The 144,179-nt window shown below is 38.7% G+C and overlaps 4 protein-coding genes and 1 pseudogene across 5 annotated transcripts; 2 read left to right on the plus strand and 3 right to left on the minus strand.

The window, feature by feature from the left end:
- The first annotated feature begins 53,663 nt into the window (after positions 1-53,663).
- LOC122031476 (probable CCR4-associated factor 1 homolog 11) lies at positions 53,664-54,554 on the plus strand. Its single transcript, XM_042590588.1, has one exon. The coding sequence runs from the start codon at positions 53,664-53,666 to the stop codon at positions 54,552-54,554; it is 891 nt and encodes a 296-aa protein (XP_042446522.1).
- A 25,663-nt stretch (positions 54,555-80,217) lies between these two features.
- Positions 80,218-81,354, minus strand: LOC122032854 (F-box protein At1g67340-like). The gene is made up of 2 exons (XM_042592171.1): positions 81,111-81,354; positions 80,218-81,025 (listed from the first exon to the last, which is right to left on the minus strand). Exons 1-2 carry the CDS (start codon positions 81,261-81,263, stop codon positions 80,315-80,317), a joined length of 864 nt encoding a protein of 287 aa, XP_042448105.1. The 5' UTR covers positions 81,264-81,354; the 3' UTR covers positions 80,218-80,314.
- A 1,399-nt stretch (positions 81,355-82,753) lies between these two features.
- LOC122033045 lies at positions 82,754-82,930 on the minus strand (annotated as a pseudogene).
- A 7,238-nt stretch (positions 82,931-90,168) lies between these two features.
- LOC122032323 (protein indeterminate-domain 16-like) lies at positions 90,169-90,785 on the plus strand. Its single transcript, XM_042591604.1, has one exon. The coding sequence runs from the start codon at positions 90,273-90,275 to the stop codon at positions 90,720-90,722; it is 450 nt and encodes a 149-aa protein (XP_042447538.1). The 5' UTR covers positions 90,169-90,272; the 3' UTR covers positions 90,723-90,785.
- A 48-nt stretch (positions 90,786-90,833) lies between these two features.
- On the minus strand, positions 90,834-95,817 carry LOC122032721 (alpha-ketoglutarate-dependent dioxygenase alkB-like). 2 transcript variants are annotated; one of them, XM_042592035.1, is made up of 7 exons: positions 95,583-95,817; positions 95,355-95,500; positions 93,514-93,629; positions 92,266-92,404; positions 92,051-92,117; positions 91,853-91,974; positions 90,834-91,046 (listed from the first exon to the last, which is right to left on the minus strand). In XM_042592035.1, the coding sequence occupies exons 1-7, from the start codon at positions 95,681-95,683 to the stop codon at positions 90,907-90,909; spliced, it is 831 nt and encodes a 276-aa protein (XP_042447969.1). In that variant the 5' UTR covers positions 95,684-95,817; the 3' UTR covers positions 90,834-90,906. The 2 variants fall into 2 exon arrangements, with proteins under 2 accessions (XP_042447969.1, XP_042447967.1); XM_042592033.1 differs by having other exon boundaries at positions 93,514-93,860.
- Positions 95,818-144,179: the final 48,362 nt, after the last annotated feature.

Consider the following 144,179-nt stretch of genomic DNA (forward strand, 5'->3'; position numbering starts at 1 on the left):
TTTTGCATGAAACTAAATACTTTCATACTCGGTTGGCTATTTATGTTCGGTAGGCCTTTTCCTGTCGATCTTATATGCTTATCCGGTCTGTTACGTTCGACCAGTCTTTGCCTGCCAAACGTGTAACAACATTCTTACCTAGTCAAACCCTTTTCCGGGCAACCCACTACATCCTTATCTTGCTCTTTTCTGCCTTCCTTGTCCTCATTACCCCTTTTTTCTCTCCTACAAAGGGTTCCCTCATCGTAACCCATATTACTACCCTCCCCTTCAAGTCTAGTCGAAAGAGGTATAGCCGACTGACTCGACCTAAGTCTACTTCTGACCTCTTGATACCTTCTGTGGCAACCCCGTGATAACTTTTACAATGATCTTGTGATATTTTTATAGTGATCCCGTGGCTCCTTTTATAGTGCTCCTGTGACTTCTCCTATAGTGATCTCGTGACCCCTTTTGGCAAGTTAAATAGAGTTGTGTCCTTGCTCCCTTCCCCCTTCACCTTCGCTCCTTATAGTCTTACTTTCCTCTTAAGATTTATCGAGAATCATAGCTTCAGAACCCCCTCCTTGGGATCAACTGCTATGCGAGAAGGAGAAATTCTTAAACGAGGCCGTGCAAGCCATAGATTTACATCATTCCCCTCAACAGAAACTAGAGGTGTGTCTGCTCTCAGCTCAATCACAGGTTCAGTCAGAAGTGGCTTTGAGGAATAAAGCTTACTCAGAGTTGAAGGAAAAGACTGAGGAGTTGATACTCTAAGGATCCAGCATGCCTCAGAGGTGGCCGATCTAAACAGAAAAGCTTATGCGGATGGTTTACTAATATCTCAACAACAACGAGCTCTGGATCGGCAGAATGCTAAGGTGGATCTTCTGCAAGCCGAGTTGGCTCAGATTAGGTCGGAGAGGACCTTTCAGTCACTTGTTTGTGAGGGGGAACCCCACAAACGCCAGAGGATAGGGCAAACTTCTCCTCTTTGCCCAAGCTGTTATTCTATTTCCTGCCTCCATTTAGGTGTGGAAGCACAATCTGGCGTCTATAAACGAAAATGAGATTCCGTTGGACGACAGATTTTTTTCTTCGACCTACAACAGTACCGGGCAAAATATTCCCCTTTCCTCATGTGGTTATAAAGTCACTAGTAGTGATATCAGAGTTTCATGTGTTTATGTGAGAGTAGGAGCATGTATAAGCACGTAGTTGATTGTATAAGAAATAAATAAATAAGACACTTTGTGTATGAGTTCGGGCGAGTTTGAATTTGGTCAAATTTCTAAGTTCCGGCCTGCCAATAGGATAGGTCGGCATCATAGTCTGTTGATATATTCTAAATTTTAACAAGTCATGATTTACTAATGTTATTTTATATTTTCTTCCCATTCCCTCCTTTATTACACCTAGGAAGTCGAATACCTTTTTCAAAATCTTCTCCTTGTTAATTGGTTCTTCAACGGAAAGAGAGTATCGAAGATGTACTATGCTGCGACACTAATCGGGGCATGATTTGCCCTGTTATGTTCATCATAAATGCCCGTTTATGGATTTTCGACACGTGTTACCACTTTCTTCCTCCTGACGTAATTGCTCGGACGCTTTTTGGCAACGTCTTAGCATATTCTTTCTTTGATAAATCAACGACTACCATTGTGAGGTTTGTTCACATCCAGCGGTGTTTTTTGTTAGTCAATATTTTTGGAAAATCATAAACCCTTTATATTCTTACTCATTTGTCTTCTTCTTTACGCTCTCTGTTGGTGCCATAACTTAGCTTTTGTCGTCCTTCCTTCTCCTCCAGCCTCTCCTCATCGTCTTTCTTCCTAAGGGTTCAGTAAGTCGATTTTTACTCTTATATTCATATATGGCTGAAGAATCATTTTCTGCGTGGTATGCTCAAACCTCTTCGAGCTTTCACAAAGATGATAAGTTTGCTCTTTGTTCCTTGTATGGAATTCCCAAAGCCTATCGTATTGCTATTCCTGATACTAATTCTCGTCCTCATCTCCCCCCTGAGAATCATGTCACCTTCTTTAAAGATCAAATAACAGTCAGTCTACGTTTTCCTATTCCCCCTTTTCTGGTGTAAATAAGTCAGTTCTTCGATATCCCCTTGTAACAATTTGCCCCCAATACCTTTTGTTATCTTTGTGGTTTGTTCATGCTCTTTCGCCTCTTTGATATCCCTCCAACTCCTCAGAATTTCTTTATGTTCTCCTATCCTAAGAAGTCAGAGCCTGGCGTCTTTTTGTTTGAATCCAGGCCTAAAATGAACTTTTTTGAAGAAATGTCGTCTTCCATCAAGAGATGGAAATCACGGTTTTTCTTTGTAAAATTCCTTGAACCCATCCCTTGGTCTGCTTCTTGGAAATCCTCTCTTCCTACTCTTCCTGATGTGAAGGAATTGCATAGGCATCTTTCCTTCACTACTTACTCACAGAAGCTATCAGGTTGTCATTTATTCATTCACATATAGATCCGGGATGATCTTCTTTATCTTTTTGGATTGAGCCCCGTTCAGATAGAGCTTCGTGGTTCCCTTGGTAAGTCACCCTTTGTCTGTTACAATCCTTTTTTACTAACTAAGGTATTTTTTACTTTGTGTAGTGGATGCTCTATTCGAAGCTATAATTGATGGGCAGTTGTGTTTGGCGAAAGAAGCAGTTAAAGCTAAGGATCTAGAACTTCTTGCCGCATTGGGTCAACCCTCTTCGTTAGAAGCCCCCGCTATCACAGAGGACGTTTCTACTTCTCAAACTGCAGTTCCAGAAGGGAACCCTTCTGAACTTTTCACAATTGTTGAGCTTGCTTCCCCTTCGGCTTCAGAGAAATCTCCTTCAGAAGCCCTCACCAAGAAAAAATGTAAACTGACCCTTGCTCCGTCCCCAAAACAAAAATCATCTCCCATTCCAAGGGCCTTCCCCCTGTAGATGTTGTTCCTTCTTCTCCTGATATCCCTCTCTCAGCCCTTTATCTTGCTCTTGTTCCTTCTTCGTCTGCCACCCCAGCTATTCCCAGTGGTAGTTCCTCGCCTCCCTTTTTTTTTTTATGAATTTTCCTTAATAAATAACCTTACCCCCAACTCACCATACATTATACTGTCCCCCTTCGATTCAAACTTCTTTGTCTTCCACTTCTTCCCTTACTGCTACTCTACCTATACTCTTGGGAGGGTCTTTCACCATAGCGAAGGAGGAGATACGCCGATTAATCAAAGGAATTGATTATTCCGAAATGGATGACAAATTCTCTCTTGAGGAGATGAAGGTACCCTTATTTCCTTTTACAGTCCTATTTTCTTACGTTTCCTCTTAATGCTCATTGTTCTAGAATGCTGGATATACAACATAAGCATAACCCATTTGCTACATACCTTAATCCCCGAAAATGCAACGCTGAAGAAACAGGTCTCCGAGCTATCTCCTAACCAGGTGGACGAGAAACTAAAGGGTTTGTCTACCCAATTGGAAGAGACCCGCTAGTCACTTAAGACTGAGACTGAGCAATCCCACTAGTACAAGGCTGATGTGGAGAGTCTTCAGTCTCAGCTGCTGTCAGCCAATGGCCATGGTGATGAGCTTTCTTCCAAGCTGGAGAAATACACCTCCGAAATTGCTCAATTGTCCTCCCAACTACAATCATTAAAGGACACCCATGCAACCACACTAACGAAACAATTATCTACTTTGAACCTTAAAGAGGCTGCTCTGAAGGCTTCCCAGGAAGAATTGGCAGTGAGGATGCCCACTTTTAGAAGAAGAAGAAGGAGTATCTTAAGTCTCCTACTTTCCTCGTCCCCGTTTCTAATTCTCTTATACGGACTGTGAAATGCACTGGATTGGGGGGGGGGGGGGATGAGGGAGTTAAAGGAATTAAAAGTATTAGTGTCCAACCCTCCCCTCGGCTTCCCTGGCCGGAGGAAATTACTAAAGGATCGTCCTCTCGGCTTTTTTCCACAGCAGCTATAATTGTTGTTATGTTGTAATCCTAATGCCCTGCAGACTCTTTCTTTATGATGAATTCACACTGACTTCTATCTTGAACTTGGTATAACTCACCTTATTTTCCTTCAATTAATCATATTTTCTGAATGTTTGTTCATCTTCTTTAAGCATGCATCTATGGGGATTGACGAAGTGGTTGTGTGTTCACGCATATGTAAATTAATATCCCGGTCGACCGATCCTAATCACTTAGTCTTATCATGTATGACTATATAACTTAGTCTATATATATATGTGTGTGTGTGCGTGTGTGTGTGTGTGTGTGTGTGTGTGTGTGTGTGTTCTTTTTGGTCACCCTGTGAGGAATAGGGTATATTCACTATATGTTTGTTTAATCTCGAGTAACCTCATGCACTTGCCTATGTTGTTCTCCTTGACACTAGTTATCCTTTCTGTACATGAGAGCCGAGCGGAATTACCTAGGTTAGTTATTTCTCGCCCGGTATATAACGACAGGGCGAGCTTGTTGACTCGGACTGCCCGGTTGGACGAGTTAGACGCCTGTATTTTCTGATCGACCTATGGTGACAAAACAAGCCTATTCAGTCGATCTGATTTTTATTTCTTACGTCTTATGAATCTGAGCTTACCGGGATTTTGAAAGATTAATCATAACTTCCCTCGAGGTCTCGTAACTTTTTCAGTTTGAACTTGTACTTCGGGAATGTCACCTTTGCAATTACAGGTGTACCTATTTTCATATACCTAATATTTTACCTGTGTATTTACTGGTTTGTCGTCGATTCTTTCGTTATTACTTTTTTCCCTATCTTCCCTTTTCCCCGGGCTGCTCCGGGCGCCCCGGAGCCCAAAGTCAACAGATGTTGACTTTTTCATCCGGGACCTCTTCTCTGGTTCAGTCCCGCCTCGGTCCGGTTCTTCTCCTCCGGAGCCGGTCGCTTGGGTGATCTCGCCATCCGGAAAAGGGCTCCACCGAACCCAACTTCCGGTCTTCTTGAGCGCCTTCCCTCCGGCTTCTCGTCCCTCGGAATCGCCGTATGTTTCCTTCTCGTCCACCAGCGTACTCATCTCGTCCACTGGGGTACTCTTCCGCAGCACGCATCCTTCTCACTAGGCGTCTTCCGCTCGAGTACCTGTGCTCCTAAGCTCCTGCACACTTAGACACAAGGTTAGAAACACACAGGACCTAACTTAACTTGTTGATCACACCAAAACAACCTTGGGGTTCCAACACCATGTGATACAAGGTTGTTGATATTAGAGTCATCCACCGGAAGTATCTCAATCACGAACTCCACTTGCCTTGTAGGTAGCAAGCTAAGGAGTATCTAGAAACATATCTAGGTTTCTCAAACTATACAAATATCTGAGTAAAGTGATGTACTATCCTCATTAAATCTTATCAACGATAGTAGATACTTCTGACATACAATTGCTTGGCTTATAGTGCCAAAACCAATTATTCCTTCATCGTTAGTCTCGACGAATTTCAAAGATGGTTGGCCCAGGGGTTATAGTTTGAGAATAAATGACCAATCAGTACATGCCAACAAAGATGTTAAATTCTATTATTTCAAGTACTTGTATACTATAGTGGGGGAATGACAACCAAGGTCCAAGTGATAACCCTTAACTTCTCAGCTAGATGTCAGTAACTACTATGAGGGTATCACTACAACTCTCATAATCTTACCCATAAATGTTCTCTAACAAGTGTCAACAAAGGGTTGAACACTCTGATCTGAATATAGACTTCAAGGCCTTGGGTGAATGAACATATGGTCTAAGTCTTGAGCTACTTAGTGGAGGCAACGTTAGGAGAGTCGACTAACCATTTGCTTGAAATCCATCCATTGCTCTACTTAAGGTCAAAAACTTCTAACGACAAGCTATAGAAAAAGAGGCAGAGAAGTACTGTTGCTCTAGAGCATCTTAAAATCATCATCAAGTGTTGCTTTGTTCCTCGAAGATCATCTTCTACATCTTTCATCACGTGGTGCCTATTAGTGTAGGGATTACCATATAATAGTAATTAACCTTTAGGATTTCGATGTTTAACAATATAATAAGGTATGGTCAAATTGACTAATGGTTGATCCTGTTAGAGTGTATACTAAAAGTCTAGTTTTTTGTAAACATTTATTTTGAAATAAAGAATCACATTGGTTAAATGTCTACATTTATATGCTAAGTGTAGTTGTTGAATTAAATTATATTGTAGATAACATGGTGTGTGGTGTTACACACAAAAGATCATGTTATCAGTTCTTTATAAATTATAAATAGTAGCTCATGACTAAGATGGATAGGAACAAACCATTGGAATAAGTCGTAGTACAATTTGGTATTAGTTTATCTTGACTATAAATTACACTAGTACACTCTGAGTGTATTGAGCAAGATCATTTGAGGTAGTTTCTTTTTATACTGACTATATAAAAGAGCAATACCTCTATTATTATAGAAGTGAGTACTCTTAATCATGATATAATAACAAGCACATATACTTCATATTTATTTATTTAATTTATCAAAGGGTGTGATTTAGTTCGTTAAATCAATAGGTCTGATAAGTTGGGAAATGATATTATTTATATAGTGTGTTGTTGATTATAGAATGAAACTGTGTCCTAGTAATCTAGGTTGATGATGTCCCCTTGAGGAGCTCATAAGGATTGTCATGTAAACCCTACAGGTGGGCTTAGTCCAGCATGACAATGAAGTTGAGTGGTACTACTCTTGGAGCTAGATATTAATTAAGTGAGTTGTCAGTAACTCATTTAATTAGTGGGCATTCTATATCTTAAACACAGGGAGACTAACACACTCATGATAAGAAGGAGCCCATATAGTAATATGGGATTAGTGTGGTAGTTCAATAATAACTCTTTAGTGGATTGAGTTATAATTGATGAACTCGAGTTGGGTGTTCGGGGTGAACATGGGAAGCTCAAGTTCATCGGGAGACCAAAACCAATTCCTCCTCTCGGTCCCTGTCGTAGCCTCTTATTTATAAAGTCTTATATCCACCTAAACTCAACTTCTTACCCACCTTAAGGTGGTCGGCCAAGCCTAGCTTGGAGCCCAAGCTAGGGCAGGCCAAACCAAGGTTAGATGGGATCAAGTGGTGGTCGGCCCTAGCTTGGATCCCAAGCTAAGGTGGTCGACCACAATTAAAATAAAAGGGATTTTAATTTTTAAAATCTTTCCTTATGTGGAAGCCATGATTTAAAAGAGAGTTTTAAAATTAAATTTTCTACAAAGGATTATGAGAAAGGTTTGATATCTTTCCTTATTTGTAGTTAAAAGGAAGATTTTAATTTTGGAGAAAACTTTCCTTTTTTAATCATCCACATTTTTTAATGAGAGATTTTAATTTATAAATATTTCCTTTTATAACCAACCATGAAGAGAATTTTTTAAAAGAGAAATTTTTATTTTAAAAATTTCCAGAAATAAATTAGAAAGTTTTAATTTTGTGTTTAAAACTTTCCTTATTTGGAGGATTGTAGGAGCCGGCCACAAGATGGAATAAGAGGAAAATTTAATTAAATTTTCCTTATTAGCCATTGACAAGGAAAATAAGGAAATTTTAATTATGTTTAAAACTTTCCTGATTTGCCAAGACCAATGAATATAAAAGAGAGGGTAGAGATGCCTCACCTTAACAACACATCTATTATTCCTCTTCTCTATTCCTTGGTGGTGGCCAACCCTCATCCTTCCTCTCCTCCTTTTCTTCTTCTTTGGTGGCCGGCGACATCAATCCATTGGAGCTTGGTTGGTGGCCGGATTTAGCTTGGAGAAGAAGTAGAGAAATGAGGCTTTGTTTCTTAGCATCCCTTGGAGCTTGGTTGGTGGCCGAAGTTCTTCATCTCAAGGTGATTGTTGGTGGCCGAAACTTGCAAGGAGAAGAAGGAGGCTTGGGTGGATTCTCGTCTCGGTAGATCGTCGCCCACACAACATCCGAGATAAGAAGAGGAATACGATAGAAGATCGTGAGGTCTATAACCTACAAAAGGTATAACTAGTTATTAGTTTCGCATCATAACTAGTTTATTCTTTTGTTTAGATCTTGAAATACCAAGCACAAGAGGCTAATGATTCTAGGCTATCGAATTTATGTTTTGATTTTGTGTTTCTTTTATTTTTCGATCTTGTGATTCGATTGTTCTTAATAGTTAAACCTAGGGTTATTATAAGAAGATTAAATATTGAATTTTATTGAAAGGCTTTGTCTAGGAAGTGGTGGATGATCCCATACCCAAGAAGTCGTAGTGCCTCGCCATGTTTAACCTGGAAGTCGATCTCTGAAATAAATATTTAATCAAATTTGTAACATAGGTGGATTTGGATTAATAATGTTAAGCATCATTTGCGATCCAAGTCTAAACCTCTAAGAACAGATAAGTTGAATTTGGAATCAATAATGTTAAGTTCTGTTTGCGATTCCAAATTTAATTTCTAAAGAACATAATAGGTTGTTGGGAAAGGTTCAGGACTTGTACAAAATTTTTGTACAGGGGAACCAGTACGATATTCCGGGTAGCAACCAATAGATCTAAACATGACTTGATGTTTGGAAGTGAGTGAAGTTTAGTTAGGTCAAAGTTGACCAAATGACTAGTAAGGAGAAGTTTAGTCAGAATCAGATGACTAGTAGAAAAGGTCCTAACTGAAGGTTAGGTAAGGAAAAGTTCTAGTGAGTAAACTCAAGAATTGAAAGTCCTATTGAGTGAAGCTAGGCCCTGGTGAGTGGAGCCAAAAAGTGAAAGTCTTAGTGAGTGAAACTAGGCCCTAGTGAGTAAAGCTATGAGATAAAAGTCCTAGTAACTAAATCCAAGTGATGGAAGTCCTAGTAAGTGAAAGTAGGTAGTGGAGATCCTAAGGAGTAAGCCTTAGGTGATAAAGTCTTGGATGCAGTCTAAGCATAAAGCCTAGTAGGACGGGTATATATACAGGAGTACAACTTGATCCTAAGAGATTAACCTTAAGTGGTGGACTTGGAGGTTCCCTGATCGGTCCACAGACCGATCAGGAGACGCCGATCAGACGAGGGACCGAAGCCTGATCGGTCTGTGGACCGATCAGGAGGTTCCCTGATCGGAGTTCTTCTGTTTTCTCTTCTTCGCAGGTGGATGCAGGTATAAGAGGCTGAGGGCTTCTACTGTGAAGAGTCTTCTTCTTCTTGCTCTTCTTCTTGCTGCTGCAAGTTCTACTGCTGTGATTTGAGTTTGCTGAGCTCGATTCTGCTTGAAGCTTCGCGTGAGCTTCCTTTCGGCTGGGTTCCTGCTGTTGTAGGCGTCGCTTGAAGCTGTTGCTTCATCCAGTCGAAGAGAAGGCTTCGTCCACCTTACGGACACGCCGAGGAGTAGGAGTATCATCTCCGAACCTTGTTACATCTTCGTGTTGAGGTTTGCTTCTTCTTTTGCGTTTCTATTTAGTTATTTCCGCTGCGCTAACCCTAGTTTGTAGAAAGAAACGCGAGAATTTGGGGCGGCTATTCACACCCCCCTCTCTAGCCGTGTCCATCGATCCTAACAAGTGGTATCAGAGCAAGGTCGCTCTTCGCCGGATTAACACCCGAGGGAGCACAAGCTAGAGATGGATCAACTCGGAGACGACATCACCATTCCACCCTTCTACGATCGTGACGACTTCGCGTTTTGGAAGGTAAGAATGAAATATTTTCTTATGACTAATCTTGAGAATTGGAGTTGTGTCCAATTAGGTTTCAAGCCTCCGACGGACAAGAAAGGAGAAACCCTAGAGAAGAAGGAGTGGACCAAGGAACAAGTCCACCAATCCCTAGTCAACGATGAGGTATTGAAGATTTTTGAATTTTCTTTACCTAATGATGTTTTGTGTAGGATAGGTGGATACAACAATGCCAAGGAGTTGTGGAACAACTTGGCTAAGTTCCATGAGGGGAACTCCACTTCAAGCCATGAAGAGGAGTCAAGTGAGCCAAGTAGCTCACTTCATGGAGATGTGGATTTAGAAGTTGAGGGACACTCAACATCCAAAGAAGAAGAGGAGGAGAGTTCTTCTTCAAGTTCGGAGCAAGAAGAAGCTTCTACCTCCGGAAGGGATGAAGGAGAGAGCGTTCATCCATCCTCACCTCTAGGTAACTCAAGCCATTTAGTTTCTAGCAAATTACACATAATGTGCTTTGAGTGTAGGGAATTTGGGCACTACAAGAGTAAGTGTCCAAAGAGGATTAGAAAGACTCCACCGGCGCCAAAGGTCAAGAAAGTCGGAGTCCCGATACGCAAAGGCAAAGAGCACGTGGTGTGCTTTCAATGCAATCAAAGGGGACACTATAGGAGTCAATGTCCGAGGGGGAGACAATCTCACAAGGACAAGAGACCGAGCACGTCTATAGGGGGAGCTAAGGTAAACCCTAAGGTAATCTCTAAGGCTCATTTTTGCAATTCAAATAGAACACATGCTAGTAGTTTGATTGCAATTGTTAACAATAATGATAAGCATGATAATTATAGAAATCGATACACATGCTTAGGTGCCAAACATGTGAGCCTAGATAAGGATAACACTAGGAAAGCCAACCCTAGGATCAACTCATCTAAGGTTAAGGATAACCTAGGTAGAAATCCCAAATCATCTAGACATATGCCTAGGAATACCTCAAAGACAAATGACAAGTTAAAACTTGAGGTATTAGAGAAGGAAAATCAAGTCTTGAGGTCAAGACTTGATACTTTGGAAAAGGCTCTTAAGAACTTGGAGAAGTCATCTCTAGGGTTTAAGGGTCAAAAACCAAAGTCCAAGGACAAGAAAGGTTTGGGTCACAAACCTAAGTCCCAAATGGTCAAGCCCACTTATCACAATGTTCCATTCGATTATGAAACAAAATCTAGGGCTAGGAAGACCACCACCAAGGTCACAAGGGGAGTCACCCCTAGAGTTGATCTTGATGAGTCCCAAATGACCAAGGCTTCAAAGCCTAAGAGGGTCATTAGGAGGGTTGCTAGGGAAGTCATCCCTAGTGAATATTTAGTGAACCCAATGAGCTCACATAGATATTGGGTTCCTAGGAGCATCCTCTCTACCTCATAGATGGGTTAGAGAGTGTCAACTCCGCTTAGAAGGGTAGTTAGCCCAACTTTGAGGAAATTGACACTCAAGGAGCATTGTCAAGGTTTTGTTAACCTTTGAAAATGAAATAGAATTACTAGTTACTCCTTGAAGAGCTAAATGTGCCTAATGGTGGAAATATCATTTTTAATCTTAAGTGGCACAATTTGAGGAAAACCTAGAGAAATACCATAATTGGGATTTTGGTTTAGGGATATAAGGGCAATCTAGGATTAGATGTTAAATTAGCTAAGTGATTAAGGATACTTAGATAGATAATCTAGGTATTTCATTTGTGCTAACTTACCATGATTGTTTGCCATATGCCATGTCATGACATCATATTTAATTTATGATCATTTGAAATGTCATGATAATGATTAGGTTATTTATATGTCATGCTTTATTTAAGTTTTCAAACTCTATGCCATGACATCATGACATTGGCACATGTTTTTACTTATGATATCATTTTATGCCATGTCATCATCTCTTGCATTATAATCAATGAAATTGATTTGAGGACAAACACAATTTGATATTGAGATCAAATTGGTGTTTAGAAAATGCATGAGAACTTAGCCTAAGATGACCTAAACCCATATCTCACATCAAAATTGACTTGGATGTGTTTGATACACTTTAGATGTGTGTGAGATATTAGGATCATGAGTTAGGATCAAGGTGCATAGTTCTTGTACCTAGATGAGCCTAATTCAAGAAATTGGGGATCATAGGGAAAGCTTATGTACAAGTCATGTACATATAGCCCAAAGATTATGGTCCCAAATTAAAGGGTTTAAAATCATTTCAAAATTGATTTGAAAAACCTTGATGAAACTTTTCTAGTGATAGCATTCATCATTGAGCGAATTGATACAAAGTTGAGGTAAACTTGAACTATTTCAAAGTTTTTGAACTTTGTATCAAGATTTGAAAATGGAAGTTATTTTCAGATAAAGCTATTTTTCCATGATAGTATGTGGTATGAGGAATGTATCCTCAAATTTTCATAATTTTTCAAATTTTCTGTGATTTTCTAGAGGTTTCTGAATTTCGGAAGGAGAAAAATCAGAAACTTCTGATATCAGAGTTGTGGACCGATCAGAAGGGAGTCTGATCGGTCCAGGTCTGTGTGGATCGATCCAGGGAAGGCCTGATCGGTCCGGTGACCGATCAGGGCGTGCCAAATGCTGAATTTGCTGAATTTCGACTGTGGTCTGAAATTTCAGCTGTGGGAGTTGAGTTTCGGGTTTCTAAAGGTTTGAAACTCTCCAAGACATTGTTGGTGCAATGGTCAAGGGGGAGTTGACCTTTAGCAGGAGTTTTACCTAATTATCAAGGGGGAGTTGACTTTTAGGGGGAGTTTTTACTCCTTAAGACTTTTGAGGATTAGTGATATGAGATTATCACTAAGTTGATTGTTGAGTTTAGTATCAAGGGGGAAATTAAGAGTTTCAATGAAAGGTATGGGACTTTCATTAGGAAGAAACTCTTGACCTTGATACCCTCTTTTTCTTTTTGATGTGTGTCAAAAAGGGGAGAGTGTTCATTGGAGAATTATTGGAGAACCCAAGTTAGGTTATCGGGTTAACCTAAGCTAGGGGAAGAATGTCAAGGAATGTTCAAGGAAGAACATTGGAATTCTTTTTGATGTGTGTCAAAAAGGGGGAGAATTATTGGAGAACCCAAGTTAGGTTATCGGGTTAACCTAAGGGGAGAATGTCCAGAGAATATTCAAGGAAAGAACATTGGACATTGGAAGATGGTTGGAAAACCTAAGTTAGGTTATCAGGTTAACCTAACTAACTTGATTATGGGTTTTGTCAAACATCAAAAAGGGGGAGATTGTTGGTGCAACCTTAGGTCAAGGTTGACCTGACTCGAGTTGACTTGACTCGAGTTATGTTTTGATGTTTGACGATGTTTGACGAGAAGAGAGTTGTATTCTTGATGTTTGACAAGAATAGGTGTTTGGGAGATTGTAGGTGCAACCTTAGGTCAAGGTTGACCTGGTTGACCTGATTCGGGAAAAGTCCAAGCAGGAAGCTTGGCACGCGAAAAGTCCAAGTATGGAGACTTGGCACTGGAAAAAGTCCAAGTACGGAGACTTGGCACGGGGAAAAGTCCAAGGGTAGCTTGGCACGTGGAAAGTCCTGGTGAGTGAAGGAAGGTGAAATGGATGTTAGGCGTTGGAAAGTCCCGTGAGTGAAGCTGAGAAAGTCCTGATGTTAGGCGGTGGAAATCCCGTGAGTGAAGCCGGTGAAAACCCTAGTGAGTGAAGCTAGGTGCAAGTCCCGGTGAGTGAAGCCGGTGAAAACCCTAGTGAGTGAAGCTAGGTGCAAGTCCCGTGAGTGAAGACGAGGAAAAGTCTAAGTGGGTCAAAAGGATTGACCGAACACTTAGCGGGAGTGCTAGCAGTCAAGGGAGTGACCAGATGTTAGGATGATGTACCAACAGTCAAGGTTGATGGATGTTGGTGTGGAAGCCTTAGGTTTAGGGTCGAAGTTTGGATCGGGGTGACCGATCCGATTGATATCAGGTTGCCTGACCCGATCGGTCATCGATCGGTCCGAGACCGATCGAGGCAACGCAACCTCGCGAAGAAAGCCGTGGATCGGTCGTGCTGACCGATCACCCTACGTCGATCGAGGCATGAGATCTATGGACCGATCGGGAGGTCCTCGATCGGTCCACGATCGAGACGCCGATCGACGATGATCGGTCCGTGGACCGATCAGAGGTTCCTGATCGGTCCATGGACCGATCAGGAATCTAGCCGTTGCGACGCAACGGCTAGTTCTTCTGTTTTCTCTTCTTCGCAGGTGGATGCAGGTATAAGAGGCTGAGGGCTTCTACTGTGAAGAGTCTTCTTCTTCTTGCTCTTCTTCTTGCTGCTGCAAGTTCTACTGCTGTGATTTGAGTTTGCTGAGCTCGATTCTGCTTGAAGCTTAGCGTGAGCTTCCTTTCGGCTGGGTTCCTGCTGTTGTAGGCGTCGCTTGAAGCTGTTGCTTCATCCAGTCGAAGAGAAGGCTTCGTCCACCTTACGGACACGCCGAGGAGTAGGAGTATCATCTCCGAACCTCGTTACATCTTCGTGTTGAGGTTTGCTTCTTCTTTTGCGTTTCTATTTAGTTATTTCCGCTGCGCTAACCCTAGTTTGTAGAAAGAAACGCGAGAATTTGGGGCGGCTATTCACACCCCCCTCTCTAGCCGTGTCCATCGATCCTAACAACTATGTCGACTGAAAGCCACACCATGCATTTTGTTGGTTGATGTAGTTGGACTTATCTCTCTCTCTCCTGGTTGTCTATTTGCTGCTTTCCCCTGTTAGAATCATACAGTTCCATGCTATTAATTGCCCAATGACTTGATGTTGAACTTTGTGTAATTCCTGGAATATGCAACTAAAGGTGAACTCTACAAGGAACTACGTACAGAAGTCCAAATGCTTCAGTGAGAGGCGAATTGCTATAGTGAGTTCTTTGCAAACACACACTAACGGTTATCAGTGTATGAGCTTTTATCTATTATTGCCAATGAAGGGCTAACACTCTAATCATGTACCCATAGAATTTGCAGTTCCTTTCTCACTGTATGTACAAGTGTTGTGCATTTGAAAATTTAATGAGGCTAGTGTGTCTGCAAACTTGAACAAACGTTCTGATAATTTATAAGCTTTATGTGTTTTTTTAGAAATGCCTTAAGGTACTTCTTAATGAATTTTCCCATGTTGTCCAGGTACTTCTATAGATTCTTCCTCATGATATTTTTGTTTATCATGGCAACGTCCAGAAGTCTATGGCAACCGCTTCTGCTGAGGGTGGCCTCGATCCCATACTTGCCTACACTGTCGGAGTAGAGATTGAGCAGCTGCAGTGGTCTTCCTCCCAGCCCGACTGGGTTGTCATTGCCTACTCCACTAAGCTTCAGATTCTGAGAGTTTAATGGAAAGCAAATGGATATTAGAGCAGTAAACAATGAACAATAAGATTTTGTTCAGAATTCAAGTCTATGAACCCAAATTATTCAGAATTCAAATTTCCATGCATGAAAGGTCACCCTTGGCATAAGGTAGCTGAACCTGTAATATAATGATGATTCTCCTAGTAATCCAAACAATAACGCACTATGTCTACAACATGCAGTTTTTTGCAAATTATGTACCCCCCGAGGCAATTGATCTTGTGTCAACACTATTTCAATACTCACCTAATTTGCGTCTTACAGCGGTAAGTATATGATACATCCAAATAAAAATAAAGTTTTTCTGTTTCACTTTCATAATGTCTTCTCTACATCTTGCTAGTTTCTATTTTGATCATTAATGGTTTGCCATTGGTATGTATTCCAAGTGACATAAACATGTTTGTCATCATTGATACAGTTGGAGGCCTGCTCTCATCCATTCTTTGATGAATTGAGAGATCCTAACAATTGTTTGCTTAGTGGCAAACCTCTTACTCCTTTATTCAACTTCACATCTAAAGGTAATGCCTTGTTCAGCTTCCTGTCTAATCGTCGTCCGTCCGTCGATGGTCCTTTAAATGAGATTTAAACATGTTTGCAGAGCTTGAAAGCGCTTCTCCTGAACTAGTTCGACGCCTCCTACCTGAGCATTGAACTAAACTCGGGGTCAAGAAGTTTAGGCTGAGTTTGGTAGAGAGCTTCTTTTTCCAGTTTTCCTGATGTGGTCAATGGTTGGAATTCAAGACGATAAACAAGAACCATTTCAGTTTTAAGGCTGCAGTGTGTGCTTGAAGTGCAAGATTTTGCGGAGACTTGAAGAGATAGGGAAAGAGAAAGGATTCCTTCTGCAGCAGACAATCTTGAATTATATCTGACACTACTGATGGCCATCTTATAATTGATCGGAGACATGAAGGGGCAGAGCAAGAGAAAGGTTCCTTCTTTAGCAGTCAGTTTTCTGTTGCATTACCATTGACCATTTCTTGAACGTACGTAGCCTCGTTGTACAACCCCAACAAAATCTTATTGTTCATTGTATTGTTGTAAGAAGAATATTTATGTAATTTATGAATATTTGTGTATTTTATGGATACTGTTGAATGAAGAATATTTGTGTAATTTGTGAATATTTGTGTATTTTTTTTTGTTACTGTTTCGAAAATCAAATTTGTACTGCTAAAAAATACTGATATTACATCGGTTTTCCACCGTTGCAAAACCGGCGTTATTAACTAATATTACATCGATCGTATATCGCTTCCAAAACTGGTGTTATTAACATATAATATTACATCGGTTTTACACCGTTGATGAAACGGTGTCGTTAAGTGATACTACACCGGTTAATAACTGATTCGAACACCGGTGCCATTAAGTGATACTACACCAGTTTTAAACCGATGTCTAAAATGGCAGACTTTTTACATCGCCTTCATAGACATCGGTCGAAAATGTAATAGACACCGGTGGAAAACCGATGTCTATGAGGGTTTTTGTTGTAGTGCATTTTGGAATTGTTGTGGTGACCACCAGTATTTTTTGTTGGAGCATCTGTGAATTCATGTCCAAATAATACTAACTTCTTAAGTGAATTCTGTACTAGTAATCTGAAGCTATTTTGATTTTTTAATTCTGAACTATGAGCTTAAGTTTACATAATAGCAGAACTTAGCTCAGTTCTAAATTGGAATCTGATCTCTGAAAAGGAGGAGCTTAAGAAAGCTAGCTAATTAGATGCCTGCTGATTTCTGATCAATTTGAAGTATGCATTTCAAGTATCTTGTGTGTTGATTTGATAGGATAGGTGATGAACATACTCAAATGCTGAAATTGCTGAATGTGGTAGCTTGAAATGAGTAAGAATTTCTGCAGAACTGCAACTCATTTACAGAAAAGATCATTTCTAAAATTGAAGTATCAACTTGGTTTATTATGTGCAAAACTTTGAGGCTGCAAGAAATCAAAGTTCTGATAAAACTGAGTGTACAATTTCTGAAATTTTCAGAAATTGAACCTAAATTCCTATTTCAAAGCTCAAAAGAAGTGAAAAGGATTGTTAGCTGCTAAAACTAAAAGGGATCAAAAGAGCTCGAGTGGAGCCTTGTTATATGCAGAAACTGAAACCAAAACAGTGAGTTAGATGTGAGAATTAAAAGGAAGGGAATAGAATTGGGATCATAATTGAAGAAGTACAAGTGCATTCAAGAAGTATATTAACATGTATTTTAAGATTTAGAAGGCAGTGATGAGGATAAAGGTGATCATTTGGCACAAGGAAACAGTGGTAATGAAGGTAGGTTTGCTGAATCTGTTTTGATGGGAAAGAGTGCTGATGAAATTGGAAGCTTTCGTACTTGTTGTTCATTTGAAATGAGGCAATGCTCAGCTAATGTAGAAATAGCTACAAGTTGAAAATAAAGAAAAGGGATACAAAATAGAAATATGATAGTTGAAATGAGTTGAGAATTCTTCATTGTGCAAAACCTGAACCAGCTCTGTATCAGATTTGTGTCAGAATCTAGGTAGAATTAAAGGCAAACTAGATTAGATTGAATGTTTAATGAGAAATTTTGGGGGTTTAAAGCTTCAATGCTTGGTCTAAATTCTGCGAAAATCAGAGAAACTGGAACAATAAAAGTTCAAAAATTCAGAATTGTGAGGTGGCAAATTTGGAGTTTAAATGCAGAAATTCAAAATTCCACAGAAGTAAAAAGATTGAAAAGGTTTCTCAAATTGGGATAATACCAAGGTGGATTAAATGTAAATGGAGAGTTAAGAAAGTGGTATAACCAATGCTACTGGAATGCATAATAGTGCAGTTATAAGAAGAGTTTCAGAAATGAAGTTAAAGTTTTACAACTCCAATTTTTATGCAGTCTTGATTAATGTTTGAACACTTAATGAAACTTTCATTTAGACAACTTCGTTTTAAAGTGTAATAGATTGCAGTCAAGAATTTTGGAAACTCAGGATCTGGAATTAAGTTTGAATATCTCAGCAGAGACTACTATGAATTAAGTTTGAATCCTATTAGCCTAGTATCAGATATTATCCTTTGATGAGCTGAATTTTTGAGGATTTAAGCTGAAACTTTATCTAGCAAGTTGAATTTGTTGAGCTGTTGAAAAGTTGAGTTGTGGACTAAATTATTTGTCATGCATGGAATTCTGAATTTTTTATATACTGGATTTCTAGAATTCTGAAGTGGAACCTTATTTTATGCTATTTCTTTATGCTGCAACTGATTAAAAAAACAACTGGAATTAAATTTCCAGCCATAAGCAGTGTTGATTTCTGAAAAAAAATCTGCATCTGCAAGTTTTGAAATTCAGATAGTCTCTTAACAGCTTTCATTTCTTATCTATTTGAGTATGATTTTTAAGATGGATTAAAGTTGGTGTAAGAATTAGACTAGAATTCTTGAAAATGGAATTGAAATGCTTAAGTATCATTCACCTGCAGAACAAGAACAGGGAATTAAAACTGAATATGATACTCTGTTACTAGACCGTACATTCTAATTTCAATTCTGAACAACTTAATGATTTGAAACATCAGACAATCTGGTTGAGGTGTGTAACCAACGGGAATAATTCTGCCATTGGAATAAGCACCAACTAAAGTAGGAAATGAAGTGTAGATGTCACTATTGGTTTTAGATGTTGTTGCTGGAAAACGTAGCAAAGAAATAGGGAAGTTTCTGGGAGTTTCCAAAACTAAAAAGCTGACGTAATTGGAAAATATTTGTATTTGATGTCATTTGAAAAGAGGCAATGCCACATGCAACAAAGGAATAACTACAAGTGAATTGAGGGGGAGAAGATGAAATTTTAAGTGTGAGATCAGTGACAAAATAGAATTCCAGAATTTCTGCTAATGAAGCATTTCTGTGCTATTTTGGATAGGGGTTATGACAAGCTGGAGTTGTTCAAACTTGGAAATCTTTGGAGAATGAATTGATAAGGATCTTAAGAAGCTAGATGAAAAGGAATTGGAATTTTTGGGGGCTAAATGATGATTAGTTGATAAAGTCCAGAAACTGTACAAAATATTCAAAAAACCTATAGCTGTTGTGCTAATTGGGTTTTTGAGTAAGCTAATCACTGAAAAATTGAATTCTAGCTGTTGTTCTTGTCTTGTTAAATTCTAATCTATTTTATCTAGAGTTTTCAAGATTTTTGGGCTACTAATTTGATACAAAACAGAAATACAAGTTGAAACTGAAATGGAAATCTATTCTGCAGAATGTGTTTGTTAACTGACTTTGCAGTATGGGAAGTTTTAATTTGAGCTGAATTTCTATGCCTTTAATAGATTGTGGGGAAGCTTTGCTGCATATTGAATACAAAAAGGAAATATAATCTACAGACAAAACATATTGAAGCAGATTTCTAGAACTACAGATTTCTTGGTTGCCTTGGCAGGTTATCATTTTGTTAGCATTTTGGTTGATCTCTTGATGAGTTTTATTGCTCGAGACGATCAAAGTTTTAAGTGTGTTGGGAGGAGTTATTTATAAGTTGATTGAGATTATTTGAGTTTCTAGTGCTGGAATTGAAGTGTAAATGCAGCATTGAAGTGGAAAAAAACAGTGAAAGAAAAAAAAAAACAATGGCAAGGCTAAGAGTATCAAGTGTGGAGACATAAGATTTTTGGATAGAAATCAAAATCAAGGAGAGTTTGGTTTGATATTTTGTGTTGGTAACGACAAATGGTATTCGTTTCTTTTCACATCAAATTGGTCAACTCATCAAGTATATTTCCTCCAATACTCTCACTTCCTTCATTGAATTCTTTTCCTTTGCCATTTTGTTCACTTCACTTAATTCTTTTGATTCTATTTTAGTTCTTGATGATAGAATCCTTTTGATTCATGTATGCTATGTTTTATGGTGGTGGAGAAGTAGGAAATAAGCAAGTTTATGGTAGTGAAATGTTGTGAGTGACATTGAGTGAGCTCCACTTATATACATGTTTGAGTGTGAGAGTTAGAATAGGTGAATACCTTGTGAGATGCCATCTTGCTTAATTTTCCAATTGGATTGAAACCACCATACCTACTGATTATTGTTTGGATTGAATTCATGATTGTTTGTGATCTTTAGATGATCTTAGTTAAATTCCTTTTACTATCTTCTAGGTATTGCTAGGGATTTTTTTATGGAGATGATTTTTAGATTTTCTTTACTTGCATGGGATGTTCAAGACTAAGTGTGGGGGATTTGATAACCATGATTTTACTATCCTATTTTAATTCATACATGCATGGTTTGATGTTATTTTTATAGATGAAACCTATATTTGCATCACATTTCGTGCATTGCATTTATTCTTGGACCTAATCGCAATTATCTTATTTTCGTGTTATTTGATGCTAATATGTGATTCTTATTTGGTAGCCATCAAAGGATCTTGGATTTGGATTTATTCGAATCGAATTTGTGCTCGAATCGGAGTTTAAACGAGAAGATCAAGCTGTGGAGCATTATGGACCGTTCATCAAAGATCAGAGGGATCTGAACCATCCAATGAAGATCTGGTCCATCTGACCTAAGGAAGAGTAGATCCAGACCCTTGATTAAGATTAATACCTTCATATCAGATTTTGAGTGACTTTTCACAGTTGATCAAGATCCAAATCATTCTGAGTCATCCATCACAGATCTGATCTGATTTAAATTGAGAAGCTACAGTGCTTCATCCTTCGTCGACTTCTCCACAGTGCTGTTCAAGGTGCACATGGAGACGCGAGATTCAGACCCCGATTCCATCTCCGACCATCTTCTCAAGCAACATCCTCAGCGGGGATCTTCAAGGCAGTTGCTAGACTTAGATCCCGATCATCTGGAGCCACCGGCGAGTGTTCTTTCTAGCAAAATCCTATTTTATGCGATTCTCTGTTTTCACACAGATTCAACGGCGTTCCTCCGATCTGCGATTCTCTTCCCATCAGCGACATTTGGCGGCGTTCCTCTGGTGTTCCTGAGCTCCATCCGATGACAATCCACCATTCACATCTTCATTCCAGATTCAGAGATTCCGGGTTGTAGAAATCCATATTTTCGGCCATTTATAGGTTTCGGGTTGTTTCTAGCTTGTCGGAGGCGTTCCTCTGGTGTTACTATGCAATCCTAGAATTGAGACGCAGCTGAGGTTCTTCACTGACGACCGGAGTTGGGCGTTCTCATCTCCGGCTTATTGTGTGATGGCAAGAAGTGTTGTCTTGTATAGATTGGTTGTGAGTTGGATTGATTTATTTCACTTTGTTACTGTTTTTGTAGCTAGATTAGATTTCTTTAGATGTTTGTAATGTTCTTATTAAGTAATCTAGCATTTCTTTATCTTGTTGAAGTTTAATTCATGTTAAGTAGTTAGAATTTCATTGATGCAAATTATTTTAAGACTTGTTTAAGCTTGGTTAATTGTTAGGTTGCTAAGTTTTAAGTTAGGGTTTAAATTTGTGCTTTAGATCAGATTTATCTTATGTCTTGTTATGTCATTCACTATTTTATTCAATGCTTTAGATTAGATTTTATTTGAGTCGTGCTATTTCATTATTATTTTAAGTGTATTGATGATGAAATTCATTACGTAGTGTGACAATGCGTATGGATTAATCGGTGACACTTAGTTAGATTTTACTATTACTTTAGATTAGTTTCTTATTCGCTTTGGTTTTCATTTATTTAGTTTACAATCAAAATCCAAAACCCCCAATTCATATTGGAAACCCCAAAAATAGCAATAACGTACGGTCCTAAGTTTACCATCCTATCGCTGCTTTCGTTGAAGACGACCTGAGTCATTTCTATGCTACATTAGCATAGAATGGGTTCGGTACTAAATTCTTTTGATCTCGTAATACGACAAAAATGGGCTTATCAATGTCCCATGAGAGAGGTAAGGAACCTAGGCCTTATACTCGTATTCATCCCAACTTTGCTCTTAACATGATGCGATCAGGTTTATTGATTCTGACAATTCTCCCATTCGTTCCTGCCTCTGGGGTAACTCCGGGCGCGCCGGTGTCCTCCCCGTCTTCCCAGGCTCTCTCTTCTTCTCTTCCTATAGCGAGAGCTAGAAGAACCCCTTGTAAAAGATCTTCTAGTTCAGTCTTTCAAGATGTTACTGCTGGCCCAAATATTGGTTCTATACTTTATGTTTTATCGCCTACTGTCCCTACTGTTGTACAAGGACCTCCCGTTACTTCTAGTGTTAGGCCTTCACTTCTTCCTCCAAGTTCATTGCCTTCTTCTTCCGCAAGGCCCTCGGCCTCTGCTTCTCCTCAAGTCCTTTTCAGGCAAGCCCAAGGCTTGCCTTCTTTACTGGGAAAAAATTACACTCCTTCTTCCTATGGATTCCTCCAGTTGAAAGATTCCTTAGCCACGTCTTGGCTTCAGAGTTAGAGTTCTATGTAGGGAAAAATTATTTTTGATCAGGCTGACAACCACAACCGTCAAGCCATTGCTATGAGTATTTTAAATGTGTTCTTGTATTTCGCCCCTACAACTTATAACTATGTTATTGTTCTGTTCAGTTTTGTGCCTCGAGCATGTACATGGGCAATTTAGTCGCAGACTTAAAGAGGGAAAATAAGGAGTTGAAGAATCAATAAAGGGCCCTAAAGGCAACCTCCCCTACTCCGAGCAATGAGGTCACCCAACTCCAAGAGAAGATAAGTTCTCAGGCTAATCAGATGACCCTTTTGGAGAAGGATTTGCAGCATCATCGCCAGATGTTAGGGGTTAGAGAAGAAGAGAAGAAGACTTTAGAGCTGCAAATACTGAGTCTATCTTCACAATTGAGTGTTGAAGTAGCCAAGAAAAACAAAGCTATCTTAGATGCTACCCTCAGATCTTCTATCTTAGAGCATTTTCAGACTTCACACCCTATATCTCTGGACTCAGCTCAAGAGTTAGCTTCTCAAATTTTGAGCTATTACAGCTACAAGAGAAACTGAAAGCTCAGGATTCAAAAATAGATTTCCTCACCCAAGAACTAGAATGCACCAAATCTGAAAGGACCAATTTTGAGGAAGAATCAAAGTGTCTTGCCTCAGAACTACAAATTTACAAGGCGGGTGAAAGGAGCGCTGGGAGGTCCGACGCCAACAATACTTAACCTCTTCTGAATTCAAGAATGAGTTTGCCAGCCGCATTGAAGGGACTCTAACTCATTCTGCTGATGGGGTACTTAAACAGCTACGAGAAGGGGGGTTTTATCTCAAGAGCCTCCTCCTCAATTTATAGATCGGTGGTGACTCAATAAAGAGTTGCCCAAGTACCTCATCAGTAGTTTTAAGTGAACCTTGTGTGGATGAACTGGTTGTAAGATAAACTATGGGTGCTTGCTCTCATTCATTCGGTTAGCCTTGTGCCACAAAAAACATTACTGACTCATGACTTGGTCTATATATGTATATATTTCAGCCTATGGTAAATACACTTGCAAATCTTTAAAGCAGGTATGTGTTAATCATAGTATGTTAAATATATTTGTAGACTTTTAAAGCAGACATGTGACAATTATAGTATAAGAAATGAATATGCAGAGTAATTATTTGTATGTATGTACGACAGGTGAATATCCGAGAGGTGATACTTACTTGTTTGCCTACCTGTCTTTAAGGTTGTTAGTCCTCAGAGTCATCCTTGTTTTATGGTCCATTGTCTTTTGACACTTCTCTATTCTTAAATCTGCCCCTGTTTTACTTATAACAGACAAGAGGTAAGGAATAGGTGCTTTAACGAAGCGGTTGCGAAACAACATAAGCCCATAAGTGGGTATGTAACGGGACAAGTAATTAAACATAAGCATTTTTCCTTATCATTTTCACCTAAGAATATATTGGTAGAAATCAGCGCTTACTTGTTTCTTGTGGACTATATACCTTTTTAGAGTGAATCATGTTGGTATAAAGGATTCTATCCACTATTATACTCTGGTCCAGCTTCATATTCCGAGTAAATTTCATGATAATTGTGGCTGATTGCCCCGCTTAGTTTTTTGCTCCGAGTGAATTTAAGCTTCACATGTAAAAATCAAAGTACTATGATATCTCGGTTGGGAAACCATTCCCAAGCAGATTTGAATTGACATTTAAAGGTTGAAATGCTGATATAATTCGGTCGGGAATGTACTCCCGAGCGAATCTGAATTTATACTTGAAGATCAAGAGGTTGATATATTTCGGTCGGGAATCTACTCCCGAGCGAATCTGAAATTAATATATTTCGGTCAGGAATGTACTCTCGAGCGAATATGAATTGATACCCGAAGGTCAGAATGTTGATGTATCTCGGTCAGGAATGTATTCCCGAGTGAACCTGAATTGATATTTGAAAGATAGAAATTTGATATATTTCGGTCGGGAATGCATTCCCGAGCGAATCTAATTTTAATATATTTCGGTCGGGAATGTACTCCCAAGCAAATATGAATTAATGCTTGAAGGTCAGGAGATTGATATATTTCGGTCAGGAATGTAATCCCGAGCGAATATGAAATTAATATATTTCGGTCGGGAATTCCCTCCCGAGCAAATCTGAAATAATACTTGCAGGCCAGGAGGTTGATATATTTCGGTTGGGAATGTACTCTTGAGCGAATCTGAATTAATGCTTGGAGGTCAGGAGATTGATATATTTTAGTCGAGAATGTACTCCCAGCGAATCTGAAATTCATATACTTCAGTCGGGAATGTACTTCCGAGAGAATCTAAAATAATACTTGAAATCCAGGAGGTTGATATATTTTGGTCGGGAATGTAGTCCCGAGCGAATCTGAAATTATACTTGAAGGCCAGGAGGTTGATATATTTCAGTCAAGAATGTACTCCCGAGCGAATCTGAAATTATACTTGAAGGCCAGGAGGTTGATATATTTCGGTCAGGAATGTACTCCCGAGCGAATATGAAATTAATATATTTCAATCGGGATTGTACTCCCGAGCGAATCTGAATTAATGCATGAAGGTCAGGAGATTGATATATTTCAGTCGGGAATGTACTCCCGAGTGAATATGAAATTAATCTATTTCGGTCGAGAATATACTCCCGAGCGAATCTGAAATAATACTTGAAAGTCAGGAGGTTGATATATTTCGGTCGGGAATGTACTCCCAAGCGAATCTAAAATTATACTTGAAGGCCAGGAGGTTAATATATTTCGATCAGGAATGTACTTCCGAACGAATCTGACCTTGCTCAGAGTTTAAAGTCTCCAGCTATTTTGACGAGAGTCAAACCATTCTCTTCTGGAGATATCCTAGTTAACCATTGTCAAGCGGAGGAGGCATGCTCAAACTATTTAGGATTTAAAGTCTCTGGTTCCCCTTAAGGAAGCCAGGTCGGTCACACCTTAAGGTTCCCGGTCGACTATCGCTGAGTGGAGGAAGCATGCTCGAATAGTACTGAGTGGAGGAAGCTCGCTCAACTATTAAGGGTTTAAAGTCTCCGATTCCCCTCAAGGAAGCCATGCCGGTCACTCCTTAAGGCCCCCGATCGATTGTCGTTGAGCGGAGGAAGCACGCTCGAATAGTACTGAGCGGAGGAAGTACACTCAACTATTAGGGGTTTAAAGTCTCTGGTTCCTCTTAAGGAAGCCAGATCGGTCACTCCTTAAGGTCCCGGATCGACTGTCATAGAGTGGAGGAAGCACGCTCGAATAGTACTGAGCTGAGGAAGCACGCTCAACTATTAGGGGTTTAAAGTCTCTGGTTCCCCTTAAAAAAGTCAGGTCGGTCACTCCTTAAGGTCCGCGATCGACTGTCGCTGAGCGGAGGAAGCACGCTCAACTATTAGGGGTTTAAAGTCTCCGGTTCCCCTTAAAAAAGCCAGGTCGGTCACTCCTTAAGGTCCGCGATCGACTGTCGCTGAGCGGAGGAAGCACACTCAATTATTAGGGGTTTAAAGTCTCCGGTTCCCCTTAAGAAAGCTAGATCGATCACTCCTTAAGGTCCCCGATCGACTGTCGTTGAGCGGAGGAAGCACGCTCGAAGCACGATCAACTATTAGGGGTTTAAAGTCTCCTATTCCCTTTAAGGAAGCCAGACCGGTCACTCCTTAAGGTCCCCGATCGACTGTCGCTGAGCGGAGGATGCAATCTCGAATAGTACTAAGTGGAGGAAGCACGCTCAACTATTAGGGGTTTAAAGTCTCCGGTTCCCCTTAAGGAAGTCAGGTCGGTCACTCCTTTAGGCCCCCGATCGACGGTCGAGCGAAGTAAGCACGCTAGAATAGTACTGAGCAGAGGAAGCACGCTCAACTATTAGGGGTTTAAAGTCTCCGGTTCCCCTTAGGGAAGCCAAGTCGGTCACTCTTTAAGGTCCCCGATCGACTGTCAATGAGCGGAGGAAGCACGCTCGAATGGTACTATGCGGAGGAAGCACGCTCAACTATTAGGGGTTTAAAGTCTCCGGTTCCCCTTATGGAAGCTAGGTCGGCCACTCCTTAAGGTCCCCAATTAAGAAAAAAAATCATAAACTTGAAAAGTTACATCGAGAAAAAAAATCATAAAATACGAAACAACGAAAACATACCTCGTAAACCTGTGACTCTGATACCAATAAATTATCACGCCCCAAGAGTAATGTTGTTCGATGAAAATCAAATAGCTCAACCCCTGTAATAGTGACAATTAAAACTTAGATAGATAGCTATATGGCTAAACAAGAATAATAGTATCTGGCCACAAGCTGGAAATAAATACAACCACAAAAGATAAAAGGTAGCTCACACAGCTGGATCAAAAATATAGCGGAAAGCATAAAGTAAACATATAAATCCAAAATAACTGACTACGAGCCGGCCTAGCTTCAAACAACAACATCAAAACAATTACAAGAAGCCACAAGGCTAAACTCCATGCAGAAGATACATATTACATGTACATGTCTAAAACCAATAATACGAGTGGAAGCAATAACAAAAGAAGTCACTCAATGTGACATGAGACTGATTGACAGAATCTCCAAACAACTTCATAAATCCTCTTCTTGCTCCTTGGTGAAAGAAAAACAAATAAAAGGGGTGGTGAGTGCAAGTGACTCAGCGGATAAAGGTCATAGACAGTGCATAAACATAATATGTATAGAGATTCAAAGGTATACAATCTCATAGAAAAATGATCAACAAGTATAATAGTAATGCCATAATCAGTGTCGATACTTGAATGGTGTGCCGAGCACCTAATAACTGCAAGTACAAGAGTGAATCTACAACATAACTGCTCGTAAATACTAAAGCATCATATACGGTCTATCCAACTACCAATAAGCAAGTCAATGTCAAGTACATAGAACAGACAAATCTCAACCATATGTAAATATATCACAGACATATGGATATAATCAATCACAAGCATATGCAATCACATATCATATGCATATGTACGACATGGTCACTTCCTCTCACCTCTCAGCTACCAAGACCCCTGCATAGTCGAGAGGTCGGGACAATGACCACTGTACACACTACCAATAGCCACTGCTCCTAAGTGGAGTGAGTGAACAGTTTTCTGAGTAGCTATCTAGCTATATAGCAACGGGGTCCTTGCTGTTCACAACTCTAGCTAACACTACTTCTGAGTGAAGAGAGTTGGACATGTCAGGACAAGCTGCACTCACTCCAAGCATACTATCTTGAGCAGTAGAGTGAGCAACAATGGCTAACGACTCTCTCAACCACAAGGGAGACATAGTCACTGCATGCATGAAATACTATGATGAGCAATATGCAAATAATCATTACCACAGATATAGCAAACAGCTATGCCATAGTATAATCAGCATGCCCAGTAGATGTATATACAACAATAAATGGAAATAAACAAGATATCCAGTAACTACTAAATATCATAGATGACCAACGATAGACTGTATAGATATGGAATCGATCATCTCAAAGATCAAGCAACCAAGTGTCAAGCTCATGAAATAATACGAGTGCAGTAAAGGTAAATATAACAACCTATCTAAACATAGATCATGCATTAAGGTCAAATTACTACAGAAACAAATAAGAAGTACTTGGCACTATGTGTGTAATCCGTCCTAGATAACTCCCACATCATGTCTCTCATCTCAGTCAGAGTCTTGCATCAGTATATACAATTTAGTTATCTTCATATGAATTAAATAGCTCAATCCAATCCCCTAAACAAATTAGAATGACCCTAATCGTATCACGATATTCGCTTACAACCCGAAGAGATGTTTAGATCTCTCTAATCTCATTTTTTCATTAGATTAGGTTTAATTCCCCAACTAAGCCTAATTATTTTGCAACTAAATAAGACTAGCTAATCCCTAACCATTCTACACCCAATCTGGATTTACATTCATGCACAAATCAACACAATACTCACCCAAATCCAATCTCACAACTGTTGACTTGTGGCCTGAGAAGCTTGCTACAAGAAATTGATGCCCGGAGCTAGGTGAGGCAGCTTCCCACTAAATCGGATCCACAAATCAGAAATCCAACATTTCAAACCACCAAATATGCTGTTAGGGTTAAATTCATTACCTCTATAGCATGATAGCTTGGCTCCCTCTCTGACAGTGGTGATCTAACCTCAGCTGCCCACTAGGGATCATTGGTCTATTGTGGTGGCCGGGATTCTGTCAAGAATATGGTCGCTATAGCCCAAGATCTACAACCAGCGTGTCGATTGGATGAACACAATGGCCGGAGGTCAGGTAAGGAAATGGACAAAGATAAAGTGGCACACCATACCTTCCCATGGTTGGATACGTGGCGACCGTCGGGTATTACACATCCAGTGCCTGCGATCAACGGTGTCAGTGATGTGGGTTGTGGCGTCCCATGACAAATAGGGAAAGAAAACGATGACTGACTGGATCGGGTTAGGGCACAGGCGGAGTGAAGGAAAGGGTGATGGTGGTGTTACCCAAAGATAGGGCAAGACTCGATGGAGCTTGTGGGCTTCCGCTACGTGGGTCAGCTCCTGGTTGAGGCCACCATCTAGGAACGATAGGCTAGCTTAGGAGATCAGCTAGGCTCAGCGTCAGGTAGTCGACGTTGTGCGAAGGGAGGCAGCGCCCATGACAGTCGGGTGGAGGGTGGAGAGGCGATCGAGTGAAGTGATCGGCGATCGACGACATCGAGGGATCAAGAGAGGAGAAGAGGGTTGTGTAGGACCGTTAGATTCGATAGAGGGGGGGTGAATATCGATTCGAAAAAGACGAGTATAAACGCAGCGGAAAAATAAAGTAGACACGGATGTTTTTACTTCGTTCGGAGCCTGTGACGACTCCTACTCGAAGGCCCATGGTCCTTGACCACTTTCGTTGGGCAATCACTAACAAGTCGAAAAATGATTACAGAATAAGTACAGGAAATGCTAGTAATAATAAAGCAATACCGACAAAGAAAAATTAAATAAACACCGGAGGAGCACTTTTGTCGGAGCGTTGTTGACGTCGCACTTGAACGTCGAGCAGCAAGACCAGAAGTAGAAGAGTTCTCAGTAATATGCTGTTCCGGGCGCCTGGATCCCTTCCGGCGCCTGGAGTGTGACGAACTGCTCAAACCAAGATGCTCCACGTGGCGACGACTTGGCTGGATAAAATTCGCCTTCCGGACGCCCGGACCTCCGAGCGCCCGGACCACCTTGTTCCAGAAAGACTCCTTTTTCCTGCAAAAGAAAGTTAGTCCGAGGCAAATATACATCCTGTAAAACAAATTGTTAGCACAGTTAAAGTTCAACAGATGGATAAAGAGAGTATGACTTAGATTCCGTCTTTCCGAGACCGGAATCTAGTCACGATCTCGACTTAGACATCCGAAATGGATCTAAGCCGGATCGACGCCTAATGTCCCCTTCCCGCGAACGCGTCCTCACAGTCACTCCCCTCCAGTGACTTACCTCACTTACCTGCCAGACGTCCGGTCAGCCCGTCGACCCGCTTGGACTTCTCCTGCACACTCGATCAAAGTGTCAGACAAAAACAAACTAACTTAACCTGATTTGTCATTCATCAAAATCTGGGTTAAATCGTTAGTGCTAACCGCTTCAACAGGTTGCATCGGCAGTTGACCGACACGTCGAGCAGTAGGTGGCGATGAAGTTGTGCAGACAATGAAGAGGGATCAAGCGAGAGGGGAAAATTGCGAGGGGAGGAATAGATATTGGGTGAAAAATGAAAAAGAAAAGAAAGGGAATTCTAATAAATAAACTTCTCCACGTTTAATTATAATAGCTAAAATAGACTTTCTTTATCCAGTTTATCCCCGTAATGTATAAAAAGATTCCTTTTAAATTAAAAAAAATATAAATTCTTTAAAAATTTCATAAGATTATTCATCAAATAATTCTATTATTTAATTACTATTTAGTTGTCGTATTTAATATAGTCATTGTCTAGTTCCTACTAGGACTTCAATATTATCAAGTGATATACTCCATCACACTTAACATCAACTTATTAGATCTTAACAAACTTAACGTTCACCTTAATCATACATCCAAATTTGGGTACAATATTGTGCTCTTAGCACCAACATATAGTTCTTGTCAAATTTCAACAATGGTACGACACTCATCAAAATAGCAAATATTAAGTCTAACTTGAATATTTTGATAATTTTGTCAAGTATATCAAAACTATTAATGTCCAAATTTAACCCTATGAACGATCTCCTCCTTACTCAAACCTCCATGTCTACTATTGATTTTAGAAATAAAATCAATTGGTTTCAGTTTAATAATTAACTTTAAATTTAACATGTGATTTATCCTATTAATCCATGTATTCCACCAGCATTTATTTGATTTGATTTTCAATTTATTTTCTTACACAAACTTACACATTCCTATATTTTTTAACTATTCATCTTCTCCACTTCCCTCGTTAGAGAGGAACTTGAGCGTCAAAATATTTGAGTCAGGGCACCCCTAGCCTCAATTTTGAATCTCTCGCCTTCTCTCTCGGGCATAGTAGGGGTTCTTGGTGATCCAGCTAGGGGTGACAATTTCTGACCTGATACAAAAACATGACCCGAACCAAACACGAAAAAATCAAGTTAGGCTTACGTCTTTTTGGGATTAGATTCTTGTCGACCTGATTAACATGATTAGTAAACGGATTAGGTTCGGATTAACCTGAAATAACCCGATTACAATTTGTGAACCTATTTATAAATATTTTCGAGTCAGATTATGGTTGAGTTCGGGTTAAAATAAGCATATTTTAATAGAATGAGTCTTTTAGGGTCGGGTTCAGGTTGAGTTCGGGTTAAGACGAGCATGTTTTTATAAATGAGTAATTTCGAGTCAGGTCGGGTTTAGGTTGGATTAGGATTGTGGGTCATTTCAGGTCAGGTTCAGGTCAAATATAGATAAATGGGTAGGATCCAGGTCGAATAATTAGACCCAAAATATTAATCATGTCAGGTTTGGATTTTGATATTCCAACCTGTCAACCCAAACATACTAACATGAATCTAACCCAAATTGCCACCCCTAGATCCGGCTCCCTCCTTTTTTTTTCCTTGAAGACTCGACGATTCCGACAACAGAAGACAAGTCACCGGTAGCTTATCTATCGATGATCTGCCCATAGGAATAGCTACAATTTCACTATAGAAATAAAATAAATATGTTTTAGCTAACATGGCTCGACCAGTTGACGCGCTCCAGCTCAACTTTAGGATACATTTTCCAGTCTGGGCGCCTAGACCAACTCCGGGTGCTTGGACTGTCCGGGTACCTGCAGCACCTGCCTGGGTGCTCGGACTCCCCTTTTTCTTCAGTAGCTTCTTCCCTGTAAAAAGGAGTTAGTCCAAGCAATAAAAATATATTTACCTAGCAAAACAGAGTTAGCAGAAAACAAAAAAATAGTACTAATTAGATCCTATATCCTCGAGACCAGGATCTAGTCAATGTCTCAGTTTAGTTTTTCAAATGGACTTAAGTTAGACCGACGCCGACAATTCCCTTAACGGGGAACACATCCTCATTGAATCTCTCTTCCAGTTGCTTACCTCCACTTACCAACTACAGTCGCTTGACTTGCCTTTGACCCACCAGGTCTTCCCACTAGTTGTCAGGTCAACAGACCCAACTGAACTTTGGTCGATTGTCAGGTTCCACGGACCTAACCGGACTTCTCGCCAAATGTCGGTCCCCGGGGACCTATTTGGACTTCGTACAAGCTATCGTGTCTCACAGACCTAGCTAGATTTCATCCTAGTGTCAGGTCTTCTAGAATCATCAACTCCTGCACACTTGGTAAAAAGGTTAGACAAATAACACATCTAACCGGACTTCTCACCAAATGTCGGGCCCTGCGGACCTATTTGGACTTCGTACAAGCTATCGTGTCTCATAGACCTAGTTAGATTTCATCCTGATGTCAGGTCTTCTAGACTCATCAACTCCTGCACACTTGGTAAAAAGGTTAGACAAATAACACATCTAACTTTAATCTATTTGTCATATATCAAAACCAGATTATTAGTTCAACCTGCACCAACAATCTCTTCCTTTTTGATGTAATGACAACCTAGGTTAAAATTAGAAAAAATATATAATTAAGCAAGCATTAGAAATTAAATAAGGTGAGTTAATATGATTTGATGATTTTTCTAACCTAACCCATTATCCTCCCCTCCTTTTGGTATACATCAAAAATAACACACGAAACATAATTAAATTAAGGTTTAGCAAAAAGGACTTTGCAAACTTAGTTTTTAAGTAAGTTTTCAAATAATTATGGCGAGTACTTCCAAGAAATTTGAAAATAAAGTTTTGAAAACCAACTACTTCAAATAAACAGTGTTATCTTTTGCAAGTGCAGTTTTCAAATAAAAATGCGCTGCAAAGCTAAAAATGCAAGGTCATGTTGGGGAGGAATAAATATTTTCAAGAAACTTTTGTAAGGCTTTTCAAATAATTTGGTAAAACAATTTATACAATAGTATTCAAATGATTTTATATAATGACTTTATAAAAATATTGTGAAAGAAATTATCAGAAAAAATTTGAAAAGAGTTTCAAAATTTTGTAAATATTTTTCAAATATTTAAATTTTTCAAAAATTATTTTGCAAACAATTTGAAAAATAAACTAAGTTTTAAAATATTTTGCATATGTTAAAAAAACTTTTTGAAAAATGACACTTTTAAAAATAACTTTCAAATGTTGAGAGATAATATTAAAAATACAAATAATATTGAATACAAACAAATTGAAGTAAACGATAACAATAAAAATATAATCAAGTCAAAGTGATTCTTATTTCTTTTTTTTTTCTTTTCAGGAAGCCTTAGGAAATGTGGAAAACTTTGCATAAAAAAATTTAAAAATTAAGCACAAATATAACATATAACATAGATAAAATGAAAGATTATATTAGGGCTACATTTGGTAAGGTGTAATCAGCCTTGTAATGTAATCAGAATTACATTACAAGGTTGATTATTTTGTTTGATTTAATTTTAAACTTGTAATGTAATGTAATCTGGATTACAAAAGGTAGTGAAGTTTTGTAATATGGATTACAAAGTAAATACTATGTAATCTGATTGCATTACGAGGTCCCCTTTTAACCAAAATTTAAATACCGAATATACCCCTAGTCCACCGCGACCGCCGTCGCCCACCGCTGCCAGCCACCTCCGGCCGTCGCCACCTCTGGCCGCCGCCGCCACCAGCCACCGTTGGCCGCCACCGCCGGCCGCCGCCCACCCACCACCACCGCCGTCGGCTGTCACCGCCACTGCAGCCGGTGGCGATCGTTGCCGTCATCGGTTGCCGATTGCCAGCGGCGATCGTTGCCGGTTGCCAGCAGTCGGCGGTTGCTGGTGACGGTGAAGGAGGCCAACAGCGGCGACTGTTGGTTGCCACAAGCTCCGGCAGAGGTGCGGCGATTGCCGCCGCTGCCACCGGCGATCACCATCGTCGCCGCGCACCGCCATCGCATGGCAGGCGTCACATCACTGCGGTGCCTGCATGGAGGAGGCGACGACCGCGTTCATGAAGCGACCGAACAGAGGTGACTACAGAGGTCGCAGGATATTAATTTATAATTATAACAATGAAAATATAATAAGTGACACAAAAGAATGTGATTCTTATTTCATATTTTTATTACTTTTAATAAACCTTAGAAAATGTAAAACATTACAATCAAGATTTAAACATTACATTACAAATATTACATTAACATACACACAACCAAAGATTACATAGGTGTTGCTGATTGGAAATAAAGTGCTAGTTGCATCATGTCGATATCACAACACAGAGAGCACAGGAGCACTAGAGCACGAGAATGAAACAAATGAGTGCGATGAGTGAATTGGTGAATTTCAAACTCTGTCTCGAGGCCTTTTACATAGTCTTATTTTATTGTTGATACTAGGCATGGTATCCTCCGATCAACCTAAGGCTCCTCGATCGCAAGAAAGGTTCTAACGTGACATTTCACCATCATTTATTTGATTTGGATTCTAATTTATTTTCTTATACAGACATACAAATTCAGATATTTTTTAATTATTCATCATCTCCACCTCCCTTATTGGAGAGTAACTTGAGCATCGTAATGACACTCTTAATCCTCAATTTTGAATCTCTCTCTTTCTCTCTCAGGCATAGTAGGGGGTGCTTGGTGATCTGATTCTCTCCTTTTTTTCGATGAAGACTCGACGATTCCGACAACATAGAAGGCAGTTCATCGGTGGCTTATCTACCGACGATCTGCCCATCGGAATAGCTACAATTGCAGTATAGAAAAAAAAATAAATAGGTTTTAGTTTAAAAATTAACTTTGAGTTTAGCATATGATTTATCCAATTAATCCACGGATTTAACAATTATCGGATTTGATTTTAGTTTTTTTTCTTGCGTACACTTTTAATTTATTAGAAATGAGCGGTGTTGGTAAACATTATTTTTAAAAAAAAAAAAATTTCAAACCAAAACAAATGAGTCAAAATTTAAAAAAAAGGAAAATTAATGACGAATTCCACGTGAAATTTAATTAAAGAAAAAAGAAGAATGATTCGATGGCAACAACTTTAATTAATTAATTAATTAATTACTACTAAACCCTTAATTTAGCTCTTAATTGCAGCTGGATTTGGCGCCAGATTTATCCTTAACTTAAAGTCCTGATTAGGCTCGTTTAGCATCATTAATTCCATACATAAATAATATATATATATATATATATATATATTATTTATGTATATATCTCCTAATAATTCGCTTCGCAGCAACTAATTTTGTTTAATCTGTTTATTATCTGACGATTTTCTCTCATTTGGCCACTTTTCTCCCGTCTCCTGGGTTACCTTCCAAGGCGCCTATGACTTCGCATTCCTAGTGAAGATGCTGACATGCGACTGCGAATTACCAAAGACCGTTCGTGAGTTCTTGCACCTTGTTCACTTCTTTTTCGGCAAAAGGGTGTTCGATGTGAAGCACCTTAGCAAGCATTGTTCTGGGCTTTACGGAGGATTGGAGCGGGTGGCCTCTACAGTCCAAGTTGAGCGAGCAGTGGGATCTCGACATCAGTCCGGCTCCGATAGCTTATTAACATGGCAGGTGTTCTACCAAATCGCTTCTCGTGTGAATCCACAACTCATCGATCGTCCAGAACACATGGGAGCACTCTTTGACCTCGAACTCCGGCCAATAGCATAGTAATCGAGCGGTGTCTTTATTTATTTACTTTTTTTTGTTGCATCTCTTATTTGGACAAACATTTTAGGTTTTGCATGGATCTGTCTAGAGTTCATTGTTTATCACACTTGATAGTGGTTCAGCATCAGCTTAATTTGTCCACAAGATTAATTGTCCATTGCTTCATCGTATCTTTTTGTATTGTAGTACATATTACATGTTCTCGCATCATATTGAGCAAACAAATTGTCAATATTAATTCTTTGGATCATGATCTTGTTGTTTTGCTTTGCCTTAAATCATCCCCTAGTGTGTTCTGGATCGGATCACACTCTGTTCAAATTCTGAACGACACTCAAATTCATTCCACACTGCATGATTGATCTTTTAGTTAGGATCTTATTAATTTTTAAGAGGGTTTGAAAAATTGTAATCAAGACTTGGAATACAAAGACCTCAAAATATTTCGCTTTATTTGTGGAAGAATATAAATGCTAAAAATTTCTTTTCATCGATAATGATATATTTGAACCGCATTATATCTATTAAAACCTTACAAAACATGTAGAGGATCTAGTTATCATGATCGGCTATGATACTAAAATTGAGTGCAATGACAACCGAAGGGCTGATGTAAGTCAAAAGTCAATGCTATTGTCCCTTATTTGTCAGAGAAATACCTACAATCACAACAAAAAAATCTTCTATATATATGTTAGAACTGAATTCGAAATTGGATGATCATGTTTCTACACTCCTATGCACAACGGAAATTTAAAATTTTATTTGTGATTTAATAATTAAATCAAATGAGTGCTCATATAATTTAAAAAATAAACATAAGCATGATCTTTATGTAAGTATGCATTACAATCTAACCGTATAAGTAAGATCCTAAAAGCATAACAAAGATACACTGTCATGTGATGATTCATATAATGCTAATTTAATCATTTTATTTATACATACTAAACTATCTAAAATAAACATATTAGATCATTTAAGCATATCATAAATAAAACTATTAACATGCATTAACATAAATATGAATCATAGTACAAACATAAACATACCTTCCAAACAACTTGTATTTGGGATGACTCCAACTATTCTGGTTGTAGCAAAATAGTTCCTCGTTGTTGTCACGAGCTCGTACTGTCACGCCCCCAAAGGAGTCCCTGCCAGACAAAAATCCGACAGCATCTCCCCTGTACCGGTGACAATATGAAGCATCACTACAAACAAAATATACATCAGCCACATGCGGCTGGAATATTTATATACACAACCACGCAGTTATAATGACAGTCCACTCGGCTAGAATGAAACAATCACAACCACGCAGTTATATATAAAACAACCCACACGGCTGTACTAAAACACAGCGGAAAAACGATACGAAAGCCCACACAACACAAATAAATATAATGCATGCCGGCACGGCTTAAACACAAATACAACACCAAAACCATAGGATAGCCACATGGCTATACACAAATACAATGCCAAAAATAAGAAAAGAATATACAAAAGAAAACAATCCCGATCTTCGGATGTGACGTAGGACCCGGCAGACAGGATACTCCGAGCGGCACCAACCATCTACAGGCTACCTGAAAACATAAATATATACATGCGGTGGTGAGTATAGGTAACTCAGCGGGTAATAGAAAAGACAGTGCATGGTCTACAAATAAAACATGGAGATCAAAAGTATACAGTCTTAGTAGGGAATAAAGAACATGACCATACCATCATAATCAATGCACCTAAACATATCTGACATAATAACCTGACATATAAACTGTACAACTCACAACTAACATAATGACAGATACATACCCAATCTGGAATCGACACATGGTACAATGATCAGTAAACTCACCGGATCTGCAACAGATATACCCGTGACACCTGTGCAATATAAGTACGACTGCATATACATGTAAAATAAATGACATGTATGCAGTATGGCAACCATATGCAACAATCATATCTCAAACAAGTGCAACAACGACAATCACATGCAACTAGTATCTACTAGGCATGTATGCAAATGCAGATGCACCGCGCATCAAATGCAGGAATAATAACTGCGTATGCATGCTCCATGGTCACCCCGACACCTCTCCAGACACCACGACCCCAGTATGGCCGAGAGGCTTGGGTCCGTGACGATCGTACTACCTCCTCCATCTATATAGTGGTCGAGGCGGACAGTCCACTAGTAGCTATCTAGCTACATAGCATCAGGGTCCCTAACTGCTCACAACGCCGGATCTCACTAAACCTCGTGACCGGGTGGCACGACAGGACGAGCGGCAACTGCTCCAGCTACCACTACCCATGAGTGGCCGAGTGTGCGGCGCTAAACCAAACCAACTGATGACTCTCTCACCACAAGGGAGACAATGGTCATCAGATGCAATGAATGATGAACATGATATATATATATATATATATATATATATATATAATCATCATCCATGCAACAACCCCAAACCTCATAAATACCTCCAACATGAGTATAATCGTCATGATACCTCCATGTATCCCACCAAATATATGTACCCACTACACATGTATAATCAACCAAAACTCCAATAATTCCACTAGACACATGTACACAAAAATATAAGTACAATCAACATGTAATCTCCAATAAAAACACAACGGACATGTGTATATACTCCGAACAGACAATCAACACAACTCCTCCAAAAGTACATGACAAATACGTGTGTACATACCACATGCAAATGCACGGTCAACAAGATAACTCCTATAACACATACCCACCTATGTACAGTCCACATCATATACCCAATCAGCATGGTAATACCAACAACCCGACAATCCCTACAAGACATACTCTATACGTGTAATCACAATAGAGTAGATATCAAGAGTGAAGACTGTATATGAATTACATAGATCATCACAATGGTCAAGTATAAGTATCATGCAGGAAAAACAGCAACCGATCATGATATAAGATAAAGCAACTTAATTCATCCAATAATAACCATGCACTAAGTACAAGAAAATCTACATAGAGGCCAAGGAAGAAATACCCGCCTTTAATCTGTTGATCGTGATAAGATAAATCCCACGTCGAGACGCTCGCCTCGAAACCAAGTCCTGCGATCACATGATATATATTTAGCTAATTACATAGGTATCAAATAGCTAAATAAGCTCTTCAATCTAATTAGGGAAAACCCTAATCGAAATAGATTACTTAATTTCTTAATCCATAATCTATTAATTCATCCAAAACTCACTAATCCACACATCTTAAATCCAACTCACATAATTCATCATCAATCCAACACTAATCCAAACTCATCATAAATCCTTCCAAATCTACTAATCAGTCCAATACAGCTGCTTACTTTAAATTCCTACAATCCATCACATAAAGATATCAACCACAATAAACATCATGAATCCAACACGCATAATTCTTCCACACAATCAATCCCTAACCCCCACATCTGATAATCCAACCACAATCAATCCAATGATCCTAAGAATAATCACATAACCAACTATATCAACCAATCATCATCAACAACTAGAAGTAAACCTTAATCCTTCTTTCAACCTTCCATGATCACCCAAAACGAAGCAAACCTAAACATTTCGAATAAATTTCAAATTAGGTTTACACTCTTAAAACTTCCAAGTACCCAACATAATCATTCTTGCTATTCCTATTAACCATTCCCGATCAAACAATCCCATTATAAACTTAATTTAGTAACTTACTAATGGGAAAATCAGAAATGCATCACTGGAATACACTCACCTTGAGATAGAGCAGCAAATCTCGTAGCCAACAACTAGCCAGCCACTGTCCGGAATCTACAACAGAACACCACCACCAATTCTTCCAAGAATCAATCCAAAAACTCAATTGTATAGCAAAGAATTGCTGAAACCCTAATCCACAGTACAAGATTCACCTTAACAGAACCTTACCTCCTCATCCGACAGCTTCCACAGAACCTAGCCGCAAGAATTGGAGAAGATGAAGTCCTGCTCAAGGAAAATCCATCACTAGATTGATCCGAAGCATTCCTGCAATCCAGAACAGGAATAACATCACCAAGAAGATCAATCAAAGAAGCTTTTTGAATCCCTGAGGTTCTAAATGAAACCCACCTCGAATCAGTCACCTCCAAATGATGTCGCCTGTTCCATTTCGCCGATTGTGAAGCAATAGACCACCCTCCAGTTAACAAGTTGATGAGGAGGAACAGATTGATGAGCTGGGGTCGCGGATCAAGCTTCTCACCGTGCCCTAATTCGGATCCCTCCGATTGCTGTCGACCGCGCGCAAGGATCAGTAGAGGAGACAAGCGCTCCACCAATATGATCTGAACCACCTCATTATCTTCAAGATCCGGCGGCGTTCCTCTAGTGACGCAGCGAGGATGAGACCGTGGGGAAGCCGTCGGCGTCGGGTCGCCCGCGAGAGAGAGCAATCGGGAAAGAGGAAACTGAGAGGTAAGGAGGAAGAACCAGCCACTTGTTTTCCCTTCAAAGCTCCGGTGGTTGCTTGCGCCGGCGACACCGAGAGGCGGAGAGGAGAAATCGCCGGAGAGGGGAAAGTTCGGCCAAAGGAGTTATCGGGAGAGAAGAAATGAGAATCGGGAAGGAAATTAGGGGAAATCGGGTTTAAACCTAGGTTAGACTAATTAAAGTCTAAGTTTATTCCCAAATCAATTCCCACTTAAATGGGTATTCCAAACAGGTTTTATTTGAACCCATCAATTCGTCCCCTAAAAACTCGTCGTACGAGTTCAGAAAAATTCCCAGAAAATTTCTAAAAATTCCTGAAAAATCCAATAAGATTTTTTGTCCAATAATATTTATTATTTAATTTTGCAGTATCTTACACGTACTTCCTTCGTCTAATCCGGTCCACGATAAGTCCTCTTTCCAACATTTGATCGCATTAGAGATCAAGTGTCATTTTTCGTTGAGACGATCAAAACGACTTCCTTGAAGATGAGGAAGGGGCTGCCCAATTACACTTCTCAAGGGGATGTCTAATAGCCCTCAACAAGGAGCTACACCTTCCGAAATTATGCAAGAAGGTAGGCGCCAGTAATACTTCTCGAAAAGGAGAAGTAACAACAAAGGGATGAAACTTTTCGATGGAAGAGAGCGAAGAAAATCTTTATCTTCTTCTTTGGAAGTGGCTGCTGAAAACTCTCAAGAAGAAGAGAGATTCTGCTGTCCGAAGTCTCACTCACAGCACCTCACGGAAAAAGGGGGGAAAAAACAATTCGTATGTTTCTGCCATCCTGCAAGAAGAAAAAAAAAAAATCTCTTTTCCTTAATATCTTAAATAGCAAGCCAAACAAAAAAAATGCGGAGTGAGTGTATTAGTGGAGGTAATGGGTGAGTGGGAAAGTGGAGGAAAAGGAAAAACGTGGATGGGTGAAGGAAAAAGAAAAATCAAAATAAATTTCACCTTTTCTTTTTCATTACACGTAGAACAAACATCCTCTTTATATATATATAGATTTTTATTTTCATAATGTAATTTAATTATAATTGCATTTCTTTCTTGGGTTTAAACTTTTAAAGCCTAATATCTCTTCCATCTTGATTTATTGGATTTTTCTAGAACCTAATAATTTGAGTTCATTGTAATCATATCAGCGATCCAATATCGTTGATGCGACAAACATACTTGCTCGCTATTACAATGATATAAATTAAATTTATATACTTTGTGTGGAACTCTTCCACTCTCCTTGTTCCATTGATTTGAAATCACTCTAATATTTGATCATATCAAATTTTATTTGCCAACACACTGTTTGATAATATCAAACTTTATTTGCCAAATTCAACTATTTGAATTTGACTTTCTCAATGGGAAATAGGGAAACCAATACTTGTGTGACTCTCAATGGTTCAGGGATACAACTAGCCATGGATTCACAACTTTTTATGAATCAGGACTATACTTGTTCTTTATTCGGGCATACCCTTAATAGCCTCATCCTATAATTAACTCCTTAATTATAGGACGTCAGAACTAATTATGATTAACACCCAACAAATCATGATAAGAGCGTCTAGCAGCACCGCCCCATGATTCCCTAGGTATCACTGAATAGTGTCTGCAAGAACCAGTCGATTATGGTTAACGTACAGTCCGGTCCCTTTATCTCATATATCCCGGTCGAATCTACAACCATTGGTACATCAAGAATTGTATATTGATTCGACAACAATATGATATATCTTATAGTGATATCGCATGTGTAATTAGGAAACTTCTTTCCTAAAGTACATCTTACAGCTCTGATCAGAGACTTCATTCACTATAAAACAATATATTACATAGGATATCCACACCTGTAGGTGTGCGGTGAATCCCCGACTACAATACACTGACTCCTATATGTTTCGTTACTACACCCAATCTCACCACCTGATGGAGTCAGTAAATGAGTCAAAGTGCAGCCCCAGCATATAGAGTCTTAGTATTGTCCCGGGTCATACGGACTACTAGTGTACAACCACAACCAAAGACTTATCCACTCGATAAATGATAACCACTTGGAAAGTATATGTGAGGGATGTTCGATGAACTCATCATATGATGACCAATCTATATGTTTGAATATCTCTATGTCCTTACCAATGAAACATGGTACACTACATCACAGATGCTAGTCTCTAGCTCAAACAACCTTTTATCCTTGTTTATTAAGCGACCCAATTGACTAAGAACAAATTTAGAATATACAGTGAATATTGATGTATTCCATATTGACCATCTATGTACCACCACATCTCACTATAGTATATTCAAGGACTTTATTTATGCATATAGCATGGGTATAAAGATAAAGTAATGTCAAACTGAATTGAATTATATTAAAATAAAAGTTGTTTATTTACAATAGTCAATAAAACCCTAGCCAACAGTTGGCTTTGCAGGGCACCTACTCTAACAAACTCCCACTTGCCCTAATGCCAACTACTCACTAGTTTTAAACCAATTAGTTCACGATGTTTTTGAAATGATGGTCCTGGCAAGGGATTTGTAAGTGGATCAACAATATTATCTGCAAAGGGAACTTTCTCAACTGTAATGTCACCTCTTCCCATAATCTCTCGGATGATGTGGAACTTTCTCAGTATATGTTTGGACCGATGATGAGATCTTGGTTCATTTGCTTGTGCAATAACACCAGTGTTGTCATAGTGAATCGGTACTGGATTAACTCCATTTGGAATAACACCAAGCTCTTGGATGAAATTTCTAATCCAAATTGCCTCCTTTGCTGCTTCTGAAGCTGCAATGTATTCTGCCTCTGTGGTGGAATCCGTAATTGTGTCTTGTTTGGAACTCTTCCAAGAGACCGCACCACCATTCAATGTGAATACATATCCCGAGATTGATTTCGAATCATCCACATCTGATTGGAAGCAAGAGTCAGTGTGATCTTCCAATTTTAATTCTCCAACTTCATATATCATGAACAAATTCTTAGTTCTTCGTAAGTACTTAAGAATATCTTTCACAGTTTTCTAGTACAATGGACCGGGGGTTGACTGATATCAGCTCGTGACACTTAGAGTGTATGCTATATCAGGTCTTGTAGATATCATACTATACATGATACTATCAATGGCAGGCGCATAGGAAATGCGTGCCATCATCTCTATCTCTTCTTCTGTCTTAGGGCGCAAAGACTTGGATAAAATTATACCATGACACATTGGTAAGTATCCTCTCTTAGATTCTTCTATTGAGAATCTTCTGAGTAGGGTATCTATATATGTGGATTGGGTTAGCCCGAGCATCCTCTTTGATCTATCTCTACAGATATGTATTCCTAATACATAAGATGCTTCACCCAAATCCTTCATGGAGAATCTACTGGCTAACTATACTTTTGTTGACTGAAGCATTCCTACATCATTCCCAACGAGTAGAATGTCATCAACATACAGTATTAGGAATGTCACTGCACTCCCACTAACCTTCTTGTACACACATGGTTTCTCAGGATTTTTAATAAAATTAAATTGTCTAATTGTATCATTAAATCTGAGGTTTCAACTTATTGACGCTTGTTTTAGACCATAAATTGATCTCTAAAGTTTGCATACTTTATGCTCACTTCCCACAGATGTGAAGTCTTCAGGCTAAGACATGTAAATCTCTTTCTTAGTATCATCATTAAGAAATGTCGTCTTCACATCCATTTGTGATATCTCATAGTCATACCATGCAGCTATGGCAAGCAATATCCGAATGGGCATAAGCTTTGCGACTGGTGAAAAATTTTCATGATAGTCAATTCTTGTCTTTGATTATATTATTTTGCCACCAATCTAGCATTGAAGGTTCATACCTTTCCATCAACTCCAAGTTTCCTCTTGTAAATTCATTTCCATCCTATGGAAACGATTCCTTTAGGTGGATCCACTATTGACCAAACTTGGTTTGAGTATATGGAATCCATTTCAGATTTCATGGCTTATAGCCATTGCATCGTGTCGATATCAGATATCACTTCCTTAAAGGATCTTGGATCACATCCATAATTAAGATCATCCTGATTTCCTTCAAGGAGTAGACCATACCTCACAGGTAGTCTTGAGACCCTATTTGATCTCCTTAAAGTGTGTACTTGTTCTATTGGTTGTTGGGGTGTGGACTCTGTTATTTTATTTGTGGAATTGTCTCGAACCTCTTCGAGTTCTATCATCCCACATTTTCTATCTAATAGAAACTCCTTCTCTAAGAAGGTGGCATTTCTTGAAACAAATGCTTCTATTTTTTTGGGATTATAGAAATAATATCCAATAGAGTTCTTTGAATATCCCACAAAATAATACAAAGTGGATCTACTATCCAGTTTGTCTCCCACTGTCTGCTTCACATAAGCAGGACATCCTCATATTTTCAAGTATGAATACTTTTGGGGGGGGGGGGGTTTCCCATCCATATTTCATATGGTGTCTTTTCTACTTCTTTTGTATGAACTTTATTCAACAACATTGCCGCAGTTTCGAGTGCATAACCCCAAAACGATGGCGGTAAATTAGTGAATCCCATCATAGATCGAACCATGTTCATTAGCGTTCGATTATGACGTTCTGCTACACCATTAAGCTGTGGTGTTGCAGGAGGAGTCCACTACGAGAGAATCTCATTCTCTTTTAGATAGTCCTTAAACTCTGTACTCAAGTATTCTTCACCTCGATATGATCGAAACTTCTTAATACTTTTTCCCAGTTATTTTTCTACTTCATTTCTGAACTCGTTGAATTTTTCAAAAGATTCATACTTATATTTTATCAAATATATATATCCATACCGTGAATAGTCATCAGTAAAAGTAATAAAGTAGTAATGGCCATATTTTGTGCTAACACTTAATGGACCACACACATCAGTATGGATCAAATCCAACATATATATCATGTGCACGTTCCACTTGACCTTTAAAAAGTGTCTTATTCAATTTTCCTTTCAGACAGGATTCACAAGTTGGTAGGGAATTTATGTCTGACGAATCAAACAACCCTTCACTTACTAACTTAGTCATCCTTCTTTGAGAAATATGACCTAGTCTAGCGTGTCATATGTGTGCTTGATTTGTACTATCTTCTTTTCTTTTCTTTGTTGTTGATTGCGCTTGTATATTATTTACTAGAATGTCTTTCAATTTTAAGTTATAGAGGTTATTTTCTAATTCACTAGTCCCAATCAAGCATTCATCATTGTAAATATTGCAAACACCTTTTGCAAATAGATAAGAATAACCACATCTATCAAGCATAGAAATAGAAACAATGTTTTTAACTAAGTTTGGAACAAAATAAAACATCTCTTGAATACAACTTAAAATCATTACTCAAGATCAAAGTAATGTCTCCTATAACTTTCGCAGCAACTCTTGCTCCGTTCCCAAGTCTCAAGAAGGTCTCATCCTCTCTGAGTCTTTTACTTCTTGTCATCATCTGTAAATCATTGCAAAGATGAGAACCACAACCAATATCCAATACCAAAGAAGTAGAGTTAATAGAGACATTAACTTTTATATAGAGCATACCTTTTCCAGAACACTTCTGAGCATACCTTTTCTAAGTCTTGTTCGAGACCTTCTTTTGTAGGATTGAATCGGTCTACCGATTAGTGTAAAATCAAATCCAAATGCTTAGGATCAGTCTACCAATCCTCGAGATGGGTCTATCGATCCAGCTTTGGCCAATGCTATTCTGCCATATCATCTAGAGGATGAGAGTCTTCTCCCAGATCAGCAACTTTGTCCTTATTCTCGACCGGCCCCTCTGTCATGTCAATAGGGCAACTCTTATCTCTTCACCATGTCAGCTAATTAGCCCTTATCTTGGGCCACGTTAGCAATCTGAGACCCAACTGATCCACATTAGATGCCATGTTAGCACACTAACGAACTTGATTGACACAAGGGAGTTCAGTCTACAGATCCCATTGATTGATCTACCAATCCTATTCGGTCTATTGATCTAGCCTATTAGTATATTGATCCTGTAAAACAAGGATTAGCATAAAAAGACAGTAATATTGAATTTTAAGTCTTGATAGTCGCCTACTTGTCTGATCTTGACTTTGGAATTCTAGTGAATCTCCTAGTTGGATCGATGCCTAAGGATGTCCCCTTAACAGTGACTCGTCGTTATCCTTTTTTCCTTTCGAAAGAACCACTCCGCTCCAAGATCTTAACTCAACTTATCGTTGGGCAAGCCTGGGTCTTCTAAACCTGTTTGGGCTTTCTTTACTTAACATTCGATTGTCAGACCCCCAGGACTTCCTAACTTGATCTCTGATCCTCCCTGACCCATCAAGCTTTTCCTGCTAGAGATCTGGTCCATTGATTTGTCTAGACTTTCCACTTGGTGTCCTTGATTTGCCCAGACTTTTGTTTAATATCCGATCTAGCTGACCTACTAGGACTTTCCCTTCCCTAGTATATAGTCAACTTGGCCTACTAGGACTTCACAAGTTAAGCCACCTACACACTTCATTAATCTTGTTAGATCATAAATAATAATAACTTTGAATCTTTTTCAATCATCAAAACACAGGTTCAATTATATGGTGCTCCATGCACCAATAACAATGACAACTTCTTAAGACAAAGCTAACTTAAGAATCTAGTGTTAAATCAACTTCAATACAATGACTTGGTCTAATTGGTTTAGAGTGATGTGAGTTAACTTATGCTAGTTTCATTTGACTAGATGTGCCATCTAGGATACTCCTTACCCAACCTAAACATGCATATAACTAAACTTTCTTAGTTACTATCATCTCAACCTACTTTGATACTAAATTATAAGATCAAATTCGATGCTAACAGGGGTAAATAGCGTTAAGAGTTTTATGAGCTGAAATAACTTGAAAATAACCAAAAATACAGTAGCATAGCAGAAATAATTTAATTATTACAGATTTGATCAAGTAAGATAGGAAAAATATAAACATGAAAGAATGGTTTAGCAGTTTATCAAGAATAAATCAACACATAAGGCAGTTAAACAATGGTTCTTATTTCTTAATTTTCCCTTTACAGAAAACCTTAGGAAATGTGGAAAATTTTATAGAAAACTGAAGTAAATGATAACAATAAAAATATAATCAAGTCACACGTAGTTAAATAAAGTGATTCTTATTTCTTTTTTTTTCTTTTCAGAAAGCCTTAGGAAATGTGGAAAACTTTGCAGAAAAAAATTTAAAAATTAAGCACAAATATAACATGTAACATAGATAAAATGAAAGATTACATTAGGTGTTACTGATTGGAAATAAAGTGCTAGTTGCATCATGTCGATATCACAGCACAGAGAGCACAGGAGCACTAGAGCACGAGAATGAAACAAATGAGCGCGATGAGTGAATTGGTGAATTTCAAACTCTTCCTCGAGGCCTTTTACATAGTCTTATTTTATTGTTGACACCAGGCGTGGTATCCTCCGATCAACCTAAGGCTCCTCAATCGCAAGAAAGGTTCTAACGTGACATTTCACCATCATTTATCTGATTTGGGTTCTATTTTATTTTCTTATACAGACTTACAAATTCAGATATTTTTTGACTATTCATCATCTCCACTCCCTTATTGGAGAGTAACTTGAGAATCGAAATGACACTCTTAATCCTCAATTTTGAATCTCTCTCTTTCTCTCTCAGGCATAGTAGGGGGTGCTTGGTGATCTGATTCTCTCCTCTTTTTTTTTTCCTTGAAGACTCGACGATTCCGACAATATAAAAGACAGTTCACCGGTGACTTAAACTTAAACTTAAAAATTTATTTTAAAAATTAAACTTAAAAATGTATTTTAAACTTAAAAAATATATTTTAAAAATTAAACTTAAAAATTTATTTTAAAAACTAAAACTTAAAAATTTATTTTAAAAATTAAACTTAAAAATTTATTTTAAAAATTAAAACTTAAGAATTTATTTTAAAAATTAAAAGTAAAAAATTATTTTAAAAAATAAAAATAAAAATTTATTTTAAAATTAAAATTTAAAATATATTTTAAAAATTAAACTTAAAAAATATATATTTTAAAAGTTAAAACTTAAATTTTTTAACTTAAACTTAAATTCCTTTTACTTAAAAATTTATTTCGAAACTAAACTTTAAAAAAAAAATCAAAGTAAAAAACCAGGGGCGGGCACCCCTGGTATTCCCTTCTGGGGCGCCTGGAAGAGACTCCAGGCGCCCTGCCCTAGCCAACCCTGGGCGCCCGGGAACGGTCCGGGCACCCGGAGCCCCCTATAAATATGGGGGCAGGGCGCCCTCAGCCTTTGCACCACTTCTCTTCACTGTTGTTAAGGCTCGTTTTGAGTTTTACGGCGAGAGTGATCAAATTTAAAATTTTATTCTACGGTTATTTCGTTGTTGCGAATCAACCAGGGTCGTCATCTCTAAAAATTCTTGTCACGATGCCTCGGTAAAACCTTTCCTCCTATGCTTTTAAATATTTCGTTTAGTTATGCTTATGATATTTTCCTCTTAATTATTATGATAGAAAACGTTCTAGATCTGGTGCTGGGCCCTCGACTGCCAGTATAGACCCTAGGTTCCCCACTGATGAACTTAGGCTTGAGTTTGAGTCAACCATTTATGTAGCTATTAGGACTAAGTGTCTAGATAGAGCACTCTTCTTACGTTCTTGTGTTCCAGATATAGAGGTTATTAGCCACTATAACTTACGGAACCTTGTTTACTATACCAATTCAGTAAACATAGATTTATGTGCTAAATTCTATAATAACTTAGTTAGGGTAGATGATCTCACTTATGTCACTAGGGTAGCTGGTACGGATATTACACTATCCCCTACCATGATCCAAGACTTTTTAGGACTACGACCATCTACATGTTGTTTTCAGTGTTACCCCCTAGGGATCTACCATTTGGTGATCACTACTCACACATCACGCTGGATACGATTTATTCGTATTTTTTCGAAGGAGAGCGTGTACCCTCCGTCACTATGTTTAGGTCAGTTGGCCTTCGAGTTCATGATTATGCACTCTATAGGGTCTTAGTTAACTGCATTTTACTACTATCCACTTGGGACATAGCGATGATGCGCCCATTCTACTCCTTTCTTTTGTATGCACTTTCTCATAGATTAGATATAGATATTAGTCTACATATATTTCAGACCATTATCTATGCAGCTGGATATGTCACCAGTGCTCGAGTTCATATGCCATATTATCATATTTTGACGATATATTTTGCTCACCGCCAGATTAACGCCACCCGAGGAAATGTTCGGCCATGACTGAGTTCGACGTCATAGGATCTAGGAGTTTCTCATTAGCGGGTGCCCACGTAGATGAGGATGACGACATCATGTCTTGGCGGAGGGGGCCACAACACCCGCCATACCCAGATGCCCAGGAGGCAGCAAAGCATGATGAGTTTATGGTTTCGCTATTCGGCGACGACATTCCAGCTCCGGCACCCTCCCCACCTCTAGACCGAGCACCCCGTCCTGCACATCGCACCCTAGGCGATCAAGTTACTGGACCCGAGCTATCCATGACGAGTCTTTGGCAGGAGGTTTCGGATCTGAGACGAGACGTATCCAATTCCCGAGAGGATGCTCGGACACGTCACGCTGAGTTAATCGAGATGTTCCGTTCCCTCGGAGCCAGACTCCCCGCTCCTCCTCATCCTGACAGACATCCCTACCACTATGTACATGTTATCATGACTATTGTACCTTGACTTTCATATTGAGTTATGACATTCTGAACTACATCCACTTAAGTATACAATAACTTTGAAAACTAGGAATGTGCATAATAGATTAGGAATTTTAAAACTATTTTCAAAAAGGTTTACTTTCAAATTCTAAGATAAAATACTTGTATGCTTTCAAAATTTCCTATTTTTAGAATTTCAAAAATAGTTTTAGCCTTAGACTAGAAAAATTTCCTAGAAATCATGTTCCCCTAGGGCTAGTATTTGAGCATCTCACCAACACCCTAGGTCTACCTTGCTTGTGTGACAAACATAGAAAGGGTTGAGATGCATAAGCCAATTGTCTGGACTTAATATGTTTATTTCAGTGCATCGACATAAATCTGGGCGTTAAATACCAAACAGATATTAATCAAATTAAGTCATTCAGTGCAGTCAAACACTAACTGATACCTACACTTAACTTAACTAACCAGGTGAAAGCTGTTATCCATTGAATAGTCAGTAAGTAACTAACTAGTTAAACAGATTTTGTATATCAGGTTCAGGAGGAGAAATTAACTTTAAAATATAAAAAAATTACAAAACTTATCCCATTTTTTATTTTAAAAGTTTCTTTGGTTTTAAAAATTGACCTTGAAAATTGAATCTACCAACCCGTCAACCCAAACATACTAACATGAATATGACCCAAATTGCCACCCCTAGATCTAGCTCCCCCCTTTTTTTTCATTGAAAACTTAACGATTCCGACAACATAGAAGACAAGTCACCAGTAGCTTATCTATCGACGATTTGCACACAGGAATAGCTACAATTTCACTATAGAAATAAAATAAATAGGTTTTGCTGACATGGCTCGATCAGTTGACGCGCTCCGGCTCAGCTTTGGGTTAAGTTTTCCAGTCTGGGCGCCTAGACCAACTCCGAGCGCTTGGACTATCCGGGTGCCTACAACACCTGCCTGGGTGGGCTGGTCCTAGCGCATGGACTAGCTCCGAGCACCCGGAGTCCAGGCACTTGGATCCCTTCCAGGTGCCCGGACTCCCCTTTTCTTCAATAGCTTCTTCCTTGTAAAAAAGAATTAGTCCAGGCAACAAAAATATATTTACCTAGCAAAACAGAGTTAGCACAACATAATAAAATAGTACTAATTAGATCATATATCCTCGAGACCAGGATCTAGTCAATGTCTCGGCTTAGTTTTTCAAATGGACATAAGTTGGACCGATGCCTACAATTCCCTTAACGGAGAACACATCCTCATTAAATGTCTCTTCCAGTTGCTTAACTCTACTTACCAACTACAATCGCTTAACTTGCCTTTGACCCACCAGGTCTTCCCACTAGTTGTCAAGTCAGCAGACCCAACTGAACTTCGGCTGATTGTCAGGTCCCACGTACCTAATCGGACTTCTCTCCAAATGTCGGGTCCCGCGGACCTATTTGGACTTCGTACAAGCTATCGTGTTCCACGGAGTTAGATAGATTTCATCCTGGTGTCAGGTCCTCTAGATCCATCAACTCCTGCATACTTGGTAAAAAGGTTAGACAAATAACACATCTAACTTTAATCTATTTGTCATACATCAAAATCATATTATTAGTGCAACCTGCACCAACAATCTCCTCCTTTTTGATGTAATGATAACCTAGGTTAAAATTAGAAAAAAATATATAATTAAGCAAGCATTAGAAATTAAATAAGGTGAGCTAACATGATTTGATGATTTCTCTAACATAACCCACTATCCTCTCCCTTTGGTATACATCAAAAATAACGCACGAAGCATAATTAAATAAAGGTTTAGCAAAAAGGACTTTGCAAACTTAGTTTTTAAGTTTGTTTTCAAATAATTATGACAAGTACTTCATAGAAATTTGAAAATAAAGTTTTGAAAACCAACTACTTCAAATAAACAGCGCTATCTTTTGCAAGTGAAGTTTTCAAATAAAACTACGCTACAAAGATAAAAACACATGGTCATGTTGGGGGAGGATTAAATGTTTTCAAGAAACTTTTGTAAGACTTTTCAAATAATTTGGTAAAATAATTTATACAATAATATTCAAATGATTTTATATAATGACTTTTTAAAAATATTGTGAAAGAAATTATCAGGAAAAATTTGAAAAGAGTTTCAAAATTTTGTAAATATTTTTCAAATGTTTAAATTTTTCAAAAAATATTTTGCAAACAATTTGAAAAAAAACTAAGTTTTAAAATGTTTTGTATATGTTAATTTTTTTTTTTTTGACAAATATTACTTTTAAAAATAACTTTCAAATGATAAGAGATAATATTAAAAATGCAAATAATATTGAATACAAACAAACTGAAGTAATGATAATAATAAAAATATTTTCAAGTCACACGTACACATAGTTAAATAAAGTGATTCTTATTTAAAAATTTTTCCTTTTCAGAAAATCTTAGGAAATGTGGAAAATTTTATAGAAAAAATTTAAAAATTAAGCAGAAATATAACATGTAACATAGATAAAATGAAAGATTACATTAGGTGTTACTGATTGGAAATAAAGTGCTAGCTGCATCATGTTAATATCATAGCACAGAGAGCACAAGAGCACGAGAATGAAACAAATGAGTGCGATGAGTGAATTGGTGAATTTCAAATTCTACCTCGAGGCCTTTTACATAGTCTTATTTTATTGTTGACACCCGGCGTGGTATCCTCCGATCAACCTAAGGCTCCTCGATCGCAAGAAAGGTTCTAACATGACATTTCACCATCATTCATTTGATTTGGTTTCTAATTTATTTTCTTATACAGACTTACAAATTCAGATATTTTTTAACTATTCATCTTCTCCACCTCCTTTATTGGAGAGTAACTTGAGCATCGAAATGACTAAGTGAGGACAATCTTAATCCTCAATTTTGAATCTCTCTCTTTCTCTCTCATACATAGTAGGGGGTGCTTGGTGATCTGATTCTCTCCTCTTTTTTTTTCCTTGAAGACTCGACGATTCCGACAATATAGAAGACAGTTCACCGGTGGCTTATCTACCGACGAGCTACCCACCGGAATAGCTACAATTGCAGTATAGAAATAAAATAAATAGGTATTAGTTTAAAAATTAACTTTGAGTTTAGCATATGATTTATCCAATTAATCCACGGATTTAACAATCACTTATCGGATTTGATTTTAGTTTATTTTCTTGCGTACACTTTTAATTTATTAGAAATGAGCGGTGTTGGTAAACATTATTTTTTAAAAAATAAAATTCAAATCAAAACAAATGAGTCAAAATTTAAAAAAAGGAAAATTAATGACGAATTCCACGTGAAATTTAATTAAAGAAAAAAAAAAGAATGATTCGATGGCAACAACTTTAATTAATTAATTAATTAATTACTACTAAACCCCTAATTTAGCTCTTAATTGCAGCTGGATTTGGCGCCAGATTTATCCTTAACTTAAAGTCCTGATTAGGCTCGTTTAGCATCATTAATTCCATACATAAATAATATATATATATATATATATATATATATATATTATTTATGTATATATCTCCTAATAATTCGCTTCGCAGCAACTAATTTTGTTTAATCTGTTTATTATCTGACGATTTTCTCTCATTTCCTGCTCTACTTAAACTCCTCCTTCCCTTCAGTTTCCACTCCAACTCGAAATCTAACATCTCCTCCATCTCCAGCTTCCACTTTCGTATTTCTAATATCATCAAACTCCTCATCATGGCTGTCGCAGTTGTCAACAACGATATGCTAATTTCCTCTTCCGCCGCCAGCACCAGCAGAGTCGAGGTTCGCTCCGTGTGGGCTCATAACCTCGACGAGGAGTTTTCCCTCATCCGTTCCGCCCTCCCGTTCCACCCCTTCGTAGCATTGGACACCGAGTATCCTGGCGTCGTCGTCACTTCCAAAGGTCCCTACTGCACCCTCACCCTCCCCCAGCGCTACGACTTGATCCGGGCCAACGTCGAGGCCCTCCGCATCGTCCAGGTTGGTCTCACTCTCTCCGACGCTGCCGGCAACCTCCCATGTGCCCTCTACAGTGACGGCACTTATGTGCGTTACGTGTGGGAATTTAATTTCCGCGACTTCGACATCAGCCGCGACCGTTACGCCCCTTCCTCCGTCGAGCTGCTCAAGGCTAATGGCATCGACTTCCAAAAGAATCAAATGTGGGGCATCGACTCTTGCAGATTCGCCCAGCACTTGGCCACCTCCGGCTTGCTTTCCTTTGGCCACTTTTCTCCCGTCTCCTGGGTTACCTTCCAAGGCGCCTATGACTTCGCGTTCCTAGTGAAGATGCTGACATGCGACTGCGAATTACCAAAGACCGTTCGTGAGTTCTTGCACCTTGTTCACTTCTTTTTCGGCAAAAGGGTGTTCGATGTGAAGCACCTTAGCAAGCATTGTCCTGGGCTTTACGGAGGATTGGAGCGGGTGGCCTCTACAGTCCAAGTTGAGCGAGCAGTGGGATCTCGACATCAGTCCGGCTCCGATAGCTTATTAACATGGCAGGTGTTCTACCAAATCGCTTCTCGTGTGAATCCACAACTCATCGATCGTCCAGAACACATGGGAGCACTCTTTGACCTCGAACTCCGGCCAATAGCATAGTAATCGAGCGGTGTCTTTATTTATTTACTTTTTTTTGTTGCATCTCTTATTTGGACAAACATTTTAGGTTTTGCATGGATCTGTCTAGAGTTCATTGTTTATCACACTTGATAGTGGTTCAGCATCAGCTTAATTTGTCCACAAGATTAATTGTCCATTGCTTCATCGTATCTTTTTGTATTGTAGTACATATTACATGTTCTCGCATCATATTGAGCAAACAAATTGTCAATATTAATTCTTTGGATCATGATCTTGTTGTTTTGCTTTGCCTTAAATCATCCCCTAGTGTGTTCTGGATCGGATCACACTCTGTTCAAATTCTGAACGACACTCAAATTCATTCCACACTGCATGATTGATCTTTTAGTTAGGATCTTATTAATTTTTAAGAGGGTTTGAAAAATTGTAATCAAGACTTGGAATACAAAGACCTCAAAATATTTCGCTTTATTTGTGGAAGAATATAAATGCTAAAAATTTCTTTTCATCGATAATGATATATTTGAACCGCATTATATCTATTAAAACCTTACAAAACATGTAGAGGATCAAGTTATCATCATCGATATGACTTTGATACTTGATCATGTCTGAGAGCTTACGGGATGAAGCGCGGGGTGATGAGGGGTGATGATGAACTATAACTCTGATGCCAGCAAATAGAGGAGGATCCGAGAAACCCACAGCGGACCTCACAAGAGCCTAAAGACAGAATAATAGATCTGAGAAAATCAAAGCGGATCTGTGAACAACACCTCGCAAAGACGAACTCCGGCGAGGTATCCCCGTGGAAAAGTGAACTCCGATGAGGAACACTGTGGATCAGCGAAGCCTGGCGGTCCAATGGATGATCTCCACCTCCTGCACACTATGAGACCGACCAACAAAACGTTAGCGACCTAAGACCAGGGTGGGAATCCCTGGCTAGGCCCTCCGACATTCAAGTCAGTCTCTCGGAGAAGAAGAAGAAGTACTGGAAAAGATGGAATTAGGATTCGATTCTGATGCAATGCGTATATTTGCCTACCTGGCCAGTGGAGAGGATTGCCCTTTTTATTCCACCTCATCTAACCTCCACAGTCATGAGGTCGACCCCGGTTTGTTAAGTTTGTTAGGAGATGACTGTTGGTGCAATATCCCTCAGGTCAAGGTTGACCTGGGTAACCAAGCTGAGTCTTGGTTTGGGTTTAGATGTTTGACAATAAGATATTGATTGAAGAAGAGTCAAGTAGGTCAAGGTTGACTGGATACTTGACTGGGAAGTCCTAACTGGGATGTTAGGCAAAATGAAAGTCCTGGTGAGTGAAGCCAGGTAGAAGAAAAGTCCTGGTGAGTGAAGCCAGGTAGAAGGAAGTCCTAGTGAGTGAAGCTAGGCAGATGGAAATCCTGGTGAGTGAAGCTAGGGAGATGGAAATCCTGGTGAGTGAAGTCAGGTGAAAGTCCTAGTGAGTGAAGCTAGGCAGATGGAAATCCTGGTGAGTGAAGCCAGGTGAAAGTCCTAGTGAGTGAAGCTAGGCAGATGGAAATCCTGGTGAGTGAGCCAGGTGAAAGTCCTAGTGGTGAAGCTAGGCGGATGGAAAACCCTAGTGAGTAAAGCTAGGTGAAAGTCCCGTGAGTGAAGCCGAGCGCAAGGAAAATCCAGATGGATCGAGGATGATCGGACATCTGGTTTGGGAAGATCAAGTAGGTCAAAGGATTGATGGATACTTGGTGAAGGGAAGTCCAAGTAGGTCAAAGGATTGATTGGATACTTGGCATGAAGAAAGTCCAAGTAGGTCGAAGGGATTGACCGGATACTGGTACGAGAGAAAAGTCCAAGTGGGTCGAAAGGATTGACGGATACTTGGTAAGGGAGTCCTAGCAGGTCAAGGGAGTGACTAGATGCTAGGCATGACATACCAACCAGGTCAAGGTTGACGGATGTTGGTTTGGGATGTTTGGGACTTGGTTTTGGACAAAAATCAAGTTCCGGATCGATCCGTGGATCGATCCGTGGATCGGATCGTCCAATCGATCCACGAATCGATGAAATGCTCGGATCGATCCGTGGATCGATCGGAGGTCGATCGGTGATCGATTGGGATCGATCGCTGGTCGCCGCGATAGCCGGATCGATCCGTGGATCGATCCCGCGCTGCTTGCGCAGGCGCTCGATCGATCCGTGGATCGATCCAAAGCCTCCCGATCGATTGGGAACATTGAATCGATCGGGATCCGACCGTTAGCGCGTCGTTTATAGGCTGCGAGCGCTTCGATGGCTAATTACTTCTCGATTCACTCGAGCTCTCGCCAACTCCTCCACAACGCTCACAAAGCTCCAGTTCTTGAAGGATCTTGGAAGCTCTCCAAGTCAAGAGGCGGATCAAAGCCAAGAAGAGAAGCTAGGGTTAGGGTTTTGTACCCATTGTAAGCTTGTAAGCTTGTATTTCTTGTATCCTTTCCCTCTCTTCTTGTATTGAGTATTGTAGGGCTTCTCCGCCCTTGGTAGTTACCACAAAGGAGAGTTTTATTTAGTGGAGGGTGTGTGTGTTGGTGTGGATCCTTGGATTAGTCACCTCTTGTGAGGTGGATACCAAGTAAAACCAACCGTGTTAGCGTTGTGTGTTTGTTTCTGTTTTTTCCGCTGCACATCTTTGAAGGAACAAGCAACGCTGAGCACCGAGCGAACGCGACGAGCTATTCACCCCCCCTCTAGCTACTTTTGGTCCTAACAAGTGGTATCAGAGCAAGGTTGCTCTTCACCGGAATCATCGCCGGAAGGGTCAAGTACAACAAGAAAAGCTAGAGGGTGAAGAAGTTGGAGCAAATTCTTCAAGTTCAAGATTCTATCAAGCTCAACTTCAAGATGCAATTCCAAGATGGACTTGGATTTGACACAAGGGTGGCTCCACCATATTCATCTACAAGCTTCGATTCTTGGAAATCAAGAATCAAAAATTTTCTTATGATGGAGATAGAGCAATGGTTTGCTCTCATGGAAGGTTTTGAAGCTCCCACAAATTCCAAGGGCAAAGTACTCAAAAGGAGCAAGTGGAGCAAAGACCAAATCCAAAGATGTGAGGCCAATGACAAAGTGACCAAGCTTTTGGTCAATTTATTGCCAAGCAACATCTTGGAACAAATTGGAGAATTCGAAGATGCCAAGGAGCTTTGGAGCAAATTGGCCAAGCTTCATGAAGAGATCCCCTCCACTGTACAAGATCATGAAGAATCCAAAGAGGGTGACTCTTTGGAGCAAGACCAAAAGGAGGATTCCGAGGTTGATAGATGCTCAACCTCCGAAGAAGAGGAAATCCAAGATGCTTCATCCTCAAGGGAATGCAACGAAGGGAACAAGGAGGGAGCATACTCCTTGTTTCATATTCAAGATGATGAAGCCTCCACCTCTAGGATTGAGGGGGAGCAATTTTTGGTAACACCGGATCAAGAAGAAGGAGAAGCTTCTACATCCGGGTCAAGTGAAGAAGAAGAAGATGGTGTAAGACCGTTGGATTCGATAGAGGGGGGGGGGGGTGAATATCGATTCGATAAAGATGAGTATAAACGCAGCGGAAAACTAAAATAGACACAGGTGTTTTTTTACTTCGTTCGGAGCCTGTGACGACTCCTACTCGAAGGCCCGTACTCCGTGAGTACTTTCGTTGGGCAATCACTATCAATTCGAATGAAGATTACAAATAAGTACAAGAATTGACAGAAATAAAATACCGACAAGAGAAGAAGAGTTAGACTTTAAGAAAGCGCTTTGTCGGAATAGCCTCGTGGCGTCGCAGGAGCGTAGAGCAGCAGAGCAAGCAGTAAGTTTTCAGTGCAGACTTGATCTATTTGAAGCTCCTACCTGGGGCTTCTTTTATATGCTGTCCCGGGCGCCTGGATCCTTCCGGTGCTCAGCGTGTGACGTAGCTGCACGAACCATGATGCTCACGTGGCGCGCGACTCGGCTGGATGAAATTTCTTGGCATGCCTTCCGGCGCCGGATCTCGCGCGCCGGATCCGCGCCCGGGACCTGTTCGAAGCTCCTTTTTGCAAAGGTTAGTCCGAGGCAAATATGTATCTGTAAAACAGATTGTTAGCACAGTTAAAGTTCAATTGATGGATAAGAGTATGACTTAGATTCCGTCTTTCCGAGGCCGGAATCTAGTCACGATCTCGACTTAGATATCCGAAATGGATCTAAGCGGATCGGCCTAATGTTCCCTTCGGAACGCGTCCTCATGTCACTCCCCTCCGTGACTTACCTTATACCCGGGACGTCGGCCTTGACCCTGCGGACTGCTGACTCTTCGCCCAGCTATCCGGTCAGCCTCGACCTAGCTGGACTTCTCGCCACGTCCGCGTCACCGCCGACCCGCTTGGACTTCTCGCCAGCTATCCGGTCAGCCCGTCGACCTAGCTGGACTTCTCGCCAAGCGTCCGGTCAGCCCGTCGACCTGTCTGGACTTTTCCTGCACACTTGATCAAAGTGTCAGACAATAACACAACTAACTTAACCTATTTGTCATTCATCAAAACCTGGGTTAGACCGTTAGTGCTACCCGCACCAACAGATGGTGCCACCTCTGAAATTCAAGAAATATCAAATGGAGGAACAAGTGCCATCCCTATACAAGAAGGTATAAATATTTCAATTAATAATAAAAATCATATAATATGTTTTGAGTGTAGGGAACATGGGCACTATAAGAGCAAGTGTCCCAACTTGGCCAAGAAGAAGGGCCAAGTGGCACAAAAGGGCAAGGAGAAGCCCAAGGAGACCACCCCCGGGACAAAGAAGAGCAAGGAGCACATTGTGTGCTTCTTGTGTCAACAAAAAGGGCATTACCGAAGTCAATGCCCCAAGGGGAAGAAGATGGTCAAGGCTCAAGGAGGCACTAGTCAAGGGGGAGCCTCCAAGGTAAAGAAGAAGGTAACATTCATTGAGCCTATTCCCTTGCAAAATGGTAAAAAGCATGCTAGGTCAAATTTTTATCATCTTAATGCGATTTACCATAAGAATAGGAAGCATGAGGGCTTTAAGGAAAAGCATGTGGCCCTACATGCCAAAACTACTATCCCTAAGGCTAGGAATGTAGGTAAAAAACGAGGCGATAACTCTAAGGATGTAAGATACAAGCCTAGAAACAAAAATGCTCATGAACTTAATGGAAAACCAAAAACTAAGGACTTAGTGATGGAAAATCAAGTCTTGAGGTCAAGACTTGATAAAATTGAAAAGACCCTAAAAAGGATGGAAAATATCCTATTAGGGCAAAATGAGCATAACCTAGGTTTAGGGGTACAAAAGCCATCCAATGGCCATAGAGGTTTGGGATACAAACCAAAGGCTAAGAAGGATGTGCCCTCTTACCATAGAGTTCCATATAGTTATGGAACAAACCCTAGGTCTAGTGGTCAAGCCAAAAATGCTAGGGAAGTCATCCCTAAGAGTATTTTTGCAATAAATGTGACTAAGACTTCTAAGAAGTCTAAGAAAGTCCCAAACAAGGCCACAAGGAGGTTATCCTAGAGTTGACCTAGAAAATGTGACCAAGGCTTCTAAGAAGCCCAACAAGGTCACTAGGAAGGTATCTAGGGAAGTTATCCCTAGTGAGTACCTAGAGCATCCAAGGAGCACCAATAGGTGTTGGGTTCCTAGGAGCATCTTCTCTACCCCATAGATGGGTTAGAGAGTGTCAACTCCGATTAGAAGGGTAGTTAACCCAACTTTGAGGAAATTGACACTCAAGGAGCATTTTCAAGGTTTTAGTTAACCTTTGAAAATGAAATGGAATTATTGATTACTCCTTGAAAGAGTAAAATGTGCCTAATGGTGGAAGAATTGATTTTAATCTTAAATGGCACATATTGGAAAATTCATAAGAACTATCAAGTTGGGTTTTTGGTATGTTCTTAGGCAATTTAAGGCAATCCGGGCCTTAAATTTAAAAGTGCTACTCTTGAGGAAAAATGGAATATGCCAACATTTGAGGACATGTTTATTTTAATTGGCATAAATTAATCAAGGGAATAAGAAATGCAAACTTAGGCTTTGGCATTTTCTTGAAGCACTTTAGGGCAATCTAGGTTTAAGGTGTAAGTTTAGCTAAGACTTTAAGGATACTTAGATAGTTAATCTAGGTATATTTTATTTATGCTAAATCTTGCCATGATTGTTTGCCCATCATATGCCATGACATCATGTCTATTTTTACATTCATGTTTTATTATGAAAAATCCAAAAAATACCATGTCATGACATTCATACATCATGTAGCAATAGGATATTTTCTTTTGAAAATTATTTTCTTTTGATGTATGCCATAACATAATCATGCATTAAGTTTAATTCCTTGTAATTAAGGACGGATGGCATTTAACGACACTTATTAACAAGTGACATCCTGGGTGGATGTCTAATATCTCTAAAATGCCTAGATAGATATGCATGATCCCTAGATTAGGGCAAAAACCAAAATCTACATCTCACAAAGACTATAAGGTGACTTGTATGTGTTTTAGTGCATATTATATACAAGTGAGATGTTAGGATGATGAACAAAGCTCAAGATGTTGATTTAGTACATTCCTTTGAGTTTTAAATTCATCAAAACACATAGTTATGTGTTTTCCCATCATTGGGAAAGCTAATGTACAAGTCATGTGCATTATGCCCAAGGAACATGATGGGATATTGGTTTTGAAAATATTTTTAAAATGTTTTGGAAAACCTTGGTGAAGGCTATCTTTTGATAGTAATCACCATTGAATAGTTAGACACAAACTTGAAGAAAAACACTAAAGTTTTGCAAGTTTTCAAGTTTGTGTCAATCTTTGAAAATATGATGTATTTTCATAGAAAGCTATTTTTCCATGATTAAGTATGCCTAAATAATGTCTACACGAAATTTCATAATTTTTAGATTTTTGTAGAATTTTCTAGGGGTTTCTGAAGTTGACTGAAATAGAATTTCAGCAACTATCGAGTCGATCGATCCATGGATCGATTGAGTTCTGAATCGATCCATGGATCGATTCAAGCGGCAATTCCCGCGAGCAGAAGATCGATCCATCGATCGATCGGAGTCTGAATCGATCCGTGGATCGATTAAAGGTTCAATCGATTGGAACCCAACTCTAATCGATCCAAGTTGCTGATTTTGGCTGGGAAGGCCTGATTTCAGCATCCTTGAACCTCTTTGAGTCTAGGTAACCATTCCAAACCCCTTAAATACATTTGTATACATACAAAGGGTGTTTTCATGTTGAAAACAAGGATGGATTGGTTAACGAAGACTAAGTAGAAGTTTAGGTTGAGGTTGTTTCAAATTTTGAATATTTGAACCTCAAAACTTCTAAATTTGGGTTTCCTAATGTTTTAGGGATTCCAAGTCATTGTTGGTGCAATGACAGAAGTTACCACCATGTCTTTAGGGGGAGGGACTCTTTAAAGACATGAAAATTATTTTTCATGAACCTTGGAAGGTGGTTAACCTTCTGTTGTGGACTTGCTCAAGGTTGAGCATTTAAACTTGAAATGAGGAAAAATGGGGAGTGGATATCCTCATTATTTCAAGTGGACACTCAAGTGGTAGATAATGCTCAAGGTTGGGTAGCTGTCTACATTGAGGGAGAAGTTAAGGATAAATGAAGGGTATGAGACCTTCATTATCGTGTTGATCACAACGAGTGATGTTGTGAACAACGATGAGCAACTCTTCAGGGGGAGAGTCTTCAACAAATGGATTTGTTGAAGTGTGCCCAGAATTGGAGCATAGGTTGATGTGTGTCCAACGATGGGTTGATGTGTGCCAATAGGGGGAGAATGTATGGTTAAGCTTAGTCCTTCATTACCTATGGGAAGGTCATAGGGGGAGAATGAAAGGACTCATGAAAGGGAGTAAGTTAGGCTTTCATTACCTAGAGGGAGTTTGCCCTCTTAGGGGGAGAATGAAGAGCTTAATTTATGCTTTCATTACCTAGTGGCATGAAGAAGGAGGCTATGGGATTAGCCTAACTTACATATGGGATTGTAAGTGTTATTGTGGTATTGTCAAACATCAAAAAGGGGGAGATTGTTGGTGCAATATCCCTAACCAAGCTGAGTCTTGGTTTGGGTTTAGATGTTTGACAATAAGATATTGATTGAAGAAGAGTCAAGTAGGTCAAGGTTGATTGGATACTTGATCGGAAGTCCTAACTGGGATGTTAGGCAAAATGAAAGTCCCGTGAGTGAAGTCAAAAGTCTCCAGTGAGTGAAGCCGAAGAAGTGAAAGTCCTAGTGTGAAGCTAGGCGGATGGAAATCTGGTGAGTGAAGTCGGTGAAAGTCCAGTGGTGAAGCTCGGATGGGTGAGTGAAGCCGGTGAAAGTCCTAGTGAGTGAAGCTAGGATGGAAGTCAGGAAGTGAAAGTCCTAGTGAGTGAAGCTAGGCGGATGGAAAACCCTAGTGAGTAAAGCTAGGTGAAAGTCCAGTGAAGCCGGGCAAGGGAAAATCCAGATGGATCAAGGATGATCGGACATCAGTGCTGGGAAGTCCAAGTAGGTCAAAGGATTGTTGGATACTTGGTGAAGGGAAGTCCAAGTAGGTCAAAGGATTGACTGGATACTTGGCATGAAAGAAAAGTCCAAGTAGGTCAAAGGATTGACGGATACGCACAGAGAAAAGTCAAGTGGGTCAAAGGATTGACCGATACTTGGTAAGGGAGTCCTAGCGGTCAAGGGAGTGACTAGATGCTAGGCATGACATACCAACAGTCAAGGTTGACCGGATGTTGGTTTGGGATGTTTGGGACTTGGTTTTGGACAAAAATCAAGTTCTAGATCGATCGATGGATCGATCCAAACCTGTCCAGCCGAACAGAGCTTACGGATCGATCCGGATCGGATCCAATCGATCGATGGATCGATTGGGACGCCGGCCGCTCTCGCGCGATAGCGTGGATCGATCCGTGGATCGATCCAGGGCATTCAGGCAGCGCTGGATCGATCCGTGGATCGATCCAAAGCCTCCCCGATCGATTGGGAACATTCGAATCGATCGGGATCCGACCGTTGGCGTCGTTTATAGCTGCAGGCGTTCGATGGCTGCGGTATTACTTCTCCGATTCACTCCAGAGCTCTCGCCAACTCCTCCACAGCGCTCACAAAGCTCAGATCGCCAGTTCTTGAAGGATCTTGGAAGCTTTCCAAGTCAAGAGGCGGATCAAAGGCAAGAAGAGAAGCTAGGGTTAGGGTTTTGTACTCATTGTAAGCTTGTAAGCTTGTATTTCTTGTATCCTTTCCCTCTCTTCTTGTATTGAGTATTGTAGGGCTTCTCCGCCCTTGGTAGTTACCACAAAGGAGAGTTTTATTTAGTGGAGGGTGTGTGTGTTGGTGTGGATCCTTGGATTAGTCACCTCTTGTGAGGTGGATACCAAGTAAAACCAACCGTGTTAGCGTTGTGTGTTTGTTTCTGTATTTTCCGCTGCACATCTTTGAAGGAACAAGCAACGCCGAGCACCGAGCGAACGCGACGAGCTATTCACCCCCCCTCTAGCTACTTTTGGTCCTAACAATGACGTAAGCCGAAATTGCAATAATAGTTTAAGGAATCTTTTTCTTACCCCAGATGTACCTTCTTTGTTGTTTAGCATACCTGTGGAGACTTCTAGAAGCTATTTGTCGCCAGATTAATTAAGTTGTCATATGATCACATATTCTTATGGTTCACCTGTTACACACACTTGGTTAGTCACATAAGTTCATTCTGTATATATGAGAAATATCTTCTATTGTACTAATCTCGGTCGGTATTTCATACTCGATCGGATATTTATACTCGACCAGGACTCTGCTATTATACATATGCCAGAAACTGTGCAAGGTTGAAGACCTTTGAGCTCGATCTACTTTCCATGCTCGGGCGGTCTATTGAGCCCGGACAGTCATACCTTACCGATCGAGATTAACCAGTCGGGCGTATATAAGCATTCTTGCTCGGTCGACCTTCCCTCGGTCGTCCATATGCTAAGGATCGTGCGAGACTAAATGCCCCTTTGCTCGGTCGATCTATTGAGCATGACCGATCCTACCTTATCAACCGAGATTAACCAGTTTGGCGTATATAAGCATTCAGGACAGCTTAAGGTTAAGTGCTTCTACATTCTATCTATCTCTTACACTCGGCCGGTCTTTGCCTGCCGAACTCATATACTCGGCTGGTCTATTACGTTCGATTGGTCTTTGTCTACCGAACGTGCTATGTCTTCATTTTGTATGAAGCTATATACTTCTATATTCAGTTGGCTATTTATAGTCGGCTGACCTTTTCCTGGCGAACTCATATGCTCGGTCGGTCCATTACGTTCGACCAATCTTTGCCTGCCAAACGTGTAACAACATTCTTACCTAGTCAAACCCATTTCTGGGCAACCCACTACATCCTTATCTTGCTCTTTTCTGCCTTCCTTGTCCTCATTACCCCTTTTTTCTCTCCTACAAAGGGTTCCCTCATCGTAACCCATATTACTACCCTCCCCTTCAAGTCTAGTCGAAAGAGGTATAGCCGACTGACTCGACCTAAGTCTACTTCTGACCTCTTGATACCTTCTGTGGCAACCCCGTGATAACTTTTACAATGATCTTGTGATATTTTTATAGTGATCCCGTGGCTCCTTTTATAGTGCTCCTGTGACTTCTCCTATAGTGATCTCGTGACCCCTTTTGGCAAGTTAAATAGAGTTGTACCCTTGTTCCCTCCACCCTTCACCTTCGCTCCTTATAGTCTTACTTTCCTCTTAAGATTTACCGAGAGTCATGGTTTCAGAACCCCCTCCTTGGGATCAACTGCTACGCGAAAAGGAGAAATTCTTAAACAAGGCCGTGCAAGCCCTAGATTTACATCGTTCCCCTCAACAGGAACTAGAGGTGTGTCTGCTCTCAGCTCAATCACAGGTTCAATCAGAAGTGGCTTTGAGGAATAAAGTTTACTCAGAGTTGAAGCAAAAGACTGAGGAGTTGGATACTCTAAGGATGCAGCATGCCTCAGAGATGGCCGATCTAAACAGAAAAGCTTATGCGGATGGTTTACTAATATCTCAGCAGCAACGAGCTCTGGATCGGCAGAATGCTAAGGTGGATCTTCTGCAAGCCGAGTTAGCTCAGATTAGGTTGGAGAGGACCTTTCAGTCACTTGTCTGTGAGGGGGAACCCCACAAATGCCAGAGGACAGGGCAAACTTCTCATCTTTGCCCAAGCTGCTATTCTATTTCCTGCCCCCATTTAGGTGTGGAAGCACAATCTGGCGTCTATAAATAGAAATGAGATTCCGTTGGACGACAAATTTTTTCTTTGACCTACAATAGTATCGGGCAAAATATTCCCCATTCCTTATGTGGTTACAAAGTCACTAGTAGTGATATCAGAGTTTCATGTGTTTATTTGAGAGTAGGAGCATGTGTAAGCACGTAGTTGATTGTATAAGAAATAAATAAATAAGACACTTTGTGTATGAGTTCGGGCGAGTTTGAATTTGGTCAAATTTCTAAGTTCCGGCCTGCCAATAGGATAGGTCGGCATCATAGTCTGTTGATATATTCTAAATTTTAACAAGTCATGATTTACTAATGTTATTTTATATTTTCTTCCCATTCCCTCCTTTATTACACCTAGGAAGTCGAATACCTTTTTCAAAATCTTCTCCTTGTTAATTGGTTCTTCAACGGAAAGAGAGTATCGAAGATGTACTATGCTGCGACACTAATCGGGGCATGATTTGCCCTGTTATGTTCATCATAAATGCCCGTTTATGAATTTTCGACACGTGTTACCACTTTCTTCCTCCTGACGTAATTGCTCGGACGCTTTTTGGCAACGTCTTATCATATTCTTTCTTTGATAAATCAACGACTACCATTGTGAGGTTTGTTCACATCCAACGGTGTTTTTTGTTAGTCAATATTTTTGGAAAATCATAAACCCTTTATATTCTTACTCATTTGTCTTCTTCTTTACGCTCTCTGTTGGTGCCATAACTTAGCTTTTGTCGTCCTTCCTTCTCCTCCAGCCTCTCCTCATCGTCTTTCTTCCTAAGGGTTCAGTAAGTCGATTTTTACTCTTATATTCATATATGGCTGAAGAATCATTTTCTGCGTGGTATGCTCAAACCTCTTCGAGCTTTCACAAAGATGATAAGTTTGCTCTTTGTTCCTTGTATGGAATTCCCAAAGCCTATCGTATTGCTATTCCTGATACTAATTCTCGTCCTCATCTCCCCCCTGAGAATCATGTCACCTTCTTTAAAGATCAAATAACAGTCAGTCTACGTTTTCCTATTCCCCCTTTTCTGGTGTAAATAAGTCAGTTCTTCGATATCCCCTTGTAACAATTTGCCCCCAATACCTTTTGTTATCTTTGTGGTTTGTTCATGCTCTTTCGCCTCTTTGATATCCCTCCAACTCCTCAGAATTTCTTTATGTTCTCCTATCCTAAGAAGTCAGAGCCTGGCGTCTTTTTGTTTGAATCCAGGCCTAAAATGAACTTTTTTGAAGAAATGTCGTCTTCCATCAAGAGATGGAAATCACGGTTTTTCTTTGTAAAATTCCTTGAACCCATCCCTTGGTCTGCTTCTTGGAAATCCTCTCTTCCTACTCTTCTTGATGTGAAGGAATTGCATAGGCATCTTTCCTTCACTACTTACTCACAGAAGCTATCAGGTTGTCATTTATTCATTCACATATAGATCCGGGATGATCTTCTTTATCTTTTTGGATTGAGCCCCGTTCAGATAGAGCTTCGTGGTTCCCTTGGTAAGTCACCCTTTGTCTGTTACAATCCTTTTTTACTAACTAAGGTATTTTTTACTTTGTGTAGTGGATGCTCTATTCGAAGCTATAATTGATGGGCAGTTGTGTTTGGCGAAAGAAGCAGTTAAAGCTAAGGATCTAGAACTTCTTGCCGCATTGGGTCAACCCTCTTCGTTAGAAGCCCCCGCTATCACAGAGGACGTTTCTACTTCTCAAACTGCAGTTCCAGAAGGGAACCCTTCTGAACTTTTCACAATTGTTGAGCTTGCTTCCCCTTCGGCTTCAGAGAAATCTCCTTCAGAAGCCCTCACCAAGAAAAAATGTAAACTGACCCTTGCTCCGTCCCCAAAACAAAAATCTGTCTCCCATTCTAAGGGCCTTCCCCCTGTAGATGTTGTTCCTTCTTCTCCTGATATCCCTCTCTCAGCCCTTTATCTTGCTCTTGTTCCTTCTTCGTCTGCCACCCCAGCTATTCCCAGTGGTAGTTCCTCGCCTCCCTTTTTTTTTATGAATTTTCCTTAATAAATGACCTTACCCCCCCCCCCCCAACTCACCATACATTATATACTGTCCCCCTTCGATTCAAACTTCTTTGTCTTCCACTTCTTCCCTTACTGCTACTCTACCTATACTCTTGGGAGGGTCTTTCACCATAGCTAAGGAGGAGATACGCCGATTAATCAAAGGAATTGATTATTCCGAAATGGATGACAAATTCTCTCTTGAGGAGATGAAGGTACCCTTATTTCCTTTTACAGTCCTATTTTCTTATGTTTCCTCTTAATGCTCATTGTTCTAGAATGCTGGATATACAACATAAGCATAACCCATTTGCTACATACCTTAATCCCCGAAAATGCAACGCTGAAGAAACAGGTCTCCGAGCTATCTCCTAACCAGGTGGACGAGAAACTAAAGGGTTTGTCTACCCAATTGGAAGAGACCCGCTAGTCACTTAAGACTGAGACTGAGCAATCCCACTAGTACAAGGCTGATGTGGAGAGTCTTCAGTCTCAGCTGCTGTCAGCCAATGGCCATGGTGATGAGCTTTCTTCCAAGCTGGAGAAATACACCTCCGAAATTGCTCAATTGTCCTCCCAACTACAATCATTAAAGGACACCCATGCAACCACACTAACGAAACAATTATCTACTTTGAACCTTAAAGAGGCTGCTCTGAAGGCTTCCCAGGAAGAATTGGCAGTGAGGATGCCCACTTTTAGAAGAAGAAGAAGGAGTATCTTAAGTCTCCTACTTTCCTCGTCCCCGTTTCTAATTCTATTATACGGACTGTGAAATGCACTGGATTGGGGGATGAGGGAGTTAAAGGAATTAAAAGTATTAGTGTCCAACCCTCCCCTCGGCTTCCCTGGCCGGAGGAAATTACTAAAGGATCGTCCTCTCGGCTTTTTTCCACAGCAGCTATAATTGTTGTTATGTTGTAATCCTAATGCCCTGCAGACTCTTTCTTTATGATGAATTCACACTGACTTCTATCTTGAACTTGGTATAACTCACCTTATTTTCCTTCAATTAATCATATTTTCTGAATGTTTGTTCATCTTCTTTAAGCATGCATCTATGGGGATTGACGAAGTGGTTGTGTGTTCACGCATATGTAAATTAATATCCCGGTCGACCGATCCTAATCACTTAGTCTTATCATGTATGACTATATAACTTAGTCTATATATATGTGTGTGTGTGTGTGTGTGTGTGTGTGTGCGTGTGTGTGTGTGTGTGTGTGTTCTTTTTGGTCACCCTGTGAGGAATAGGGTATATTCACTATATGTTTGTTTAATCTCGAGTAACCTCATGCACTTGCCTATGTTGTTCTCCTTGACACTAGTTATCCTTTCTGTACATGAGAGCCGAGCGGAATTACCTAGGTTAGTTATTTCTCGCCCGGTATATAACGACAGGGCGAGCTTGTTGACTCGGACTGCCCGGTTGGACGAGTTAGACGCCTGTATTTTCTGATCGACCTATGGTGACAAAACAAGCCTATTCAGTCGATCTGATTTTTATTTCTTACGTCTTATGAATCTGAGCTTACCGGGATTTTGAAAGATTAATCATAACTTCCCTCGAGGTCTCGTAACTTTTTCAGTTTGAACTTGTACTTCGGGAATGTCACCTTTGCAATTACAGGTGTACCTATTTTCATATACCTAATATTTTACCTGTGTATTTACTGGTTTGTCGTCGATTCTTTCGTTATTACTTTTTTCCCTATCTTCCCTTTTCCCCGGGCTGCTCCGGGCGCCCCGGAGCCCAAAGTCAACAGATGTTGACTTTTTCATCCGGGACCTCTTCTCTGGTTCAGTCCCGCCTCGGTCTGGTTCTTCTCCTCCGAAGCCGCTCGCTTGGGTGATCTCTGCCATCCGGAAAAGGGCTCACCCGAACCCAACTTCCGGTCTTCTTGAGCAGCCTTCGACTCCGGCTTATCGTCCCTCGGAATCGCTGTGTGTTTCCTTCTCGTTCACCAGCGTACTCATCCGCAGTCTTCGTCCCTCAGTTGCACCTCGTGCCAACCTTCTTGCTAGCTGCGTCTCTTGCTTCCCGAGCAATCTTCCGCTCCGGATTTCATCCCTCGGAACCACCGCACGCTTCCTTCTCGTCCACCAGGGTACTCTTCTGCAGCACCTCGTCCCTCGGACGCACCGCGTGCCGTCCTTCTCACTAGCTGCGTCTTCCGCTCGAGTACCTGTGCTCCTAAGCTCCTGCACACTTAGACACAAGGTTAGAAACACACAGGACCTAACTTAACTTGTTGATCACACCAAAACAACCTTGGGGTTCCAACACCATGTGATACAAGGTTGTTGATATTAGAGTCATCCACCGGAAGTATCTCAATCACGAACTCCACTTGCCTTGTAGGTAGCAAGCTAAGGAGTATCTAGAAACATATCTAGGTTTCTCAAACTATACAAATATCTGAGTAAAGTGATGTACTATCCTCATTAAATCTTATCAACGATAGTAGATACTTCTGACATACAATTGCTTGGCTTATAGTGCCAAAACCAATTATTCCTTCATCGTTAGTCTCGACGAATTTCAAAGATGGTTGGCCCAGGGGTTATAGTTTGAGAATAAATGACCAATCAGTACATGCCAACAAAGATGTTAAATTCTATTATTTCAAGTACTTGTATACTATAGTGGGGGAATGACAACCAAGGTCCAAGTGATAACCCTTAACTTCTCAGCTAGATGTCAGTAACTACTATGAGGGTATCACTACAACTCTCATAATCTTACCCATAAATGTTCTCTAACAAGTGTCAACAAAGGGTTGAACACTCTGATCTGAATATAGACTTCAAGGCCTTGGGTGAATGAGCATATGGTCTAAGTCTTGAGCTACTTAGTGGAGGCAACGTTAGGAGAGTCGACTAACCATTTGCTTGAAATCCATCCATTGCTCTACTTAAGGTCAAAATCTTCTAACGACAAGCTATAGAAAAAGAAGCAGAGAAGTACTGTTGCTCTAGAGCATCTTAAAATCATCATCAAGTGTTGCTTTGTTCCTCGAAGATCATCTTCTACATCTTTCATCACGTGGTGCCTATTAGTGTAGGGATTACCATATAATAGTAATTAACCTTTAGGATTTCGATGTTTAACAATATAATAAGGTATGGTCAAATTGACTAATGGTTGATCCTGTTAGAGTGTATACTAAAAGTCTAGTTTTTTGTAAATATTTATTTTGAAATAAAGAATCACATTGGTTAAATGTCTACATTTATATGCTAAGTGTAGTTGTTGAATTAAATTATATTGTAGATAACATGGTGTGTGGTGTTACACACAAAAGATCATGTTATCAGTTCCTTATAAATTATAAATAGTAGCTCATGACTAAGATGGATAGGAACAAACCATTGGAATAAGTCGTAGTGCAATTTGGTATTAGTTTATCTTGACTATAAATTACACTAGTACACTCTGAGTGTATTGAGCAAGATCATTTGAGGTAATTTCTTTTTATACTGACTATATAAAAGAGCAATACCTCTATTATTAATACCTCTATTATTATAGCAGTGCTCACTCTTAATCATGATATAATAACACGCACATATACTTCATATTTATTTATTTAATTTATCACAGGGTGTGATTTAGTTCGTTAAATCAATAGGTCTGATAAGTTGGAAAATGATATTATTTATATGGTGTGTTGTTGATTATAGAAGGTTACTGTGTCCTAGTAATCTAGGTTGATGATGTCCCCTTGAGGAGCTCATAAGGATTGTCATGTAAACCCTACAGGTGGACTTAGTCCTACATGATAATGAAATTGAGTGGTACTACTCTTGGAGCTAGATATTAATTAAGTGAGTTGTCAGTAACTCATTTAATTAGTGGGCATTCTATATCTTAAACACGGGGAGACTAACACACTCATGATAAGAAGGAGCCCATATAGTAATATGGGATTAGTGTGGTAGTTCAATAATAACTCTTTAGTGGATTGAGTTATAATTGATGAACTCGAGTTGGGTGTTCGGGGTGAACATGGGAAGCTCAAGTTCATCGGGAGACCAAAACCAATTCCTCCTCTCGGTCCCTGTCGTAGCCTCTTATTTATAAAGTCTTATATCCACCTAAACTCAACTTCTTACCCACCTTAAGGTGGTCGGCCAAGCCTAGCTTGGAGCCCAAGCTAGGGCAGGCCAAACCAAGGTTAGATGGGATCAAGTGGTGGTCGGCCCTAGCTTGGATCCCAAGCTAAGGTGGTCGACCACAATTAAAATAAAAGGGATTTTAATTTTTAAAATCTTTCCTTATGTGGAAGCCATGATTTAAAAGAGAGTTTTAAAATTAAATTTTCTACAAAGGATTATGAGAAAGGTTTGATATCTTTCCTTATTTGTAGTTAAAAGGAAGATTTTAATTTTGGAGAAAACTTTCCTTTTTTAATCATCCACATGTTTTAATGAGAGATTTTAATTTATAAATATTTCCTTTTATAACCAACCATGAAGAGAATTTTTTAAAAGAGAAATTTTTATTTTAAAAATTTTCAGAAATAAATTAGAAAGTTTTAATTTTGTGTTTAAAACTTTCCTTATTTGGAGGATTGTAGGAGCCGGCCACAAGATGGAATAAGAGGAAAATTTAATTAAATTTTCCTTATTAGCCATTGACAAGGAAAATAAGGAAATTTTAATTATGTTTAAAACTTTCCTGATTTGCCAAGACCAAGGAATACAAAAGAGAGGGTAGAGGTGCCTCACCTTACAACACATCTATTATTCCTCTCCTCTCTTCCTTGGTGGTGGCCGACCCTCATCCTTCCTCTCCTCCTTTTCTTCTTCTTCGGTGGTCGGCGGCATCAATCTCTTGGAGCTTGGTTGGTGGCTGGATTTAGGTTGGAGAAGAAGTAGAGAAAGGAGGCTTTGTTTCTTAGCATCCCTTGGAGCTTGGTTGGTGGCCAAAGTTCTTTATCTCAAGGAGATTCTTGGTGGCCGAAACTTGCAAGGAGAAGAAGGAGGCTTGGGTGGACTCTCGTCTCGGTAGATCGTCGCCCACACGACGTCTGAGATAAGAAGAGATAGAAGATCGTGAGGTCTAAAAGCTACAAAAGGTATAACTATTTATTAGTTTCCGAATCATAATTAGTTTATTCTTTTGTTTAGATCTTGAAATACCAAACACAAGAGGCTAATGATTCTAGGCTATCGAATTTATGTTTCGATTTTGTGTTTCTTTTGTTTTTCGATCTTGTGATTCGATTATTTTTAATGGTTAAACCTAGGGTTACTATAAGGAGATTAAATATTGAATTTTGTTGAAAGGATTTGTCTAGGAAGTGGTGGATGATCCCATAACCAAGAAGGCCTAGTACCTCGCCATGTTTAACCTGGAAGTCGATCTCTGAAATAAATATTTAATCAAATTTGTAACATAGGTGGATTTGGATTAATAATGTTAAGAATCATTTGCGATCCAAGTCTAAACCTCTAAGAACAGATAAGTTGAATTTGGAATTAATAATGTTAAGTTTTGTTTGCGATTCCAAATTTAATTTCTAAAGAACACAATAGGTTGTTAGGAAAGGTTCAAGACTTGTACTAAATTTTTGTACAGGGGAACCAGTACGATATTCCGGGTAGCAACCAATAGATCTAAACATGACTTGATGTTTGGAAGTGAGTGAAGTTTAGTTAGGTCAAAGTTGACCAAATGACTAGTAAGGAGAAGTTTAGTCAGAATCAGATGACTAGTAGAAAAGGTCCTAACTGAAGGTTAGGTAAGGAAAAGTTCTAGTGAGTAAACCCAAGAATTGAAAGTCCTATTGAGTGAAGCTAGGCCCTGGTGAGTGGAGCCAAAAAGTGAAAGTCTTAGTGAGTGAAACTAGGCCCTAGTGAGTAAAGCTATGAGATAAAAGTCCTAGTAACTAAATCCAAGTGATGGAAGTCCTAGTAAGTGAAAGTAGGTAGTGGAGATCCTAAGGAGTAAGCTTAGGTGATAAAGTCTTGGATGCAGTCTAAGCATAAAGCCTAGTAGGACGGGTATATATACAGGACCAACTGATTCAGTAGACTGAACCAGTGATTTGGTAGACAAACTGGGTTTGGTCTAGATTGCTGAGTTGGCACAAATATTGGCATAAAAGATGATGAAGGAAAAAATCTGGTTCATCTTTATAATTTGGATAAGGATAAGTAAGCTAGATGATGAGGATAAAGATAAAGCTTAATCCAGAAATGGCTTCATCCAGATAAGAGTTAATCCGAATAAGGATTTGATCCAACTCTATAAAAGGAGACAAAGGTTCTACGTTCAAGATAACTTTTCTACAACTACTCATATGCTTCGTGCTCGGGTGGTTTTATCAAAGTAAGTAGACATACAAGATTGAAGGCTTAATTGTGTATGGTTGTTTGAACTTGAAGAGAAGCAAAGTGAATTCAAGGCAAAGATGATGAAGGAAAAATCGGTTTGGATAAGATAAGCTAGAATAATCCGAATAAGGATTTGATCCAACTCTATAAAAGGAGACAAAGGTTCTACGTTCAAGATAACTTTTCTACAACTACTCATATGCTTCGTGCTCGAAGAAAAGCGACAAGGTTTTTCTCGTGCGACCGGGGAAGCATTAGAAGGAGTGTGTGGCACTCAGGAGCTTCCAGACCAACCGATGATGACCGGTTTGGTTTTCTTGTATTTACATTACTATACACTTTTATTTAATTTCCAATTGTGTTTGCATACAAACTCTAATATGGATTTCTCTGCCTTCATAAAATTCTAAAAATGAGACCACTAGTAGATGGGTGCTTCCCATGATTAGGCCTTATGTTGGTGCAATCGACCTCTACGATTTCGATACTTGACAATATATCAATGTGGAGTCAGGTGACTAAAGGTTAACTCAAATATGACTTAATATTTGGAAGAGAGAAGTCTAGTCAGAACTAGATGACTAGCAAGGATAAGTCCGAACCAAAAGGCTAGGCAAGTCAGAAGTCTACTAAGTGACTAGTCCTACCTAGGGGTTAGGCAAAGGTAAGTCCTAACTAGAGGTTAAGGAGGTAAGAAATCTACTAAGTGACTAGTCATAACTAAAGATTGGGAAAGGGTAAGTTCTAACTAAAAGTTAGGTAGGTGAGAAGTCTACTAAGTGACTAGTCCTAATTGGAGGTCAGATAAGTGGAAGTCTTAGTAAGTGAAGTTGGACCCTAGTAAATGAAGCTAGGTGATGGAAGTCCTGGTGAGTGAAGCTAGGTGGTGGAAGTCTTGGTGAGTGAAGTTAGGACCTAGTGAGTGAAGCTAGGTGGTGGAAGTCCTAGTAAATGAAGTCAGATAATGGAAGTCTTAGTGAGTAAAGATAGGTGATGAAATCCTGGCGAGTGAAGTCAGGCAATGGAAGTCCTAGTGAGTGAAGCTAGGCAACCTTAAGGGAAGGTAATGTTGGTGCAGGAAGCATCCAACGATCAAACCTGTGTTTTGATTATGTCAAAGGGACCAAAGTTAAGTTGTCTTGTTATCTAACAAGGTTCAATGAGTTTGCAGGAAAGTTCTAAGTATACTTAGGCAAAAGTCCTAACTGTGGTTAGGCAGGTTAAAAACCCTAGGGGGTTATAACCCTAAGCGGAAAGTCTTGACGGGTTGAGAGTTTCGGGCAAAATCCTAGGGGGTGGTAACCTTAGGTTGAAATCCTGGTGTCGCGAACTGGGTGGAAGACTAGACGGGTAGTGGAGCAGGCGTCCAACATGAAGACCGAAAGCTTTGAATGCTAAGCAAAAGTCCAGTTGGTCTGGAGGATCAACTAGCAATAGGTAAACTCTCCTGAGTAGAGTAGGTGAGGGCGCGTTCCCTGGTGAGGGAACAGTAGGCGTCAGTTCGACCTAGGGGTTCTGGATGGAAATCCGAAGTCAAAACCGGATAGTCAGAGGCTGTCAAATCTTATATTAAATATATTATTTTTACCTGGACTAACTTTATTTTGCAGAAAATAAAGGTGCTGAAGAAAGCTAGTCCGAGCATGCACCTGGAAGGGGTCCGGGCGCCCGGAAGGGGTCTGGGCGCCCCGAGCTGGTCCGGGCGCCCCGAGCTGGTCTGGGCGCCCCAAGCTGGTCCGGGTGCCCCGAGCTGGTCCGAGCACCCGGAGTCGGTCGGGCGCCCGGAACCCAAAAGTTATCGGGAAGCTGATGTGGTGCGCGCAGAGTAGTCGAGTCACTTAGTTCAGGCGCCTGGAATAGCCTATATAAGGAGTTTCGATCAGAAGCCTCAGCACAACACAACGAACGACTTCTGCTTCTTCGAGCTATTTAGAAAATGCTTCCTCGACGCTCAAAAGCTGCTCCGACAACCGTCGCACTGAAGATCCATATTTCTGAGTTGTTGGTATTCTTTAAAGTTTTCTTATTTCTTGTAATCAATCATTGTACTTGTACTTATTCCAGATTGATTTAGTGGTTGCCCATCGAAAGCACTCTTACGTGCGGGCCTTGGAGTAGGAGTCGCCATAGGCTCTGAACCAAGTAAATTCTTGGTGTCTTTGTTCTATCTCTCTCTCTCTCATTTCCGCTGCGTGTTTTACTTTTCATTTTTCATAACGAATGAAATAGCGACGAGCACTATTCACCCTCCCCCTCCCCCTCCCCAGTACTTTCGATCCAATAAGTAACCCTAGGTAATGATACATCTTGGAGGACTAAACTCCAAGCATATATGACTGACTGGTTTCTGGTCGACCATGTGCGATCGATCGGACCAGCGAATTCTTAATACTGCTAACAATGTTTTATCTTACTGTTTTATATCTATTATGCTAAATCAGTATTGCAGGTAAGTCTTAGTATATCAGATTGATCAGACACTAAGCGAGACTAAAGAAATTCCAAACAGGTCTGGAGGATCAAATGTTTGGCAGGTAAGGTTAGGTAAGTGAGTAGAGGAGAGATCTAGTGAGGGCAAGCCTTTATGGGGCTGTAAGCGCTGGTCCAACTTAGATCCATTTTAGAAGTCTAAGTTGAGACTATGACTAGATCCTAGTCTTAGTTAGACAAGATATAATTAATAATCACATAATTTTATTGTGCTAACTCTATTTTTGTAGAATATATTTGTTATTTGGACTAACATGTATTACAAGAGTGAAGTGCAAAAGTTAAGTCTTGGATGAATGGTGATCAAGGCGCCTCAAAGCTGATTGGAGGCACCTCAAAGCTATATGGAAGATGCCCTAGATAGGTTAGAGGTGCCCTCACAGAGATAAACTTTGTGGATAAAGTTTTTCTATAGGGAGACACCCTGGAGAGCACTGGAGGAGCCTCAGAGAAGCGCTTGGAGGTGCCTTAGAGTGCTTGAAGGAGCTCTCACGGAGATAAAATCCACAAGCGTCTGAGCTGATCGAAGCTGAAGTTTACGAGATAAGCTTTACGAGATATATATATATATATATTACACGCCCATCATTTACAGAATTATGATATGAGTGCCCTATTTTCAATTAAAGTCAAATAAACGCTCCATTTATAACAAACGGTCTAAAATACTCTTATATTAATATTTGATCATTCGGCCATGTAGAAATTAGCAATTAGCTTTTACAATTATAGAAACTAGATGTTAGCTTATACAGGCAACTAGATTCTACAACAACTTCTACCACGGTAGTTTTATATATTTTTATTTTGCTTCTCTAAGTTATAACATGGTTGATCTTGTCTAAAAGCTGGAGAAATGACGCGCTGGTGATGATGGCCGAATGGTTGACTGGAGCAAGACTTTTTTCTTCTTGAAAAGACCTCCTTGCGATTCTGTGCACACGCTGATGATCCAACAAAGGGTTAGTGACCAAAAATCAGGGAAGAGGATCCTTGGCAAGGCCCTCTGACACTCAAGTTAGCATGACCCTGGAGGTATGAAGAATCGCAGAGAAAAGTGTTCACGCGAGAATAAGGCTCAGATAATGTAAAATGAGTTTCTTACCAATGGGGATGACTCCCCCCCCCGCTTTATATAATAGCTATCATAACCTTCGTGATCATGAGGTGGCATCGTGTGTCAGAATTTGTTAGTTTGTTGTGTAACGAGTATCCGAGGAATCTTTTATCTACCATAGATGTACATATTTTGTCGTTTATGGCTTAAGCCTTTGATGAAGACGTTGAAGGAATATGCTGTCATAAATGGTCAACTGATGGGAAACAAGATAACCTCTGAAGGAGACCCCAAAGGATTATTTCACGATAATTCTAACAGGTTGTTAAAATATTATCTATTTCTTGTTTGCGAAATATATCTTGCTCGGCTAACAAGGCCGACCGCTCTTGTGCCTGTCCTTATATTAAGTTGTTTTGTTATGTATTGAATACTGTCATAAATTCGGTCAAAAGTTCATATGATATATTAGTCATGCTAGAAATCTGCTTAAGCAACTATCTGATAAACTGAGTGTACGAAAGATACATTTAGAAATAAATATGCAACTAAGTTTCTCAATTACAACCGACTTTATGGAGAGTTTTATGAAGTTAAATACCTCAAGTCCAACCAGTTCTTCATCTAGCTGGCGCATATGGAGAGATTTATAAGGTCAAGTGCCTCAAGCCCGGTTGGTCCTCCATCTAGTTGGGCGCATATGGAGAAATTTATAAGGTCAAAGGCCTCAAGCCCGGCCGGTCTTTCATCTGACCGGTCACACATAGAGATTTATGAGGCTAAGTACTTTAGGCTCAGCTGGTCTTTCATTTGGCCAAGCACACATAGAGATTTATGAAGCTAAGTGCTCTAGGCTCAACCGGTCTTTCATCCGGTCAGGCACACATAGAGATTTATGAGGCTAAGTGCTCTAAACTCGACCGATCTTTCATCTGGCTGGGCGCACATAGAGATTTATGAGGCTAAGTGCTCTAGGTCCGACCCGTCTTTCATCCGGCCGGGCACACATAGAGATTTATGAAGCTAAGTGCTTTAGGCCCGACCGATATTCCATCTGGCCAGGTGCACATAAAGATTTATGAAGCTAAGTACTTTAAGCCCAGGCGGTCTTTCATCTGGCATGGTGCACATAGAGATTTATGAGGCTAAGTGCTTTAGATCCGGTCGGTGCTTCATCCAGTCGGGCGCACATAGAGATTTATGATGCTAAATGCTTTAGGCCTGGTCGGTACTTCATCTAGTTGGACGCACATAGAGATTTATGAGGTTAAGTGCTTTAGGCCTGGTCGGGCTTTATTCGGGCTAGTCGACCCTCTCCCCCACGACTTGTAATCTGATCGAGCTAACCCAAGAGCCTTGAAACCAGGTGAACAACGAAGCTAGATGGGAAGTACACTCCTATCCCGACTTTAGCTAGCACATCACCTTGACTTTGACTGTCAGGTCACCATAACTTTGACTGCCAAGGCATTTCCTGGGTTTACTTGTTACACCCCATATCAATGGTTAAAATAATATTTTAATGAACAATACAAACGATTAGGATTATATGACACTCACTATATTTCAAATAAATATTATTTGATCATGATCGACTGTGTAGAAAATAGTTGCTAACTTCTACAATGATAACTTTATATCTTTTTGATTTTGTTTCTCTGAGCGATAACTTAGTTAAAATAATATTTTAATGAGTAAAACAAACGTATAGATTTCATGACATCCGATACATTTCAAATAAAATGAATATAATTTAATCATGATCGAACATATAGAAACTAGCATATACCTTCTATAATATGTAGCAACTAGCTGCTAATTTTTACATAGTGTAGAAGTTATTCTATAAATTCTATATATTATAAAAGCTACTCAGTAATTTCTATAATAGTACTAAATCTAGAGTATTTTTTGAGATAAAATAATGAAAGGGGCATCAATCTAATTTTTGGAAAAGAGATGCTATTATGATGTTTCCTTTAATTTGGACGTCGTTTTTATTTTTCTAATTACAGAGTTACAAAGTTTTGACAGTGACCTCCAATTCAAATGTTGTCCATCATTAAACATTCACTCTAGAGCTATGCATATTAAATTAACCGAAAGTTTTTTTTTAATAAATTGGATTAACCTAATTTCATCATTATAATTGAATATATAAATTTATATAAAACCAATTAATTCGATGAATTATTAAATTAATCAAAATTTTCTTAAAAATTGACTGAGTAATGCCCGACCAAGCTCCCGAATCTAACCAAGCTAAAATCAATTAAACCTGTTTTTTTAACAATGTGATAGATACCGATGGGATTTAATCGAATTCTAAATTTTAAAAATTTAAATTGAACTAAATGAATAATATTTTTTTAAAATAAATTTGATTTAGTACAGGATATCAAAATTTAAGATATGAAATTTATCTCATATCGAAATGAAAATTTGATATATTTAATACATTGAAAATTCGACATAACATCTCTACTTCCATCTTATTGAATAAAAATGGTTCTTTTCTCACTTTTGCTAATTGAATTTGTCAAATAATACATTGAATTTATTCACCAAGGATGAAGGAACCACTGGTTTTATTCAAATCTCGCCAAAGCATTATTGAAGATCCGAACCCGTCTCGCCGCTATGGCTGCCGTGCAAGCAGCACTATGAACCGTCTTCCAGTGAACCGCTTGGCACGCCCGGGAGCAATAACAAGCAACCGCGCACATCGAACATACCCGGAACTCAAATCTTCTCGTTTCCGGCCGACTGCAGTTGGCGTTCGCACACAGTCGAACGCTCTCGCCCAAATTCTGCCTCGTCTGAAACCACTCTGCCATGAAGCGGTTGGCGGGGTGGACTTCAGGAGCGGGCACGTCACATCCGAAATCGCTATGGAGATAGCAGTACTCGGAGCGGGAGCTCCCTTCGCCCGGAAGGGCAGCGGCTGACGCGACGGGCCGACTGCTTCGAGAGACAGCGAGCTCACGAGTGTTGGCATCGACGAGGAGCCGGCGTCCGCGGGGAACGTCCTTGGCAACGCCATAGCCGTCCTGCAAGCAATGCCCGAGCTCCCGCATCGCATCAACGTAGCCAAGCTGGGTTGCGCGCTGGCAGAGAGAGAACCCGGTGCTGAGATTCTCCTGGCTCTTCCCCATTCCAGTGCCATTAAAAAAAATCACGGCCAGTGAGTACGTCGCCGCCGCATGACCGCGCCGCGAGGCTCGTAATAAATATCTCAATCCTTTTCTCGTGTGGGTGTGGCATCCATCTCTGCGTAACCCCAAGCAATAGCATTCTATCTGTCAGTTCAGTGACAACGAGAATTAGATAGATAATCGAATGAAAAATTCAAGAGGAAAACATGAACCAACTCAAGTCACGCACCATCCCGAGCAAATAGCATGCCTCTACGTTCCCTGCACGGACACACCTCTTCAGGAATCTATGTGCCGGCGGCGACCAATTCTCAACCCTGATAGAGATAGATTTCAGCGTCGCCTTTTCAAGAACCAGAGGATTCTTCCCTAATCTGTTCATCCTTTTGCATCTGCCGCCCACAAAAACTTCGAGATCAGAATTTTACCACTAGAATTCGGACCGAACAAACAAAATTTCCTACGTTTTCATTACGCTGACCAGATCCGACGGGCAATCGGCGGAGGCACTGAGATAGCAGAGTATGGACAGGACGATATCATCAGGTAGGCAATCGAACAAACAGGCCTTCTCGCCGGAATATTCCGCTTCGTCGAACTGCACCCGACTCCGTTTGCAGGGCTTCGATTCGGAACAGAAGCAGCGTGCTGTTCCCGATCCCATGCCTCCGACTCGAATGAGAGACAAATGAGATCGTTGCATCCAGACGGACGATCAGGCGGCAGTTGTTTTTATAGGGATGCGGAAACGTCAAATTCGGATGGTTGAATTTGTCATGCGTTTTTTCAAGGATCGGGCGCCTCGGTTACGTGACTGGGTATTTATTTCCTTCGCTGAAATTACAATTTTGTAAATAAAACTATTTGATTTTGTAAATAAAATTATTCTAAAAACGGAAGGGTGTCTAAAATTTATATTATTTATTTTAAGAATAAAAAGGTAATTCGATGCAAATTTTCGGCAATAATTAAAACAAAAAATAAGAAAATATCAAAAGTAATTGATTTTAGAATATTCTAAATTTAGAAAAAAAATAGAAATCTTAATTATCTTTAAAAATAAAGTTTCAAGATTAGTATTTTTTATGATAATGTCTAAAATTAAATAGTTTTAATTAGTATTTAATTTTTTGATTTAATGTGTCTTAATTTGCCGTCGTTATTTTTCAATCTCATTGATTTAGTGTGACTAATTTTGAATGTTAGGATGTTTAAAGGTTTAACTAAGTTGGAATAGACATGGAAATAACACGATGAATTGTTATTATATATCGGAAGTGTCGGAGTTTCCTTTTAATTACTTTTTTTCTATATCTAAGCGACGCAGGGAGAATACTGTCCGGATAAACTTTGATTTTCTTTTTTCTGATTTGTTTCCTAAGAAGCAATCATGGGACGTCACCATAGATTTAGCAGTAAGGAATGGAGATAACTTGGGGCCGCGTGGGCCACGGGGTGGTGGATTCCATGTGTACAACAATGAATGGAGATAACTTTGAGGGCCGATTGTGTAAGGTGGTCAAAGACCTTTTACAAAAATAAATGAAAATAAATTTTCTTAGGGCACAATCTAATTGGTAATCATATAATAAATTTATATAAATGGATAAAAATTAATTCTCAATAAAATCGATGAAAATACTCTTTCATATATAGTTTCTTGATTTATCTTTCTACATATGATTGTGATGACAGTGTGTAACACCTATCGTATGACTTTTATAGACAGTGGGGCCGATAATATTAGACCGTTTATGATGAATCAATGTATAATTTTTTTACTATATTGGCATTTCATGTTGGTTCATTAATGAAGATTACTTGTGGAGGTATGAGATGTTCAGAATATATGATTTTTAATAAAAATTAGTCATCATATACATGTTGCATGTGCAATAGTGCAATGCAAGGACGATGTTAGAAAACCCAACAACAAATCATTATAATGGACTCTCACTCATAAAAAATTAATTTAAATTTTTTATATCAGATATTAAACCGATAAACATATACTACGCTTGATCTTAGCCACAAGACTAAAAAAGATATGCTTTCTAATGTAGCTGACTCAAGGTATTTATAGAAATTTCTTCATTTACAGTGTTATTAATCCTAAAATGTGGGACTAAAGAGAACATAGCATATTTATATATATAAAATAATGAAAAAATTACTAATAAACCTTAATATTTTTTTTTAGTATGAAAAAAGGAGAATATTATCATAATTTTATTTTTGACTTCACCAAAATTAATTAGTAAAAAGTATAAATTCTTAATAAAATAGTAAGATAAATAGAAATAACTTATATGACATAGTTAAATTGATGATCACATATAGATTTGTATAAATGAGAAGAATCAATTTTTCAATGAAACTAGTAAAAATATTTTGTCACACTACTCAATTTCTTAATGTATCTCCATATCCATAGTTATGGAGCCAACTTTATGGAGCGCGGTTATCAAAATAAATAGAGATATTTACCCTTATGAATTAACACAGTTGTTATTAGTACGAATGTTTACTCTAATACATCTTCCAATCAATTTCTTGAATTTGATAGGGCGCCTTGGTTATCTAACTGGGTATTTATTTCCTTCGCTGAGATTACAATTTTAGAAATAAAATTATTTGCCCGTACCGTATTATTCTAAAAACGGAAGGAAATCTAAAATTTATATTATTTATTTTAAGAAAAAAAAGGTAATTCGATCTAAATTTTCAGCAATAATTGAAATAAAAATTAAGAAAATATCAAAAGTAATTGATTTTAGAACATTCTAAATTTATAAAAAGAAATCTCAATTTGCTTTAAAATAAAATTTCAAGATTTGTATTTTTTATGATAATGTCTAAATTAAATAGTTTTAATTAGTATTTTTTTTTTTTGATTTCATGCGTCTTAATTTTTCATCATTAATTTTCAATCTCATTGATTTAGTACTACCATTTTTTTCTCAATTCAATTATTAATTAACATGACTTTTAACTAAGTTGGAATAGACATGGAAATAACACGATGAATTGTCATTACATATTGGAAGTGTCCGGGTTTCCTTTTAATTACTTTTTTTCTATATATTTGTGAGGCCTACCGTGTGCGAGGTTTAGAATTGAGAATGATTTTTTAAAAAACAAATAGAGATAACTTATTTAATTAAATTGATCATCACATTATAGATTTATAAAAATAGAAAAGATTCGACTTTTTAATAAAACCGATAGAAATATTTTTCATACAATGTGCTACTTAATTTTTTAACTTATCTTGATCTTCCGAGAGTTGTGAGGCCAATAACTGTATGTAGCCGTTTCGAGTCTGTATATGTCTTTTGCATAAATAAATGGCGATAACTTATCCTCACGGATTGGCACTATGAATATTTATTGTAATAGACTTTTGAATTAATTCTTTATAGTTATAAAATATTTTATTGGAAGTCTAATCTTTTCAAACTATTGTGCTAGGATAAAATATCTTCGTAATTATTTTATCATGGGACCGATAATGTTAAACCATTTAAAATGAACGATATCAACTTGAATGGAGATAACTTAGTCGACCTTAACTATGAATATTCGTTGATGCTTGGGTTTGACAATTACGAAAGAAATGAGTGTTGGGAATTTATTCTTTGACTAATTAGGTGCCTTTAAATTAAGGATCATATAGACAAGAAAAGTAATGAACTAAACGCCTAATTGAGGTTTGCTACCCATACTTTATAATCTTTTTAATTTCTCTAAAGTTAATAGTAAGAATGAAATATTAAGAGTTTGTAAATGATCCGGTTGAGATCGGTGATGGATCGAGGACTGACAGAGAGTTCAAACAAATCAGAGATGTAGGTTAGGTATGGGCAAGCCTACTTTATTCCGGGTCGGTTTTTGTTGGATCACTCCTCATGGGTCAACCTTATCAGGTCGGTGGACTACAGGTCAATAAGGCAAAGGTTGGTGAGGTGCACGTTGACTCAAAATGCGGATTAGATATGACCATCAAATTGCGGATTTGCAGATTAGATATGAGATCGATCTAGCATCGGAGTTACATCATGACCTTCAAAATGTGGTATCAGAAAAACAAAAGGAGAGGATTAGAAGATAGGTGAGACGCAACTAGACGAAATTCTTTCAATGCTCAAACCAGATTTGGGAGATACAAGGCAATTGAGATAATAAAAAATATTATATACCCACTTCGTCAATGATCCTTAAAAAAAACCGTCATTATTGGAGAAAAAACAATCATTGTCATTCGCTCTATATATTAGTTTAGCGATGAAATTATGATAGAAAATTAGACGTTAGAAGATAATGCGTCGAAAATGATTTTATTGATAAAATTTATATTCCGTTAGTATATACCTATGAATATTAAAATTTCGTTTGTATTTGTACCAATAGAATTACAAATCTCACCAGTATTTACCAAACGGATTTATCGACGGAAACAATACTATCAGTATTTACCGACAAAATAGAGTATTCTATCGGTAACTACCAAACGGATTTATTGACGAAATGTTATTTTCTTCGGTATTTACCAAATGAATTTATCGACGAAAATAATATTCATCGATGTTTATCGACGGAATAAAGTATTCAATTGATAAATACTAAATATATTTACTAAAGTAAGTATTCGTCTTTAATTTAAAAAACTTGAAGAGAAAATTGTATATTAAAAATATACCCTATATATAATTTTCATAGACAATGATAATACAAATACAATCCATATATATAATTATATTTCATACAAATACAATCCATCTTAATTTTAATTGTCACCTAATTTTCACTTTAATTTCTATATCCGTATATGTTAATCCACAAGTACTATTAATGATGAACTGATAATGATACGGATCATTTAAATATTAGATTGACTCTTATAGTCTTATTGTATTAGTGATATGATTGTTTTCAGCAAATTTAAACCTAAATATATTAATAAAATCTATTACCAATCTAATTTATTTACTACCAATTCAAACAATTATTATTGGTGTTTTTATGAACATTTAATAGTATATATTTAGTAATTCAAATCTTAAAAATACTTTAAAAAAATAGCTGAGTGGGTTAGTGAGATGAATACCAGTATACCACGTTATCAATACTGATCCTACTTCAATGCCTTATTCGTCTTTTTTTCACGGCGTCACTTTTTGTTTGTTAGGAAAGGAAAAAGTAGATAAAAAAAAAAAATAGATTCGTTATCTTAGCCGTCTCCTATGCCAGTCAAGAAAAAAAATAGATTCGTTATCTTAGCCGTCTCCTATGCCAGTTAAGAAAAAAAAATAGATAAAAGATAAGAAACAATGGTGATTTAGACATTGATTTCTTTTAAAAAAAAAGAAAAGAAAAAGAGAAGTAAATATATTAATTAAATTTAGCTAATTATTTGAGTTTGCATTGCGGCTAGCAGTATGTGAAGACTACGGGACACTTAATTATATCCCGTGTCGATATGTTCGCCGGCAGCCGCCGTCGGACGCGGTGGCACGGCACCTTACCTTTCTAAAGCGAAAACGTCACCTTCTCCCGTTTTTCATCCAGGTGCACTATCGCCGAGGCAACACGTACGTAACGTGCATCGAGTCCGTGACTTTTTCACTTTGTCTCGCGTACGAGACAAAGACCAAGGCGATGATATCATAAAGCTATCATTCATTGGCCCTGAATTGTGTGATGTTTAACCATCTCTTCATTGTTTCGTATGGAGCAAGTTATGGGTTGCGATACCAACAAGTTTTGGGAGAAGTCGCAATATCCGTATGGCAAGGTGCAAATTCAAGTCCAGGATTAACATAAGAACTTGAATATTGATGATGGTGTCGGACATGTCTTTGCTTCTTAATTTGTTCTCCCTTCTTTTGACAGGACACCTTCTCGATGCTTGCTTGCTTGCTTGGTGAAATCACATTTTTCTTGGGATCTTTCATGTTAAAATTCATACAGGAATGTGAACTCAATGTCATAATATAATTCAAAATGTGGCAATTTAGAGAAGAGCCTTTTGTAGTGCAAACCAGGAAAAAGCATAGCGTTGGCAATGATAAACTAATTCTGGCCTTTCACCAAATAAGACATGAGAATGTCTTTGGTTCATTTTTTTTTATTTCAAGGAATTGAAATTTGAAGTCTTCGTCCATCAATTGCTGTATTTCTTCACTTAACGGTTCAATTTATTATCAGTAGGCAACTTGCGATACAACACATCGTAGCTGAACCCATATACCGGGATGAGTACCGCCCATGTACGTGCTTGTTGTGCCTGACTTTTTCAATTTTCAATTTTTTATTTTATATTTTAAAAACACTTTTCCGCTTTGAATTTTTTATTTTACTGATTTTTAAAATTTAACTAAATACTAATTTGACTCGTGGGTCTGGGTCACAAGCATTGATGGCTGAAGTTTAGGTCAAGCTCATGTTGTACAGGTGCGCAGCAAGCTCGTGTTTTGTCGTGACTGACCCAGCATGGCCCATTCGTACGTCCCCTTCATCGATCCTCCTATTTGAGGAAGATCTTTTTGCAATCCTAACAACTGTGTAAATAGTCGTGAACAGGGGAGAATTTTCTCTAATCTTTTCTTTCCATAAGAACTTTTGCCCTTTGGCCGGTCATAGAGAATTAGATGGTCTTCAATTTACATCATCAAATTTGATATAATTTTCACATTAAAATAATATAATTTCAATACAAAATACTATTTCAACTTCAGTCCATCCATATCATATCACACTAAAAAAAATATTCTTTAAAATATTCTATTATTCTTATTAATTTTTTATATTTATGCATATCAACAATTTTAATATTTTATTGTATTATATTTATGAAATTAGTGATAATTTATAAATGTAATTATAATTAAAATATATTAAATAAAATTAAAATAATAATTTTAATAAATTAAATATTTATAAATATACATAATAAAATTTAAATATGCTATTAAATACACTTAATTTAAATTTATAATAAATAATAATTACATTTAATTATACTATAAATAAAGATAAAGAAAATAATAATTATTAATTAATTACACCAAATTTGATGATTTAGTGATGGGTTGGAGATGCCCTTAGGGAATCAGAATGCGGAAAAAGAGTGAGTAAGCTGATTCATAAACCTAAGACAGTATTCAGTATTCACGAGAGATGAAGCAGTCGTTCGGTTATCCTTTGTGATGCCTAGTAAATGACATTCGTTAATGCGTAGAATTGAACTGACGTGCAAGGATACAGATAAATGTCTTCTTTGATGCGTATTTAATCCATCACAGGGAATCCCACCATCCAACCTCCGATATTCAATATCTGCGCAAGAAATCAGTTGTTATCATGGTGAGACAAGTGAAGTGGAACCACCATCGACACCACTAAAAAGACACGAACAAAGTTACAAATCCGTGGTTGCAGCTGCACCTCAAACTCCAGGCACATTCACATTAATTGTCACTTGAGCGCGCAGGACAATGCTTGATGTGCCAATTGAAGTAAACAGAGAGAGGGAAGCCATGATCAATGCATGAATCGAAAGCAAGCATCTATGTTACTCGGGTTCTTGTGGTGCGGCCAAGAGCATCAGCCAAAAGGCTGAGATATGCACAGGTGCGATGACCTGCCTCCCCAGCACGTTCTATGTCCCTGCTTGCTTACCCTTACCCTTTTGCTCACACCTTGAGCACCAAAAATGTATATACATATCCACCCATGAATCACAGATAAGATTTGCAATATTAAACTCAATTAAGGTTCTGAGACATCCTAGCAAATTCTCAATTTTGTTAGTAAGTTGGCAAACTGAGCCAAAACAACAGAGTACAGGTGAGTCCCTGACTATTGTCGCAAAAGGCGAATGCATATATCAATCCATGAAGCATAGATGGTTAATGTTAATGTGAAACCCTTCATTTGCACCATTTACTACAAAAATGAAGGACCCACCCAAAACGAGAAAGCAGGTACAAGAATAAGAAAGGATTCTAACCAGAGGATAAAGGTACAAATTCCATTGTCTTGATAGGTGGGAAACACATATTTCCCACTAGCCTCTGTACAAGAAAGAAGTGATCACAAGTTGGCTATCTATGTCCCAAATGGAATATATACCAACGAGAAAGAGCACAAATATCAATAGAAAAGAAATATGAACATTCATGGAAGATTATAAAAGGACATCAGTAATCATAAAATGTTTACCTCTGATTTGTACTCTTAAATTGTGATCATATAAGCTAAAAACGAGTGTCGTTTATAAGATGGAGGCCAAATAAAGACAAATTACAGTTCAATGTGAAAGCCAACTGAACCAGCAAAAGCGAGCAAACTTGACGTGGCCCAACCAATCAATAATCTGTCATTTTAACAGCTTGCTCTGCATTCATGGAGCCATTGTTTCTGCTTGGATCAATTAGTTGAACAGTCTAATGTAAAACAATTGTTAACTCAAGTATTCAACAAAATCATAGTGAGCTGTTGAACAAACCTAGACCTACCAAAAACTTCCACAAAACTTTGCCCAACCTAAGCACGTGCTCAGTTCAATGATTGCAACATTTACGACTGTTGAACTATAAAATGCCAACCACATGAGGGAAAGCAGAAAGAACAGGATGCTGAGGCAAATAGACTTGTCTAAATCTGGTTCAAAGATGACTATGTATATAATAACCAACGATAAAATGCCCAACTGATTGTTTAACAAAGAAAATATACAAGCACAATCTACTTTCACTTAGAATTGAATCTGCTTTCATTAAAGCAATATCTATAGATATGTATGAGCAAATCATTTCTGAAATTGTCAATATCTCACTCGAAATACTTCTTTGAAAAAGACCATGAGCATACATCAGATTCCATGACATCCTTAGTAATAATAAACAGAACATCATACCAAGTAAATGTTCCTAAAACATTGAAAGTTAGGAAATCAAGGAAAAAACACCAGAGATGACAAGATAAAGGTTTTGCTGCATGAAGGATTTATCATTACAGACCAAATGTCTTTATCATCAAGGTTCAGCCTTCACTTTAACATGTTAATAAGACATTTTTGAAAGTGCGCTATTTTATTTTAATTAGCACGATGAAATCCAAGCAACAGATATAGATAGTTTTTCATTAAGACAGGAAAAAACACCAAAGTCACTTTCACAGTTAACAAACAGCAAACCATCAGGATAGTTTGGGGGGGGGGGGGGGGAGCAACTGACAAGAATACACCAAATTTTTACAAATTTCAAAATTTACTCCTTAACAGGAGTGGTGGATGTTGACAAAGGTTGGCCGTAGGGAAGTTTATAAAGAGTTCAACTAGTGACTAGCCATAATTCAGAACTCTCTTGAATTGCCTTTCTAGGTTTCCATGGAAGATAATCGTCCAAGAGAACTGCAACTACTAGTGCAGTCCTCAGCCTCTCTTCCTTCTGAATCGCCAAAGTCCATGGTAGGATTTGATCTTACTACCCATTCTCTGCCTGACCTTAATCTGTCAATGAGTGTTAGGATACCATGGACATCTGTGAAAGAGGAACCAAACAGCTATGCCAAAAAACTACAATTATTAAGGCAGCATACTGCTGAGCAGATCCGACTTGCAGCTGTTGAGAAGGCTTATATTGAGAGAACAAGGGAGCTAACAAGGAGGGAGCTGGACTTAGCAAAGAAAGAGTTTGCACGAGCCAAGCTAGTATGGGAGCAAGCAAAAGCAGAGGTGGAGAAAGCAGAGAGGCTAAAGGAGATAGCAACCAGAAGGGTCAGCTCTACTTGCATGGAGATCACTTGCCACAATTGTCATCAATCATTCCAAGCATAGAATAACTTAGAATGTAAGGTTCAGGTTCTTGCTAGTAAATGGATCATAATCATAAAATGAGCGTCTCTCAATCCATTTCAAACAATTATGCATCAATTACTGCATTTTTAACACATTCTAAGCCATTTGAGCTAAAAAGTGAATAATAAATTGATACAAATATTGCAAAAAATGGAATTCCCAACTAGTTGACCTGTCTGATATTGATATTTATTCTTGAATTTTTTATGTAATCTGTGATGCAGCAGTCATCTTCGCCTGAAAATTGAGATAAGAGAACTGAAACCTCTGCATGTTTGTCATCAGTGAATATACGTGGAACTCCTGTTCAAATAGAAAGAAGAGATTCAGACCACAAAAATCTTTCCCACAATAGGAAAAGTAGCCTATTACTTTCATATTTGTGTTTGTGCCAAACACCATTGCAAATTTCATAACGATTCAGAACTACAATAGCTCAAAAAATAAAGTACAATAGCTCTCTTTTTCATTGTACATTCATAATTTGTGACTTCACACTAGTAAACTTCAAACTCCTAGCTTCAATTAAAGGGGAAGTGGAGATAATACTCAAGAATATATAATAGATCATGATGTCTTCTCCAACATATCTCCTCTCAAACTCAATCCTCCATCTCTTGAAGTAAATAATCAAAAACTTAGTCACCTCCCAATGTTCTTATCCTCAAAATAGGCAATGGAACCCTAATACTAATTCTGTATGCAGATAAGAGGGTTATGCATTTTTCCAATATCCTCTTTCTTCCTAATAATAGATGTCATAATGCTAATCGATCTCTTCTCTAGAATCCTCTCATCTCTCCATGTGATATTGAACTTCTAATATCTCTTGATGTTAACTCATATGAAGAGGAAATAATAAAACTCAAACTATCTTGACATCTTCATAATTTGCCAATTCATACTTGCAAACTTCAGATTCAATTAAAGGGAAGTGAAGATAATACTCAAGAATACTTAAATTAATCGCTTTACATTTAAATTCAGGTACCAAAACTATTTGATTGCCCCACTAATTATATAATAGAGAAAAGGGATAATAGCAAGCTAAGTGGGACCTTAGACACAATTAGTAACAAAATAAACCAAAAGATAGAGAAACATCGAACCATGGAAACATTCTCTTGCTTTCCCAGCCATAAGTACAATGTCACCACTTCGAAGAAACATGGAAACAGGAACATCCTCTCTTGACGTTCCACCAAGAAGAAAAATAGCTTTGCACCCGAGGCTGCAAAAGTGATTAACGAAATTCATGAACCAGTTGCAAGGAGGCCAGCACCCAATGCCAATGAAAAAGAGCATACCTTATGCTCACAATAGGCTTGCTCCAATCAGCTTCCATGTCATCAAGATGACCGCCCAGCATGTCGCCTGCAAGGAATATATCTTGGCTGCTAAGATCATAGGATTATTGATTAAATACAACTCAAATATTCAAAATAATTTAATTCTTACCAGCTTGCAGGATCAGTTTATGATTTAATTAGAAAACATAGATCTTAGATAGACGGTGACATACTTGGACCAAAGTAGTTCACTATTGCAGCTTCAGGTTGGAATTCTTCCCCAGAAGGCATAGCAGGTACAGCCATTTCCTTGGCAAGCTGACATAGCTTCTCAGGTATCTTATTGTGAGGGAGGGTGAAATCATAATTGCGCTACATTACCAACAGATAGTACTTAGATCTACTAGTAGTGTCATAACAATTAGAGGAATTGAAATTGAACAAGACATTATAGTAATGGAATAACAGACAAACAGAATCACAATAAAAAAAATTCATAAAATATCTGAACAAGATTTAAAGTATTGGTTTCGAAATCCATTTGGGTCCTTCATTAAATGGTTCTTTGTTGACACCTGTGTGCCAAGAGACAGTGCATTCTGACACAAGTTAGCTGTGCTGGCACAGGGTTCTTATGACTGCCAACATCTCTGTTGTCCAATCTAAGGATTTTGTGTTTCCACCATTTCCACCAATTTCTATGTGCTTACTGACCAACAGTTGGCAGTGTGGAAGTTCCCTTGGCGCTCATTTAGATTGCCACCTTGATCACCTTCTAGCATGAATCCAATTGCGTAACAAGCCGACACAATGTATTTCTGTTGTTTTGGTGTTGGTTGACACGTGGAATAATAAATCTCACTCATGTTGTACAAGATTAAACAAGATAAAAATAAATAAACAACATGTATATGAACTAGAAGATTTCAGAGTCTTCTAAGTGTACTCAGATCCTACCCTCAAAATTTGTGCATCAATGGTACTTAAAGAGAACCTAGGTTTTCTCAGGAATGGTAACTGATAGCAAATTTTTGTCAGTTTTTGCATAAGAAAAAATATGAAAGAAACAGGCAATTAGTCAATATTTGCCTTATCAATATAAGATGGATATAATTATTGAATGCTACCCAGTGAAGCCATCTGACAAACTAAAACATTATTCTCAAGACTCCATAAATATTGACATAATGGCCATAAGCAATAAACATAATTAGTGTGGAATTAAACTCACAAATCTTATGAAGTTATCATGATACCAAAATCCTATGAATATTTATCTCTCAATAAGCCAATCAACTCATGATATCTACTGATCCCATTCTGTACAAAAAAAATATCCATGATCAAGTTTGCTTCTATGCCTTACACTACCTGTAATTCTAAGTCTCAACTGATCTGAGACCTTCAACAGATCAAATCATTTAAACAAGTATTACTTAAATATACAGAATAATTCAACATAGGAAAATGAGATTTTGTACCTTAGACCAGTTGAATTGTAAGCCAAGTGTACCCCAACGAAGTTTTCTCAATAGTGTTGATGCAGAGACTGATTTGAATGAACCTTGAGCTTCTACGCTTGTGTTGGCATTTGATTCTGAAAATATATAGTTACCTGAATGTATCTTGTCATCACCCAAACTCAAAACTGTGTTCTCTGCTTCAACTAAAATCTTCTTGTTTTGAACAGCAGCAAATAAATCAGAAATTGGACCATATATTGCAGTAAGGCTGGTTCTATTAGGTGGCTGAGGAAAACTAACTAAACTTTGTCTAATCCAGTAACATTGTTCCTCGATAGTTAATGCACGTGGGATAAAATAAAAACCTAAATTAGAAAAAAAAAAAAGAAAAAAGTACCATCAGAATCATAGCTTGAGAACTGAAATCAAGGTTCCATATACAATCCATTAGTTAACAAAGATACAATTGATCACTCAATCATAAAAAGCTACCACATTATACTTTAAACTTTGACATCAAGATATCTGTCTAAGCGATGGACAAATTTAAGAAACAACTTCTAAAACAGAGGATGAATTACAATCCCACTCCACAACTCTCTAAGAAAGTTATTCTCTGTCCTTTTTGTTAGGAAATCTGCAATCACACTCAACAACTCTCTGAGAAAGTTATTCTGCGTCATTTTTGTTAGGAAATCTGCAATCCCACTCGACAACTTGCTTAGACTCTTACTGGTGGTTTTCTTGCAGATGGAGACTACGATAGGGTGACACTCCTGAAATCTTGGCCTATCGATTCCCCCTCATCATGGAACTCCTTAGAAAGGTCATTCTAAATTACAACTGAATTGATCTGATCACTATCATGGTTGTAGGACCGAGCATTCGGTTAAAACCGAATCCACCGAACCGAACAAGATAAATTTTCCTACGAAAACTGAACAAACCAAACCGATTAAATATTGGTTAATTCGGTTTTTGACCAAATAAACCAAAATTTTAAAACTAAATTAATCAAATTACGAATTTTAAAACCGAACCGAATTAACCAAAAACTGAACCGAATTAAAAAAAAAAAAATAACCAAATCAAATTTCTAAATTTGGTTGGTTCGGTTAATTCAGTTTTACCGAATTTTTTCTCACCCCTAATGGTTGACCATATCATCTCATATGTTGACAAAGTTATTATCCTTCTTAGGATTACAACACATAGTCAGTGCAGCCTCTTGATTCTACCTAAAATGAACTTCATAGAATCAAACAGTAGAATATGAAAGATAAATATAATGAGGAAAACGAGTAGCAATGATAAATTAGGAAATGACTTGGATGCTTGGGAAGGAGATAGTTACAGGATTCTTTTTGTTGAAATTGTAATATTTTTAAATTGATTATTTTAATTATTTGATAATAAAAAAGAAAATACCATTGTGATTTCTTTAACAAAAGGGAGCATTTTGTGGAATTAGGATACAAAGGACAATGATCCCTGGTCCTGAAAGTGCATAGCACCCATGCCCGATCTGACCCAGCCTAATTGTCACTCCTAACCCAACCAAGGTATTGTGTTGGGCAGCTTGGTTTGAGAAAAAAAAGTCCATATTTCATCTTTTATCTTTTCCTAAGTACTTCAACCTCGCTAAGTTAATCTATTCATAGTAGTCAGAACCCTCTTACTCCAATTTTTCACTGAGCTTTCTATTCCCTGCAAGGTTACTGTTATTTACCAAATAACAATCATCAATTGCTTTAAAAAAAAATCCTTTTTAATCAATCCTTTATATAAATCCATTATTCCAACAGTTTAGATTTTTAATATCTGCCAAAGTAACGAGTCAAAGAAACGGAAATTCGTACCTGGCCTGTCCCTGAAGCAAAAGACTGGACGATCAAAGCCAGGGCAATCCAATCTGAATATTCCATCAATGAGATCAACGGATTCCAAGATGGCATGGAAATCTACAACGTCGGACAGATCCGTCTGGTTAAGAACTGGCTTCTTCCTGCAATTAGAGAGTCCAACTTTTGACGAGGGCATGCGGAGAAAGAGAAAGAGTAGGATCAGGGTTTTAGCAGACGGCGGACCGGGTCTTGGGAGGCAGGGATTTGTAGAGTTTGTAGCGCTTCTCTGCAAGCCGGAAGGCGGTCCTTTCTGGTTCCTCGTCGGTTGATTGGGCGCCGTACATCTCTCCTCCAGTAATGTTCTTCTTCTGTCGACCGACGTCGCCGGAGCAGGGATGCTCGAGTGTACCGACGAATCGATTGCTGGAATGCGAGCGCCGATTGTTTTGCGGGCGGCCCAACGAATATTAAACCTTTAGGCCACAAATACGTAAACAAAACCAAGTTTTAGCATCACCCCGAGATTTAGAAATACTGGATATTGGGTCCATGGATATTCTGTAGCCCAAAACGTAATGAAAAATCTCAAAGTATACAAAAACAAAAAAAAAAATAAAAAACAAAAAAAAAAGAAAGAAAGAAAGAAAGAAAAAATAACAACAAATAAATCCAAAAGTAATTTTTTTTTATTTTCATGTTAAAAAATTAAAAGATTAACTTTTTAAAACCTGGGAAAATTGAAGAAGTATATTATTTATATTTATGTGAAGTTGATTGCAAACATTATTTTCGGATAAGGCTGAGCATTCAGTCAAAATGAGATGGACCGAATTGAATAAATATTCGAAAATGGAATAAATTAAAATTTTTTAATTAATATCAAAATTTTTTATGAAAATTAGATTGACGGAATCGATAAAATATTAATTAATTCAGTTTATCAAATTAACTGAATTATAAAATTTAAAATCGAAGCTGAATTAATTAAAAATCAAATAGAATTTAAAAAAATAAAAACTATATTAATCGATGTAAATTTTTTAATTCATTTGATTCAATTCAATTTAATTTTATTAAATTTTTATTCATCCCTAATTATGGATGATTGTGATAAAAAAAATACGAATATATTCATCCTTAACGCTCCCACCAACTTGTCTAAGGTCAACACGAATGAAATAAATCACGAGCGGCTACTAACTTTTAGAATAGTGATTAGTACATAGAGGAGGTATTTACTTCGACTTTATCAAAATTCGAACTCCAAATTTCATTATGACAATATCTCATGTGCTAGTCATTAGATCCATCCGAATAACATCCTTAATTATGGATGATGCTCGACCGTGTTGTTGTTTTTCCGTTGATTTTTCTCTTTAGTTATGCATCTAACAGGTTGGCTGTGTCTAATTTACCGAATTCTATCAAAATAAATTTTTTTAATCGTCAAGTGAAATATAAAAATCAATTATTTTATTCCTTATAAAAAAGACTCCCTACATTTTTTTATTATATATTATTAAACCATACATTTTTTATTGAAGCGATTTCATTAATATTATTAATTTTGAGAAAAAAATATGAAAATTACAAATGCGTCCATACATCTGAACTTTTATGGAAAAATTACTTTAAAATCTCCGTACAAATCTAAAAGTTTGTATTCAGTTCTGTATCAAACTTTTTTTCTTCTGTATGCTTCACCAAACCAATTTATTTATTTCAACACTCTAATTCATACAAAATTATCAACTTACTCTTTATTAAATTAAAATGTTCAAATATTACTTATTTCTCTATCAACTACCGACACACTACCTCCCCTTACTTCGAGCCTCCACGACTCCAAGCCATCGACGACGCAGTCCCCGATTTCCCTTCCAAACCATTGGCGACAACCTGACCTCCTCTTACTTCGACTCTAAAGCATCTTCATCAACGTTAAAAACAGAAATCTGAAAGCCGGCAGAACCCTACTTTCACCTTCAACCCAAGAATTATCGATAAGTTATAATCTTTTCCCCTAGATTTCGACTAATTTGTTATTTTTGTGTGAAAAATCGAAGCTTTAAGTCATGGGTATTTTAGTTCATGAGTGTTTTCGATTTTGTGAGGTTTAGGTTTAGGTTGAATAAAATTCAATTTCTGTTTTGGAATTGTAATTTATGAATTGAGTTTGTATTGCATCTTCTTTAATTCAAGGAAAGAATAATATATGTGGACATTTTGTAGTGATTATCAATAAACAGAGCATTGTTCCTAATTTAAACAATATGATTCTCAAAATTTATGAGGTTGAATAAAATTGGATTTATGAATAAGATAATATTTGGGGTTTAGTTTTCTGGTTAGGTTTGTGCTATTTAGAGAGAAATTGATGGTAATTTTTTTATTATTTAGTTCTTGAATAGAAAAATTCTTAAATCATTAGGAAATCTCTAAAAAAATTCTTCAATTGTATATGAATGAAACTTTGATCTTCAGTTTTTATACTATTGAATCGAATGTTATGTTTTTGTGGATTAGGTTAAAATGGATTCGGGAAGTAGACCTTGCAACCTTACATTTTTGGATAGTTCTAAGTGCAAGGACTAATTGTTTGTGATTTCAATTCTCAGTGGTTATAGTTTGATGGATATATATGCAAGTATTGCAAAAAATGTACGGAGATTACTTTCGAATCTATAATTCTACAATATCTAGCTTCGCAATATAAGATGTATGCGACTTTGAACATTGATGATGATGTGCTCAAAATGATACATTTTTATATGTGTATGAAGCTGAGCATGATCGATTTGAGGGTAGAGAGCAGAAATGAACATGTTGACGAAAGCCTAAATTTGGAAAGATAATATATATTATATTCCTCTTCATATTGTATTTTTGATAATATTATATGTTACATAGCACAAGTGCATATAATATAGTTAAGTTGACACTATTAATCATATCAGACTGGTGAGGGTTGAGGAGGAATAGACATAGTCAAGGAGTGATGAGGACATCGAATATGCCCCGTTTCCGAATACTATAAATGCTTGGATTAACTGCATCCATGACAAAGGGTAAAATTTCAAGGATGCTGCTGATTTTCAGAAGATGTGTTAAAAATAATATTGTTGCTACAAGATGTTTATTTTTTTTATAGAAAAAATGACTGTGAGAAGATAATTGTTATTTGTAGTGAAAGGAATTATGGAAAGAGAATTTATACTTCAAAATATAAAGCAGATAGCATATTTGGGATCCAAAAATGCAACCTGTGACATACATGTGGTAAGAACAATCTGCGTACTATAGGGCAACCTAAAGCCGATGTAACTTTGATTACTAATGTGGTGAAAGATAAATTGAGAGGAGAGCCCTCTTATCACTCTTGTACAATTCAAAAAGACTTGCAAAGAGACTATAGGCTAGAGTTAGATTACCACAAAGTGTGGAAAGGTAAGGAGTTAGCGATGCATGATATTCATGGAACAGAGAAGGGATGTTATGATAGGCTAAGATGGTATTGTCGTGCTATTCAAAAAACAAATCCTAGCAGTGTTGCTGAGTGCGAGATTGATCCTGTAACATCTAAATTCAACTAGTTATTTATTTATTTCCATGCATATGCAGTTGGTTTTCTTACTGGTTGTAGGCCGTTGAATTTTTTGGATGGGACTCATATAAAAAATAAAGTATAAAGGTTGTATTCTAGTTGTTTTGTCAAAGGATGCCAACAATGATTTTTTTCATAATTGGTTATTATACAATGGATGCGGAGAATAACGCTAATTGGGAATGATTTTGTTATCATTTGGGAAATGTTCTAATTTCATGTTAGAGCATTTTGTTCAATGAGTTCACTTTTTTCTCTGATAGACATCCTGGGATTATGAAGGTAGTTGAGCATTTATTTGTGGGTAATCATCACTTCTATTATTTGAGGCATTTAATGGATAATTTTATAAAACAAGTAAATAATTAATTACTTACTTTTGTCCATATACATGTTTTGAATCTGAAATGATTTGTTTGTCTCATTCTAGGTGTTGCGAAGTTATCCAAAACATAACAAAAAAGCACTGCTCTTTGGTATTCAATAAAGCTGTATATTCTCCATCATTGCAAGAGAATGAACAACATATAAATAATATCATCGACTCCATGCCACTTGCAGAGGGTTTATTGTACAATCTCATCCTCAAAGTTAGGCAACTGTTTTGATTCTTGGTGATAGATGGAGTGTTATAAATAATAATATAGCTGAGTGTTGGAATAATTGGATTAAATCAACTTATTATCTCCTTATTGTGGCTATGGTGAACCACATACACATGCAAATCATGAACATAATGCACCAGCGATATGAATTAATATTGGCGATTGATACTGATGTGTTAAGGGGGGCCCAAGGTAATTAGGGAGAAAGGCATGAGCATTTGGTAATTTTACTATTTAGGGATTTAAGAGGGAAGAAGAGGCACTGTTGGAGGGGGGCTGGTTCATGGTTTTCTTCCATCGCTGTCATGGTTACAAGGCACCCGCGCTGCCACCCCCGATTGGGGTTGCCTCGCTGGAGGCTCTCACCGACACCTTGCCAGTAAGCCACCGCTCCCCCCCTCTCTCTTTCACTCCATCCTCTTCGGCGTTTTGGCTGTCGTCACTAGGGGGATGCACACCTCAGCGGCCCTCCCCTCTTGCCGCCAGCTACGACCACCTCAGATGGGGGCTTCCTTCTTCGCTCCTTCATTCTGTCACCGCCAGGTGCAGGGGGGAACACCGCCTTCACCACAGCAAATTGTCGCCTCTCCTCTTCGATGTTTCTTTTGCCAACAACCAGGCAAGTCTGGCGAAGCCGGCTCCATCAGATATCTCTTTGCTCTCTCTTCCTCCTCATGCCCCTGAGTCACCTCATGTACGTCGTCACCGCTGAGGAAGGCTCTTTTTGGTTCCAGTCGGCACTGCCGCCGGACACATGCTGATGCTGCGCACTATCACACGTTGTCGTCGACCTCCAAACACCTCCGACCTCTCAGCCCTAGCGTAGCCTCCATCGTGCACCTCCTCTTCTCCTCTTCCTTTCTCCCTCACATCCCCAGCCATTGGAGCAGATACTTTTGCCACAACCGCTTCTAGCGGCCGCCGCCGCCCTCCGGACTGCCGATAGCCAAGTGCTGCCTCCGTCTCCCTCTTTTCCAACATCCACAACCACCCACTAGTAGTCTCCTCCAGGATGTCATAGCACCGCCTCTCTTGCCACCTCATCGCAGGCCACCTCTAGCCATCTGCACCGTCATACACCTTTGGGCCTTCGAGTCCTTGCTACTATTGTGCTCCGATCTGACTCATTGTGTTCCAGCATCGTGGCAATGTGGTGTTCCAGCCTTCCTACCATTATTGTATCCTGGCCTATGTGCCAATGTCATATCCCAGCCTGCATGTCGATCTCATTGTAGGATCGAAAGCGCTAGAGGGGGGAGGGTGAATAACACTCGTGGCTTTCACTTCATTTTAAAATAATCGATCAGAGTAAATGTTACACAACGAAATAAAAGAAAGAACACACGAGCAAACACAAACACCAAGATTTACTTGGTTCGGAGCCTGTGGTGACTCCTACTCCAAGGCCCGCGATCGTTGATCGCTTTCGATGAGCAATCATTATAAGTTCAGAAATTCTTTATAATTTGAAGTACAATATTTAAAGCAGTAATAAAAATTATATCGACAACGGAAAATAGTAAAATTGAAACTTCTGGTCGTCGGAGTCTTGTTACAGCTTTATCGGATCGTTCTTTGAGCAGAGCACAGAAGGAAGATTGCGATTTCGAGTTCTCTTTGTGAAGCCTCTGCTCGAGACAGGCTTATATAGCTTGTTGAGGGTGTTGGAGTGTATACTGAAAGCCTAAGCTTTGTAAACATTCATTATGAATAAAGAATCACATTTGGTCTAATTATCTACATTTGTTTGTAGTTGTTCATTTAATTTATATTGTAGATAACATAGTATGTGGTGTCACATACAGAAGATGATGTTATCAGTACCTTATAAATTATAAACAGTAACTCACGACCAGAATGGAAAGGAACAAACCATTAGAAGGTCGTAGTGTAATTAGGTATTAGTTTATCTTGACTATATAATTACACTAGTACACTCAGAGTGTATTGAGTAGGACCATTTGAGGTCGTTTCTTTTATACTGACTTTATAGAGGAACAAAGACCTCGGTTATTATGGAAGTGTGTGCTCTTAATCCTAATATAATAACAAGCACATATATTTGATATTTATTTCTTTAATTTATCAATGGGTGAGATTTAGTTCGATGAATCAATAAGCCCGATAAATTGGGAAATGATATCACTTATAGTGTGTGTTGTTGATTATAGAAGGAAACTGTGTCCTAGAGATACTAGGTTGATAATGTCCCCAAGAGGAGCTCATAAGGATTGTCATGTTAAACCCTGCAGGTGGACTTAGTCCGACATAACGATAAGGTTGAGTGGTACTACTCTTGGACTTAGACATTAATTAAATGAGTTGTCAGTAACTCACTTAATTAGTGGACATTCGATATCTTAAACACGGAGACTAACACACTCATAATAAGAAGGAGCCCAAAATATAATTTGGGATTGGTGCGGTAGTTCAATGATAGTTCTCTAGTGGAATGAATTATCATTGATAAAATTAAGTTGTGTGTTGGCGAACACGGATGCTTAATTTTATCGGGACCAAAACCAATTCCTCCTCTCGGTCCCTATCGTAGCCTCTTATTTATAGAGTTCTATACCCACCTATACCCACCTTCTATACCACCAATAGGGGCCGGCCAAGCTAGCTTGGGAACAAGCTAGGGCCGGCCTAGGTATAAGATTGGGCCCTAGCTTGAACCCAAGCTAGTGGGGGCCGGCCAAATTAAATTAAAAAAGAAATTTAATTTTAATTTTTATTATGTGGAAGATACAATTTATTAAAGAGAATTAAAATTAAAATATCTCTCTTGTAAAAGATCTACAAAAGATTAAAGAAAGAGATTAGATCTCTTTCCTTATTTGTAGATTGGTGAGATATTTTATTTTCTCTTTAAAAATTATTCACATGTTGTAAAATTAAAATTATAGAAATTTCCTTTTTATCAACCATGAAGAGATTTGAAGAGAAATTTTATTTTTTTTTTAAAATTTCCGGAAACAAATTAGGAAGTTTTAATTGTTGATTAAAACTTGTCCTCTTTTGTTATCCAATGATGGCCGGCCACTTGAAATTAATTGAGGAAATTTTATTTTATTTCTCTCAATTAAATCATGTCAAGGAAATTAAGGAAAATTTATTGTAATTAAATTTCCTAATTTGCCTAGGCCAAGGAATATAAAAGAAGGGGTGAGGGTGCCTTCACAAGATACAACATCTATTATTCCTCTCCCTCTTTTGTTTCTTGGTGTGGCCGGCCACCTCTCCTCTCTTCCTCTTGTGGTGGCCGAACCTCTCCTTCTCGCTCTTGTGGTGGACCGATACTACTCGGAGAAGAAGAAGAAGAAGGAGAGAAAGCTAGCATCTCTTGGAGCTTGGTTAGTATTTTGTTTTTCTTCCTTGGTGAAGCTTCCTCTTTGTTGGCCGAACCTAGCTAGGAGGAGAAGAAGGTGATTGGTGGTTTCTCATCTCGGAAGATCGTTGCCCACACAACGTCCGAGGTTAGAAGAGGAATACGGTAGAAGATCAAGAGGTTTTTCTACAAGGTATAACTAGTAAATTTTATTTCCGCATCATGCTAGTTATTTATGGAAATAATACCAAATACAAGAGGCTTACGTTCTAGAATTTCGAATATGTTTTTTCGAAGTTATGTTCTTTTGTTTCTTTCTTTTCCTTGTGATTTGATTGTTCTCTTTGGTTAACCTAAAGTTATTTTAGGAAATTAAATATTAGCTTTCTATTAAAGGTTTTGTCTAGTCGGTGGTGGTTGCTCCCATATCCAAGAAGGCCATGTGCCTCGCCACGTCAGGACTGGGAACCTTTTATGGAAATTAATATTTAATGGAATTAATAACTTAAGGAGACTTGGGTCGAACGTGTTAAGTTCCGCAGGAGATCCAAGTCAAAACCTAAAAGAACAAATAGGTTAAGTTTTAGATCAAACGTGTTAAGTTCCGCGAGCGATCCAAAATTTAATTTAAAAGAACACATGGTAGCTAGGAAAAGGTTCGGACCTTTGTACAAAATTTTTGCAAAGGAACCTATAGGTTTTCCAGGTAGCAACCAACAATTGGTATCGGAGCTAGGTTTGCCTCATGTATTTGGTATTTAGTTTAATTATGCACATGTCATACATAATTTAGGCGTGATAATAGTAGGATGTGCTAACTTTGTGGATGCGGGATCCAACTATTATGGCTTTTAGTTAATTATGTGTGTGATTGGACCCTTGGACATGTCAAGGGCAATTTATATGTGTGTGCATGATTGTATTAAAATAGGAGCTGTATTTAGTTTTATTAGGATTTTATTTTGATCTAGATACATGTACATTCCTTTTATGGAATATAGGATCAAAATGTAAAATTCTATTTATGTCATGGATCGAATCTTGCAAAGCGTGGAACCTTCTAAGGACCAGAGGCGCAGTGGAACTAGGAGCAAGATGGATGCGACACCAATATGGCAGCAACTTGGGATGACAACACACGGAGGACAATTAGAGATAAAAGCCATAATAGTTGAAAATTAAATTTTCTATTTATTGCTTTTATATTGTCTGTGCATGTTAGTTTACAAGTTTAGTAGGCTAGCATAGTTAAAATTCCTCATTTATAAATAACTAAGTGGGAGAGGATTTTTAAATAAATCCCATGGTCTCCATTACTGGTTTGTAAGTGATGCAAACAAGCTTGCGTTGGCTCGAGTGCCTTCCTCCATAACGGATGAGCTTGTTTGCGGATCACTAGAACAAACTTCCATTTTTGGATGACTATAGGAAGTTAATTAAGAGCGTGTGATCTTCCCCAACGGAAGGGGCATAATCTTATTAATGGACTTAGTGTCAAGTAATGGTATACACTTAGACACATCTAATAGTATCCTCCCCAACGGAGTCACTGCTATTATTTGTGTGACCAAATGATACCAACTATTATTTTTATTTGTCAAAAGTTAGGTTAACAAGATAATAAAATTAATGAGTTAAAACCCTCCTTTTACAAATGTTGAATTTGTATACGTCCACACTAACGTGGCATACAAAATTCACGGTGTTATGAGGTGTTGGTTAATTTAAAATAGTATTGTTTGAGGAATCAATATTATTCTAAATTTAGAGTTCTGACCAAATGTTATTTGTGATTCTTAGGATGACTTTCAACCCACTGTCCATCATACTTCAACAGAATAGACTTACTGGACCAAATTAAGTTTGTACTGACTGAGCATTGCTCTGATGCACCCATGGTGAATCTACCCAAGAGGAGATTGAATATCATAGGAAATGGGTAAAAGCGGATGAGATGGCGCGGTGTTACATTTTGGCTTCAATGTCAAATGTATTGCAACATCGAGATCAAGATTTACCAACGATTTATGATATAATCTCAAGGAACTCTTTGGTCAGGATAGGGCTTCTAGGCAAGAAGCCATGAGAAAGATAATGACAGCCACCATGCAAGAGGGTACTCCCGTGAGGGATCATATCCTAAAGATGATGGCTTATCCGAACGAGATACGGATCCTTGGAGGAGAAATTGATGGGGAAACCCATCGGATACTGATGCTGAAGTTTTGGCCGGCGCTCGGCTTAGTCTTGGCGCTGCCACCAATCGAGAGAAGGCGCATATTCTCGGGTGGCGGCTCTATGCAAAAGGAAAGAAGAAGAAACAAGGTTCGGGTTCGGCCGGCGGTAGAACTAAGGCAGAGAGGAGGGTCGCGCGGACTGTCCTCGTAGGAACCAAAACAAAGGTATATCTCATACTCTAGTTGTTGAAATATGTTTAGCGGTGTTATCTACCAGACCTGGTGTGTAGATACACTGATCATGTCTACAATTCCTTGCAGGGGTACCCAACGACTATCTGAAGGAGAAATTACCTACATGGGCAATGCTACTAAGGTGGCATCTGTTGCGTCTACTTATCTTTTAGTAGAAATAGGAATTTGGTTTTAAGAAATTGTCTTTATGTACCCGTTTAGAAAGAATTTAATTTCGGTTTCTAAACTGTTTATAGATGGATATTCGTTTCTTTCAGATGCGATGTAGTTATTAAAAGAAATAAAGTGATTATCTGTTACGGTGCATTAGTTGGCATTTGTATATTTTAAATCAATCTCTTCCACAAAGCAAAACATGGAAATTTATAACTCATCTTCTAATTCTAATAAGAGAAAAGAACTTCGAAATGAACCAAGCATATCTTTGGCATCTAAGACTTGGTCATATTAATTTAAGTAGGATTCAGAGGCTTATAGCCGATGGACTTTGAGTTCATTAGAGTTGGAAAATTTTCCAACTTGTGAATCTTGCTTAGAAGGTAAAATGACCAAGAGGCAAGGCTAAGGGTATAGAGCCAAAGAAGTGTTAGAGTTGGTTCACTCGATTTGTGTGGTCCAGGCAAGAGGAGGTTTGAATATTTTGTCTCTTTCATGACGATTATTCAAGATATGGATACATTTACCTAATGCGCAGTAAGTCCGAGTGCTTTGACAAGTTCAAAGAATACAAGGTGATGTGGAAAATGATTAGGTAAAGTATCAAGACACTACGATCGATCGTGGTGGTGAATACCTCTTAGGAGAGTTTAGGAATTACTTATCGAGGTGGATTCAATCCCAATTATGCAACACCCCAACAGAATGGTGTAGCAGAGCGAAGGAATAGGACTCTTATGGAAATGGTTAGATCGATGATGAGTTATTGATTACAAATTCGTTTTGGGGATATGCTCTGAAACAGTATTCCGAACTTAGTACCTTCTAAATCGGTTTCTTCTACTCCCATAGAATTGTGGAATGGCGAAAACCCAGTCTAAGACATATTCGGTTTGGGGTAGTCCAGCACATGTCTTAAGAATCTTGTACAGAAGTTCGTGTGTTTGTAGGATATCCCAAAGGAACGAAAGGTGGTTTATTTTATAGTCCTAAAGACGAGAAGGTCATTAGCACCAATGCCCGCTTTTTAGAAGAAGACTATATAATGGATCACAAGCCCGAGAGTAAAGTTGTTTTAGAAGAACTTAGAGAGGACATGTCTACTTCAGTATCAACACAAGAGACTGCAACACGTGTCACACACGATACACAACCACGGATAGTGCCTCGTCGTAGTGGGAAGGTTGTGAGGCTGAAAGATTCATGTTTTGGGAGAGTCTTGGACTTGATCCGGGTAAACATGAACCATCCCGATCATATAATGAAGCACTCCAAGATATAGATGCAAAGATCTTGGCAAAAGGCAATGAATGAAATAGAGTCCATGTACTCTAATAAGGTCTGGAGCTTGTAACCACCCGATGGTGTAAAAGCCGTTGGATGCAAGTGGATCTACAAAGGAAAAGAGGGAGACGGGAAGGTAGAAACCTTCAAAGCTAGGCTTGTTGAGGGAAAGAGGGAATCGATTATGAGGAAACCTTTTCACCAGTAGCATGCTTAAGTCTATCCGGATACTCTTATCCATTCTTGTTCATATGGATTATGAGATTTGGCAAATGGATGTCAAGACTTTCCTTAATGGAAGTCTTGAAGAGAACATCCATATGAAGCAACGAAGGATTTATTGAAAAGGCAAAGAGCATCTAGTATGCAAGCTCAATCGGTCCATTTATGGATGAAGCAAGCTTCAAGGTCTTGGAACATCCGGTTTAATGAAGTAATCCAATCATATGGATTTATTCAAAGTCCGGATGAGTCTTGTGTATATAAGAAGTGTAACGTAAACGTGGTGGTATTTCTTGTACTATCGTAGATGATATTTTGTTAATTGGCAACAATGTCAAGGTATTATCGACGTAAGGGTATGGTTGTCCAAACAATTTGATATGAAGGACTTAGAGAATGTGCACACATTCTTGGGATCAAAGTTATAAGGGATCGAAAGAAAAGAATGTTGTGTCTATCCCGAGCTTCATATATAGATACAATCCTTGCTCGTTTTAGCATGCAAGACTCCAAGAAAGGTTTCTTACCTTTTAGACATGGAGTAGCTCTATCTAAAGAGATGTCTCCAAAGACATCAAAAGAGATAGAGGACATGAAAGCGATTCCTTATGCTTGGTGTAGGAAGCCTAATGTATGCAATGTTATGTACGAGACCCGATATCTGTTTTGCCGTGGGCATGGTTAGCAGTAACTGGACAAGGACATTGGACTGCGGTAAAGCATATATTAAAGTACGAGAAGGACTAGAGATTATATGCTAGTTTACCAAGCGATGATCTGCTCCACTGGGTTATACTGATTGATTTCCAATCGAGATAGGGATATGATAAGTCTACATCGCTATATGTTTACTTTAGGAGGTGGAGCCATTTCATGGAGGAGTGTTAAGCGAAATGTGTTTCGGACTCAACCATGGAAGTCGAGTATGTAGCAGCTCAGAACTTTCTAATGGACTTAGATGTGATTCTGGTTTGCCCAAAATCATCACAATTTATTGTGATAATAGCGGTGCAGTTGCAAACTCGAAGGAACCACGAGCTCATAAGGCAAGTAAACATATAGAGCGCAAGTACCACCTGATACGAGATATTGTGAAGCGAGGAGAAGTTGTCATCGCCAAGATTGCATCAGCGGATAACCTGGCAGATCCTTTCACTAAGGCCCTTCCGGCAAAAGCTTTCGATCGGCATGTGGAGGGAATGGGAATCAGATGTATGGTAGAAGATATGGCAGCTTAGTCATTAGTATAAGTGGGAGATTGTTGGAGTGTATACTGAAAGCCTAAGCTTTGTAAACATTCATTATAAATAAAGAATCACATTTGGTCTAATTATCTACATTTGTTTGTAGTTGTTCATTTAATTTATATTGTAGATAACATAGTATGTGGTGTCACATACAGAAGATGATGTTATCAGTAACTTATAAATTATAAACAGCAACTCACGACCAGAATGGAAAGGAACAAACCATTAGAAGGTCGTAGTGTAATTAGGTATTAGTTTATCTTGACTATATAATTACACTAGTACACTCAGAGTGTATTGAGTAGGACCATTTGAGGTCGTTTCTTTTATACTGACTTTATAGAGGAACAAAGACCTCGGTTATTATGGAAGTGTGTGCTCTTAATCCTAATATAATAACAAGCACATATATTTGATATTTATTTCTTTAATTTATCAATGGGTGAGATTTAGTTCGATGAATCAATAAGCCCGATAAATTGGGAAATGATATCACTTATAGTGTGTGTTGTTGATTATAGAAGGAAACTGTGTCCTAGAGATACTAGGTTGATAATGTCCCCAAGAGGAGCTCATAAGGATTGTCATGTTAAACCCTGCAGGTGGACTTAGTCCGACATGACGATAAGGTTGAGTGGTACTACTCTTGGACTTAGACATTAATTAAATGAGTTGTCAGTAACTCACTTAATTAGTGGACATTCGATATCTTAAACACAGGGAGACTAACACACTCATAATAAGAAGGAGCCCAAAATGTAATTTGGGATTGGTGCGGTAGTTCAATGATAGTTCTCTAGTGGAATGAATTATCATTGATAAAATTAAGTTGTGTGTTCGAGGCGAACACGGGATTTATCGGAGACCAAAACCAATTCCTCCTCTCGATCCCTATCATAGCCTCTTATTTATAGAGTTCTATACCCACCCAATAGGGGCCGGCCAAGCTAGCTTGGGAACAAGGGTGGCCGGCCCTAGCTTGAACCCAAACTAGTGGGGGCCGGCCAAATTAAATTAAAAAAGAAATTTAATTTTAATTTTTATTATGTGGAAGATATAATTTATTAAAGAGAATTAAAATTAAAATATCTCTCTTGTAAAAGATCTACAAAAGATTAAAGAAAGAGATTAGATCTCTTTCCTTATTTGTAGATTGGTGAGATATTTTATTTTCCCTTTAAAAATTATTCACATGTTGTAAAATTAAAATTATAGAAATTTCCTTTTTATCAACCATGAAGAGATTTGAAGAGAAATTTTATTTTTTTTTTAAAATTTCCGGAAACAAATTAGGAAGTTTTAATTGTTGATTAAAACTTGTCCTCTTTTGTTATCCAATGATGGCCGGCCACTTGAAATTAATTGAGGAAATTTTATTTTATTTCTCTCAATTAAATCATGTCAAGGAAATTAAGGAAAATTTATTGTAATTAAATTTCCTAATTTGCCTAGGCCAAGGAATATAAAAGAAGGGGTGAGGGTGCCTTCACAAGATACAACATCTATTATTCCTCTCCCTCTTTTGTTCCTTGGTGTGGCCGGCCAACCTCTCCCTCTCTTCCTCTTGTGGTGGCCGAACCCTACCCTTCTATTGGAGCTCTTGTGGTGGCCGGATACTACTCGGAGAAGAAGAAGAAGAAGGAGAGAAAGCTAGCATCTCTTGGAGCTTGGTTAGTATTTTGTTTTTCTTCCTTGGTGAAGCTTCCTCTTTGTTGGCCGAACCTAGCTAGGAGGAGAAGAAGGTGATTGGTGGTTTCTCATCTCGGAAGATCGTTGCCCACACAACGTCCGAGGTTAGAAGAGGAATACGGTAGAAGATCAAGAGGTTTTTCTACAAGGTATAACTAGTAAATTTTATTTCCGCATCATGCTAGTTATTTATGGAAATAATACCAAATACAAGAGGCTTACGTTCTAGTATTTCGAATATGTTTTTTTCGAAGTTGTGTTCTTTTGTTTCTTTCTTTTCCTTGTGATTTGATTGTTCTCTTTGGTTAACCTAAAGTTATTTTAGGAAATTAAATATTAGCTTTCTATTAAAGGTTTTGTCTAGTCGGTGGTGGTTGCTCCCATATCCAAGAAGGCCATGTGCCTCGCCACGTCAGTACTGGGAACCTTTTATGGAAATTAATATTTAATGGAATTAAGTAACTTAAGGAGACTTGGGTCGAACGTGTTAAGTTCCGCAGGAGATCCAAGTCAAAACCTAAAAGAACAAATAGGTTAAGTTTTGGATCAAACGTGTTAAGTTCCGCAGGCGATCCAAAATTTAATTTAAAAGAACACATGGTAGCTAGGAAAAGGTTCAGACCTTTGTACAAAATTTTTGTACAGTGGAACCTATAGGTTTTCCGAGTAGCAACCAACAGAGGGCGCCTCCAAGCCCACCGAATTCGCAGCGTCGATAAGCCCCGCATCGCCCGCTGCTTATCCACCTGAGGGTGCCTCCAAGCTCCATGGAAGGATCTCTCCAGCGTCCAGGGAACCTCCAAGCTCCTTGGAGGGCACCCTCTGCCCTGCTGCATGGAGGTCTTCGACTAGTGCACCCGAGGCACCTCCAAGCACCATGGAGGGTGCCTCGGGTACTGTTCATTCGAGGCTTTAAGTCTTTTTTCACTATCTGCAAGATATGTTAGTACAAAATATAAAACATATCTTGCAAAACAGAGTTTAGCACAATAACATAAGATTAATATAGGTATTCTTGACAATCTCCAGACTTTCTGGTTCTGACTTCAGATTTCACCTTCGGAAACCTTAGGTCAAATCGATGCCTACTATTCCCTCACCGTGGAATGCATCCTCACTTACTCCACTCAGGAGAGTTTACCTTTTGCTAGACCGGTCTTTCAGACTGACTGGACTTTTGCTCAGCACTTGAGTCTCTAGGCCTTTCTATTTGACGAATGCATCCTCTCTTTTCACCTGGTCTGCGACCACCAGGACTTTCCACCTAGAGTCCCCAACTCTAGGGTTTTTGCCCCAAGCCCTCGACCCACCAAGACTTTCCGCCTAGGATTACCACCCCCTAGGACCTAGGGTTACTACCCCTAGGACCTAAGGTTACCACCCCCTAAGGGTTTCCCTTTGCCTAACCGCAGCTAGGACTTTTCCTCACCTAGGGTTACCACCCCCTAGGACCAAGGGTTACCGTCCTCTAGGGTTTTTTACCTGCCTAACCACATCTAGGACTTTTACCTAAGTACACTTAGGACTTTCCTGCGAGCTCAATCAAACTTGTTAGATCATAAGACAACTTAAATTTGGACCCTTGGACATAATCGAAACTTAGGTTCAATCGTCTGGTGCTCCCTGCACCAACAATCTCCCCCTTTTTTATTATGGCAACCTGGTTCAAAGTTAGGTAAAACATAACTGTAATAAAAGTAGTTTAAGCAAGAGTAAGAGCATAAGTAAAACACATTTTATATAACAAAAACTCCCCCTTATGTTTTCTTAACTTAACTTTAACTATTCTTACCCTTAGGATTTTCCTGCGAGCTCAATCAAACTTGTTAGATCATAAGACAACTTAACTTTGGACCCTTTGACATAATCAAAACTCAGGTTCGATCGTCTGATGCTCCCTGCACCAACAATCTCCCTCTTTTTTATTATGACAACCTGGTTCAAAGTTAAGTAAAACATAATTGTAATAAAAGTAGTTTAAGCAAGAGTAAGAGCATAAATAAAACAAATTTGATATAACATTTTATATAATAAAAACTCCCCTTTATGCTTTCTTAACTTAACTTTAACTATTCTCTTCCCCTTTGAAATAAATAAAAAAGAATATAAGTATAGAAAACTATGTAAAAAAAAAAAACTAGTTTTTAATCTGTTTAACTTGAAACTCCCCCGGAAGGGTAGCATCATTTTCTTTTAAAAAAATAAAAACTTAGCTAAATTCTTAGATTTTTAAGAAACTTTGTCACGTACCTAGCTTTTGAAAAAGAATTTTGATAAAAGGCATAGCTAAGGACTTAGTTTTTGGAGAGATTTAGATAAAAAAAATAGTTAAGTACTTTAGCTTTTAAAAAGAAAAAAACATAGTTAAGTACTCAGCTTTAAAAAATTTTGATAAAACTTTGTTAAGTCCTTACCTTTAAAAAGATGTTGACAAAAGCTTAGTTTTGGTAAAGGACTTAGCTTTACAAAGGTTTTAATAAAAAACTTAGTTAAAAGTACTCAGTTTTAAAAAAAAATTATAAAAGCTTAGTTTAAAAACTTAGTTAAGTACTTAGCTTTTCAAAAGATTTTGATAAAACACTTACCTTTAAAAAGATTTTCTTCTAAAAATACTTAGCTAAGAAAATGATTTCTTTGAAAAATATTTAAAAAATACTTTATCAAGTACTTAGCTTTTGAAAAGATTTTTAAGAAAAACTTAGTTAAGTACATTGAAACTTAGTGAAAAATACTTTTTCAAAAACTTAAAAAATATTTGAACTTGATGAAATATTTAATGTTTATTTTAAAAAATTGAGTTCCCTTTTTAAATAAAACTTTAACTTAAAAAAAAAATTAATTTTGAAAATTTTGAAAAAGAAGTAATGCTTCAACTTTCTTTCATATCCCCATTAATTAATGCCAAAAATATTTTAGGGTGTCCTAGAGTCCAGGCATGAAAATTCAAAGTAAAAATACAAGTTTAAAATAGAAGTAATTATTTATTATCCTAATTTTCCATCTCACCCTTTCTAAGTTATCAAACATGTTTAGTTTATGAGTTTGTATGAGACGGAGTTAACTTTATGTTGAAATTGAGATTTTAAAATATAAGTTTTAATTTTCAATGAGTTTAAATTTCAAATTTTAAAATATAAGTTTAATTGACAATAATTAAAATTTTGAAGATTTTGAAAATATATTGAAATTAATTAAGTTTGAAATTATAAACTTACATATTAATTATGATTTGAAAATTAATTATCTTTTAAAATAATTAAGATTTGAATTTTATTAAAATTAATTATGATCATGAAGTTATAATTTTGTAAATAATTATTTTAAAATAATTAACATTTTAAAATTAAGATTAACATTTTGAAATTAAGATTAGCATTTTGAAATTAAGACTAACATTTTGAAATTAAGATTAACATTTTGAAACTAAGATTTCAAAATTAATTAATTTAGGTTTGGTTAACTACTTTAGCCTAGGTCCATCTCACCTTTTTTTAGATTTTCAATCAGGAAACCTTAATAGTTTTGTGAGATGGTTAATTTAATCTTAAATTTAGATTATTATCTAAGGATTGATTTACATTTGAGTTAGACTCAGGTTTTATAATCAGTCAATTAAATATTCATTTCAAAGATTGACTTCCAGACTGTGGCGAGGCACTAGGCTTTCTTGGGTATGAGATCATCCACTACTTCTAGACAAAGCCTTTCAAAGAAATTAGATATTTAATTTTCTTTTTAAAAGTCCTAGGTCTAACTAGTCAAGTGTAAATCACGCCTAGGTCCTTATCTAGCCTAGTCTAAGCATGTATAATAAAGCAGTAAAAACAAGCATCAAATAAATTTATTTATCGATAAAGATGGTCTTTCTATTGGCTCCCCCTGGATCATATCCTCGATAAGGTCTATAAAGATAATGAATCTGATCCTTGGGGATCCAATATTGACTAAGTCCAACTTGATTAATCAAGTTCGACTTGGGGACCCATGCTTGGACTAAGTTTCTATTTGATCGATTTATTAATGATAAGTAGGATCTAAATCTTTGTTTGGCCTTGTATTCAAGTCCAATTCGGTTGTATACGACCCTTTGTTTTCTAAGAATTAGGTCAAGATTCTTGGAACCCAAGGTGAATCATTCCAATGTTCCCTTAAGTTCCTTGACTTGATCTTTCAGACTGGAATTTTCTTTTTTAAGTCGTTGAACCTGAGTTGAAGTTCCAGTTTGAATAGGTTCGGTCAAGGAGCTTGGGCTAGTCACTTCCTTAAGGGCTGTTACCTCCTTTTGGAGTGACTTGACTTGGATATTTGACTTAGCTAATTTGTGCATTAAATAGTTAATTAAATTATACAGTTTATCTACTTGAGAAGATCTTACAACAGTATTTAGCCCTTCGAAAATGGATACAGATCCGTGTCTTGTTTCAGATTCGGCTTCAGATTCGCTCTCGGCTTCAGACTCGGAGTCGGTTTCGGCAACGTACGCTTGTACTGGTAGAGCGAGGTAGCTTGCTTGCTTGTGTTCTTCTTCGTTGGACTTTTCTGATGACTCGGACCATGTTGCCTTCAATGCCTTCCTTCTTCGTTGCTTCTGGTTTGGACACTCCGGCTTATAGTGTCCATTCTGGTTACAATCGTAGCATGTAACTCCAGTCTTGACCTTCATATTCGATTGAGTCACCTTTTTGATGCCCTTCTTGGTGAAACCTTTCTTCTTTTTGTAGAGCTTATATACTAGGTTGACGATTTCGGCTGTGATCTTGTTGTCGTCATCTTCTGAGTCCGATTTGTCTTCGGACTCGGGTTCAGTTCTGTGCTTTACTTTTGGTTCCCGAATTCTACTCGTACCTGTAACCAAAGCAATACCTTTCTCGGCTTAGTGTGCATTAATCTGTTCATGTAACTTAAATTCTGAAAATAATTCATCTAACTTAATTGATAAAAAATCCTTGGATACTTTGTAAGCATCTACCATAGATACCTACAAAGTATTCCTCGGAAAGGTGTTGAGTGTATATCGGATTATGTCATAGTTTTCTACCTTTTGACCGATTCCATGAAGACCATTCAGCAGATCCTGAATCCACGCATGAAGTTGGCTAGTCGTCTCACCTTCCTGTATTTTTATATTATATAATTTATTCAAAATTAAATCGCGCTTACTTACTTTCGTATCGGAGGTGCCTTCATGCAACTTGATCAACTTCTCCCATAGTTCTTTGCGCTTGAGAATGGGCCGACTCGGTTAACTTCTTCTTTGGTTAGGTCGAATTGAAGATTACATGTTGCTTTGGCATTGGCCTCGACCTTTTTTATTATATTTGCATCCCAGTTCTGGCATGATACTAGTTTTCCCGTGCCGTTGAGTGGGAGCGAGATGTCGATTTTGATGATCATCCACATCTCAAATTGGGTTTGGAGGTAGGACCCCATTCGACCCTTCCAATAGCCAAAATCTTCGCCGATGAAGAGCAACGGGCGGCCAGTGCTATAGCCTTCCTGATGAGCCATTTAAGAGGAAACCTCGTACACAAAAAATAGCAAGGATTCTAAGACTAGGTCTTGGATTTAGTATTGCGGGAGTAAGAGAATATAGTAAGAACTCGAGTGGTGGTTGCATCGACTTCGAGAAATGAAAAAAAAATCGATTGATAAAACAAATCGGAAGGCGTCAATTTTACCGATTCTGATTGACTCCAAAAAAATTAAAATTACCACGAAGAAATTGCTTGAATGGTGGTTTCACCAATTTGAAGTGACCCTGCTCTGATACCAATTGTAGGATTGAAAGTGCTAGTGGGGGGGGGGGGGGGGAATAGCGCTTGTGGCTTTCACTTCGTTTTAAACTAATCGATCAGAGTAAACGTTACGCAGCGGAATAAAAGAAACAACACACGAGCAAACACAAACACCAAGATTTACTTGGTTCAGAGCCTGTGGTGACTCCTACTCTAAGGCCCTTGATCATTGATCGCTTTCGATGGGAAATCACTATAAGTTCAGAAATTCTTTACAATTTGAAGTACAATATTTAAAGCAGTAATAAAAATTATACCGACAATGAAAAACAGTAAACTTAAAGCTTCTGGTCATCGGAGTCTTGTTACAGCTTTGTTGGATCGTTATTTGAGCAGAGCACAGAAGGAAGATTGCGATTTTGAGTTCTCTCTGTGAAGCCTCTGCTCGAGACAGGCTTATATAGCCTGTTGAGGGTGCCTCCAACTGCATGGAGGGCACCTCCAAGCCCGTCGAATCTGCAGCATCGATAAGCCTTGCGTCGCCCGCTGCTTATCCGCTTGAGAGCATCTCCAAGCTCCATGGAGGGCGCCTCCAAGATCCATAGAGGGTGCCTCCAAGATCCATGGTGGGCGCCCTCTGCCCTACTGCGCAGAGGTATTCGACTAGTGCACCCGAGGCGCCTCCGAGCACCATGGAGGGCACCTCGGGTACTATTCATCCGAGGCTTTAAGTCTTTTTTCACTCCCTGCAAGATGTGTTAGTCTAAAATATAAAACACATTCTGTAAAACAAAGTTTAGCACAATAACATAAGATTAATATAGGTATTCTTGACAGTCTCCAGACTTTTCAGTTCTGACTTCGGATTTCACCTTTAGAAACCCTAGGTCGAACTGATGCCTACTGTTCCCTCACCGGGGAATGCGTCCTCACCTACTCCACTCAGGAGAGTTTACCTGTTCCCAGACCGGTCCTCCAGACCGACTGGACTTTTGCTGATCGCTTGAGACTCCAGGACTTTCTGTTGGATGTTCACTCCACGACCCGTCCAGTCTTTTCACCTGGTCCGCGAACACCAAGACTTTCCACCTAGAGTCTCTGACTCTAGGGTTTTTGCTTGAAGCCCTTAACCGCCAAGACTTTCTGCCTAGGGTTACCACCCCTAGGACCTAAGGTTACAACCCCTAGGGTTTTCCCTTTGCCTAACCGCATCTAGGACTTTTCCTCACCTAGGGTTACCACCCCCTAGGACCTAGGGGTACCGTCCCCTAGGGTTTTCTACTTGCTTAACCACAGCTAGGACTTTTGCCTAAGTACACTTAGGACTTTCCTACGAGCTCAATCAAACTTGTTAGATCATATGACAACTTAACTTTGGACCATTTGACATAATCAAAACTCAGGTTCGATCGTCTGTTGCTCCCTGCACTAACAATCTCCCCCTTTTTGATTATGGCAACCTGGTTCAAAGTTAAGTAAAATATAACTGTAATAAAAAGTAGTTTAAGCAAAAGTAAGAGTATAAGTAAAACAAATTTTATATAACAAAAACTCCCCCTTATACTTTCTTAACTTAACTTTAACTATTCTTACACTTAGGACTTTCTTGTGAGCTCAATCAAACTTGTTAGATCATAAGACAACTTAACTTTGGACCCTTCGACATAATCAAAACTTAGGTTCGATTGTCTGATGCTCCCTGCACCAACACTCATATTCCGACCCGCGTGTCGATCTCATATCCCAGCATGCATGTCGATGTCATATCCTGGCTTACGTGCTGATGTCATATCTCGGGCGACGTGGCGTGGCGAGGTCCCAACCTGCATGCCATCTTTCGGATCCAGGTCACGCTCGACTAGGTGCCGTCAGATCCAGCTCTTCATCCTACTCAAAGTCATCTGCTCTTCCGGGTCATGACAACTTGAGCAGCTTCTTGATCAGTTCATCGAGCCACCAGAGGGCGCCCCTTGGGCCAGGGTACATTGTCATACTTACTCTATATTTATTTCATCATTTTATTATTAGTTTGTTCCTTATATGTTCGTTGGATCTACCTCGAGCGTCAGGATACCAGAGACCGGGGTGACTCGGTCGTTGGCTGCTTGCAGCGTCAACCATAGGACTTCTGACGACTTGGTCAACATAGAAACCATCTTAGCATACCCCTCTCTGGGCCACAGTAATTCAGTCAACATTCCAGCCACCTCACCCGGCTGTCCCTTTGACTCAATTTCCAGACAGGATCAGCGATGGTTAAGGAATTAAGTCCGAGAAAGGAGAAGGCTATTGTTAGAGTATGTCTTGAATCCAGAAATTTGAGAGTGCATTGGTCATGTAATTGGAAGTTTAAGGTAGTTGATGGTGAAAAATCCTTTACTATTGATTTAATGGATAATAATTTTTCATGCAGAACTTGGCAGATCAATAAGCTTCCATGCAAGAACGCTTGCATCGCTATTGAATCAAGTTCGTTGTCATTATCGTTGTATGATTTTTGCGACAAGTATTTTAAAACTAGAATGTATCGTCAAGCATACAAAGGAATTATTAATCCCAACTTTTAATATTAACGAGTCACATCTTGATGAAGGAAATGTAATCAATGCTCCTGATGTACGCAGTTAGCTAAGTCATAGGAGGACTAAGAGGATACCATCTCAAGTTGAAATATGTGTGTCAAAGTGTAGTCATTGTGATCGAAAAGACCACAATAGACGCAGTCGCAAAGAACCTATAAAATAGTTATTGTTTCATTAAAATAATGTTTAAGTGTTTGATATGTCATTTGTTAATAAATATATGCCATTTAGTTTATTTGTTGGTAGACTAACTAATACTTTTTTTTTTATACTTCCGCAAGAAAAAAAGATTGCTAGAAGGGGAATCAAACATGGTCTTATATACTATAAGGCCTACACCGAGTAGTAACATTGGTGATTTACGCATTGTATGATGGTTCTGTTTTTGAAAACCTTGTGAAAGACTTGGTTTGTGTAACGCCCCAAATTTCCTCAATTAGAGTCCTAAAAGTAATTTAAAAATATTTAAAAATGCTATAGAAATATTCTAGGGATTTTTAGAAATTTTTAGAGTATTTTTATGTAATTTTTGGAGGTCGTTTGATATTTTTACAAAACGAAGGAAGTTTCGACAAAAAAAATCTCCAAGCCAAGAATTGAACCCATGACCTTTGACTCGGTCAAAACCCGACTGACCAGGTGTGCAAACGGATTTTTCTGTTTAGAAAAGGTAGCAAATTTATTTAAGATAGTTAACAGAATATTATAAAAGGGATAAGTTGATGTTGGATTTGTTTGTTTAGAAAAAGTAGCAAATTTATTTAAGATAATTAACAGAATATTGGATTATAAAAGGGATAAGTTGATGTTGGATTTGTTTGTTTAGAAAAAGTAGCAAATTTATTTAAGATAATTAACAGAATATTGGATTATAAAAGGGGATAAGTTGATGCTCTGTTTTCCCGTGACTTAAACCATTCTCTCCTTCTCTTCTGCGTACGATGGCGGAGCTCGGGCAGAAAATGAAAGGGAGTTAGGGTATCATCTCCGGCGGCCGGCCAAGGTCCTAGATGCCCTTTTTGTTCGGTTGTGAGTCCAAGAATCAAGGTAAGTGCTTCCTCACCTGCAGTAGAGTAGCTTCGGATTCGTGTTGGCTTCTCGTTTTGATTTTTAAGGGAGTTAGGTTTTGTGCTTGCTGCCGTGTGTTCCAAGGAGAGAAAGGGGATGATTTGTATAAGTTTGAGCATGTAGTTTGGATTCCTTTGCCTCTATGATCAAGTACATCAGATTCAGACATGTTTAGATTTGGGCATTTGTGTTCGATCAAATTGTTGCACTGTCCTTGTGTTTAGTTGCCGTGAGTTTCAAAGAAGGAACATGTAGGGGGTTGAGCACGTTGAGCATTCGGTTCTTAATGACTTTCTGCCGTGGCATTCAGTTTCAAATTTAGTTTGATGCATAAAGTTTCAGATCTAGTTTCGTGCATGTTTATGCTAGTATAAATGCATTGATTCTACATTATATGTTTTATGTATTGCAAATTAGGATTGGCATGTCATGAGTTTTATGCCTTAGTTTGTGCGGTGTTTAAAGACGGATAGTTTAGTTCTAGTTCTTAAAGTATGCAATTTTAACGTTCTCTGATTTAGTTTTTAGATAGCCCTTAGTTTGATTTCTCCTCGCCGTAATGAGTTAGAACAACCCTTTTTGAGCATATTCACCAGATTATATATATGTTGTTTATTTCAAGATTTCGAATTGTTTTCCTTTGTATTAAACCTGTGTTGTAGCATGTTTAGAAGTTAAATATGCTTTTTTTGATTTGTCTCGATATAACATGCTTATAGAAGTCGATTTTCTTTCCTTTGATTTAATCCTGTTATAGCATGCCTATATTCTTTTAAGAGTTTAAGAAAAATATAAGAAAGATAAAAATAATGAAGAAGGCCAAGGCCTTAAGTAGATCCCAAAGTCAAGACTTTAGGGATTTTGGCACACAAGGTGCTAAAGAAAATTATATAGAAGTATAAAAGATAACAAGTATTTTTTTATCGTGGCATTTGGATCTCGTCTCGGTTGTCCTGTCATCTCAGTGTGTCCCTAGGTTTAGATAACCTAGTAGTAGCAGACGATGTACGGTCGACCACAGTAGGAGGGTGCCCAATGAGTGCATGCACGACGAATGGACATGTTTAAACTTGTCGGGCCCAAGAAGAAGTTGATTATTATTTTGAAGTATTATAAGTATAAGTTTTAGAACAAGTAAAGCAAGTTATACATAACTAAAAAGTATTAAAGGATAAGTTTAGAATAGATTAATTAAGTTTCATTTTGTTTTAAAATCAGCAAGTTGAGTTTTCATTTATGCTAGCATGTTATTTAGATTAGTTTACTGTTCTTTGCTATTAGAAGAGCATGAGTAGCTTTACATGTTTAGCACTTCAGTATGTTTGTTTATTTACTAGTAGATGAGCATGAGTAGTTTTCGTTTTGAGCATTCAGTTTTAGTTTTCAGTATATTCACATGCATATCGAGTTTTTGTGAGTTAGATAGCGCTTACTAAGCAAATTTTGCTTATAGATTGCACTTCTTCTTACTGCAGATACAGGAAAGGAAAAGATATAGAAAGGAAGGCGACAAGGAGGTGTTCGAAGGATGTGTGATGCCAGGACTATGGAAGCCTTGGGACTAGGAAAGAAGTTTTAATTTTAGTTTCCGCATTTTAGTTATTGTAATCATTTGAGTTGTATTTTAAGTTCATGTCATTTGAGATTATTCCGTTTAGATTACATGTAGGATGAGTTCAGTTTAGTAAGTAGATATTTGTGTGTTTGATACTTATTTAACTGCGTGGTTGATTGATATGTGTTTCAACCGGTATTGTTGAATATGGTCAACGGTACAGGGGAGACTCTGTCGAAATTTTTCGGTAGGGTTTCCATATGATTTTTAATCATACCGGTTAAGTAGAGTTAGTAGTTAAGTAACGGTCATCCTTAGAGTGTAATAGTAGTAAGAAGGGTGGTCGTTACAGTTTGTCTGTTTATATAGTATACTATGATCTATTATATTTTTATATGTAAACATGTATGAGTTGTTTTTGTGAGTTATGTTGACTTTGTATCACGTAATAATTATTGTTGTGTTTGTGGACGATGTTAAGAACACGAATAATATGTGTTTGTGTTTTGATATTTGATATGTGCTATGTTACATACTTTGGATCAAGTGGTGAGATTATGAATGACCATGTCCAATTTCGATAGAAACTTAATACAAATGTTGATAAATTGGGTATATGATATGCAATGATGAGTACAAATATTGAGAAATTAGGTATATGACGATAATGACCAATTAACTGAAATATGGTACCATAGGTATGTTTGGTATTGACAAATTAGATATATGATATGTAATGATATCCCCTTAATAAACATCCAGGAACATGTGGTATACAATACACAATTCCTCAATCAACTTGAATTTGGATATATTATACTAAATTAAGTAGTGTTTTTAGTGGGGTGCCATAAGAGTACCTAACCTTCATCTAAATATAGCCGATAGTTTATAAATTATACTGATATTGTGTAAATATATATCTAAATTGGAGTCAATTGTGCCTTATTTTTTTAGATAATAATTTTAAATGAGTTTACTAAGTATGACAAAATCTCCATAAGCAAATGAGATGGTCATATTAAGCTCTCATAAGCAAGAAAGGAACAAGAAACAAGGGCATGCAAAAAATAGTTATGGGTACATTCATCCAACTATTTTTATAAAAGATACATTCATCCAACTTAAACAAGTATATTAATTAATCACCAACATGTAAAGTATCAAATTTGTTTATTAACTCTTCATACATGTAAGCGATCTTAGATGCATTTTTATTGTCCTCATCAGCTAACTTTAGTTGAATATTGATTAACTTTGATAGTTCTTTAGTTTACTTCTTTCTTTTACTAGAACTTGAAGAGATAGTTGAAGTTGACGCCGAAGTTGAGCTCAAACATCTTTTGGAAGTAGTGGTGAAGGAAGCACGTTGTCTCTCCTTGTATGAATTAAAAGCTGTCAATGCTTCCTCTTTACTTAGATATGATTTGTGCAATGTGCAGCTGTATTTGTTAACTTGAGCATGATTTTTTCCCAACTGTTACAAACACCAGGGTTTCTTCCAACAAAAATAATATACATTTTCCCTATATTTGTAATAAACAAATATTTCAACCATAAATCACTTTTAAAAAAGTATGTTGAAATAAAATCTTAGGGCTCACCATTTTAGCACTCAAATGTCTCTTACCGTCGCCACCTATCTTGCTGTCGCCACCTCTGTTGCTGTCGTCACTGATTTTAGGATACAGATCCAAGTTTGCGAGAGGGAGTTGGGATGTAGGGGATCGATTTTAGGGAGTTGGGTGGGAGATGAGAGATTAGGGCTTGGTAGGGTTTTACTGCCTCTGCTTTGACTTTTAAAACTTTTTACCTGCGCACGTGAGGATCATGTGCACAATAACTGTTAAGTATTTTGTTTTAACAGCATGATATGGACATATTTCAAATGAGGGAGCTTTGTTCCTGGATACTCAAATCTTGTATAATTATACTCAATTAAACTACATTTATACTTTATTTAGGATAATTTGTACCTAATTTGCATATTGATGATTGATCAACCTATTATAGCTAGTGCTCAATTGAGAGAAAATATACTTGATTAAGTTTAAATTGTGTTGAATTAAGGTGGAATTATACCTCCTTTTGGATTTTTTGTACCTAATTAAACAGTATTTATATGATCAATGATATATAAATTTAGACATTTAATTATACTAAATTAACATACAATTATATTTAATTTTGAAAAATTTGTACCCAATAAAGTGGAGCAATAGAGTCATTGACTCTAATCCACATTATATGATCAAGTATGTACACAAGGTCATATATCCAAAACAATTCACAAACATTATGTTAGTAATTAGCCATAAGAGCCAATTATGAGATGATTAGGCTTTTTAGGTTACTCATTGATTTAAACTCAAATGAACCCACTCATTAGATTGAGTCTAATCTGAATTAGACACATTGGATTACTGGGTTAGACTCAATAGGTTAAACTTATTGGGTTATTGGATTAATGATTAATCTAATATAATAATCCAACCCATTAAGAGGAATACAAAGAGATAAAAACCCTTAGTATTCATGGGATGAATATAAATAGGTTTTTGGAATAATTTTTTCATGAGATGAAAGAGAGATGAAAAGTGTGACTCTTAATCTTCCCTCTTCTTCCTCCTTCTTCCTCCTTGGGCGATTTTTTCTCTTGGCCGAACCTCCATGAGTGGCTAGCACCATGAAGGTGGTTCTTCTCCGAAGGCTTCATTCGTGTGACGAACGAATGATGTGTTCGTGTGGATACCGTAGAGGTGCGGACGCTTGATCGCACTGAGATCTGCATCTAAAGAAAAAGTTACTATCGGGATTGCGAAGGGCAGCAAACAAAGATATATCTCTCATGTAAAACTTAGTATATGATTGTTTTCTCCTTCGTATGGATCTTTTGGAGAGGATCTAGTTAATTTTCTTCTGTGCTTAAGCGTCTTTAGCGCGCTAGATCCTTACACATTAACCTCTTTTAGAATTTGGTTATAGGTGTATATCATATCATGTGAATATTTCATTTTTCTCTTCTACTTATGAAGTATTGACTCATACTGGTTTGCCCATATTTATATTAATATCCCTAGAAATGCTATTGACCACACTAAATGTGAAGTATTAGGTTCTACAACATCCTAATTAATGCTTATATTGCGTCCAATTGTAATTAATACTTTACAAATTGTACTGAAATTGTGTACATATATACTTTATTTTGGTTAAATTGTACCTAATAAAGTGGATTATGTACCTTATACTATATTTATACATGAATTTGGATACTTTGTAGATTTATACATACCTTATATTAATAAAGTGGATTATACATGAATTTCTACAAGAAATAAGTTGAATCCATATTATATGATCAAGTATGTACATAAGGTGATATGACAAAAATAACTCACAAACATTAACCTCTTCTAGAATTTGGTTATAGGTGTATATCATATCATATGAATATTCCATATATTTTCCTCTTCTACTTGTGAAATATTGTCTAAGTGATTAAATACCATCATGTGAACACATATTCACATACCAAAGTTCACCTATTGTAGATAGTGCTCATTTTGATAGAAAGTATACTATATTTAGTAAACATTGTGCTAGATTTAGAGGAAAGTATATCTGATTTTGGGCTTTTGTACCTATATTTTGTCACATGACTCTAACAAGTTTTGATATACCCATTGTAGATAGTGCTTATTTTGATAGAAATTATACTAGATTTAGTAAACATTATGCTAGATTAAGAGGAAAATATACCTGATTTTAGACTTTTTGTACCTATATCTTATCACATGGCTCAAACAAGTTTTGATAGACCTATTATAGATAGTGCTCATTTTGATAGAAATTATACTACATTTAGTAAATATTGTACTGAATTTAGAGGGAAGTATACCTGATTTTGGACTTTTGTACCTATATTTTGTCACATGACTCTAATAAGTTTTGATTGACCTATTGTAGATAGTGTTCATTTTGATAGGAATTATACTAAATTTAGTAAACCTTATACTGAATTTAGAGGGAAGTATACTTGATTTTAGACTTTTGTACTGATATTTTGTCATATAGCTCTAACAAGTTTTGATAGTCTTATTGTGCGTAGTGCTAATTTTGATAGGAATTATACTAGAGTTAGTTATAATTGTGCTAAATTTTGAAAAAGTATACCTTATATTGGACTTTTTTACTGATATTTCGTACCTAATTAATAGTATCATCATTGACAATTATGTACCACTATGATCAATGATATCTCTTAAAGATATTTCAAGGAATAGTGCCCCAGATTATCAATCGACCTATTATAGATGGTGCTCAATTGGCTATAAAATATATTAGATTTAAGTATAAATTATCTTAAATTTTGGAGGAGATATACCTGATTTTTGACCTTTTATAATTATAAATTGTGTGCTCAAGTTGTCATCACTCAAAAGAATTTTTATAGAATTAAAACTATATGTCTATCATCACTATAGCATAAAAACCAACCGTACGAGAAAAATTAGCCATCACATATGTTTTTCCATAAACAACCTAGAGGACGAGAAAAATTAGCCAAATATGTTTTTTTTAACAATCCATTATCATATGATAATATCGTTGATGCAACACGTGCCCAATAATTATTCATATTCACATCATTGGCAAACCTCCAGAAATCATTAGTGTCATAGGATAGACACTCGATCCACATGTAGGTATAGATACCACAATTAAGAGTGGTACCTTGATAACGACAATATGCTTGGAACACTTCTTGACTGCCTATGGCTAAACCTGAAAGATGAGCAATGCAACCATCCAAAAACTGTGCTTACAAAATAAGAATTGCTTTAATACTCAACCTTAAGACTTATTGGAGTAGAATATTGACAAACTCACATATACTCTAGTTGTCCCAGCTGAAAAGGAATCATAGTTTGAATTTTCCTTCAGATACTTTAAAAACCAACAAATATCAATACCATCTATCATTAATAGGGAAAATTATATATCTGCATCTTGTAAATATATCTTCTTTTTGATCTTGCAGTCTTTCCCTAGTGGTCAATGTCAACCTGGCAAGAAAAGGTCTGTATTCCATGTTCTATAACTACTTGTATTTGCCATATACCTTCAAATGTAGCAACACTTCTTGCTAGATATTTAAAACAAGAATACAAATATTATCTTAATCCATCTTAATCTAATAAGAAGTACAATCAAATATCAACTATGCTACAAACTTGTACAGTAGTGTCCATATAGTATATCTTAAATTCATAAGCTGGACTCTATTTTTTCATAATCCTCATGTAAACATTTATGATTTGACTATTAACAGGCTTACCAAACAAAAAAGGACAGAATACAGGTCTAGTCAAGCTCAAGAAGTCATCTTGCCAAATGACAACAGTACATGGAGAGAAAAATTATTTTCATTACAAATATTGAGAAAGAAGTGTTAAGAAAAAAATTAACATATTTAAATTAAACTTACTCCAATTCATCCCTAGATAGAAATTCTGTCAATACCTTTCTCTCTTCTTCTGATCCTTCTTCATGGACATAGAAATCACCTCTCCCTTTATATGCATCCATTTTATTCTTGGCAGGACTCTTGCCATCCTTCTCAACATCTACGATGGATTTTATCTATGTGGCAACACATTTGGTAATATAAGTTAAAATCCATATATGTTTAATAATAATATATAATAATACACAAAAATTATTAGACTTCAAAATAACCATTCTAGGTTATGCTCCATTTACTTGTTTTGGTGTTGATCTAGGGGGAGTCATAAACATTGGCGCCTTTCTTTTCGCCACATGGTCCTCCCTATTCCTCATAGTATCTATAATAGAAGCTTAAAAAACATTGATCTTCTCTGTTTTTGAAGTAGCAACGTCACTACTAGAAACATGCTCTTCACTTAAACCACTATTCTTTTCTACTTCCAATCTATCACCATCAGATCCTACTAATCTAGTGTTTTCTTTATTCAATTGAGAAATAACATCTTTTACCATCAAATCAATACTATCATCCAAGTTAGGAGTTAGATCTTCATTTACTTCCACATTCAACTTAAATAACATAGCAAGTTCAGTCTCACCACCGAATTCAACTTCGACTTCAACATTCTTATTCTCTTCAAAATTAAAAATTTCTTTTTCACCACCTATTTTTCACTAACTGGTTCTACCTCCACATCATTATTACTCTTTTCATCACTGCTTGGTCCAATCATCATCTTCTTATTAGCTAATCTATGACATCTCACACAATGCTTTTACCATCAAAATAAAAGTAATGTAGTCAAACAAATGTCTTATCATCATTATTTAACATAAATAATTTCATTATTTATACATTTACCAAAGAACTTTCTTGTTTGTCACTTAACAAAATCTCCTCATTCGGAAATGATACTATATCCAACACCTTTTTCATAATTATTGATCCTGTCTGAGAAGCTTGACAAAATGGAAAGCTGGGAGAAAACCTACTGCTAGTGAAGAATAATACCTATAGAACACTGATCAGAGAAACCCAAAGCGGATCGGGAAGAATAGAGTCACAGAATGCCCTCCTTGTGCGAAGATCCAATGACGAGAGAGAAATCTGACTGAAGAAAATCGAGATCCAAAGCTTCCAAGGTTTCTTGCGCACAAGAGACCAACCAACACTATCGTCAGTGACCTAATACCGGGGTGGGAATCCCTGGCTAGGCCCTCCGACTCTCAAGTCAGTGATCTCTCTTTGTGTGGGGGAAAAAAAGGAAGAAGAAGATGAAAATAGCTCAACAGTAGTTGAAAATTAGGGTTATGAGTGTGTGCAATGATGTGAACTTACTTGGCCAACGGAGAGGATTTCCCTTTTTATACCACTTCATATAACCTCCGTAGTCATGAAGTGGGCCCCGGTTTGTTAGAGTTTGTTATGAGATGATGTAAGCCAAGTACTTGCACAAAATAGCTTTTAAGGAATCTTCTTTGTACCCCAGATGTACCTTCTTTGTCGTTTAGTACCTGCAAAATAATATAAAAACACATTTCCCGCCAAAATATATAACACCTGTCATAGAGTCATGTATTGTTGATATCTTTATTAATTATCTTATTTGAAATATTTATCTCTATTCTTCCTCATGAGGCTTCTGTCTGCGCCCTTCTATGTTATTTATCCTACCTAGCAATAAGCCATATTTTATCAGGTATTTTTCCAAGGTGTTGGTCGACCTGGCTTATATTAACCTTCTTTCTTCAGGGCATGCCACAATCGATACTATTCTACATGCTTTCAAAAGTATCCCCCGGCCGATATTAGCCTTACTTCTTATGTCTCGACCAATATTAGCCTTCCTCCTCTGAGGTATATAGGTCTTCCTCCTGGGAAGTATATTTCGGTCGATATATAGACTTACCTCTTATTGAGATATGTCTCGGCCGATATTAGCCTACCTCCTTTGAGGTATATAGATCTTCCTTATGGGAAGTATATTTCGGTCGATATAGCCTTACCTCTTATGTCCCGGCCGATATTAGCTTTCCTCCTTTGAGGTATATGGATCTTCCTCCTGGGAAGTATATTTCGGTCGATATATAGACTTACCTCTTATTGAGATATGTCCCGACCGATATTAGCCTACCTCCTTTGAGATATATAGATCTTCCTCCTGGGAAGTATACTTCGGTCGATATAACTTTACCTCTTATTGAGAAATGTCCCGGCCGATATTAGCCTTCCTCCTTTGAGGTATATAGATCTTCCTCCTTGGAAGTATATTTCGGTCGATATATAGACTTACCTCTTATTGAGGTATGTCCCGGCCGATATTGGCCTACCTCCTTTGAGGATATCTCGGCCTATCTTCTTCGTTTGATCATCTCCTTTCCCTTCCTTATCGGGGACCCATGAAACCTAACCCATATCACTAGCCTTCCCTTCAAGTCTAGTCGAAGGAGGTGTAGACGACTGACTAGACATAAGCCTGGTTTTGTCTTTTCCTACCCGTGACTCTGCTCCAGATATTGAAATGACCTCACAGATTTTGTGTACAACTGTCTCACTAAACCAAGTATAGTGATCTTGTGAGCCTTTTGATCCTTTAAATAGGGTTACAACCTTCTCTTCATCCACCACCCATCTCAGTTCTTTTCCTTCCTTGCCACCTTTTATTGCTAAGGTTATGGTCTCGGATCCTCCTCTTTGGGGGCGACTTTTGTCGGACAAGATGAGATCTATATATGAGTTTATTGGGATTTTTGCTCCAGCTACCTCTAGGGTTCAAGGGATTGTCTTAAGAGATGAAGCTTCACAATTCAGACTTTTCATCCAAAGATGTCGATGCTCTGAAGGATTCAAGAAACTTCAGAGAGATTTTTGCTACTCATAGAGGGGCAGCCAAATGACCCATGGGTGTTGTGTGAAGGGCACAACACATGCTACCCTTGGGTTATGCTTGGTTGCTCCACTTGCAGAGCTCTAGGGCTTGAGAGGGGAAGTGGTTTTTACATTTACTTTTCCATTATGGTCTGTATGGACCTTTCTCCTTCCCCCTACCCTTGAATTTTTCTACTTTGTTGCTTTCTTCGTCCCAGGCAGAATATTGCCACTTATGTGCCTTGACAAGCCTGGGCGAGGAAAAATGTTTCTATCTCTGCTCCATGGTAAGTTTGAATCCTAGTGGGATTAAAATTTTCTAAGTGTTTCAAGAGCTTGTTTTTGTAAACTTTGTTATCTATCTGAGGCTTACTGTTTTGAGGGAGAATGTAATGTTATGTACTTGATCAGATTCTAAGTGTAACAACAAACTCTTGTATTGAATTAAATGATCCTATTGAGTCCTTCTATAATTTACAAGAATAAATGTGATGTTGTATTCATTACCTCTCTACATATCCTACGTGTCATTTATCATGACTAAGGCTATCTTAACTATTGGAATACTTCTATATCATGGCTAATATTATGCCAGCCAACATTGTTTCATTGATTGACATCAATATTATACCTACCTAGCATAACCAAAGTTATATCGGCTAATATAAAATTATTTTGATCAATATTAGTTTGTATTTTTATGAGGACGTTAATTCAAAATCTGTCATTCGCCTGAATCTCCATCCTTAAAGGTTTTTGTCCTTAGCTTAGACTCTAGTCAAGAAAATCAGTCCTTTTCACTTTATCATGTCCAATTAATTACGTCTTCTTTCGAAGCTTCCTAGCTGGTGATTGGCTCTTCTTCGGGTGAGAGAATGTTAGAAGCGTACCCCGAGACGCTACCAACCCCAGTGTGATCCGACCCATCACATCTGATATAAATGTTTTTATGATGGTATGACACATACTTTTTCTAACCGCCACATCATGTGGGCCTCTCGCCTTTCTCTTGTGATTCTCAGCGTCTGCTGAGATAAAAAATATTTTGATCTAACGATGGTTGTGCACTCTCCAAGCCCTAAACCCTTTGTCTCCTTTTAAACTTTGTTCCTTCTTCTCTTTTCTCTAGAGTTCGTTTCTTGTCGCAGTCTTCAACCAAACCTCGTGCTCACCGTTTCTCGGCGATCTTCAGTAAGTAATCTATTGTTTCACTAGCCCATACTTTTGTCCATGGCTGAGGAAGCAATTGCTCCTTGGTATGTCCATATGTCTTCTTCCTTTGATAAAAATGTGAGGCTAGCTATTCGTCGTCAGTATGGAATTCCTCGAGAGTATGGCATCATAATCCCCACACCGGATGATCGTCCTCATCGTCCTCCTGTTAATTGCATAACCTTTTTCAGGGACCAGTTGATAGGGGGCTTAAGGTTCCCCATTCCTTCTTTCTTGATTGAAATAAGCCAGTATTTTAATATTCCTTTGTAACAGTTTGCCCCCAATGCATTTCGTTACCTGTGCGGTACTTACATGCTGTTTCGTTTGCGGGATATTCCTCCTACTCCTCAAAATTTCTTCATGTTTTCTTATCCCAAATGTTCAGAACCGGGTGTTTTCTTGTTTCATTCACGGACTAAAATGGTTCTTTTTGAGGATATGCCTTCGTCTCTCAAATCCTGGAAATCCCGCTTTTTCTTCTTAAAGTTTCCAGGACCCATTCCTTGGTCTCATGCTTGGAAATCTTTCTTGCCCCCCTGCCCGACGTCAAGGAGTTTCATCTTCATCCTTCTTTCCTTATCTATTGTGAAAAATTGTTAAATCATCGACTTTTTATTCTTAAGTGGCTACGGGTTGATCTCCTATACTTGTTTGGCTTAAGCCCTGTCAGACTTGATACTCGAGTTCCTTTAGGTAACACCTTATTTCTTTCTTCTTATTTTTAACTAACTAAACTATTTTTCTTCTTTATGTAGTGGATAGCTTCTATGATGCTTTGATTGACGAAGAACTACGTCTGGAAGAGGATGTTATTCGCGCCAAAGAAGCCAAACTTCTGGCTGCTATTGTTCTTCCCCCTCCACTTGAAGAACCAACTCCTTTAGCTGAAGTACCCAGTTCTTTGGGTGCTCTTGAAGCTCTTGAAGCCCCTGGAGATCCTTCTGTAGAGATCCTTCCCAATCCTGTACCCGCTGTTACTTCACCAGCGGCTGCTATTGTCTCCTCATCTGCCCCTCTTCCCCTCATTGAGCTCACGTCTCCTGATAGCTCTGGTAAATCAATAACTGAACTTTCTAAGGGTAAACGACCAGGGTGCAAACTTACCAGAGCTCCTCCGTAAAAAAGGAGGCTCATCCTCCCTGCTGATGAGCTAGTTTCAGAAGGGTTTGCTTCAGCTGACCTTCCTTCTGATGAGCCGACGTTGGCGGAACTCTATCCTTCCCTGAGTTTTCCTGCCTCACCTTTCGCTAATGCCAGTGCTTTTGGCGATGTATCTTTCACTTTTCCCCTATCTGTCCCGACTTCTAGGTCTCTACCTTCCTCACCTTCTTCTTATTTAGTCTTTGCCCCGCGTCCATTCCTACTTCCTCCTTCTCTGCTGGTTCTTCCACCATTCCTGTCCTTCCCATATTACTAGAGGGCTCTTTTGCTAGTGACTGGGATGAAGTCCGTCCCCTTTTTGAGGAGCTCTCTATTCCTGAGGCAGTTGATTGCTTCTCTCATAAGGAAAATCAGGTGTGCTTACTAAAACCTGCTTCCTATTTCTCAACTATTATCTTATGGCTTTTTATTATGCTTCCAGCGATGGATAGAAAATATGGGTTTTTCTCGACTGATGCACAACTTATATACTGAGAACAAGAGGTTGAAGTCTGAAAATGACAAGCTAAGGCGAGAGATTGCTGAGTTATCTTCTGCTGCATTTTCTGCTGCTGCCAAGAAACAACTCGAAGCACAAATTGAAAGTCTTCAGGCACAATTTAAATCGGTTACGGACCTTAACCAAGAATTGACTTCCAAACTTGGCGAACTAAAGGATAATTATGAAGCATAATTAACTGAAAAACTCAAAGCCCTACAGCTGAAAGAAGATGAAATAACTTCCTTGAACACCTCCCTTAACTCAGTCAAGACCGAGGTTTCTACAAAGGAAGCTGAATTGAAGACTTCTCAAATGGCTTTGGTGGTCTACAAGGGTAACGAAGATACCCGTTACAGGGAGCGGGCCACTGCCATGATTGAATCTCCTGAATTTAATAGGTCGATCGTGAAGTCCATCTTGTCAGCTTTTACTGCGGGAGCTCAAAGGGTGATTCAGCAATTAAGAGAGGAGAGTTACTTATCTCGTGACCCTCCTCCCAATTTCTTAAATCGACGCAGACTCATTGAGAACAAACCCCTTGATCTGTACCCTAAGCTGACTTTGACTTAAATTTAAATTCTTGTAAAGAGGAGGGCAGAAACTATGTAATGACGATCCCACATAACGCTAATTATTCTCTTTTTGTTGTTAATTTTACTCTTTCTTATGATAGTTATTTGTTTTATATAAATGTGTCCAATGTTGCTCGGTTTGTCACCATGCAACTTTTCCCAACAGGTTGTCACGTCTCAGATCGTTTCCTTATGATCGGACGATATATATCAAGATTGATAAATATTGCCCGATATTTCATAGCGTAGTTATGTCTCTCCTAATTTGACACAGTTTTATCATGATGTCCCTAATATCGGTCGATTTATTTCATTTGATCGGTTTACCCCTATGTCTTCATATGTCATTTTTACGTACTAATCGAGTTTCATATGGTTTTATCATAGTGTATATTATTTGACTCATTATGATAAGCCTTTGGTCGATACATTTGGGTGATCTTTGTCTCGGCCGATCTATCAGAACCGTCCGATTCATATCTACAGACCTCATCCAGTATCCTTTAACCAAGGCCCGTCTGTTAACTAATATCTGGTGCTCAAATTTTGTTTTATTACATCCATACCCTAGACTTATAATTGCTGGACTAATTTTCCTCTGTACTTGTCAGGCTCTCTTAAGAATTACTTCTAGGGAAACTTCACACATTTTCCGAGGTAGATTACTTAACTTTACTTCTTCCCCTTGATTTTATTCTTTAATATTATTACTCATTTATGACGATTAGCATTCTAAGTACCTTTTACTCTCCTTTTTTCCTTCTGTCGTTTCTGTTTGGGGGTTTTAGCACAGGGCCAGAAGAGAAACAAGGGTTTACGAAGTTTTCTTCCACTTTCCTCCATCTATTGCCTTCTTCCTTGATTCCTCTTTCATTCTATCGTCGCTCTATGGTCGTTTCTCCTCCCGCATGGTTTCTCTCGTGTGTTTCCAACCTTATAGATACAGAAGAAGTGGACTTGCAGGCGACCTATGGTTTTCCTTCTTATATAATCCATCCCGCTCCTCATGAAGGTCCACATCTTCCTCCTTTAGGGTGTATATCTATCTTCCGAGACCAAGTCCTACAGGGTTTTCACTTTCCTCTTGACCCTTTTTTCTGTAATGTCAGCCGTTATTTTAATATCCCACTCAACCAGTTTGTCCCTCAATCCTTTTCCATTCTTATGGGTTTTATTGGGGTATCTAAACTGTTAGATTTCCCCTTGTCTCCACGTCTTTTTCATCACTTCTTTATTCCTCGTCGAGTGGATGTTGGTGTTTTTAAATTCCAATCTCGTCCCAAGGCTATTTTGTTCAACCGCATTCCTCCTCAAGGGGAATGGTATCATAAATTTTTCTATATGCGTCTCCCTTCTCCCCCTCCGTTTCCTATTCAATGGATACATGACTTACCTCCACTTCCTAGCACCCATGATCTTCTTGATGATCCCTCTATTGCTTCTGCTCTACCTAAACTGAGGGGAGCAAAATTCAGCTTGCCGCATCTAATTGTGGAGGGTTTAATGTTTCCTTTCGGAATAGGCAAGATTGACACCCCTTTAGATGGATCCTTTGGTATGTAAAAACATCTCAATCCATATTTACTGATTAATACATCTCTTTTATAATGGTGTTTAATTCCTGTGTTTCAGCTGATGTTCTTCTTCCAGCCTTTATGTACAAGAATCCTACCATGACTAAGTCTTTTGTGAATAATCTTGGAGAAGAATGGTTACGCGACCGCCGATCGGGTCCTAATTTTTCCACCTTGGGTTTACTATCTGAAGAAGAACGACGAGCAAAGGCTGTCACAGCCATGGAAGAGGAAGAAGAAGAACCTTTTGTTACCTTGGTTATAAAGCCAAATCTTACTGAGGCTTCTCCCTTTAGTGATTTCTTTGGTACTTTTGTGCAAACTCCTCTTGTCCCGGTGCCCATTTCTCTCGAGAGAGATAAGGCACCGATAACTCCAACCCATATTATCTCTAATCCTGCTCTTAGGATGATGAGACCCGGTCTACTTATCCCTTCTTCTTCTATTATTTCAGCTCCCTCTGCTTCTGCTTCTGAGACGGCCGTTATCGCTTCTGGGTCCTCTGCATCTTTGGCATTGGCCTTGCCTCCCTTGGCTTCTAGACCTCGAGCAAAATGGACACCTTGCCGGAGATCTTCTCCCGGTGCCATTCCCTCGACTGTTAGTGTTCCCACAACTGCATCAACTCCCCCTATACTATCACCCTCTATTCCATCTAGCTCTTCCTCTGCTGCTCTTGTTTCTACTATTCCTTTCCCTTCTATTGCATCTTCTTCTTCTTTGCCTCCTTCCTCCTCCCTTCCTCGTCCTTTATTTAAACAGGCTGCGGGTTTACCTTCTCAATTGGGACAACCCTCTAGTCCATCTAGCTATGGCTCTCTGCAACTACAAGGTCTATTAGCCGAATCTTGGATGCAGGGTTACGAACAACTAAGAGGCCTTAGTCTTCCACATCGAGCTGATCGCCATAGTCATCAGGCAGTGGCTGTAAGTATTTCTAGTTATATGTTATCAACTTTGTACCTTCATTTTTAACTTACATCATCCGTTTGTTTAGTTTCTTGCCTCGAGTCTACATATCGACCAGCTACTTACAACTAAGGACCATGAGAACAATAAATTAAAAGCTTAACTGGAGACGTTGAAAGCTACTTCACCTCCTTCCAACAGCGATATAGCTCAGCTGCAAGAGAAAGTGGCCTTACAAAATCAACATTTGGGGACCTTGAAACAAGAATTGGAGGAGTGTCAACAATCATTGAAAGATAAAGAGCTTGCCAGGAGAACTTTAGAATTACTGGTGGATCGACTACATTCTGGTCTTCGACTAGAGATGGCTTTAAAAGAGAAAGCTCTCTCAGATGCTTCTCATATAAGTCTCCTTTTAGATAAAGTAGAGAAGCTTCATAATGCCTGTCTTTATGACCAAGCTCAAGACCTAGCCTCTCATGATTTCACTATCCTACAGGAACAAGAACAAAGGAAAGCTTAAGATGTCGAATTGTCACTGCTACAGAAGGAATTGGAGCAGCTTAAATCAGAGAAGGATGCTTTGAAAGATCAAAACACAAAGCTGCAAGCTGATTTCCAAAGCTATAAGGAGCAAGAGAAGAGTAGATGGGAGGAGTGGCGACTGGCTTATTTAAAGTCTTCAGCCTTTGCCCAAGAATTTGTCCGCAGGATAGTGGGTGCTTTGAATCATTCCGTATCAGGAGTTCTTCAACAATTAAGAGAGGGTGGCTATCTACCCAAGGAACCTCCCCTTTCTTTTATAAATCGCCGCAGGCTTAACGAAGAACTGCCCGCCGATTTAAAAGGTCCTTTTCCAAATGTCTAAAGAGATTTGTTCATAAAAGACTTGTAATAGAAAAACTAGTAATGAAAAGAAGTATAAATAAAGCTTGGTAATTAAGTATTTGCAATGTATAAGAAATTTTTGATACTTACTTGCTTCTTTACTATGTTGGTTTAAGAACACTCCTTCTGAAATGCTTTCAAACATTAAGTATAAACTTTATTCGAGAATTCCTTGTTCATCTCGTGAAGTTAAGCCTCGTCTTGATGAATCCTTCTGCAGATAACATCTAGTGTGCTTCATATTTCCCCAAAAGAATACATAATTTCAATTGATTTCTAGATAAAGAACTGCATAAAATTCCTGAGTTTCAAGATGAACACATGTAACGACCCGCCTTCTAACTACTAGGCTGTAAGGCGAATCGCTACAGTTGTACTGTACTGACTGTGCGGAAAACTGATCTAATTTAAATTTTTCTACTAATTGATGACTGTTCTTGGTTCTACATGTGCTAAAGGATGCAATCTGAGGAACACAAAGCGTATCCTACATCCCCCATGGACTAGAAGTTGATCTACTGAGTTTCTTGGTCGAAACTGAGCTTCCCAATCGATCCAAACTGAACTGGATCGATTGCTTCCCCGTTGGATCGATCCACGGATCGATCCAGGCTGCTACTGGCATGGATGAACACCTTGGATTGGTCAGCTGACCGATCCAGAAGCTGCATCGCTTCTGTATGCTGCTGGATCGGTCTCCCGACCGATCCAGGAGTACACTGATCGGTCGGCAGACCGATCCAGTGGCTCACTGATCGGTCGGCTGACCGATCAGTGAGTTTCTGAAACCACTGTTCGCCGCTGGATCGGTCGGCCGACTGACATTGCCCATGCTCTGATCGGTCTGGAAACCGATCAGAGTTCTGATTTCGCCTGGGAACTCTGATTTCAGCACTTTGGCGTGCCAAAATACCACATAACAACTATCCAATGCATGATAAACTATTCTAATAACATGTAGTAACAATTCTAAACTTAAGCTAAAGCAAGGTTCATCAACTCATAACCTTTAACTACTAGAAATGCATAAAAAGCAAAGTATAAGAAAATGTCTTAAGGAAGAACTAGTTTCTAATTTGCTAAACTCTCCAAGGTCTTTTATTCCAGTTCCTGCCACACACACCATCCTTTGCATTGTCCTCCAGCTCCCTCTGCTAGTCCATCTTTCCTTTACCTTTATCTGCAGTATAAGGAAAAATAGTATCTGTAAGCTTAAAGCTTAGTAAGAAACCATCTACCTCACAAAAACATGCAACGATGCAAATATGATTTTAAATCATGTTGTTTCATATGGATATACTGAATAAACTAGCATGACATGGCATATAAGCATACAATCATGGCATACCTAAACCTGAACATAAAAGCATGTATAACAACTGCACATAAAGTTATCATGCATATTCACAGGGAAAAACTAAACTGGAGCATGATACTGAACTGAAACTGAACTGCGCTAAAACTAATCTTAAACTATAATCACTGGATTAGATTAAGAGTTTGAAAGCTAATATCATAATAAGTGAAAATAGTAATCATGCTGCTTGGGCCCGGCAACTGTACTTGCTGTGCGCGCATCCCTAACTAGACCCGGGTTTGCAAGTCCCGAATTTAGTAGGGTTAACTAGGTTATCTAAACCTAGGGACGACTGTGGGAGTCCAACCCAATGGATATCTGATCCAGTACAGTGCCCCTGAAAATAAAATACTGAATATAGCTAACTGTTTTAACTTGCTGTTTCTAGGTTATCTGAACCTAGAACTAGGTTATCTGAACCTAGAGGCGACTGTGGGAGCCCACCCATTGGACCGTAGTCCCATAAACTGAACTAAACTAATGCGCTGTTTTAAATGCTCCTAATGCATTTAACTGAGCTATTAAACATAACTGAGGTGGTATTTAGCTATACTAACATTTTACCGAACACTTGGTGTGCTCCAACTCTCTCCTCTAATAGGGAGATCACCTCTAGGCACCCGACAACGTCTAGAATCTCCAACTAAAGGAGACCAACGTGTCCGGCCCGTCTAGAGGTGCTCAACTAGATCCCTAATTCCTCGAGGAGGGTTTAAACACACCCTATGTGCCGAAAAACCTGCCTATAGCTAAAACTAATGCGTAGAAAACCAAACGGAGCTATTATACTGCAGGTGAGGGGTTTCTTACCTCCTATTCGTAATTTCTTACGATTCAAACCGCTGGTTTTCCGATGGAAACGGTCCTCTCGACGATCCACTTGCGTCTTCGCCTCGCAGAAGAACCTTCTCGCCGGAAGAAGTTCCCTTGGCCCTTGGGGCTTGGTGTGCCGTGAGAAGGAGGAGAGGGAGAGGCGGCGGTGAGGTTTTGAGAGGAGAAAAGTGGCGTGAGGTGAGGAGGTGCCGAACCAAACCTTAAAATAAACCGAACCCTCTTTAAGTTTTTAATCTATATTAAGTGGTTTAATGAACCCAACTCTAATATAAATATATTTGGTTCTCCTTTCTTTCAAACTGATCTTCCGGGTTCAAAGTTACTAACCTTATCCATCCCATACCATAGGTCTCGTCGATTCGCTTAAGCTATTTTACGGTTTTAATTATTTTGCTACTTCGATACTTGGAAAATTCGAAAAATATCTAAAATTCCAGAAAAATCATAGAATAATTCTAAAATAGTTTTGAGAATTTTGCTTCAATCCCCATACCTTATAAAAGTTTCCTCGAACTTAGAACATCAGTACTGTCTGCTCATGTTGGCTGTCTCCCAAGTTGCCTCTTCAGTTGTGACTATGCCAAATAACTTTGACTAATGGTACTTCCTTGTTCCGTAATTTGTCTATTATCCGAATAGGCCGACTATCATAACCGAGGTCTTCACGGATCCGACGTGGCTCAATCACACGGGTGGCATCCGGATATGCTTCTTCAAAGATGGAGACATGAAATACGTGGACAGGACGACATTTCCGGGTAGCTCTAGCTCATATGCTACCTTGCCCACTCTTCCGCTAATAAGGTATGGTCCCACATATCTGGGACTAAGCTTGCCCTTCTTCCCAAAACGCATCACTCCCTTCATGGGAGCTACTCGAGGAACACCGTGATCCCCGGTCGAGAACTCTAAGTCTCATCGCTGTATCGATAGCTTTTCGGCTCTGGTCTCTATCCTCTATGGCGGATCGCATATACCTGTGGTATCTACGACTAGATATCTCTCGGCTCTAGTTCCTTCTTCACCACCTCATACCAGCAGATTGAGATCTACACCTCCGCCCATAGAGAGCCTCGTGGGTGTCATCCGATAGTGGCCGATAGTTGTTGTATGCAAATTCGCTAGACTCGGATATTTGCACCAACTTTCTTTGAAATCTAGGCACATGCTCGAGCATATCTTCGAGTACACGATTTACTCGCCCGTCTACCATCGTCATTCGAGGATGGAATGTCTTGAACTTTAACTTCGTGCCCATCTTGTTGTCACACACACCTGTGTGATGTAAATCCTTCTCTCTGCCTGAAATGATGGTTCGTGGGACTCCATGTAGTCGACGATCTCCTGGAGATACAACCGAGCTAGCTTCTCCATGGAGTAGGATATCTTGATAGCTAAAAGGTGCTGATTTAGTCAACGTCGACTATTACCCGGATGGCATCAAAACCATTCGTGGTTCCGGTAGTCCCACTATGAAATCCATGGAGATATCCTCCCACTTCCATTCCGAATCATAAGTTGCAGAACTCCTCCAGTACGATGTTCCGCCTTGACCCTACGGGTGAGGGAGAACATATCCGCGATGTCTCGCTCATCCCGGACCACCAAAACGGTTCTTCGTCTTGATACATTTTGGTGGAACCTGGATGTATCGTAGGGAGTCCTGTGAGCCTCATCTAAAATCATCTCCTGTAGCTCCTCGATCTCGAACACAGTGTGCACCAAAATACAACACGCCTCCGGACACTCTAAATTCTCTACTCTCTGCTTCTGCTATTTTCTGAATTTCGTGGTCCTGTCCTGAGTTGACTGAATATCACCAAGCAAGGTAGACTCTAAGGTCATAGAGAGTTGTCCCACGATGAACTCGAGACCGAAATCTACGATCTCCTGGGGCGGTGACATGGCTGTAAGAGATAATAAGGTAGCACTGGATTTTCTGCTAAGTGCATCTGCTACCTTATTGACTTTCCCTGGATGGTAGAGGATGTCTACATCATAGTCCTTGACCAGCTCAAGCCACCTGCGCTGTCGCATGTTCAGATCCTTCAATACTGATGATCTGTATACACTCTGCACTGAGCTCCATATAGGTAATGTCTCCAAATTTTGAGAGCGAACACACTGCTGCCACTCAAGGTCATGAGTAGGGTAATTCTTCTAATCCTTGAGTTGTCTGGAGGCATAGGCGATCACCTTGCCATTTTGCATCAAGATCCTCCTAGTCCCAACTTAGAGGCATCACTATAGATGTCAAAAGTCTGGTGTTGTCTGGTAGAGCCAAAATGGGAGCACTGGTCAATCTCCTTTTAGCTCAGTTGTTCTCATCCTCTTTCCACCGAAATTTCTTCTTCCTGGTAATCGGGGGGAGGCTATCCCTGGAGAAGTCCTCTACAAACTTTCAGAATATCATGCTAATCCCAAAGCTCCGATCTCATTAGGTCTCTTCTTCGATTACACGCTTCTATCTTCTTCGATCTACCATAATACCATCCTTTGAGATGATGTGACCCTGAAGGACACCTGATCTAGCCAAAATTCACATTTCGTGAACTTGACGTATAGTCGGTTCTGTGAAAGGGTCTGCAATACTAGTTTCGTGTGCTCGAGTGTTCTTCCTGAGTTCTGAGTAGATAAGAATGTCATCGATAAATACAATAACAAACTTATCTAAATACTCCCCGAATACTCTGCTCATGAGATCCATGAATGTAGCTGGAGCATTTGTCACGCCAAAGGCATGACTACGAACTCGTAATGTCCAGATACGGATATCATCTTTCGTGTATATCACCCTCCTTGACCCCGACTTGGTGATATCCCGATCCGAGGTCAATCTTAGAGAACACCGGGTCATCTATTCGGGAAGAGGATACTGTTCTTGATCGTGGATCGATTCTGTCTGTAGTCTATACATGCCGCATGCTTCCATCCTTCTTCTTCACGAGCGATACAGAGGCCCCCATGGTGAGTGACTAGGGGCGATGAAACCCTTGTCAGCAGCCCTCAGAGTTGCTCATGAAGTTCCTTCATTTCACTGTGGAGCCATGCGGAGGCGCCCTGGAAATAGGATTGGTGCCGGAAAAGCTCTATCTCAAATTCAATCTCCTCCGGTGCTAGCTGCGTAACTCTTCGTGGAAGCTGGTAGACATACAACCTCGGACCTCAATGGTCCTTGTCCCGGCCGGTATTGACTACATGTGCTAGGTACCCCATACATCCCGAATCCATCAACTTCGTGCCTTCATAGATTTTGGTTTTTCTCTTTGGTTCTCCGAGGTATTCAAACTTGGAATACGATTACTTTGCTGACACTCTACGGAAGCACCGATCTCGATCGAAAGTCTATTTCAAGGATGACATCATAGTCATTTCTAGCACTATCGGATCACAAAAGAGCTCTCTGTCTCATAATGACCCCCCTTGCCCTGCCAGCCAGCGTAGATGCCATGATCTCCAGGTAGGTAAACACCACCAAGGTACCTCCTGGGGTATTTCTAATTTTTGGAGAACATCCTCGCTATATATGAATGGGTTGCCCCAAGATTCAAATAAACTAGAGCGTAACTATACGAAAATGCTAATCCGACTGTGACAACCGTCGAGGCATTGACTACGCCCTCTCCGTGAGTGAGTAGATCCTCGCATTCACCATAAGTGGAGGGGCTTCTAATCTACGCCGATATGTGGACCTCTAGAGCGCATCTCGATGCATAATCGATATCTAGTCAAGCAGCCTAGTGGCTTAGGAGGAAGACCGGTCTTGTTCGCACTGCTTGGCCATGTGCCATTCTTGTCCACATTCAAAGCATCCTCGTGTGCCCTTAGCCCCTGGGTGGAATTTCCCACAAGTGGCACACTTTGGATAACTTGGGTGCTAGATGGTCCTCCTTTGAGTCACTCCATGATTTGCGCTTGTTGTTGGAGTTCCCTTTCCAGCTTGGAGCTGTGGCCTTGCTGTTTTTGAGTGTGAGAGTTTCCTTGGCCTTTGGACTCGAGGAGACTTGCGCCTTTATGCTCGTAATGCTCGTGGTCGTGGCACCGCTCACTAACTCCTCGTGGTTTGCTGGATATCGCCACCGGACCACGCTCACTACTATCTCGGCCTCAAGATCTTGAGCATCAACCGATCTTCCTTCCGAAATGACTAACTTGGCATAGACGAGCCAACTGAATTTCTTCACGGCTTCCTCAACCGAAAGGTTGCCCCGACGAAACTCGGTGAACTCGTCGTAGTGGCGGTTTGACTCGCATATAAAAGAATTCCTCGAAGAATTCCTTCTCAAGTCAGCCCATGTCATCCGGGCGCTTGCTCGATTCTTTTCCACCACATGCGTGCGTCTCCTGTCAGGCGAATGAGGCACACTTCACCTTCTCGTGTTCCGGCTAGTCCGAAGCTCCATCGTGCTCTCCAGTGTTTTGAACCAGGCTTGTGCATCCCATGGTTCACTAGTGCCTCGAGCCTCTCCGCTTGACTCCGCCACCGGATCGGATAGGCTTCCTTTCTTGGCTCACCTTGGCACATGTTTGCCAGTGCTATATGTCGAGGTGGAACCTCTAAGACTTGACAGCCACGCAGTTCGGTGGTATGGGGGTATTACGTTAGCCTTAAGGTGGCTATTTCCCTTCCGGCCACTAGGCAGAATCGAGCCACTAATCGTGGAGTTAGGAGGAGGCACCGCCCGCCTTGCTTTGGGCTCAATGAGCTAGTGCCCTTCTAGCCGGGCCTCGTGCCATTTCTAACAACATAGAGAACATAACATAACTAAGGTAATTGCAGTTATATAACTACGATATCATGTTAAAAGACTAGCACGGACTAACAGGCAATAGACATATAAACATGAACTGTAACTAGAAAGCAAGAATCAATAAAGAGAGTAGAGGTATTCTTACTTGAAAGCAGTACAATGTGTGTGTAGGAAGTATGGAACACCGCTCCGACCACTTATCAGACGCCAACTCAGCTATCATACAAGGAATCTGAGATCACGCTTTCAATTTTTCTGATCATTTTGTTCGATGCTGATGCAAAACATCCCTATCTCCAGAAGTTGCGTTTCTTGGTCGAACTGAATCAGACGCTGGATCCATTGACCCGGGCGATCGGCGATGACCAGCTGTCGACATCACGGTCGTCGACCGGTCACCGATCGCATGACCGTCGATCCGGTCGGTCGCCGATCGATGACACCTATCTCGCATCCGACCGATCAGAGTACAGCTCGTCGCACTCCTGGCCGATCCGATCCATGATGAACGGTGGCCGCCAGCCGACCGATCTGTACGGCTCTGCGAACTCGTACATATGCTGGATCGGTCGGCCGAACCGATCCGGAATCATAAGATATCTCTCCTGAGGATCGGCCGATCCAGCCTACGACTGATGTTTCAGAGCTTCGGCGATCGAGTACCGGACAGATACTCTGGATCGGACCGATCGAATCATCTGACTCGATGCCGATCCGATCAAGATCGCACGTGGTGGCGATAGCTGGATCATCACACCGACCGATCCGCAGTATTCATCCGCGGATCGATCCGTGGATCGATCCATCGGAAGCAATCGATTGCTTTGATCGATGAGCGGCCCACCAAGAAACTCAGAGATCAACTTCTAATCCATGGGGATGTAGGATACGCTGTGTCCTCTTGCATCCATTAGCACATGTAACCAAGAACATCATCAATTAGTAGAAAATTTAAATTAGATCCATTCACCAAGATATCAAGATCTGATAAAGAACTGTATAAAACTGTAGTTGCTAACACACTACTCCAGGTGATTTTTAAGTGAAGACTTCCAGATAGATGGGCTTCCAGATGAATAATGTATCATATGCACAGAATCCCCCTTTTGAATCCTGGCTTCATGTCTGGATAGCCCCGGTCGATTAGTCTTTGAAATTATGAGATTTCTTGATCAATTGTGTCTTGTGATGGTTTAGAGTCTCCGGTTCCT

This window comes from Zingiber officinale, chromosome 11A (assembly GCF_018446385.1).
Source record: "Zingiber officinale cultivar Zhangliang chromosome 11A, Zo_v1.1, whole genome shotgun sequence".
NCBI classification, from domain to species: domain Eukaryota; kingdom Viridiplantae; phylum Streptophyta; class Magnoliopsida; order Zingiberales; family Zingiberaceae; genus Zingiber; species Zingiber officinale.

What these genes read in the sequence shown, in the direction of transcription:
- LOC122032721 (XM_042592033.1), bottom strand. Translation starts at nt 95,683, where the DNA reads ATGTACGGCGCCCAATCAACCGACGAGGAACCAGAAAGGACCGCCTTC. An exon ending in TCCCTGCCTCCCAAGACCCG is followed by an intron (nt 95,501 to 95,582) that starts GTCCGCCGTCTG and finishes CTCTAATTGCAG; the next exon opens with GAAGAAGCCAGTTCTTAACC. An exon ending in TACAATTCAACTGGTCTAAG is followed by an intron (nt 92,405 to 93,513) that starts GTACAAAATCTC and finishes TTGGTAATGTAG; the next exon opens with CGCAATTATGATTTCACCCT.
- LOC122032854 (XM_042592171.1), bottom strand. Translation starts at nt 81,263, where the DNA reads ATGAACAGATTAGGGAAGAATCCTCTGGTTCTTGAAAAGGCGACGCTG. An exon ending in CATGCTATTTGCTCGGGATG is followed by an intron (nt 81,026 to 81,110) that starts GTGCGTGACTTG and finishes CTGAACTGACAG; the next exon opens with ATAGAATGCTATTGCTTGGG.
- LOC122032323 (XM_042591604.1), top strand. Translation starts at nt 90,273, where the DNA reads ATGGAAGATAATCGTCCAAGAGAACTGCAACTACTAGTGCAGTCCTCA.
- LOC122031476 (XM_042590588.1), top strand. Translation starts at nt 53,664, where the DNA reads ATGGCTGTCGCAGTTGTCAACAACGATATGCTAATTTCCTCTTCCGCC.